The 144,179-nt window shown below is 34.0% G+C and overlaps 12 protein-coding genes and 1 long non-coding RNA gene across 33 annotated transcripts in view; 6 read left to right on the forward strand and 7 right to left on the reverse strand.

The window, feature by feature from the left end:
* LOC131949987 (ubiquitin carboxyl-terminal hydrolase 10) overlaps window positions 1-2,364 on the forward strand; it is a 12,391-nt gene extending 10,027 nt beyond the window's left edge. Inside the window, exon 15 of the mRNA XM_059311976.1 lies at window positions 1-2,364. This exon is cut by the window's left edge and continues 2,679 nt beyond it. The gene's annotated coding sequence lies outside the window, so the exon portion shown is untranslated.
* A 2,387-nt stretch (window positions 2,365-4,751) lies between these two features.
* Window positions 4,752-8,127, forward strand: LOC131949994 (uncharacterized). The gene is made up of 5 exons (XM_059311987.1): window positions 4,752-4,812; window positions 5,957-6,104; window positions 6,597-6,664; window positions 7,484-7,548; window positions 7,977-8,127. The coding sequence occupies exons 1-5, from the start codon at window positions 4,764-4,766 to the stop codon at window positions 8,106-8,108; spliced, it is 462 nt and encodes a 153-aa protein (XP_059167970.1). The 5' UTR covers window positions 4,752-4,763; the 3' UTR covers window positions 8,109-8,127.
* On the reverse strand, window positions 8,118-12,960 carry LOC131949993 (uncharacterized). Its single transcript, XM_059311986.1, has 2 exons — window positions 12,801-12,960; window positions 8,118-9,210 (listed from the first exon to the last, which is right to left on the reverse strand). Exons 1-2 carry the CDS (start codon window positions 12,840-12,842, stop codon window positions 8,626-8,628), a joined length of 627 nt encoding a protein of 208 aa, XP_059167969.1. The 5' UTR covers window positions 12,843-12,960; the 3' UTR covers window positions 8,118-8,625.
* A 3,878-nt stretch (window positions 12,961-16,838) lies between these two features.
* LOC131949996 (centrosomal protein of 72 kDa) lies at window positions 16,839-25,732 on the reverse strand. Of its 2 annotated transcripts, none has more exons than XM_059311990.1 (15): window positions 25,646-25,732; window positions 24,518-24,645; window positions 23,565-23,602; window positions 23,178-23,332; window positions 22,649-22,807; window positions 22,373-22,492; window positions 22,051-22,115; window positions 21,817-21,941; window positions 21,536-21,621; window positions 20,686-20,783; window positions 19,898-20,012; window positions 19,529-19,719; window positions 18,352-18,502; window positions 17,852-17,966; window positions 16,839-17,592 (listed from the first exon to the last, which is right to left on the reverse strand). In XM_059311990.1, exons 1-15 carry the CDS (start codon window positions 25,707-25,709, stop codon window positions 17,364-17,366), a joined length of 1,839 nt encoding a protein of 612 aa, XP_059167973.1. In that variant the 5' UTR covers window positions 25,710-25,732; the 3' UTR covers window positions 16,839-17,363. The 2 variants fall into 2 exon arrangements, with proteins under 2 accessions (XP_059167973.1, XP_059167972.1); XM_059311989.1 differs by having other exon boundaries at window positions 20,686-20,852.
* A 1,128-nt stretch (window positions 25,733-26,860) lies between these two features.
* Window positions 26,861-34,834, reverse strand: LOC131949995 (malonate--CoA ligase ACSF3, mitochondrial). The gene is made up of 10 exons (XM_059311988.1): window positions 34,702-34,834; window positions 32,142-32,890; window positions 31,615-31,732; window positions 30,899-31,090; window positions 30,411-30,586; window positions 30,019-30,164; window positions 29,579-29,698; window positions 29,230-29,346; window positions 28,675-28,853; window positions 26,861-28,540 (listed from the first exon to the last, which is right to left on the reverse strand). Exons 2-10 carry the CDS (start codon window positions 32,834-32,836, stop codon window positions 28,334-28,336), a joined length of 1,950 nt encoding a protein of 649 aa, XP_059167971.1. The 5' UTR covers window positions 32,837-32,890; window positions 34,702-34,834; the 3' UTR covers window positions 26,861-28,333.
* A 2,679-nt stretch (window positions 34,835-37,513) lies between these two features.
* On the reverse strand, window positions 37,514-49,832 carry LOC131949983 (terminal nucleotidyltransferase 4B). The gene is made up of 11 exons (XM_059311957.1): window positions 49,425-49,832; window positions 45,399-45,522; window positions 45,017-45,063; window positions 44,737-44,857; window positions 44,524-44,631; window positions 44,239-44,379; window positions 43,925-44,138; window positions 43,661-43,784; window positions 43,297-43,548; window positions 42,610-42,772; window positions 37,514-42,440 (listed from the first exon to the last, which is right to left on the reverse strand). Exons 1-11 carry the CDS (start codon window positions 49,739-49,741, stop codon window positions 41,835-41,837), a joined length of 2,217 nt encoding a protein of 738 aa, XP_059167940.1. The 5' UTR covers window positions 49,742-49,832; the 3' UTR covers window positions 37,514-41,834.
* A 54-nt stretch (window positions 49,833-49,886) lies between these two features.
* Window positions 49,887-54,885, forward strand: LOC131949984 (ribonuclease P protein subunit p29). 7 transcript variants are annotated; one of them, XM_059311959.1, is made up of 8 exons: window positions 49,899-50,033; window positions 50,607-50,702; window positions 52,637-52,715; window positions 53,244-53,299; window positions 53,386-53,597; window positions 54,074-54,142; window positions 54,328-54,506; window positions 54,725-54,885. In XM_059311959.1, exons 3-8 carry the CDS (start codon window positions 52,700-52,702, stop codon window positions 54,859-54,861), a joined length of 669 nt encoding a protein of 222 aa, XP_059167942.1. In that variant the 5' UTR covers window positions 49,899-50,033; window positions 50,607-50,702; window positions 52,637-52,699; the 3' UTR covers window positions 54,862-54,885. The 7 variants fall into 7 exon arrangements, with proteins under 7 accessions (XP_059167944.1, XP_059167941.1, XP_059167945.1 ...); XM_059311960.1 differs by having other exon boundaries at window positions 49,899-49,978; XM_059311961.1 differs by lacking the exon at window positions 50,607-50,702 and having other exon boundaries at window positions 49,887-49,978.
* Window positions 54,886-55,239: 354 nt separating this feature from the next.
* Window positions 55,240-66,591, reverse strand: LOC131949991 (3-ketodihydrosphingosine reductase). 4 transcript variants are annotated; one of them, XM_059311980.1, is made up of 11 exons: window positions 66,467-66,591; window positions 59,972-60,091; window positions 59,056-59,145; window positions 58,387-58,449; window positions 58,052-58,117; window positions 57,871-57,966; window positions 57,276-57,467; window positions 57,038-57,121; window positions 56,802-56,885; window positions 56,546-56,647; window positions 55,240-56,325 (listed from the first exon to the last, which is right to left on the reverse strand). In XM_059311980.1, exons 1-11 carry the CDS (start codon window positions 66,488-66,490, stop codon window positions 56,206-56,208), a joined length of 1,041 nt encoding a protein of 346 aa, XP_059167963.1. In that variant the 5' UTR covers window positions 66,491-66,591; the 3' UTR covers window positions 55,240-56,205. The 4 variants fall into 4 exon arrangements, with proteins under 4 accessions (XP_059167963.1, XP_059167966.1, XP_059167965.1 ...); XM_059311983.1 differs by lacking the exon at window positions 66,467-66,591 and adding an exon at window positions 62,519-62,537; XM_059311982.1 differs by lacking the exon at window positions 66,467-66,591 and adding an exon at window positions 62,407-62,492.
* On the forward strand, window positions 64,170-69,512 carry LOC131949992 (uncharacterized). Its single transcript, XM_059311984.1, has 8 exons — window positions 64,170-64,596; window positions 65,128-65,214; window positions 65,949-66,155; window positions 67,197-67,334; window positions 67,547-67,607; window positions 67,893-67,960; window positions 68,495-68,589; window positions 69,007-69,512. The coding sequence occupies exons 1-8, from the start codon at window positions 64,555-64,557 to the stop codon at window positions 69,080-69,082; spliced, it is 774 nt and encodes a 257-aa protein (XP_059167967.1). The 5' UTR covers window positions 64,170-64,554; the 3' UTR covers window positions 69,083-69,512.
* Window positions 69,513-86,878: 17,366 nt separating this feature from the next.
* Window positions 86,879-115,551, forward strand: LOC131949989 (guanine nucleotide-binding protein G(o) subunit alpha-like). The gene is made up of 8 exons (XM_059311979.1): window positions 86,879-87,319; window positions 99,735-99,777; window positions 102,431-102,572; window positions 106,779-106,939; window positions 107,831-107,959; window positions 112,382-112,511; window positions 114,757-114,910; window positions 115,085-115,551. The coding sequence occupies exons 1-8, from the start codon at window positions 87,202-87,204 to the stop codon at window positions 115,270-115,272; spliced, it is 1,065 nt and encodes a 354-aa protein (XP_059167962.1). The 5' UTR covers window positions 86,879-87,201; the 3' UTR covers window positions 115,273-115,551.
* On the reverse strand, window positions 112,304-118,256 carry LOC131949990 (uncharacterized). Of its 2 annotated transcripts, none has more exons than XR_009388268.1 (3): window positions 118,061-118,256; window positions 114,701-114,794; window positions 112,304-112,407 (listed from the first exon to the last, which is right to left on the reverse strand). It is a non-coding gene; the product is annotated as an uncharacterized LOC131949990 (long non-coding RNA). The 2 variants fall into 2 exon arrangements; XR_009388269.1 differs by lacking the exon at window positions 118,061-118,256 and adding an exon at window positions 117,521-117,802.
* LOC131949988 (uncharacterized) lies at window positions 115,096-121,513 on the forward strand. The gene is made up of 9 exons (XM_059311978.1): window positions 115,096-115,158; window positions 115,590-115,652; window positions 116,009-116,089; window positions 117,022-117,228; window positions 118,252-118,389; window positions 118,589-118,649; window positions 118,926-118,993; window positions 120,504-120,598; window positions 121,016-121,513. The coding sequence occupies exons 4-9, from the start codon at window positions 117,052-117,054 to the stop codon at window positions 121,089-121,091; spliced, it is 615 nt and encodes a 204-aa protein (XP_059167961.1). The 5' UTR covers window positions 115,096-115,158; window positions 115,590-115,652; window positions 116,009-116,089; window positions 117,022-117,051; the 3' UTR covers window positions 121,092-121,513.
* Window positions 121,514-122,098: 585 nt separating this feature from the next.
* On the reverse strand, window positions 122,099-144,143 carry LOC131949985 (GATOR complex protein WDR59). 10 transcript variants are annotated; one of them, XM_059311969.1, is made up of 29 exons: window positions 144,071-144,143; window positions 143,392-143,441; window positions 143,069-143,204; window positions 142,846-142,931; window positions 142,594-142,674; window positions 142,307-142,344; window positions 141,973-142,061; window positions 141,664-141,780; window positions 141,263-141,340; window positions 140,836-140,995; window positions 140,485-140,564; window positions 139,765-140,046; window positions 139,167-139,328; window positions 138,561-138,689; window positions 137,999-138,170; window positions 137,402-137,471; window positions 136,937-137,081; window positions 136,395-136,573; window positions 135,952-136,033; window positions 135,413-135,525; window positions 135,082-135,229; window positions 134,455-134,553; window positions 133,109-133,160; window positions 130,090-130,275; window positions 128,688-128,714; window positions 125,970-126,096; window positions 125,373-125,515; window positions 124,839-124,946; window positions 122,099-123,807 (listed from the first exon to the last, which is right to left on the reverse strand). In XM_059311969.1, the coding sequence occupies exons 1-29, from the start codon at window positions 144,122-144,124 to the stop codon at window positions 123,647-123,649; spliced, it is 3,354 nt and encodes a 1,117-aa protein (XP_059167952.1). In that variant the 5' UTR covers window positions 144,125-144,143; the 3' UTR covers window positions 122,099-123,646. The 10 variants fall into 10 exon arrangements, with proteins under 10 accessions (XP_059167952.1, XP_059167951.1, XP_059167950.1 ...); XM_059311967.1 differs by lacking the exon at window positions 122,099-123,807 and adding an exon at window positions 124,329-124,610 and having other exon boundaries at window positions 141,973-142,058; XM_059311966.1 differs by lacking the exon at window positions 122,099-123,807 and adding an exon at window positions 124,329-124,610.
* Window positions 144,144-144,179: the final 36 nt, after the last annotated feature.

The raw sequence follows: 144,179 nt of genomic DNA on the forward strand, positions 1-144,179 counted from the left end.
ATTTGTTGAATAGACTTGATGTTACATTGCTTGAAAGTATGCAGTACTGAATTACTGCAATATTTATAGACTATTAAATACAACATCCCTGTTTATATGTAAATATAGTTTGAATTTTTTTTAATGCAGTCAGCTCTGTTCAGTAAATGATTGTCAGGAAAAAGGTGTGTTGCTGACCTAGTAAAAACTATGGCATTTAAAGACATTTGAGATTTTGGAATCTCAGTTCCATACAATGTACTCTTTTTAAACTTCTATTGATACAGCTCTTGTTACTAAATCTAAATGCTGTAATCACCATTGATATATTTTAAAAATGCATTAATTGTTAAATTCTATTTTGCTGTCTTAAATGCATAATGATCAGCAAAATACATATATCTAAAAAATATACTGCAATCATGTATCAAATGATTTCATCTTCATCATTGATTTGATCTTCATCATTGATTTTATTTCTCACTATTGCACTCTATAGACTAATCATGAGAACTGTTCAGATTTTTAAAAAAATTAAATATGGCATTTCAGGAAATTAAAGTAATTACTTGGCTTATTGTCTATAAACCACACAGAATTTGTGTTTTACAGCTAATTACAGAAAACCAGTTAAATTTTTTAGCCTTTCAGATATTTCACTCTAATAAATTGGTTGGTAGCCAGTGTTTGTATTCCCACTATGTCGATTACTATGCAAGACAACAAAAATTCTATAAGAAATAGTGTATGTAATGGATCATATATTTAGATTAAGCTTACTAGTGCTTATACACCAACCACTAATGTAATTATTCCATTCAGTTTTTTTATGTAGATATCTACTTGAAAAGATTTTTCTATAAAGATGTACAAAGTAGTATTAATTCATGTCTTTCATTTGTAAATAACCATTATGATAGTTGAGCACTCAAAATATAATTAATTTATAATAAATTTTATTAATTCCGTAGTTGTTTTTTGACCTAAAATCAGTTTACTTTCCTTAGGGATTTTTTCAGGGGTGGGGCCACGAAATTTTCATTTCTGGATGGTTGTGCTCTTGATTTTATCAAATATCACCCCCTCCCCATTTTCATGTTTGTTACATATATTGATTGCCTGATTTATACTAATATTGTACATAGAGCATACCATTGCCTACCATTAGCAAGTCTTTCCTGAAAAGCTAGATAAGTTCATTACAATACCATTTTGTGTTATTTTTGTATTATGCATATGATTTAGTTTCAAGAACCTGATTGCTGTTTGTGTACAATTTTTTCCTTAAATCTTTTTGTTGCAATGTTTAACTTTCTAGTTTATTTCTGCATTATTTTTAAAAGGCTTAATGCAGATATTTCTGAAGTCATACTTGCTTACTAATCACTTTTCTACTTTTTAAAAATCATAAAATGTTTTCTATTATGTTGATGCCATTTAAAAGCTAGAATTCAAGAAAATCTTTTATGTAGTTTGCAGTGTCTGAATACCAGCAGTTTAAAACTGAGATAATAGTAATTATAAATGATTTTTAAAGGATATAGTAATACTTTTAAAACTAACCTTTAAAATTATATAGAATGGATACTTTGGCATTAGTTCACATTTGTATCATAACATATGGGTCTGCAGAAACCCTAAAGCTCTGTTATAAAACTGTTTGTGCTTCCATTATCTTAAACCAATTAGATTTTTAAATAAAGTAGTATATTTATTTTAACCAGACAAAATGCGTAATATTCTCCTACCTGTGTGGTAATGGAATGTAAAGTGCTGTACAAATAGAATAACAAATATTTGTATAAAATACCATACAATGATCACAGTAGCTTAAGTTATTTTTCTAATTGCATACAAACTAATACAGAATAAAAATCAAATACATGCAGATTGTTATAGTTAAATTTCAAAAGTTTATTAAAGTATGTGCATGAATCTGACGTATTTAAATTTTTTACCATTAAAAAAAATTAATTGCTGCTTAGTTTTTGTTAGTATAAGTTAAAATTACAACTATTATAGTTAGTTTTTTTAAATAGTTTTTTTAAAAATAATTTTAGTTGTGACATTGTAACTAGCATTTAGCAAATCAGCATGTATTATACATTAGGAATCTGTTAGAACTAGAAGACTATTCTAAGAAATAATTTATTTGTTCTATAGTACAGTCATTGATTTCATTCAAATTATTCATTTAACTTTGTCAAAAATATTGAAAATTTTGCTTCAAGAAATTGTTAAATAAATTACCTTTTTGTTTGGACAAATTTTGCTAATTTATTTCATTACCATCATTTTATCTTTGTTTTGTTGGCTATATTATTGCTTTGTGTGGTGTGTTCTCTTGTATAATATAACATGCATTCATCTAATTATGAATAAACCTCATCCAAAAACATAACTAGTTATTACATTTTTCATTAAATTCTATTTCAATAACTGAAGGTCAGTTATCAAATGTTTGTATGTATTTTGTGTGAAATAGCTATTTTGCTTTCACTTTTTAGTTGTACATATATAGCTTATCTCATGGCCTACATTCTTTTTTATGTGTGACAAAGATGTCTTTATCATCTACCAAGTCTTATTTTTATCAATTGATTGTTTTGTTTTCATTTGAAAAAAATACATTCATGGATTAATGTTTTTGTGTGTCAATTTTACACTTAGTGTTTGTGTTCTACAGTTTGTAATTTCATATTTCATCTGTGGGGTACAATGAGCAGAAGATAATATATGCATTATTACAACATCTGATCACCATAAAACTTTGGGAAGTTATTAAGGTTTCTGGTAAAAACGTGTTTAAATTTATAGAGGCACCGCCCTAGCAATATTGTGCATTTGATCACCTTGAATTCCTGCAATACCTTAGCAACTGAGATGTGATGATTGGGCATCTTGCATACTTGAAACAACTGTTGGAATGTGCATCATCTGACGCCTTCAGCAGTAGCGTCACACAAATAGCCCCTGGCTTCACAATGAACACTATAGTGCCTACATTAATTTTATAGTGTGCCCTATGCTAGGGATACAGTGGGCTGAGGCATATACAGGTTTTTGGGTTAGGGGGAGCGGCGAGTCGAGAAAAATCACAATATATATATATGTGTATATTTAAATATATGTGTGTGTAAACTAGCTGTATGACATAAGCTTCGCTAAGGTGAAAAGTACTTTCAAACAGTACTATGTAAAAAACAAAAGAACAAAACACCATGTAGTCCGACAACACAAAAAATATTTATCACATAAAACAAAACACAACACAAAATATACACACAACACAAACAAAAACAAGTAACGCAACACAATATGTTTTGTAGTCCTTGTAAAAAACTATTTGACATAATGGAATAATGGAATATTAATCAAGACAAGCGAACTACAGTAGGGGAATTAAGCACTCTCTTTATATAAATATGTATAGGTCTACACTTTTAATTAATTGTAATAGTCAAATTCAACCAGATCAATAATTACTTTCCTATTTAATATATAGCTTATTATTACTATTTTTTTTACAAATATTGTCTACATTCGGAATTAAATATACTCCTAAATAAATGCTAAAACATCACAGCATAAAAAAGGTTGGGAAAGTGGTGTCGCTATAAAACCGCTTTTTAAAATTTACACCAGAAATCAAAATCTAACAGTGCAACGTTCAGAATCATAGTCACCAATTAATAGTTACTGATTTTGTTTACTTTAAAGATTATTTTCTAAAATAATAAGGTATGGGTTAGATCACTGTGTTGCTCACACGCCTCTTAACTGGTAGTTGCAAAAACAGTATTTGCAAAAGCTATGGTTCTGATTGTAAAATAAACAACAACAGTTATTCTTTATTTGAAGTTTGCTTATTAATCTTTTGGATGCAAATATACTTTTATCCAGTGTTTTTATATTGTTCTTAAAGTTGTGTGAAAATGTGTTTATTTTTACTGTTCATTTATTCAGCTTCCATCCCACCCCCTCCCCCCATCCCCTTCTGGTGTCTCACAATTGATGTAGAAAACAAATAAGTACGAAATACCAAGTAGCAGTCAGCATTCTTTATTTCCATTGTATATGATTCAGTAATGAGCTTTTTATATTATTATCTACCACGTTTGGCGCCTCTTTGGGTCAGTGCCTGTGGCGGCCGCACCACCCCAGAGGCGTAGCGACAGGGGGGGGGGTGAGCACATTAACCCCCGGGCGCCAACCGGGGCGCTAAAATGGGTTGAAAAAATTAAAAGCTCATTTTAGCTGCAGTTTTGAATTATAAATATTAAAAAAAGGGGGGGTGAATTGAAAGTTTGTATTGAGAATACTTTCTTAGGGCTAATCAATTCCTTTTACAATTTATTTAAACAGTTTTCCAAAACGCGAAATAACTGCTAAAATTCGTTTTCTTAAATTGCTTTTTTATAATGCAAAAGGGTGACGTCACACCATCTGAACACACCCTCCCCCCTCCCTCACCACACACCGTCACAAACTTACGAGTGTGACGTCATTTATGGACGACCCCTTTCTTGTGCTTTTCTAAATAGTTTCACTATTGTCCTTTGCTGCTATTTATTATTCTACTTTTAACGCAACATTTTAAAAGAAATTTGGATGATCGCTATCTTGTATTAAATATGTTGTCGTGGCTTTGAAAAGTAAAGTAAAGTTAATGGAGTTAGCTATAAACTATTAATTATTTATAAGTTGAATATTTGAATATAGATCTAGATCTAAATGATGTTTTTAGACTTTTTGGTCTTGTTGGTGTTTAGTTGAACTTCAAAATGGCGACCTTCAGGGTGTTATGTTTTTGTAATAAAGTGCCTTTAATAGGTGAATTATCTAAATATTAGCCTAAATAAGTTTTCCACGTAAATAAATGAGTGTAGAATAAATTTCTAGCGTAATGATTGCAATAATTTTTTTTTCAGCTTTACTAATAATATTAATAAAACTTACATTCGAAGTTACGGTAATCTATCGTTTTGGGGGTAATCCCTTAAGTGGCCTTAAGTTTAGCGTCGGAAATTATCGGGTAATGTTTGTTGAGTCTCGGTAACTAGACTTACGGTAAACCATGGTTTATTTGACCATTGAAATATAAATAAATTGAAAGTCGATAAGTAAATTGTTTTAATTTTTAAAGTTTAATCGACAAAAGGAAACAAGAATAAATATAATAGTAGATTTAAATTAGTAGATCTAAAAATAAATAAAAAACATAGGCCCTATGCCCTATATTAATATAAATATAAATAATGAAGTCAAATGTAGGCTAATAATTTAATGTTTTTTGCTTGCAGCGGATTTGCTACCATTAATTAATTAGATCTAGCTAGATATCTAGCTGCTAGGACAAGTAAAAAAATCTAGATTACGAAAATAGTAAAAATGATTACAAAATGTAAAAATGATTACAAAAATAAATCTATCTAAATTTTAAACATTCTGTATAAAAATAAAAGATGACACCAAATAAAGTATGGTTTACAGTACTTCCGGTGAATTCCGGAAGTGTGTGACAGACTTTGGCATTGTTTTACTGTTTTTTACTGCTATACGATTCCGGAATAATAACCGACGCTAAACTAAGGGATTACCGTTTTGGGTACGTAAAATCGCCCGCGGCTATTTATGTACGAAAACGTTACCTCATTGTCAAGGCTTTAATAGAAGTATATTGTCATACTTTTGTGTCAAATATTATAGATAAATGAATAATAAACCAAAATCAATGGCTAAATATATCGATATAGGCCAGAAATTAACTTTAAACAGCAGTGTCTGAGAGCAAGCTTTGCTATATAAACAGCAGCCATTTGTAAAATAGACTGGCTTCCCCCTGAATCTGGCGCTAAAAACTTATAAAAATAAAACTTTAACAAGATGGCTGCTATAGTAAATGAGCATGGTTGCATCTGTTGGAAACAGTTGTACATAATTTTTTACTTTCCCTTTTCATTGTATATATTTTCAGAAAAGGGCTTGTGTCATAAGATATTAGCAGTTTCAACTTCTAGGCACAAAGAAGCCCATCTTACCTCAACAGTAAACTTGCATACTTCTTCAAGATGTGATGTTGATAGAAGAAAGGATACAGCTGTAGCAAAACATTTACATTATCGGTTGGTATCATTCTAAAATCTAAATACAGTTAATTTGTACTAATGAAGCTTAATAAATTTAGCTGAAAATTAATTAACCAGCAGTAGTTAAGTTTCAGCCTATTCTGAAATTTTATAGAACAGTTCATTATAAATCATCTTCTTTGTTCCTAATTGTAATGTTGGACATGATTTCCTCCAACCCAATTAAGTATTAATGTCAACATATTTTGCACTGTCTAGCATGTTGACTCAGATTTCAGTCTGCTTTTCTTTCTGGATTTGCTTCATAGCTGTTGTCCATCCAAGACAAACTACAAGCAGTTCTTTGATTTTGGAGTTGTCTCTCCTAGATGGGTTGCTGTTCTATCAAGCCTCATCTGCCTGGGGGTTAGGTCTTGGGACTTTTCGGTTTAGCAGCCATAAGCTTTTCTAGCACTACCACACCAACCCATTAATCTTATTAATATTAATGAACTGTTAAATTAATTCACTCTTCTTAAAAATTAACAGGAATTATGAAAAGACAATGAGACATAGAAATCTTCCTTTAGTTGAATTGCCAGATTATTCCTATGTTGGTATGTACTGAGCATTTTTTCTTTTTATTCTGGATATTTTAAAATATACTCCCTCCACAATGGTTTGTAGATATATACCAAAAGTTGTCTCCCATTAAAAAATGTATATCTATATATATAATTCTCCTCTTCGAGCCGTTAGAAAACAAGCTGCAAACGCTCTCCCTACCTCCCCACCCCTACATGGTTTTAGTGAGCTGTGTTCACTCTAAATGTTTACAAGCAGAGCCAACGATTTTAAACGTAAGGGGGGGGGGTTATGGTCCTTAACGAGCTACTTATTGTGTTTTAAAGAAATATTTTCAGTGTCAGCGTTGGTACTGTCGAATTCACAAATTATGAATTATTGAAAATTAGAAACAACTAAATAGCGGCGTATGTTATGCCGCGGGCCGGCTCGTTCTAAATAAAAATATAATTTAATTCAAATTTATCTTGTGTGTTTGTCTTTGTTCAAATAAAATTAGGTTTGTTCTACATTTTTTTTAAGTTCACATAACTGCCCCTTTAAAAATATACCACATACTTTGAAATGTTTGTTGCATATAATTAACTATTTGGTAATGTGCAAAAAACATAATATTGTCCATTTAATTTTGAACACATTTTTGCCTTTTTTTGCATGTAATTATTGTAAGAAATTATCAGGACATATTTTATTAATTTATAAAATCTTGAGAAACCAACAGTAGCTAAAAAGAGACAAGATCATACATATTTTTTATTTCACCTCTACACATTTCAAAATTGTAAGTTTTATTTAAGTTTTTGCTTATTGATTACTAACAGTACACAAACAATTCTTTTCTATTTCTAAAGATGGAAGAGCCACTGAGATTGCAATACGTCAGAAAAATAGAAATGAAAGGAATTATGATTTGGCTGTAAGTAAAATTATCTTTTAAATTATTGCTCCTTTTATTACATCCCCACTGTAACTTGCATCATAATGCCAGACCACCTCCAGCCAGAGAAGTGCAGTATTTTGTCAATAAAAGTGCATTACTTTCCTGACAACACTGAGAAAGTTATTGTTTGGAGTGTGATTATTCTTGGGTATTGTCACTCTAAGATTTTTCCACAGCTTTATTTAATATTTAAAATATTAGCAATTTGCTTAGTAACTGTATTAATATTGTTTTTACATATTTTTAAAAAAAAAACCTTTAATGGCATGTACTCTTAATTTCAAGTTTTGGAGAAGTGGGTCTATGTTTGCTAATATGAATGGTAATAGCTTAAGTATTTTCACAAAATATTTCAATGCTTTTTTACTTCAGTTGCTACTATTCTACACTTTTAATGTCAACAGAAACAGGTTGTTCAACTTCTAGGGGAAATTAAATTCGCCCAAGATGAACTAAAGAGGTCTGAACAGGAAAAGTTGGATCAACAACAACAAAGATTATCATCTGCACTCAAAGAGAAAGGAAAAGGGCTATAATAAAATATTTCAAAAACACCGAATTGTTTTATTTTAATTTTATAAAATGAGTTTGCAACACTTTCCTTAAATCTCTAATCACAATTTCAAAAACATCATCATTTACTAATGTACTAATCACACCATTCTGTTTCTAGGGTCAACTTTTTATTAAAATTTTAATTGAATTCAGTTTAATAAAATGTACAATTAATTTCATTATGTAACAGAACATTGAATTTCCCTAAATAAAAGCCAGTTGCTTTTCAAATTAAAACATCCATAAATTTTAATAATTGTTCTGCAAAATCTTGTGTAGAAATTTATCTTAAAATATTGCTCCACTTTACATCAAATCACATTAAAATGTAAAACAGAACAGAAAATCTCACAAATCATAATTTAAGAGATGTTTAAAAATTATCACTAATGTAAGACTCTGTTAAAAAAATATTCTAAAACATTTTACAATAGTAGCTGTAAACATACTCATTATTTTAATAATTTGTCTACAAGTAATTTTAAGCATAGATAAAAATCAAACTTGTCCAATGTGCATATTAAAGTATTTTGGCACAGTGAAGTCATTTGCTCTCAGGTGAAATGTTCTTCCGTGAATTCTAACATTTTTTTTTGCATACTGTTGTCCTTTTAGAGAAGAAAACCATACTGGTTTAATGTCTTCTTTTGAATATTTAATTTGTTTCCTTAATCCCCAAAAGTTATTACTGATGCCAATAAATGTATTATTATCTTTACTAAAGTAAATTCTAGTTAAATAAAATCGTGAAATTACATTGACAAATACCACAATTGATAATGACATGATACATGCTATAAGAGAAATATAAAGCTCTGTTTTATCACCACCCTCTTGGTGATTTAAGACTGTGTTAAGTGCCATGCCAAAGGATATGAAACAAAATCCTGTAGAAATTATCCGACTGGGAGCAATAATACTTTTTTGACTGTTTTCATAAACAATTATGAACTCCTTGGGGACTTTATCTTTGTCATGTTTAGGCCTAAAAGTTTGTTTACTTTTAAAGCTCAGAGTTCGGTTATTTGGCTTCAGAGTTATCCTAGGGTAGAGGTTCTTGAGTGTTTTACAAAAATGTAATTGCTGAGGAATAAGAAAAAACAAACATTTCAATCATTTAATTTGATATATGAACTATATAACATCAATACCTTTTTTCAGTATATGACCAGAGGTAAATCAAAATGTAATTTTTTTCTGAGTATATTCTACCTTCCCTGAATAATTAATATTGTATGCTATAATTAAATGTACCCACACATAGATATATACTAAAGCTCATTGGTGGGGGGGGGGATATCTATAGAGCAGATCATTGTGTAGGGCAAATATTGAAGTTACCTAAAAAAATTCTTTACAAAAATTAATAGTTTTTTAAAAAGTGATTAGAAATATATAAGCATTTATCATCCATGTTTAAATAATACTATTAATACTGCAAACATCTTGGAAATAAATCCATTTGATGCATTGACAAAAGCATTTCACAGCATCAACAACTATCTACTGTTCAAAAGTTGTGCATCCAGTTAAGGAAGCTGAATGGACTTGGTCCCGGATAATACCCCTAATCAATTTCCCCCTCTTGACAATACCTATCATATACTACTACTAGCAAAGTTCATTAAAGAAACTTCCTACATCATAGTAAGTGATTTCATTACCTCAACACATGGACTAAAGACCTAAATAATGATCAAAGGAAGAAGCTCTAAATGTGATTGTTACTGAGATTTCCCCCTCCTCATCTTCCAATGAATGATATCTTATCTCTGTGGTTTATAACCCATTTAAGTTTAAGAAAAAGAAAATGTTTCTTTGTATAAAAATTTTCATAATTTTTAAAAATAAAAATCTCTAACAAATTTCTGTTTTTTTTTAGTGTGTTTGGAAACCTTTCATTTTCAAGTTCTACTTCATTAAATATTATATTTTGTTTAGGATGTCATTTAGGCAACTGGAATTCAGGTTGTTGCCCCCCCCCCCCCACCCCCCCCCCCCCCCCTTTTGAGCAACTTGGTTCCTGGAAACCATTCCCTTAACTATTTTGGACATTTGTAATTTTGTTACTTTTTAATTTATAATTATGACTGTTGGGTTAGCTTACTTATTACTTAAGCCAGAGTATACCTTTACTACTATTCTGACACTATTATATAATAGCATAAATATAGTCTATTCATTTAAATATTTTTTTACATAATATGATAAAAGTAAAAAGTAGGTTGCTTCTCTTTACTACTGTATAGTACCTGATTAACTTACAGAGGCACAAAATAAAATCAAATCAAAATGAATTTTTAAAATTATAGAATTATATACTACAACTAGAGGATAGCAAGGTCGAATAGTAAAGCATTTGGCTGCTAAAATGAAGGTCTCGAGTTTGTATCTAGGTTTCAACTTTTGCCTGGGACGTTCCTGAGTTCATTCCAGCTCTGATGGGTGCCTGTCTTAAATTGGGGAAAGTAAAGGCAGCCGCAAAGTGCTGATCATACAATCACTTCAAATGCTGAGGTCAAGAAACATACATAATAAATTAAAATATTACAATTTTGCCAGGGGAGGTAATTCAAAAAAGAAATTCAACTCACTCTCAATAATTTAAGTTATTTTTTTTTATTACTACCGCATTGATTATTTTATGTTAAGGTTCATAATTCAAACAGAAAAATGTTAAGATTATTTATATTATTTTCTAACTAGTCTATGATCTCTCAAAATCACTATTATTTGTTTTTGTTTTTCTGGTGTTAGTAAAACGGATGGTGAAATTAGACTTTTAGAGAATGCTGGAAACTGGAAAGACTCTCTCTGGGCGCGGAAAAGAAAGCGTTTTTTTTTGTGTGTTTGCGTTGGGTTTGTGTTGTGTTTGTGTTTAGTTTTTTCTGTTCCAAGGTTGGTACATTTGAAAAAGATTAACAGTGGCGGAGCACGGGTATGCAGCTAGTATTAGGGTTGTCGGCATCCGCCGAGTTCGCGGTAAAAACATGACCCGAAATCGCCCATTACTTTCTGATACCGGACCCACGAGATTTGGTTTTGCATACTAATAAGTTTTTAATTTATGGTAATTAATTAAGTTTAAAAGGTCATTTCCTAAGGTTAATTAAAAAGTAGAGTGGTTGTCCCTTAGTTTTAATGGCTTTGCGACCTGATTGCATGCTGTCTCTGCTTTGGTCTTCCCCCTGTATCAAGGTTAGTTTCAAATACGTTGGAATCTCGATTTTTTAAAAGATTCCTCTAGATGAGAGTAGATTACTGATCAGACATATCTTAAGTAATTGGAAATGAAATTTGTTTTTGGATATTTTGACTCCGACATTAGTTATACCCCTCCGAACGTAGTCACTGTATGTAGGTCACGATGCCACCATTGTTATATTTTTTCATCCCGATCTTCCTGCCTTTAAGTTTGATCAACTAATAACAGCAATCTTATGGCATGTGCAAACAAATCTAATTTTTTATTTCAAAATATATTTACATACCCATCTTTAATTTTTTCAGCTCTAGTTCTAGTTTTCTAGAATATGTTTTTCCTAAAAATCCAATTTTGTCAGACTAGACTCTACTCTAGACTGACAAGAGTCAGACCTAGATCTAGGTTACCTGTCTGTTGCTATACACTAACATTGTGCTAACTGTAATTTTAAGTATTCAAGTTCTACTTACCCTTAGATATAGTTATATGCTGAAAATCAGAATCCATACACAATTCACACATAAAAACATTGATCTGATAACTTCATTTCACTTATTACAAAATGGCTTTTATATGGACTCTACTTCACCTGCCCAAAATAACAAGGCAGTTATAGACACATTACAGTGTTCATGTCATTTACTTTAGATTTCTGACTATGGAGTTCTTTCATTCACTGTATTTATATAAAATATTGCTTTAGAAACATTTTCATATTTGCGCAGCAGTTTTATAACAAAATGGCTTAAAGATGGACTCTACTTCACCTGCCCAAAATAATGAGGCAATTATATGCACATAACAGTGTTCAAGTCATTTACTTTAGATTTCTAACTTTGTAGTTCTTTCATTTGCTGTATTTATATAAAATATGGCTTTAGAAACATTTTCATATTTGCGCAGCACACAGTTTTTTGGGGTTATGGGAGGAAGCCAACACAAAAATATAAGTTCTGTATTATTTTTATTAATTTCAACAGCATTTACAAGTTCTATATATCATTCTAGTTAAACTCTGCAAATATGAACAAAATACAACTGCAAGTAAAATAACTATGCTCAATTTATTCAGGTATACCATGACTTGTCACAATTGGCCAATGCAAAAGCAAGGGGATTCCACCCCTCACAAAAAAATTCGCCAAAAAAAAACTATTTGAGCTAGACAGAAAATCTTTTTTGTTTTGTTTTCATATTGTTGAGCTCTACAAGAATATGTAATTTTTATTTTTATATGATGATTAGTGTTTTTTTACCTAAATCCCTACTAGTATATATATAATTATATAGACCTGGATTCTTGCTTACAGGTTGAACTTTAGTCTTACAGTAATATTATAATAATTACTTAGTTTTAGTTAGTAGTGAATCTAGTAGATTGACTAACACCAGTGACTAACTTAACTAAGTATTATATATGTTATTATTAACTACTAGTCTAGATCTACACACTAACACATTTTCTAACCTGTCTTGAATGCAAAATGTTGGCAACTAAAATTCGTAGCATGATTTAGAACTTAGAGATCTAAGATTCTAGATCTTCTAGATCTAGATAGAATCAATAATTATAGATTATATATCTATCTATAAAACATAAAAGAATAACAGTAAACGAATAAATAATAGTAGTATACTAAGTATAGTGTTGTATAGTGTATACTCAAGTTAACACATATAAGGGAGATAATAATTTAAAAAAGAAAATGTATTCATAGATTTCTTTACAAGAGATCAAGCTCCATTCTAACTACCGGCCTGATATTAATAAAGTAAAAAAAAACAACACACGATGTGGATCACGCACGTTTTAAAGTTACATAATACTTTTGACCCATTATTCCACACGTGACGTGTGTGTATGGGGTGTGGGGGAGGGGGGGGGGGGAGTGGGCTATTTTAGCAAGATACAATTTATTAAAATCGGGAATCTTCCCTTCCCCACTGTCGCACACAGTGTTTCTTCCAGACTTTTTTTTCTCCGGGGGGGGGGGGGTACTTGAAATTTTCAGGGGGGGGGGGTCGGTAGACTTTCTTCGGGGAGGGGGGGGACACTGTTAAAAGTATATATATATATATATATTCTATTTAAATTTCATTTCATTCGGGGGGCGGTAGACTTAGATCTAGACATCTAGATTTCTGTTTCAGTTTCGGATCCTGTCTAGATAAGCCCCGCCAAAAAGTTAACCGCCACCCAAAAAAAAAAAAAGATAACTAAAAAGAGGTTATGATTATGAAACTTGTACTTCTAGATTTTATTAAAGTGGTTGAAATTTGGACTGTATTTTGCTACATTTAACCCTAAGCCCAACCCTAAAGGGCAAAAGGAGTTGGTTTATGGAATGCGTTTAAATATTAGAATGTCTAGACATCAGAAATACATCTATACAGTGGCGTAGCGAGGTCGGGTGTCACCCGGTGTCACCTCCCAGAGGCGTAGCGACCCTTCCCGGGGACAAACTTTCAAATTTTCGATTTGCACCCCCCCCTCAAACTTTCGATGTGTACTCACCCCCCCTCAAGTTTTTCTCCATATATTTTGCTATTTTTTGCCTTTGTGCCACCCCCTAAATGGTGTCACCCGGTGCGGTCCGCCCCCCCGCGTCCCCTCGCTACGCCTCTGCATCTATATCAAAAGAGGCGGGCTACCTTTTACGCCCGTGAAATTCTTGCATCAGCGACAGGGCTTTTCTGGACAGACATTAGTTTGTAAAAAAAATAATTATATAACAGCATGGATTGTGCATTATGGTAGGTAAAACACGGATATTTTAAATACTGCCTTTTTTTTTTACTTTATACACTGAACGTATTGTTTACTAATTATTATTTTTAATCAATAACAGTTTAGAAGCCGCTCCTAAATGTCCTCTATGTTTACTTCTATCTTTGAGTTTGCGGACAAGCTGGGGGTATTATAGTCGTTCACTAAATCGAATCAGGTACGTCCGCCGGCGCCCCGGCAGGGTTCGATTTGGCGCCCTGGCTATCCTGTGAGCGCTATGATGCATACATTCATTTTAGATAGTGCAATAGACTATGGATAAGAAGGGTTACTAAAGTCCATCACTAAATCAAATCCAGGGCGTCATCTGGCGCCCAGAGAGTGCTATTTGGTACCCCTGGCCTTCCCGCGAGCGCTATGGCGTCTACGTTCGTTTAAGTGAGTGCAAAAGACTATGGATAAGTTGGGGTATTATAGTCATCTACTAAGTTGAAACAGGCGATTCAGCCGGCACGCCGGGAGTACATACGATTGTGGCGCCCCCGGACTAGATTGTGAGCACTATGCGTTTATGTTTGCAGTTAAGTCTGTGTTTATGTTCGCGTTTACTTTTGCATTATTTTGAGTTATTGTTTGCGTTTAGGTTTGCATTTCTATTTGTATTTGCGTTTTCATTTGTGTTTCCTTTTTTGTTTGTGTCTGTTTTTTTTGTTTGTTTTCGTTTTTTGTGTTTGTGTTTTGGTTGATTGTGGTTAGGGTTAATTTGAAAAGTAATATATTTTCTAAACCCGGACATTACCGGGTATATAATGCTTAATAAACATACAAGTCATTATCCTCAGAGGCGTAGCGAGGGGGGGCATATGTCCCCGGGCGACGACCTTAGGGGGGGGGGGGCGCCAAAAAATGGTTGGAAAAACAAATTGAAAGTTTGAGGGGGGTGCAAATCGAAAGTTTGAGGGGGGTGTAAATCAAAAGTTCGAGGGGGGGGGGTGCAAATAGAAAGTTTTGTCCCCGGGCACCAGGAAGGGTCACTACGCCTCTGATTGTCCTTTACTGATAGGTTTTTCACAGAGGCCAGTGTAGGTCCTGGCCGGCTAGTGTTTGTAAAAACATAATTAGAGAAGAATGTAAAGCAATAAAATGGTTTTATAAAGTGTATATTCTTTGTAAATCTGCCAACTTGAATCTTAATGAAGCTGCTAGTGGAGGTGCATGGTTGAGGTGATAGACGGAGTAGTTTTACTTTGCTTATTTACGCTATACAATTTACATTGTTATCACTTAACTATTTTAGTCACTTTAAATCACTTACTTGTTACACTCTTAATGCTATACTTAACCCCTAAAACTTAATTTAAATACGTAACCAAAATGTACTGAACATAGTTGATTAAATGCTATTAGTAATTTTTATTATACAAGCTTATTTTTCAAACCTTTTCTCTTCACGAATCTTTGCCTGTTTCGCCACACTACTTTACTCACTTTTATGTGATGGCCATTTAAACAAAATCTGTTAATCAGGTTTCTGTCTTCCTCCCTTTCACAATTTTGCAGGAAATGTGTTGGCAAGTGTCACTAAATAGATGCGATGTATGTTGAGTTGCACATTTTTGGGATGTTGCTTGTATTTAAAATTTTGCTTGTAACTCAAAGCAAAAAATCCCTCACTCGACTGCTTGTATCTCCGAAATCTTGTATGTCTGGGCACTCGTATACCAAGGTATCACTGTAGTTTAACAATTAATAAACTCTGCCAAAGATATATTAAGATTCTTGAAGGATAGTAGCCTGCTGGCTGCTAACATTTTACAATAACTATTTTCATTCTAACAGCTCAATCCTGATAATGATAAGCACCCAAAACTAAAGACACAATCATGCAAAACTTGCTAATTTCATAACTCTTCTCACAAACAACCCAATGTTGTTAAAAGCCACTACAGACACATGATAGAGCTTATGATCCAGAATCATCAAAAGGCAGGGTGTGGGGTGGTGGTGAGGACCACCCTGGGTGACACCATTTTGGGGTGACACCAAATTGTAAAACTAACTTTCAAAACAATGTTTTATTCCGTTAAAAAAAATAAAACAATTGGGAAAGGGTTGACATCAAACTGAAAATGCACCTAGTGACACCAGTGCACTGATCACATTAGGCTACAAGCTGACTACAGCAGTTGTTTTGCTCAGGGTAAAAATTTTATTTATAGGCTACAATAAAAGTTTAAATTAACATCTAATTAGGTCAATGACTCTAGAATTTGCAGAGACAGCAAATGACAGATATTTCTTCACAGATTAGGCGCTACATCAACAAGTAGAACATAGTGTAAATTAGCTCTACTAGTTTGGAACCAGTGACATAATTCAATTAAAAGAAATTATCCGAAGGGATCAAGACACAGGTATTGAGGTAACCTGTGGCAACTTAAACATAGTTTGGCAAGAACAAAATGTCATTGGAATTTGTTTTGAAAAAAATTGACTTGGTGTTAAAGTTTTACAATACCTAAACACAAAAGTTAAAAAAAAAAAGAAACTTATCAAACGAGGTTTTAAATGCACTTAAAATAAGAAAATAAATTAAGTGTTAGTTATTTCATAAAAAGTGTTTGTCAATATAAATTTGTCAAAAAAAAAAAAATTCAACAGATTTCTTGAGTGACCATAGAATTTTACTATCATAGCAATGGAAAAGTTTTAGTTGATATCTTATTATTATCATTATTTTATTATAGCAATCAAACACCAATAAAATAAAACTACTGTCTCTGAGGTAAGTTTTTTAATTCTTTAAATTAGCAAGTTAATGATTTATAAAATATAACCTGCTATCATAAACACTAATAATATATTTGTATATAATACAAAAGTAAAATACCCTAATAACTAAATACGGGAAGACTAGAAATTCTATTCTAATTCTAGATCTATAGGTAAGAAATATTATTTACAGTTTAAAAAAGCTACATATGGAAAACTTAGGCTCCATGTTTCTTTTTTTAGACAACAAAAATTGGGTATAAATCTTTTCTATACACACTAGATTTATAGTATTTGTTAGTGCAGATAGCTTTTCAAAAGAAAAATAGTTTTTATATTTTAATTATATAAATATATAAATATATATATATAGACAACTATACACATATGCCCCATTTCACATAGACCATGTATGTTTTCAGCATACCATGAATTATTACCTTTGAATTAATACAAAACAAGAATGACAAAAATAAATTTCTATTATTTTGCTTAGTAAAAGTTAAAGGCACTTTTAAATTATCATCTTGGTCACAGAATAACACTGCTTTCTTTTTCTTTGTTTTGATTACTTTTTCCAGAAGTTGCATAGTTGTTACCGTGGTCATTTCTTGGACTGGGCTGGATTATAAATGAGTTGTGACTAAGGTTGGTCTTTAGCTGTTCATAGCTCCAATGCATTTGTTCAATTTCAAGTTGATGCTTTTGTTTCTCATCATGTAACTCACAGAGCAGGTGGTTATTAGTTTCTATTAGCGATCTGTAATCAAATAGTAATGTCTCAGGTGATTATTAACATTTAAAATTGCGATAGTTATAAAATGTGCGCTCATTAAATACTATGGTTAGAAGAGTTTGAAAAGCTAATGTTTTAAAAAAAAAGCTTTGGATTTTAAGAGATATTTTAATCTGTATCAGATTAAGAAATATTTTAAAATGTATGTTTATTTTGTTTTTAATGCCTATGATATTTTTATTATCACCAATGATATATTTGATTTTACATAATAAAGACTTACTTATGGCTTTCTTGTAACATACTGGCTAAGTCTTGTAACTGATAATACTGCTTTAATTTGGATTTCATCATTTCTATCTCATTAGACAACAAACTGTTTTGGCGTTGTAAATTATCTAAAGAAAGAAAATGACAAAAATTCCCCACAGATTATTTTAATAAAATTTGAGTTTTGTTCTTATTCATTGTTGGGTGACAACTCAAAATATATACTTGAACCTGCTTGTAACAAAATAGTTAGTGGAATTGTTTTAAAATACTGGTAGCTACAAAGATAACATTTCTATCTAGTCCTTTGCTATTTTCATTATACTAATTTTTAAATTTACCACTTTGACAAGTACCTACTCAAGGGAAAAGAGTGAATTAAAAATGATCTAGAATTAGAACCTTAAGATAAGGTTCGATTAAGTTAACAATTGTTAGATATTAAAAATGAATAATTAACAAATCTCTTCTTATGCAATCAATAAAAAAAAAATTAATACACCTAGTACCTACCAATCATTGTTTGGCTAATTGAGCCGCTGTCTGATGCAGCTGCAGCACTGTTATAATGGGAAGGATCCACAGTTGACTCGTAAGCTTGCAATCTCTTCTGTAGATCCCTGTTTTCAGTGACATAGTGACGAACCTCATCATGCAATCTTTCCTGTACCAAGTGAATCACAAACACTTTTGTCAGAGTCATTAGCAAAATAAAAATCAGATAGGGCTTTGATAGACTACATGTGGGTAAGATGTGTAGAAGGGACTGACTGGTCATAAGTGGGTAGGGTGTGAAGGGACTGATATGTGGGTAGGGCGTGTAAAAGGGACATCAAACATATGTGGGTAGGATGTGTAGAAGGGACTGACTGGTCATATGTGGGTAGGGTAGTGTAAAAGGGACATCAAACATATGTGGGTAGGATGTGTAGAAGGGACTGACTGGTCATATGTGGGTAGGGTGTGTAGGGACTGATATGTGGATAGGGCGTGTAGAAGGGACTGACTGGTCATATGTGGGTAGGGTGTGTAAAAGGGACATCGACCATATTGTGGGTAGGGTGTATAGAAGGGACTGTGACCATATGTGGGAGGGTGTGTAGAAGGGACTGATTGATCATAAGCAGTGGCGTCACTAGGCTGGGTATCACCCAGTGCGGCACCTTATGGTGTCACCCCAACCTGGTCATTGACTGACTTACTTGTTATTGAAAATGTTCAACTAAACTTTTATTTCCTCTGTAAATTTAGCAGCTGGTGTCACCCCCCCCCCCCCCCCCCCTTCAGGTGATAGGTTTAAAGTGTGCAAATAGTAATGAAGCTTATCCTTGGTCGGTTATTATTACAGCTGGATGTAGCATTGTTTTCTCTATAGTTTGCAGGTTTACGTCATAGTGTCACCCCTCCCTCCATTTGTCTAAGTCATCAATTTGTATTTAAAATACTTTTTAACTCTCATTAATTATTAGTTTAACTAGCAAAAAGCATTTTCTTCTCTCCCTCTCTATATATATTATATTGGTGTAATCCCCCTAAAAAGTGTAACCCGGTGCAATCCCCCCCCCCCCCCCCCTTGCACCATAACTTATTCATCTTGTGTGGATAGGGTGTGAAGAAGGGACTGTATACATTAGAGATGCATAATTGTTTTTTAAAACATTCAAATCTCACTTTAAAATTCGTATCTCACCATATCCTCTTTAGCTTTCCTCAAAGAAATTTTCAACTCTGCCTCACTTTCTGTCTGTCCTATTTCTTTCTGCCTTTTTAAAACTTTATTCTCCTCTTTCAATGACTCCATTGTCTGTTTTAAGGCGCTCATTTTATCATTTATGTTTCCTTGTGTCATTGTATATTCTGATATAAATTTTAGAGCTTGTTCTGACAAAATAAAAATACAGGATGATGTGATGTTAAGATATTAAAAATAAGCATTAAATATAAAAAAAATTAAATTGGTAAACTGGGATAAAATCAGGATTTCGAAAAATAATAAACTCATAATGCAAAGAAGACATTCAATAGAAGAACAATGTAATAAACTTAACATTTCTCTTACCAATAAACTTTGGATTTTTGTGCAGTGACTTTGTTCCATTCCAGTATCTGTCAACTAGGTTGAGCATTGAAAAGAGAAGATTTTTCTCTTTAGCTTGGTCGGCATCGACGAGGCGCTGAAATAAACATAAAAAAAACATCTGGATGTGTACAAACATCATGGAAAACCTCAAAACAATTGAAAAAAATGAGTGTAAACACACTTTGACACATGCAGTATTTCAGATGTCTATTGATCAATCATAAAAATTGACATTTGTAGTGTAGAATAGCTGGAAATTAACTTTTAGTATACACACATTAAAACAAGTTGTGTAAATTAAAATGACATAAAATTGTAACTTAATGTAGTATACATCCATATAAACATTTTAGAAAAAAAAAACAATTAGAAATAAATGTTAGTCAAAGTTTAAAGTGTCATTCAATTGAAAAAAAAAACAACAGAAAAACCTGTTTCAATAAAGTAGAAATGATTTTAGTCTTTTTTTAATAGCAATGTAAGTGAACATGTTTGCAACAGACACAAAATTATACTAAATAATGCTAACATTATAGTAAACAATGCTAACATTATAGTAAACAATGCTAACATTATAGTAAACAATGCTAACATTATAGTAAACAATGCTAACATTACAATTACATCAACATTTCAGACTCGATTTCCTCTACCACACAAGTGGCCATGTCAAATTTAGATTGCAACAGTTACATTACTCAAAAGCTTTGCCAAATATTAAAATGTTAAATTGATGGATGTAACATGGAGTATTTTTCTGTAGTTACCTCGGCTGCTGGTAAGCTTTGAGTCCTAATATGTCTTGGTCTGTTTTTTCTGATATTGTCGTCTTGAGAAATGCCATCCACTCTGGATTTCCTTTCACCTGGGACCATAAAACACTGTTGGTATTCTGTCCTGTCATTGGGTGGTGCATGCAAATCCTCATGTTTACCTTAATTACAAATTTTATATTTACTTTCACCTCCAGGATGTATCAGTGGTACAAGGCTGTTTACAAATACTTAATTATGAGATATGTTCAGATTGATGCAGGATTAGTCATTATCGAAATATAATAAAAATTCCCTTTCACAGTTTTCCATTACGCATTTTTCTGGTTACCATTTTTACCACTAATCCTAGTTAAGTTATTTTATATAAATGAATATTGTAATAAATATTAATTAAAAAAACCCACAGTAACCTCACAATTCAACACTAATATGGCAACAAATAACACAAGTTCAGACTTGAAAGACAATTGGATGATTGTACATTGGAAATCCGGTGCACACCTTCTCTCCACACAGTTCCTGGCCCAAGGGAGAAGTGTTGCCTAAACAAATTGTCATCGGCTATGTGCTAAGCAATGTACAGCCTTAGAGACTCTGGCTCTAGATTTTATTTAGGGGTTAACTCCCCTTGCCCCCCCCCCCCCCCCCCCATGGGTTTAGCCACAAACAAGGCAGTGGGGGTTTGTCATCAGTTTCCCTCTCCTAGATGACTAGCTGTCCTCTGGCTCATGAGCGGTTTCAAACTCAAGGCTTTTGAGTTAAGCACATGCACAGTCTAACAGAAGACCGCACTATCCTTTCAACTACTTATAATAAATTAAAAAAACAATGTAGCACCTACTGGCTGGATGTGGTGTAAAATAGCCCTGACTGCGAAATTTACCATTAGCTTCCTCTTGATCAGTAAACATAAGATTTGGGTCTTTTCTGAGCAATCAAAATTTGTGAAAAATTTATAGTATCAATAGTATAATAATGCTTTAGAGAAATAAACTAACAATTTATAGCAATTTTTATAGTAACAACTTCTAAGTAATAAAGTAACAATATTCTTTTTATTTAAAAAAAATGACTTCATTAATTTGTATGTCATTTGTAATGTTGTAGTTGTACAATATTAACCTTTGTCCTTCAATTATACGATGAACATTATCTGAAGAAGAGGCCAGAATGTTTGGATATAGCTCCTTATACCTAATTAAACGAGGATCCACATTTTCTGTCTCATGGTTAGCAACTTTTTCAAGCTGAAAAATAAAATGGGTTTAAAATAAAATTAGGATGCTGTTGTTGGTCAATTACTCAATTTTAGAGACTATAAGGATTCTAGCCAAGTTGAAGAGATTAAACATTTACCTCTACATCACCCATGGCTCTGTCTTTGAATCTATTTGGTTTAGGTGGATCCAGAGTTTTTAAACCTGGAATGTAAAAAAAACCTGGTTTTTAAATACAATTTCAATATTTAAGTGGCAAATTTTATTATTAAATAAAACCAAAATTTACTAAAAGGTGTTTGTATTTTTTAAATGGGAATTATTTAGTTTTTTAAATAGACTAAGCATTTCTCAATTCCACAAAGCTTTATGTCTGCTAAGACCTATTCTTCTGCTGGTTTTATTTATTCACTGAAAGTAGGCTCTGTTGGAGTAAAAAAAAAAAAACAGCAACAATTCACCTTCAAGAGAATAATCTTCAACTATGTCATCTTTATTCGCTGATCCTGTCAGTGGTCGAGGTTTCCTGAAGTCCCCCTCGTTTCGATTCATGACATCAATTACATCGTCATCAACAAGAACTGGAGCAAATAAACAATTTTTTATTTTTTAGCAGTTTAGCATAGATCAATGATCAACATAAGTTAGAAATTCAATTTTATTTTAACAATATGTACAATAAAAATGGCACCACTGAAGTACAAATCAATATAGAAGAAGTGGTGTTAAGCATGTACCTGAGGGTCCCTTCATTAACTTGACCATCATTTCTGACCTTGGTAAGAGTTTAGTCACTGTCATTTGTTTTACTGGCTCTGTAACCATTTCGGAAGCTTGACTAGTGCTGAAATGTGTCAAAGCTGCCTGACGCTCACGATCTCTAACTCCTCTGTCATCTGTAAAATGTTAATTGTTTAAATAGAGGCATAGCTTTTTGTTACTATTTACATTTCATAGCAATAATAATAAAACTGCATAGTGTCTAAATGCTGTACTTAATATTCTAGCTTAAACTTAAAGTAACCAAATTAAGTCTGCTCCTTTCAATGTTATCCCAATGCAGATGGGAAGTTTGATATGTATACATTAAAAAACACTGGCACCAGGTTTACTGATTTAAAAAGTCCTTTAGAAAAAAATACAATAAGATCTAATAAAATACATTTAAAGACTAACCTAAATAATTTCTTTCAGATATTTTAAAATTCATCATTTAAAGTTTTCATCTATGTCCAGAAATAAAGAACACCCTTCCCCCAGAATTACCAAGTTTCTGTAGATTAGGTAACATGTGAATAAGATAAAGTCTGTAGTCAGGTTCATTTCTGGTCACAGGGTTGAGCCTCAGATCAATTTCCTTCAAGTTTTGATTGTGTTTTAAGCGTCTTAATTCATCTAAAGTGCTCACATTATTGTAATATATTTAGTACAATTAAGGATGATAACTTATTTTTAAATTTAAAAACTGTGTTTAAAGTGTTATCACCTTTTACCTGTTTTGGTTAAAATGTTTGAAGCAATGGTTCTTTATTCAAAAGGCTTACTTATATAGTTACAAGTCATGGTTAGTAAATTATTTATTTAAAACAGCATACAAACAAACAATTCTCTTGGATTACAATATGCTGCCCCAAATAGAATGGAAAAGGATACAGATTCAAATTTTCCAGCAATTGTAAATGTTCCAAGCCCTGGAAGTAGATTTCAAATTCAATTAACATTTTAAAATGAAAATAATAGTGTGCATAAGCAGAAAAAAAACCCAGAAAGGAATGCAATATGTGTTTGATAATGCAGAAAGACCATTGTGAACTGAATAATTCATTTATATAATAATTCTCACAGTATCACGCAAAGCTGTGGATACTGATTGTTATTGCAATGAAATGCTAAGACACTGGTGTATTGCTAGATATTTATAATTATATTTATTACGAGCCGACCCACGGCGTATCATATACGACTATTTAGTTGTTTTATTTTCTACTTTTCAGTAATTCATAATTTGTGAATTCGACAGTACCAACGCTGCAACTGAAAATATTTGCTTTAAAACACTATTAGTAGCTCTTTAAGGACGATTACCCCCCCTTCCTTTCCCCCAACCCCTACCATAAACTCCCCCCCCCCCCCCCCAATGAAAGGAAACTCCTCTTAGTTACCTCCCCTAAGTTTAAAATTGTTTCAAACTAAATTATCTGCCCCTAATAGCCGTCACTAAACCCGGCTCTACGATTGTAACATTTAGCGTGAACCACAGCTCACCAGACCATGTAAGGGTGGGGTTGGTGGGGAGCGCGCTTACAGCTTGGTGTTTTCTATCGCCTCCAAGAAGAGAATTATATATATAGATTTTTCCATATTTCTCTATAAATTCTGTTTTAACATTTCTTTAATATTTTTGAGTTAGACACATCTCTCTAATACTAACCCCATCCACCTACAATCCATGCCCATAAATCTATGTTAGTGTGATGTTCAGGTTAGTTTACTTTAGTCTAACAATGTACTTTCAGACAACCTCACAGACATATTATGTAACTAAGTAAATGCATTCTTCTTCAAAACATTTAAGTAAAAAAGAGGCTAATATTAGTATTCTTTACCTGCAAAGATTCAAGTGCATTTCTTGAGAAGTCGATGGACTTTAGGCGAGAAAATTTTCTTAGGGATGTTCCTATAGACACAATCTTTTCATGGAATGTTCCAGGGAGTGATAATGACTTAATATCCTCTAAAGTTGACAGAAACAAAGAAAAGCAAAAGGAAAATTTAATTTAAAAAATTAATTAATCTAAATAGTCAACAAATAGATTTTTTCCATACAGTCTGGGTAGTATCAAGTATCAACTTAGTTGTATTTCGCTTATTGTGTTAAAACATATACAGCTACAAAATAGTTATTTAATGTAGGCTATTTGTAGTATTTAATTACTGGTAATGTTAAAGTATTAAGTATCCTAAACAATTACATTCAATGAAAAAATAATTCTAGGTTATACTTAAAGTTGTCAAAATGTGTGTGTGTTTTATTAAGCTTACAATTTAGACTCAAAAAGATTTTCTTTAAGGTTGAATAAGATAAAATTGAAAATGACATAATGATAATAGCAGCAAGCTCTAAATAAAATAGGCTTTAACGAAATTCAGCATGATGATTTTTGGCCCCCCCCCCCCCCCCAACATCCTACTTTTACAAACTAACGTCAAACTCCCTTTTCACCACAATGTCATAAAAGTTTCAACCCCACTCCCCTTTATTCCTTTATAATAGATTCTAATTTTAGAAACTAGATACATATTTATTATTTAGAAAGCAAACACGTTTAGATCTATTTTTTTTCAATTTGTGAATTACAAGCTTGGACATGTCAAACTGAAAATGTGGAAGGTGGAAAGAAAATTAATAAATTATTAAAAAAATAATAATTTAAAGGCCTAATTTTCTAATTATAAAGTGAAACTTGAGATCTATCTGCTTACTGGACTTAATACTTTATTCAATATTCAAAATCGGTATAAATAAATGAGACAGAACAGCTGATCTGCAGATTACAGTACTGAACTGTATGTGACACAACAACGACCAGAGTTATGAATGAGTTTCTCATGTTAAATTAGTGCTGATAAATAATTAATTAACAGGAGGTAGACCATATAATAAATATTAGTAAGCTATTTACGATATTTTTAGAATTAAAATAGTGCAAAACAAATTCATCAGCAGCACTCACCAAGATTTTCATGAGTTAAATTTACACGATTTCGAATAAGATTTTCAGTCAAAGTGAGCGCCATATTTGTTGCTTACAACAACGCCAGTGGTAGGTATGGACAAATTAGATTAGGTATCGATATTCTTGAAAATATCAATAGAATTTTTTTTATTCCAACACGTTATAATAACAATCGATTTGAACAGTCCATTGAATAGGTTGCATCATTTTATGTTTAATAACAAGTGAATAAATACCATACAAGCAATAACATTTAAAAATATATTTAGACATCTAGTACATACTTACCAGTTTATAACAAAATCGAGACTAGACATTAACGATACTTTTTATGAGTTTGTACATGTTTTCGCTATTTTGCGGAAATATTATTTAATAAAAATAACATTATTTGATATTTTCACTTTACTTTTTGCTTCACAAAGCTATAATTATTGAGTATTAGCTAAAATGATTCCATACAGTCTCCATTATATTCAACTAATGACACTAAATTTTGATATGTCCAGCTGCATTTATTTACTTCAAAACCAAATTATGTACTTTGTACTCATCAGATCTTGACAGAAATCAGGTTTTTGCATTATCACTGTTATGCTTTCCTAAAAAAAAAGGGGGAAAAAAGGGGACTAATGCCTAATTGCTATTCCTAATTAATAATTTGTAAATTGTTATTGTGCATAAGAAATAATTAATATTATGGTATGCTGTTAATTAAAATTCAGTAGAGGACACCCATGACAGCAGTAATTAATAAATTGACCAACCCCTTTTAAGTTCAAGCTATATTTTTAAGTAAGACGCCCAATGTAAAAGAGCCCAGGACATTACAGTTCCAAATAAAAGAGCGTCCTGATAAATGTTTAATATAATAATGAGTCAGCATTTAGTTCTGGAAGGAGTTTTATTTGGACCAATTAGTTTCTAAAGTTAGAAAACAAAACATCCTTTGTAAAGACTGAGAAAGGCATCTGAGGGACTGCTAGACCATAGGGTCTCTAAAGAAACATGCTAGTCAAACAACCAGTAACCTTTAAAGGTTAACCAAGAGTAAAATTGTGTAAAAATAAAATTCTTATACTATTGGAATTTTCTTTTAAATTTGTTGTAAGCATCTCTTAGGAAAAAAATACATTTAAACACACACTAATCACTTTTATTATAATTTATTATTTCTATTATAAATAAAGAATAAATTAATATTTCCAACATTTCTGTAGATACTAGCACATTTCATAAATATAAATGGCTTAAATGTGATTTTTAAATAAATATCACAGTCTGAACTTTTAAAAAGTAAGTGTTCTGTCTAATGGAAGGAGAGGGCTTCTGGGCTTACATGGGCACAAAACTGAGTCCTGTGGAGAGGTGCAGCCCTTTGCTCCTCAGGGGCCACAAAAGAATAAGTCAAGTCATCTAAAAACCTCAGGCCTCATAAGTGCGCTTAATTTAAAATTCTGTTTTTATGAATATTAAATGATAATTAAAAATCACAAACAAATAGGTCAAGATTTTAAAAAAATATTCTTGATTAATATGAATAAGGTGGTTTTAAAAATGTTTATTGTTTAAATATGAGTGAGAAGATCAGTTACATGTATCATATTACTGGGTAATAATATTCAAAGTTTGTGGTTTAACAAACCATGTCATTAGGCAATAAAATGCTGAGACTAGTTAATGCCAAGATATTTAACAAATGATAAATATAAAACAAAAACTTAATTTCAAAACATGAGATATGGATATGTTGATCAACATAGTTTAACCACTTATAAGGACACTGTAAGAGCAAGAAATTTCAAATAAAAGACATACCTTTAATCAATGGTTCTTAATACAGCAAGTCAACATTTTGGGGGAAAAAACAAGTCAGTAAAAATAATAATACAATTCTTTATACTATTATTAGCTTCTAAACAAATCTTTAAAAATTATGTGCTGAAATACATGCTGTATACACTACCCATAACACTATTGATATATATTGTAAAATTTCAGGAATTCTACAACCTTTGTAAAATAAATTACAAAGAAAATATAAACCCTGTTTATATATATATATATATCTTTTACCAAGAACAGATAGTGGGCAAACATCTGGATAATTAACAACCTTCAAATTGACTGATAATTGCGCTGTTCAAATACTGGCATTCCAAACAAAAAAATTACATCAACACATAATAAAAAATGTAACAAATAAATATAATTACCAAATACATTAAATTTAAATAAGTAACACTTTTTTTCTGATCAGGCACATTTCTGCTATTAAAAAAATTCTAATTCAGATTGTAGGTATTTTTACTTAAAAAACAAGACAGATCCTGTAAACATATTTGATAAAATTGCACTGAGGTCATTTTACTTTCTCATATAGAAAAACCAGTGTATGAGCCATATGAAAGCTAATTTTATACCAAATTAGAAATACTCTACTGTATTGGCTTTAGTTGGTGATATCTAAGATTAAAAAAAATAGTTAAACCTAACCAGGTACATGGTCAGTAAAAACTGAACTTATATTTACAAATACTGGCAGTTAAATGTTTTCTCTAATTAAATTGAATCTTACAATAGTTTCAAATAAACAGCTTGGTAACAAAAAAGAATAAAAAATTGCTCCCAATACTTAAATAAAACTCTTCTCAACCTTTCAGTGTACCACAGCATAATTACAACTTAAAACCATTTTTTCTTAGCATACTCTGGGAAGACTAAGCTGATGAGCTCTTTTTTATTGACTTTACCCATAGCATTGCGGGGAATTTCTTCAAGGCACTTTAAAACAGTTGGAATTTGATATGGTGGTAAGCGATCCCTCGCCCATTCACGTAGAGTTGCCAAATCTAATTTGGAGTCAGATTTCTGCACAATAACAGCTGCAACCTGTTAAATTTAGATTTGTTATGAACAGGACATTTATAAAGAGCTTAAAGTATTTACAGAATATCAATAATACAAAGTAAAAATTGAGCTTTTTTAAGAGAAATGAGTCAAACTATTGATACAATGAAATGTACCTTTTGTCCCCAAGTTACATCTGACAGACCAACGACTGCACAGTCAGAGATGTCAGGATGTGCCAGCAGGTGGCGCTCAACATCAAGCGCACTAATCTTGTATCCACCACTCTTGATCACATCCACTGATGTGCGTCCAATTATCGAATAAACACCATTTTTGTATACAGCAGTGTCTCCTGTTAGATGTTTTAAGCTAAGGTGTAAATTATGTTCAGGATTAACAATATGTAAAATAACAATTTAAAACATAACCCGAAACATATACTACCAACACATTTATAAGTATATAATAAAATTATTGCAATTAGTATAAAATAAACCATCCTTTATTTGTTAAAAAAAATATTTAAAAAAAAATTATATTAAATAACTTTGACGCCCTAAAGCATGATTGGGCCAATACAGGAGCTAATAATGCATTTTTATAAATAATATGTACTATTCAGGATGTTGCATAAATTATTGTGTAATACACATTTATTGTGTAATACACATAACTTGTGGACACAAAAGTAATTATATTTTAAAAATTTAAAAATAAAAAATCCCTACCAGTTTTAAACCACCCATCTTTAGTGAATGATTCTGCAGTAGCTTCTGGTTTATTCCAGTATTTATGAAAAACAGTAGGTCCTTTCACAAGCAGGTCTCCAATTTCACCCTCTGAACCTGAGATACAAAGTAAATGGCTAGATTTTAAGAGAACACCAGAAAAAAATGGAGATGAGGTGAAAACATGTTAAAAAGTGATAATTTTTTTAATTTATGTGCTAGAAACTCAAACCTAAGATAGCAATTATTGTTTTTTAAAATTTATTAGGTATTTTTAGCTCTCATAATGAAACTTTCATGACTTAAAAATTGAAGCAGTCAGTCCGTCAAGAATAAAATTGTGACGAACCTGGTGTGACAAAAGTGAGCCTTGAATTTCCCTCAGCCAAAATGTCGTAGCCTAGAGAGCTGTACACATTTGGTTTGACAATACGTACTTCAACATAAGGCATGGGTTTACCAACTGAACCTATACATTTTATAGAATTCAAATATTCTTTCATTATTCAACATTTTAGATAAGCATTTACATAGATTTAGCAAATCTTATATAAAACATGACAAATTATTGATACAAAAATATCTTTAATTCTGATTAACTTTAAAACACTTATGCTAAAAATAAAAATAGAAACATGACAGTGGATAAAAGAAAAGGGTGATTAAAAGATGTGTAATCAACTAGTTTAAAACTAATGAACACGGCTCATTTTAGATGCACAGAAAAAGTAAGCGGTAAAAATTTTTTTTTGCTGAATTTCCTTCGTGAGCATAATAACAAAAATATACCTGGGATTCTGTGACCACGTAAAGGATTGGAAAGAGCCATGCCTACTTCTGTCATCCCATAGCGTTCTAGTAAATTATGTCCAGTAATCTTCTCCCACTTCTCACTAATAGGCTGGGGCAAGGCTGCTGAGCCACTGACCATTAGTCTAAAGAATGTCATAGTAAATAACATTCAAAACCAAATTTTTAAAGTTTATTTGGCCCTTAGACACAGTAATAATAAAAATATATTTAAAATTATAAAAACAGACAATAAATAAATTGGGTTAAGTAAGTATTAAATATATACTGACTTATAATACATTATTATATATTCAAAGAAAATTTATGTTTTAAAATAATTACTGACGTAAAAACATGATGTTGTAACTTAACTATTTTTTAAAATTTACCTAATTTTTAAAGATGTTGTGAGCTTAATGAATTCAACAGTTAAAGATGCATTTGGATTACTGATATTCTTTTCAAAATACTCTATCAGCTTGGCATAGATGGTTGGTACAGCCATGAAAAGATTGATATTGCGGTTTAGGTGCTTAATGGATGGCAAAGTTAGAAGATCCCATACCTGGAATATAAAAAAAAAATTGTACTATATAAGCCTATATAAGTGTGTGTATATTTGAAATTTTTCTACAATTTCCACACTCATGAGGTGCAAAGTCTACTCATGTTATATTTAAGAAAACAAAATTTATAAATTAAGAGAAAAACTAGTCGATCAACATAAAGGCCTTCATATGAATAGCTTAATTTTCTCAATTCCAATTTTTTTGTCAAAATTTTGTAGCAAGCATATTTAACTTTAAAATCCGACAAAAGTTCAATAGAATTTTAAAATGTAATACATGTCTTTTAAAAGTAGTGTAGGTTGTCTTACCCTTTGAGCGTCAAATTTGGGTTCCATCACACAGGTGGCGCCACTAGCCAGAGATGTGTACAGTATATTAATAATTCCATGTACATGATGCAATGGTAGAACATGCAGTATCACATCATTAGAAGTCCACCCCCAGCAATGAATCATGCTATACACCATAGCTGAGATGTTCCCATGAGTAAGAACCACACCCTAGAACAAAGGACCATACAAGACAATCAAAATTAGCTGTGGTAATATTAAAGATACTTATTCATTTAAACAATCTGGTTAAAAAACCGCCTGCATATGTACAATCTATACTAAGATTTGGCACTCCAGCACACCACGCCCCCAACACCAAGAGAGTTGGAGCAAAGTTGCTCAATAATTTTACTTCAATTAAACACAGAGATATTATTAAAGAGCAAACATTCTCATTAGACCTGCATAATGCACAGATATATATTTCTTTCAGAATTAGATAAAGTCATGCTTATTAAAAGTGTATCACTTTGAAAAATATTTACATCATTATGCTTTAAAATAAAATTATAATTTTTATATTGCAAAACTGCAATGTAAAGAATTTTTTTTTTAAGTGTACAAAAAATCCCAATAAATCAAGAAAACAATGCACTTTAAAATCACAATGTCGGTCACAAACATTGAGCAGCTTCTAAAAAATAAAGGCTTTATGTTAATTAACATAATTAGGAACAGTTAATTTCTATTACCTTGGGTGGTCCAGTTGTTCCACTAGTGTATACAATCAATGCAGGTTTTTTCATCACAAGCTCCTGGGGCATATCAAACCACCGCTTTTTTCTCTCTTTGTATACCCTCTTTACTTTCCTTAATATAGAATACATTAGATTAATTATTTCCTCTACATTAATTTCACTTTATGACTATCACCATGGTGACTTAAGTGATTATTTGCTATGAATAATGAGTCACAAATATCCCATTACTGAACAATATTTTAAATATATTCTTAAAATCATGATTAAAAGACAATATTGTCGGTAAACCACATGTAATTGCTTAAATTTGCTGTGGTATCAAATTACTTTAAAAAATAAGTATGATTAGAATCATTGTCTAGAGTTAAAAAGTTGGCTGCAGATAGTCCCTATAATGTACACAAACTGACATATTCAGTAAAAAAAAAAGGAGCAGCAAAAATACTGAGATACAACAAATGCTACACATAAATTAATATACTCATAAATTTAATCGATCTTTTATTTCTAAATCTTACTTTGGGTTGGAAGCAAAATCTGGCTGATACCACCGGTTCCTTTCAAAATCTTTGCCAAACTCACTTCTTGAAAAAACCTTGAGCTTGATTCCGAGTTTTTCAGCGACTGGTGCTATCTTATCATGATATGTCTGGCTCACCAAAACCAGAGAGCACTGTGCATCTTGTAAGAAGTATTCCCATTCAGATGCTGGGTGGGCTTCACATAGTGGCACAGACACGCCATTAACAAACCATGTTCCAAACTGGCATATCGAGAATAAGGCATTGCGTTCAGTCAGTACTGCAATTCTTTCTCCATTTAATTTCATAGTCTGTGCATTTAACAATTTTAATATATCTAAAGCTACAGACATGCTATGATGAAAAAGTTCTGCATAGGTAAAACATCCTTCAGCATCTACAATGGCTGTATTTTCTATATGCTTTTCTGCATGCAAATACACAGGAAGCATCATAAAATCCTCATTAGAAAGTGAAGATATATGCCCACATTGAAAAAATGTTAAATGATTTTTACCTTTGTTGGAATTGATTGATAACTTAGTCCCTAAAAAGGTATGACTTTGAGTGAAGAAAATCTTCCTAGAGGTTAACTGTGTTTTTATACATAATGTCCGGTGATAGATTTTAAGATATGATGATGCACATTGCTTGTTGCACAGTTGGTGAGTTAATCTAGCGATTAACCCCATGGTCAAGTTTATTTTATTAATCAGCTTACAAAAGCTTGAAAAATTGAATAGTCACTGAGGAGAAAAAAAGAAACATTCATATAAAAAAAAATTAAATATACAATGAAAATAAAGTCATGCATGCCAATTGAAGCATGAATGTATTTCATGACGCTAATTAGTTTAGCAGGCTACCAATGGGCATTTAATTTTCTGTTCTTAAAACACTTGTTTTGGTAGCACACACTAGTACCAACATGAGTCTCAAGTATGGATCATAGGCCTGAGTTTGTACGATGTCCCTGAGTCTACCCAGCTCAGATGGGTACCTGAGCCACATCAGAGAAAGTATTCGGCGGCTGGACAAAGTGCTGATTACACTATCCCTTTATATGGCAAAGTCAAGAAACATATATAGGCCCTACCTAGATATAGGCCTATTAAATCTAAGGATGGATTATTTCATTCAAATTTGATTTAAATCTAATTTTCAAGACGTACACTATGAAATGTATACAATTTTCTCAGCCTGAACTAATAATAAAAACAACATAACTAGCACTACCATTGAACAGCCGGGGTTTTTAACTAAATAATTTAACTTTCTTAATTTTAAATAATTTAAGTCTCTTAATAAGTGTGTGCATTTAATATGGTGTTGTGTTGACCAATAATGTATAGAATTTGGTTTTAATTTTTCTAATAAGTTACAGTATAGGTATTGGTAGTCTATGTATGTAGAGTATGTTATTTTATATGTGTGTTGGATTTTTAGCTATAGGCTAGCTTTTCAATATTTACTAAGTATTACTATTTAGTTATTTCTTTGCTTTGTCACTATCACTAAATGTAAATACTAATTGTTCAACGTTTAGTAAAACACACTGCGTTTTGACCAATAACTATTTTATAAAATATTTTTCTCAAACAAGTAGATCTATAACATTTAATTAAAATATATAGATCTAGTATATAGTATTATATAGGCATTTAATAGTATAATTCATGTGTAACGACAGTAACACGACCGACGACTAGTACTAGTACGGTACATCATAGTAGTGAAGTAGATAAATTTAGAATCTAGCTAGATTCTAGAATCTGGTAATCTATCGCCCGTGGCTAGTAATGTACGAAAAAGTTACCTCATTGACATTGTCAAGGCTTTAATAGAAGTATATTGTGATATATTTGTGTCAAATATTATAGATAAATGAATAATAAACCTAAATCAATGGCTACATATATCAATACAGGCAAGAAATTAACTTTAAACAGCAGTGTTTGCGAGCAGGATTTGCTATATAAAAAGCAGCCATCGGTAAGTTAGAGTGGCTTCCCCTGAATCGTGCGCTATAAGTTTACAATAAAAAAATAAACAAATAGCTGCTATAGTAAATGAGCATGGTTGCATGTATTGGAAACATCGCTAGTCTTCATTTATTACTGAAAAGTTTTAATTCCATTGTTTAAAAACAGGTACATAAATCTGAAAATCATAAATGAAACGGAAACATTTTTGTATTTTTCAAAACATAAATCCTCCTGAAAATGTGAAATAATTATTAAAATTTAAGGAGTCACCTGTTTTTCACATTACTAGTCACGGGCGATTTTACGTACCTAAAACGATAGATTACCTTCAATTATTTAGGCCTAGATCTATAATATTTTATCAAAACATACGATTACGAAAATATAGATTATAATAGATCTAGATCTACTCATAATTAATTTATTATTTATTTTAATGACATAGGCCTATAATAATTAATAATATAATAATATTATTATTTATAATATTCAATATTCATTATAATTCACTCACTCTCTCCTACATTAATACTAGTTTTGGCCGAATTTACGACGCTAAACTAAGATTTTACCTTAGTAATTTAGTTGCCTTGGGCTAGAGCTAGATCTAGATCTACCCTATGAAATTGAAATTCCATCCATATTCTGGACTAAGTGCACATAGACTCAGAGAAACATGTTTCTTATTGTACCTTGCTTTGGGGACCTACTTATTTTTAAAATTTTGCTATCAATCAAAGGTCAATATAGGTCAAGAGGTCAAAGTTAACAAATACGAAGAGCTGATTGGTTCTTTATTAAAAGCTTTTTTTTATGCATTGGTAGGCTAGTAGTTCTCAAATATTTGTGTGTCAAATTTGATAACTCAGTTTTGACCCACTTCTAATGGAGCGATTTCGTTCAAACCTTTTCCTTCGATGACAATGCGGGGGTAATTTTTATATATTAGTGTCCGATAATAAAATCTTCTTTAAAAAAAAAGTGGGTTGTAATTACTGATAGTTAACTAAAATACACATATAGCTTGCTAATTAATGTCAAAGCTATTCAGCACTATTCGCTAACTCTATCCGTAACCAGAGGCGTAGCGATCCCTCCCGGCGCTCGGGGACAAACTTTCAATTTGGCACCCCCCCCCCCATATATTTTTATATTTATTATTCAAAACTGCAGGTAAAATATGAGCTTTTAAAATTTTTTCAACCCATTTTGGCGCCCCTAGGATCGGCACCCGGGGACATATGTATTCAACCCAGTGTTTCTTCCAGACTTTTTTCTCCGGGGGGGCACTTGAAATCTTCGGGGGGGCGGTAAACTTTCTTCGGGGGGGCGGACACTGTTAAAAGTATATATTTTATATATAAATTATATAAATTTCATTTCGTTCGGGGGGGGGGGGGCGGTAAAAAATTTTCGGGGGGGCTTCGCCCCCCCGAAGAGATGCCTGGAAGAAACTCTGATTCAACCCCCCCCTCGCTAAGCCTCTGTCCCTAACCTCAACCCTAGGGGTAATCCATAAATGATGTCACGCCTTTTTGGTTGATTATAACCCCCCCCCCTCCCTCCACTCCGTCAAACATCGTCACAAAAAGCCAGACGTCCCCCTAAAATGACGTCACACCTCATTCTACAGCCCCTTAAAAATTGCAGTTGAATTTTTCTTAAATTACGATATTTTTCCAAAATCTGAACTCTGTCAACAGAATATTTTAATAAATTCCTATTACAATTTACTAAAAGTTTTCTAAAACGCGAAACAACGGCTAAAATGCGTAATCTAACAATATCATTGCTTTTTTATATTGCCAAAGTGTGACGTCGCACCATCTGAACCCCCCCCCCCCCCCCCACACACCGTCACAAAATTACGGAGCCCCTCCCCTACTAGTGTGACGCCATTTCTGGATGATCCCCCTAGTCCTACCATATGCCTAACCCTAATCATTTCTAACCATAAAACTAGTCGAGATTACTATACTCATATACTACAAACAACACGCCTATTTTATGGAAGAGTCTATTATCAGACATATGTATCAAAATCATTTGACAGCACATGAACATCAATTTGTTAATCTAATTAGATAGACAATTAGATCTAGTTATTAAATTTCTAAATTAGCAACAAATCTCAAGCGATCACTCGATTAGCCAACCGTCGAGGGGGAACTTACATTTGGCTGATTTCTCGACTAAGCGTTGCCCACGAACTAGGTAGAGGGAGATAACTTGTCAGTGATAACAAGCTACTGGTCGGGTTTTAACGGAAATATTTGTAGTCGTAGGTCTAGCATATGTTGACAGTGGGGGGGGGGGGGGGGGGCGGATGGAGCGGACGGACACTGTTAAAAGTATATATTTTCTATATAAATTCCAATTCGTTCGGGGGCGGTAGACTCTCTTCGGAGGGGGGTGGGGGGTGGGGGGGGAGGAGAGGGGGCGAGCCATCACGAAGAGATGCCTGGAAGAATCACTGCTGTACATTGTAACTATAACGGATTTAGCTTTTAGGCCGAATCTATCCCCCTTAGTGTCTAGTCCAGGGGTCTCCAAACTACGGCCCGCGAGGTCCTCTCGTCCGGCCCGCGGAGATCTTTTTGTCCACGGAAAACCCGTTTGTTGGTGATGGCTGAGGAACTTTGCTCAGAAAAATCACATGTCTGGAAGAAACTGACCCCGAACTGAAATGTGATAGTTAATGCGGCCCTCGGACTGAAAAGTTTGGAGACCCCTGGTCTAGTTAAGGTTCTACGCTACACCATTAAATCAGCCAGTTTACACATCATTTTTCGCACATGACTCTTCCCCCTAGTACCATCTCACACGAGTCGTCTTTAAACACCACATTGGCGTCTAACAGACAAATTCTACTCTCATCTGCCCATCCACTTTTTTGACGTGAAGTAGATCTAGGCCTAGCTTATTTTACCCCTACCCCATTAAATGATGCCCTTACGCCCCCCTAGTCGATAACTAGCTATTCCTGTCACAATGTCCACTTCTACAACGTCAACAAACTTAATATTGTGAACACACCTCCACCAGTACATTTTCAAATGACTAACAAGATTCTGGCTTACCATGTACGGTGGATGTACAGTAGCTTTTATGTTAAGACTTGGCTAGAATTTATTACGGTCTTGCACTTTCGTGATACCAACAGTAATAATATATCCAAAACCCCTTAATTCCCCTCCACAACCCAGATATTTGAAAATAAATAATTTAAAATACCATTTTACATTAAATCCTCTTAACACTTTGATAGTTGTCAAAATTAAAATAAGGTGGAATAACAACATCTAAAGGTGCTTTTAAACACCCTGGTACAATACATGTATGAAAATGATAATTCTATTGACATAAGAAAAAAAAATTCAACAACACTGGGATTCATTTAAATGTTTTTTATTTCCTTTTTTTTGGTAATTTATGTTTTGTTAACTTTTTTTTTTCTTTTTTAGTTTTTTTTTTTAAATTTTTTATTTTAGGATGCATTTTAAATAGTTTCCATTGAACTTAAAAATACTGTCATTTTCTACACACAATCCTTGTATACAAAATATAGTCATCAGGCCCTACTTAACATACATTCAAAGAAAAACACTAATCATTAAATATAATTAAACATGACTAATTTTTTAAACTAATAAATAAATTAGTTGAACAGCACACAGTTTTATGAAGTGATATGGTGATTGGAACATTAAGGGGAAAACACTAACAATTTCTTTAAATTGCTTTGAAATGAGAAAAACATGGTATGATATATTGTGAGATATTTTAACAAGAAGTTAATTATTATGAATACTATAATCACTTTATAAATTAGAGCAGTTATAATTACAAATGAATCCTATGAAAACCACATTTTAATAACTAGATCTATATGAATTAAACAAGCAGAAACAAGGTTTAATCATCTGCAGGTAATTCTGGAAGTTTAACAATATTATAATACTTTTTCATATAATTTGATTATTTGAACCCCTTTGTAGCTTGAATTTTCTTATAAATAAATGATAATGGTATGTAGCAGTGAAAAGCTAATGCATTTTTTTGTGCTCAACATGTTATATTTTAACAACTTCCTGGGTAAATGAACTGCTTATTGTGCAATTTATGTAAAAAAATAAAAATGCATGAACGTCAGTTACATTTAACACCATTTTATCAACGAAGGTATTTCTATTCAGCAAATAACATTTTTGAAAAAGTATTTAAAATAATTATTTTAATATCTCGTTTTGAACGTGTTTTAATAGATTAAGCAACTATTGAAGATCAAGTCTGGTTTTAATCCTTGGTAAAGAAGAATGGACAATAGTTATTTTGAAAATTATAAATCTACTTGCTGCACTGACAATCACTGAAACCGCAATACAATGACAGTTATATTTCAAGCACTAAAAAGTCAAGGATGATTTAAAATGTTAAAACTCTTCACACCAAATAAACACAAATTTGTACAAGATAACACCGGAAGATTGTCATTACTTAAAACTGAGTGAATTAGAAAAAAATGTACCTGCCTTTAATAAAAAAAAAAAAGACACCCCCATAAAATGTGGTTGAAAAACTCATGACATTTTCCGGTGTGAGCAGCATTTAAAATTGTTTAAAAACAGAAGCTGAATATGTCCAGTATTTTTCTATTGGTGTTCACTTTAAAAAATGTTAACAAGAAATCATGTATAATTTTGATTTAAAATACCAGGCAAGTGCATGTTCATAAAACACCTTTGTTTTTCACACAAAAATCATTTTGTTTCAACAAAGAAAAAAAAACAAACGAAGCAGTATTTTACTTGTACATGAGAACAATTGCATGACATTTTTTCCCTGCTTCTGCAAAAACTTTAATAAAAAATGCAGTCAAGTCTAACACTACTCTAATCCGTTCACCATGTCTAGAAGGCATACAAAAATAAGAATTCAGTTTGTTACCCAATGTTGCAAACAATAGCCAGTATTTTTAAATAAGACATACATTTTGAAATACGATTTTGTTGTGTTAAAACAGGTTAAACAACCATTTAGCTAAAATTATATTTACATTCTTATTAAAATTATTTACACAAATGCATAGCACGAATCAATGTTTAATCTGTTACAATAATAGATCTGTGTAAGTACACACTTTTTGTAGCTTCGTCATCTTGGAAGGATTCAAACATGAAAGCAAGGCAACGGAAGGAGGCTATTTGTTTTATATGCAACAATTCTTCTAATGGTTAAATTTAGTAATTTGTTTCAGAAAATGGAAATTTGATCACTCTTAAATATTTAACAGGTTTTAGTCTTTCTATAGAAAACTAAATATTCTTGCTTGTTACTTGTCTTTCAACTACATTAGTTAGAATAATTAAATTACAAACATAATACTGCTTTACGTTTTGGAATGAATCTTTAAGTGCATGTATGCGTTGATAAATCATTAAAGTATTTCTTAAAACACTTAAAAGTTTAAGCCTTTGCAAGCTAAAATAATTATTTTTGTTTTATTACTTTTAATACCTCTAAACACCACTAAAAATAAAAAAGTTTGAGGTAAAAGAATACAATTCTGACAAAAACCAAAAAATGTTTTAAATAATCACAAGTCTTTCAGAATATAAAAAAAATGATGTTCAAACTGGTACAAAAATAACAAATCAACAATAATGAAAAAAAAATAAGAATCACAAGTTTAATAACAAAAAAAAAAAAAGGCCTTTTCTGCTTAGATCTTCTGCTAAAAAGGATATTAAATAGTTAAAATGTAAGAATGCTTGAAGTTATTTGCACATTAAAAAATTTGCTTGATTAATATTAGTGCGAGCATCACATGTTAATCCTTGTTATGAATTAGAATTAATGAATAAACTGTGCATCATTAGCACATTTTAGAGCAGCTCAAAATACAGGAAAGCCTTTTGGCACAGAAGAAAAGCAGGTTTACATGAAAAATATTTTAAAACAAGGGCTATTCAGAATGAGACAATTGTTTGAAAACCATAAGAAAAATAGTAAAATATGAAATCAAATAGTTTCAGGTTAACAAAAATATAACTTGATTTAGAAACAAAATATTTTTTTATCAATTTTAAATACAGTTAAAATATTAAGCCATAAATTAGATGTATTATTATCCTATACTTTAAAGAATAAAACTGAGATTGTAAATTAGTAACTTGTGCTGACTAATTATAAAGATTGAAACTAATAAATTAGCATAAATTTGTCACAATTTTTTTTATCTGAACAGAAGACATTGCACTGTTTATGACATAGCAAATTTAAGTATTCCTGAATTTCCATACTTTGTAATCTGTGGTAAATGAATTCACAGAAATTAGTATAACTAATGATAACAAACAAATGAACATTTTTTGAGTGGCATTAAAAAAAAAATAACTGAAATTTTTAAAACCGAATAAATAACTTATTTTGACAATTGATTTCTTTTTTATATACTTTATGACAAAAATAATTTCCACTCTGGCATAATAACTGATATTTTATTTGTATATAATAACTGTCAACGTAATAATAAAAGTACATATATTAGTGAGGAAGGATCTCACACTCCCAAAATAAAAAATACAAAAACATATGCTCATCACAAAATTATCAAAATCTGCTTCTGCTAGCAATTAGACTGATGTTTATTGTATTATAGCAATAATTAAATTTTCTTAAAAGAATCATCAGCATTTTAATTATAAGGTAATACGGAAGATTAACATGAGTCACAAAGACATTTTGCCTACTAACTTGTAATTAAGAAAGAAATTCATTTACTTTTTATAATTAGTAAAAAAAAGTTCATTAATCCAAAGCCTTAACAGCGATTTCATGTAGTAATGGCCCCTTAATGCATATTAAGCATCTAACTAAATTACTAGAATTTAATAAATAATGAAACAAAAAAATTACTATCATACCCATAAGAAGATCAAAGGATGCAGAACATGAAGTATGTACATTTGAGTGACTGGATTTAACAATTAATAATTATCAACAACATAACAAATGGCAGCCTGAAAATATTCATTAAAAATGTACAACTAGATTAACTACCTTCTTAAATTACTTTATAGATAAATCAACTAGAATTAGAAATATTTCTTATGACATACAAAAATATCTTCCTGTAACCTGTAAATAAATATTTAGATTTTTCAAAATGTATAAACTAAACTAACAATTTTGCTATATTAATTAAACATTAAAAAAAAAAACCACTAGTCAAAATTACTGTTAAAAATATAAAGTACTGTACGGAGGATGAAATTGCAATTTCAACATTTTTAAATAGTCTGTATTAAGTACAGTTTAAAATTGAAGGCATAGGTTTATAAATTAAATAACAATATAATTTCATAACTACAAAATGCTGCAATATTAGGGTGAGAGTACCAGCTTTCCTACATTGAAGAGAAGCTTTGGAGATACTTGAACTATATGGTAACTTATCACAAAACTTATTTTAATATCCAAAATATGTAAGCTTTTTAAAAAGCAGAACAAAACTTTACTGCATTTTAAAAAATAAAACAATGGTTTAAGTTGAAGGATATGATAGCGGAATTAATGATTAACAAATATCAAATTTATAATGTCAGTCTAAAAGTGATTAATTAAGCTATACTGATTCAGCCCTATCTCTGCACTTGATTAAAATTCTACTATCTAAGCTCTGTCCACAGAGCTTAGATATTCATCACCTAGCACTACTGCCACCTCTGTTTTGAGAATTATCTCTCTTACCACTTTTTCTTTTTGGTTTATTTGTCCCATGGTTTCTAAAAACTTTATTACCTTGTCTTTGATTATTCAAAGGACCTGGGGGTGGTCTTTGATGAGAATATTGGGATGTACCATTTGTGTTGTATGTTATGAAAGTATCTCTATTATCTCTTGAAGATCCTGCATTGGATTGATACTGTTGTTGATTAGCTGAATGGAACATAGCACTATCATGCTGAGGGTGTTGAACATATCCTCCAAAATTTGAATTAGCAGTGTAATGACGATTGTTATAAAAAACTGTCCCATTACTGTTACCATTGCTGGAGCGAGTGGAAGATACACTACTGTTGCTGGTATCACGAGCAGGTTTGCTCCCTGAGTTGTTCAACTGTGGTACAGTGGGCTTGGAGGTCTCTCTACTTCTTGTGTACTCTCTATTTGGAATGTGAGCACCACTGTAGTGTCCTCCTGATGCTGAGGCACGTCCAGCCTTGGAGCCTGGTGCATTATCACCATTTTGATATGAGATGGGAAGTGGTTGGCGTGACATATTGGTCTCATTGCTGCATTCTGAATCCTTAAAACAGAGAAAATCATTTTGTAAGAAATAATAAATAGATAATTTAAACAGCTATTGGCCAAACTGTTGCCCGAAATAACTTCATCACCTATAATTTTCAACATAATTTCAACCTATACAAAGCAAAACAATGCTCACTCAACAAAAAAATAAGCTTAATACTTACTGTGTCACTAGCATTCCCATCTGAACCAGCTTGTGAACTATCTGAAGACTTGTAGCCTGAACTGTTACCACAAGAATCACTGGCTTCACTTTCTGCATTACCCTCTTGACTTGTCATACTTTGAGAGCCCCTTGCTTCTGCTAATCCACTGAGAGATGATCCCCTAATTGGGAAATCATTTATATTTACCGATTTGCAAAAAAGTTTTAAAAATGCAATTTACCATTAGTTTAAGACGAAGAAAATTAAAACATTTTGCCAAAGGTCAAATTAATAATTGTTTTATTAGCAAATGTTTTAAATAGGACTATAACAGCTTAATTTAAACTACAAAGTTATGTTTTTAAAAATACAGCCAGGGCTCAACTTCTTGTATACAGTGGACAGTTAATACATTAAGTATAAAATACGGCTTGCTCAGCGACTATCAAATGATTATGGGTGTAAAAGCATTTGAACACAGCAGTGTGAGATTGAATCATCATGAACTAGCATAAAGGCAGATGGGATAGAATACTGACCACACAATCCTTTCAAGTTGAAAAACATGAGCTCTACCTCATCTTTCATAGAGACCCTAGGTCTGAAAGGGCTATTTCTTTTTTTTTTTAAAAGCTTAAACAGTTAAGAATTAAACAGCAAGGGGCTAGAAATGAGTAAGTTTGAATGTCAAGAAATTTTTTTTACCTGGATGCCTCTGGATTACGTGATGCAACAGCAGCATAAGATATTTCTGGGTTTTGTTGTGATCCTAAACGGTTTGATTTTGCACTGGATGAGGGCAGGACTGGTTGTTCTAACAAGTCAGAAGCTGCTGCATTGAGTGACATGCTAGGGATGTTCTCCTTAACCAATTTTAGACTTTTTGAGAATTTACTTTTTACCCATTGTCTATAATCCACAACATCATCTGTCACCCTGACAATTCTTCCCAGGATGCTATATCAAAATTAAAATATAATTACACATTTTAAAACAAAATAACACTAACTGTCAATGTATAGGCAATATTGTGGTATTTTAACTAGGTTTAAATAAAATAAATCCTCACCTTTTATTGCTATGGGTAAGATGTGCATTATGTGGTGCAACTGCATGTTTTAGAACAAGGTATGCATATTCAAAAGCATTCTTTACTGACATAGCTCCATATGAACTGCGTCCAATATCATTTCCTTTAAATGAAAATTTAAGTATTTTAAATGCCAACTTATTAAAATGTAAAAGAAGCATAATATGACATGCTACATTAAGTCAAACAGTAATTGTTTCTTCTAAATATACCTGTTTACATATGAAAGCTGGTCTGCCTTACCTGCTTTCAAAGGGTCTTCAATACATAACATTGATGGTCTATAGCCATTATCCATATCTTTTGAAACCTCTTCTTTGGGCAAGTAAGCTCCACCATTTTTTATGCGAATAGCAGTTTTGAGGTAATTGAAGTTTCGCCCATACAATTCAAAGAACTCAATCAGTAAAACACCTAGATTGCAATTAGGTTTAGTAGGATCTTCTCTAGGATGAAGCTGCAAAGGTACAAAGAAGGAATTTATTTTAAATATTAAGAATTTTAAAATCTACAACCAGTGTTAGACATTAACTAACTGCAAGAAATAAAACGTGTACCTGAAGAAAACTAATAGCCAATAAAGTAAGACTGTATGAAGAAATTCCTCCTGTAAAAACCTCATTTAAATCTCTTTGTAGTAAAAACTGCTTAAGAACAAACACCAAGTATTTCAAACAATCATATTCCTTTAAGTATTTCTGAGGAAAAACAGGTTTGATACATTAGGTTATGCACATAACGAAGAACAAATATAACATACATCCCAAGTAACTACAAGTATTTTAAGGAAATTTATTTTTGAAGACCTATGAAATGAACAAAAGTTTGTGAAAAAGTAATACCTGAATGAGCTGGGCACTTTCAACACCATAATTCTGATTGTTGTCCATGTTAAAACTCACATCTACTTTGACTTCACTTTCAGCATCTGTAAGTTTTACTATTGGTACCTGAAAATAATTTTTTTTGGGGATCATTACCACACAGTCAAAATGACCAATCACTGATACATATCTAATAGATGAACAATATAATTTATGAATAGTTATACTTACTGATGCTTTATCCAAAACTTTTATAGATGAGGGGTCTGCCAGTTTTTTCTTGAGCAATGCATTTTGTAATGTAAACAAAGGTTGCGAATCCCATTTTCCAAACACAACTAAATCTATGTCACTGAAAAAAGTATAAAAATTAATAAATCAGTAATAGTTTTATAAGATTGCAAGGTAAAAATCAATCCGGTTTAAAAAAAAATAAAAAATGAAACACTAAAGTATTTACAGTAAAGAAAAAAAATTAAGTGTTTTGCAATTTAAGAGCTACATAACTTACCTAGTAGGAAGGTAAAGATCTGTTCTAAAGCTGCCAAAAATTTCAACCTAAAGCAATAAGTGAAAAAAAATTAACATGTTCTATTACTATTTTATAAAAGTTATTTTATTGAATTTTATGATTTTTACTTGTGAACCCAGGATATTGATAAAAAGTCAATTATGAAACAATAAGTTTGCCATTTTAATAACATGACAGTATAAACAAGTAACTTGATTTTGAGAAAAGGCTGTAATTAACAAAAAAAAAAAAAAAAAAAAAAAAAAAAAAAAAAAACCAACCCCACATCCATCAAGATTCAATGGCCATTATCCACAAGCAATGTTAAAATTAATATATAAAAGTTCATGAAACTTCACTTTAAAAAGTGACAAACAATTACCCTAGCTCCAGGCCAAAGTTCTTCTATTACTGATCTGAGACGATCTACAACTGCTTTTCTCATTGCTGCTTCTTGAGGTTGGGGGGAAATGTAGGCATAAAAATCCTTGATCTCCTCATGTAATCTGAGAAAATAGTTTACAATTCTTAATTAGGCCTATAAATCTAAAGACAACGCTTGAATTAAAACGTGGATATTAGATACTATATAAATAACTAGTTTTAAAAGTGAGTGGTAAATTAAAATAGTGCAAAACAAATTTTTAAAGAAAGCACTGTACAACAGTTACATCTGGAAGGGCAAACTGTAGAAAAGTTTTAAATTTCATTCTTTTAAAAAAATATTTAAGATCATGATATCCCAAATAAATAAAAATCCGCGCCACCCCACCCCAACCACGTTCCTAAACCACCTTTACCGATTTATTTTAAAAGTTGCTGATCACCCGCCCTCCCCGCCTGCTATTAACGGAACCACCGTCGTCCCGTTTATTATATTAATGGACGAACATGTGCCAAAATTCAAGACTGGGTTCATCTATTTTAAAAGTAAACACGATAATGTCTTATCTCTGTGTTAGTAACAAACAAAAAAGACAAGCCACCGTAATACATATGACAGAAGAAAACAAACGAATAAGCAGCTCGTGGAATGTGAGAAAATAGCTGACGCTGCGTATGACTCGTAGCTTGCGCACACTGCGTGGGCGCTGGTTTTATTTTTGACGAGATCTACGTGAATAAACAGCGAGCGGGTTTACGCCCAGACAAGCGGAGCGGGTGAGAGATGGTGTAATAACACGAAATCGCTAAACCACGAGTACCGATTGGCGACACAGAATCTACTACTTGTTTATACACAGTAGCAAATAGATGTGAACTCAAGAGCTAACACACCAGAAAGTAAAACAGCGGAAAGTTATGAAGAACCACCTTCCTATTTCGCAGTTTCTCGACAAAATAAAAATATTGGCCTTTTACAATAACGAATGTAAATGCTATTACAAAAAAATATGGCAACGACACCAGAACAAGATAATTCTACGATAAACTCTAATAGCTGTAATAAGTAAACATACAAATAATCATATTGCACCCATCCTCCCCAAAATGTATTTATTTTGTAAAACAACATACTAGATCTAGACACAGACCTGCTAGATGAATGTAATAAAAGTATACAAGTTTTTGTTACTTGACTATCCGACAGCATTTTGATAACGGTATAATGCACAAGGCGACATTCAAACGAAACAAGGTAACTTGATTTGAAAAACTATTCCCCATAAACTTTACCCGTGATGATTCTCAAGATAAAATATTGAAGTGATTATTGACACACCGCAACCTTAAACATAAATGACGTCACAAACACAGGGTGGGTTGTGCGAGACGATGTGCTACGTAGGTAGGGGTGTGGATGGGTGGGTAAAGTAATGTGACGTATTTAATACACATTTAAAAAAAAAACCTGATAGTTTTTTATTTTAGTGTGTGTGGAAATTCGTGGTGTCATTTTATGGAGGAGTGTTTAAGTAATCGGTAAAAATAAACATGATTAACATTGAAGCCATTATGAAACTTCAAAGTATTTCAACTTTCAGTTTCAATTCCAAGAAAAATTTCGTGTCACAAATGAAACCATAACAACAGTGACTATCTTTTTTTTGTAATAATATGATGTAAAAAATGAGTGTCATGATCATGAAATGAACTAGATATGAATGTTATCAGTCTATTGTATCTACTCTTTCTCTCTGCTATACATTTCAATTACATGTTGGTCCTGGTCTATTATTTACAAACTTTGCATTGAAAGCCCTGCCATACCAATACATTAATTTTAAAGTTACTTTTTAATACCATGCACAGTGGTTAGTGATGATGGTAGTAAAGACAGGCTTATAGTGCCAAAGTGTAAATACATTCTATAGATGAAAAACGTGACAAAAGAGGAACACTTATAGAATTAGCATGTTTTTCCATATAATATAATTTATAATAAAGTTAACTGATCTAAAAAGAATTACATTACTTTTGGTCTTAAATTATGCAATAAATAATGTATTACCTTTGATACTAATACTCAATTTCTGTACAGCCAGTAATTATATATCCAATAAAAATCAACAATAATAATTTATTTTTTATTTTTTAAGGATCAATTTATTGTGACTTGTTAGTAATGAAGTGCAAGAGTTTTAGATAAAAAATAATTTAATTTTTTTGGTATGCATTAAAGTGAATATATAAAAAAGAATGAAAAGAAAGAAGCCACTTACCTCCATAAACTAAGAAATGTGTGGCTCTTTATTAGTTATTTGTTCAAGAAATGAACATTTTGTATTGAAATAAACATTAAGATATATCTACAGCATATTTACTGCACTGTTTTTGCATTTCAAGAGGTAAATGTATGTATGAAAACCCAACATTTTTTTAAAGGTGTGGAAGAAACAAGATAACTTATCAAGTAATTTATTTCAACTGAACATCCTATTGAACACCCTAGAAATATCTATGTATTTAATATAATTAAAGCATCTTCTGTTTAAAGATATTTTAATTATAAAAATTGTTATTTGAGGTTCTACTTAATAAACTATGAATGGAAAAGTATTCTTAAAAATACTTGAACCAAAAATTATAACGCGATTGATATTTGAAATTCTATTAAAAAAAGAATGGAAAAGTAATCTTAAACTGAGTAAGAACCCATTTACCCTTTTCTTTTTGTAAAACATAACTAACAAGGTCTAGGTAATGTTATAGTAGTATGAGGAAAAGGCGAGTTCAAAGATGTGGCTGGTAGAAAGATCTGTCTCTTAATGCCCAGTACGATACTGTATTTCCTTTTATACTATCAGAACAAGTACAGAGTAAAGTATGGGCCTAATTATTTTTTAGATGGGTGTTATCTGTTATACCAGTTCCCAATAATAGCACAATTGCGAATCATAGAATCGACTTAAAAAAGGGTGTTAGGTAACTGGTAGGTAACATAATTACAAACATATGCTAACTCTATCTCTAACCCTAGTTATACCATATGCCCAATCCTAATTTCTAACCATAAAACTAGACTAGACTACAATATTAGAAAGAACCTAACACTTCTATTTCAGGTATACCTAATTATCCGTTGGCTGATACAAATTAGCCTATATATCTGCCTACTGAGTTAAGAAGAGATAATTGATCATGGGCATTTCAAATTGGACTGAACATAAAGACTAGGCCTACAAAATGCAACTTAAATTAGATTAGGGGCCTAATAAAAATATTTAGAATAGGGGCCTAACATTTAAATTCCTAAACTGAATCTACTTTTCAACCTTAAAAAATTAATTAACACTCCATTCAACACTGGCTATAATGCCTTCAGTATGTGATTAAACTTGTCTTGTCATAACCTATGTGCTGTAAAACATGTAATAATACAGAAAACAAACAAATAGTAAATAGGCATAAGAAATTATAGGGTCTGTAGTCTGTTTTAACTTTAGGGTAATAATATTACTAATAAAGTAGCCTGTAAGGCACCAAAAGGAAAATTAGATCAGGCCTAACTTATTAAAATATTTAATTTAGACCTTTTTAGATTAGGGCCCTAGCCCTCTAGATTTAAATTAATTTTAGATTGATTAGTCAAGATCTAGAACAGGAAAATTCACCAGCTTCAACTTTACATAAAATATCAAAATAAGGCTTAGTTACCAATAGTTAGGGCATTTTAGTTTTAGGGTCTAACGGTCTAAAAACCTAGATTCTAGATCTCTAGTTCAGTAACTACACTAGATTCTAGATCTAGATTAGTTCAGGCCAGCCAGAAAAAGATAAACTTTGGGCTTATACTTATATGCCTATAAATTTATTATTAGATTATCAACATCATTAGGTCTATTTTAAATACATAATATATACTAGTTTATTATTTATAATTGAGTTCTACTTAACTAACTCCTAGACTTAGACTAGTCGACATCACAGGTTATTTTTTTATGATGACGATGCTTTCTTGACTTACCCAATGACACCATGTCCGTATTTTTTGTGTGGCTTTTTCCAAGGTGTAAGTCCGTCTTTTAAAACATTAGTATTAACTGAAAAGTTTAAACCAAATGTACATGCACGATTATCGCTTCTCTTTCTTTTCTGTAACAATACTTGCTTCTTATGTAATGTGTTTGAGTCTGTCGGGCTGTCCAGAGGAATAAAATCTTGAGGTTTTTGGTCAGATGTTGATCCCAAAGGCATGTTGTCTAAACGTTCCCAAATACTCGTCCATAAATCATGAGCGGGTCCTAATTGTTCAGGTGGATACCAAGCAATTCTTGGATCCATAAAAAATAAAATTTACAAAAATCTTTCACACTCAGCAGTAACAATTTTAACTAACAACTCACATCCACACTCAAAGCCCTGGGAAGCGATAAACTGGGAAGGAAGTTTGAATTTTGCGCATGCGTGAAACATTTAAAAAAAATAACCGAGATCGATCCGGTTGTGCTCGGAATAGCTCGGGGTCAAGATATGACGCTTATATAACAGTAACTTAACAGAACAATGCTAGTCGTGACAGTAATGTTAAAGACCGTTACCTAAGCCTACTGTCAATTTACATTTTCCCGATTAGGTGTTGCTTGGTTCAGCGAATAGGCGCTTTACTTTATTAAATTATTATGGCCTAAAAACTTGGTCACATAAAGACATAAAAAAAGAGTAAAGAGCCGCTAACACTAACTAATCCTAGAGATCTACAACTTTCCAGTAGATTCTAGACTAGCCTAGGCCCTAGTCTAGGACTCTACTACAGCTGAGTCTGTCTCGATTCTAACTTATCTCCAGCTGTCTAGCTGAGGACCTAAGGCTAAAGTCTAATATAATAATTAATAACTAGACTCTAATAAAATAGACTATCTATATAGAAAAGATCTCGAGTAGATCTTGATCTAGATTATTCTAGAGTAGAGATAGATTTAGATTATTCTAGATAAATGATAGGTAATAATAATAATAGTACTGAGTAGTAATACTAAAAAAAAATACTATTATTATTATTATAAATTATACTAACTATTTATTACTGAGTTGGCTTATTATAGTAAAAATAAAAATGGATTTAGTTGGGGCCTAGGCCTATATTTACATTTAATTTTAGTAGTTTTTAGTTATAATACAATATTTTTCCAACTTCTGATAATCATAGGCTCTCCAAGTAGTATAGTCAATGTACTGAATGTAGTTTAGTATGTAGGAGAGCGGCTAGTGCAGAAAAAGGCAGTAATTTTTCCCTATATTAAAGGTAATAGGTATATATATATATATATATATATATATATTTATATATATATATACAAAAATATGTATATGCCTATATTTACACACACATACGTACATATATAACTCCTAACCAAGTCCATATTGGAGAAGAAATGAGACAGATGATTTATACAAACATATATCAACGAGAAAAATGGCCCGTTGAGGAAGGATACACCGGGCGCTAGGTTGATAGTGCTGTCTCTTTTCTCTAAACTAAAACCAACCCACCCCCCACACCCCCCACACACACCACCCCCCACCCCCACCCCACCCACCACCCCCCCACCCCCAAAAAAAACATGTCTACCGTCCCATTCAACGAAATATAATTATATACTTTTTCCAGTGTCCGCCCCCTCCCAGAAAATTCTACCCCCGCCCCAGAAAATTTCAAGTACCCCCACCCCTCTCTGGGGAGGAAAAAGTCTGAAAGAAACACTGAAACCAACCCACCCCCCACACACCACCCCCCCCCCCCCAAAAAAAAACATGTCTACCGTCCCATTGCAAGAAAACCACTTTTTAGATTAGACACATTAATTAGGCGGTAATTTTATTATAGAGTATCGATGAGGAAATTTCTTTTGAGTTGGGGAGGGGGGGGGGGGGGCTCAGACGTTCTTACGCGGGGGGTGGGGCTTCGCCCCTACCCGAAGAATTGTATGCAAGAAACTCTTCACGCAAACCATTTAGATTAGACAACATTTCCTTTTTTTCAATGTTTACGCGATAATCAATGACGTCATTACATTACTGTGTGCACTCTCTGGTTTGAGATTATGTTCTACTCTACGCTAAATGTGTCGATGTCATATTTCGTTTTTCGAATTACTGTGCATGTTTTTAAATTGCTTGTGTTTTCTCTAGAGCGTTCTTGTCAGACAGAGCGTTCTTGTCAGATACACAGACAGCGAAACTATTAGTATAGATTAAGGCAACAGCTTTTTCTGGCAACAACAGTATCTGACACCTTAACTGAATGATGAGCTGGCATACAAATATTTCAGAAATGATACTGGAACTCTGTACATATCCCACTTTAACTAACAGATATTGTCCATTCTTTTCATCCATTAGAAAATGAATTATATCTTATATAAGGGCTCTTTCAAAAGCCACTTCGACTCAGTATCTAAGAAAAATGTCAACCTTACTTATAATACACAGGCAAATGATTTTATCAGACCTTTTTTGACAAAGTACTCTTCCAAAGTTGGCTTTTAATGAAAGTTAATAATAGATAAGGGATAATGTTAATATTGGCCAGGTTTGTTTACACTACTGCCCAGGTGTCAGGGGTGCTCTTGTGAGGTACCGGTTACACTACAGCAGGGGTCGCAGGTCTGCGTCTCCTGATTCAGTTTAGTCATCTAATGTGGTGGCCCACCATGTCCCTATCGTAGGGTGCTCTTTAAAACAAATGAAGTTGCCATAGTGCTCACAGGGGAGTCCGTGGTGCTGAAGGTCACCCTACAACCAAGAGCACAGGCGGACATGTCTGCCGCAGTTTGATCTTTGAATTAAGTAGTACTCCTGATGAACCCCAATGCAGGACACCCAATTAACAGATCTGAGTGCTAATGAATTGGGGGTAACTCTGGGTGCAAAATTCCACCCGACCTGGCACATCCCCTCCAATATTACATTTTTTTTTTGTAGAAACCTTTCCAGAAGTATTCTCAATAACTTCTTAAAGTTTTATGGTGAATGGATGATAGTTGCAGTAATGCATAAAAGACAAGCAAACAAACCCACAGACAGAAATACTTTATTTATATATATAGATAGAACCATGTTATGCATATCACATTTGATAGGTTTATTCCTTATCTTTATTTTTTTCTGATGTTTACTTACCTTAACATTAAATGCAGCACATTGATACTAATTTTTTTGTTAATCCACAACTTGTAGGACTATTCTTACTAAATTTCTTGCATGTGCAAGTTTATTGCAACTTAACAATACCCAAGATAAATGGATATAAAAAATGGTAAGTTTGCATAATTTTTTAGATTTGGTGAATTTAAAATGTTAATAATAAATTGTGCTTAAATTGATTGATTCAATAGCTATTTTAGCTTTATATAATCATGATTAAACATTTTTATGCATATTTATTTATTTAACAAACATATGTAACAACTTTGTTGGTTCATTAAAACTTTAATGTCATTTTTGTAGTTTTAATGTATGTTACTGAGGTTACTGTTCTGATTGATTTTGGAAGATTTTTTTTACACTTTAAAGCAGTAATGGTTTGCAGTTTTCATATCTACTAAAAGCGAGTAGGGCCTAGGGCTTTCAGCACTAATTCCATTATCTTAAATGAACGATCACTTGTTGGCTTTTTTTTATTGTAGCTGCATTGTTTGAGACAGACTACTAGAAAAACCTTGCTATGTTTTTTTCACAAAATTACACATTGCTGCTATATAATGTGCAACATTGCAAATTCCTTGACTAAAATACATTGTTAAAGATTTTTTAAAATTATTTTTAACCTTCATGTTCTTTACAGCTGAAGCTTATGGTACACTGAGCTCACATGATCTTAACTCACTCTCCCATCCAAAGGTAATTAGTACTTCTCTTAAATATTTTATGGCTTATTTCTTTCTGATAATTTAAAAACATGTAATTTGATTTCTCCCATCTTTCAGGGGAAACATGAGAGCAAACAGTGGGTGTCCTCATTTATAAATGAACATCTGCCTTCAGCAAGATTAAAAAACAATGAAAGTGACATGAGCTCCAAGTATGAATACATTGGATCAAAGGGAGTGAAGAAGAAATCAGTTCCAAGGCTAAATGGGAAAAAAACTTTATCAAAGAAGAAAATGCTGTTTACACCTGAAATAATTACTGATATCAAGTATGCCAGTTTCTTCCTAATATTACATTTTTAAATTGCAATGGAAATGTGGTAATTGGCATATTTACTTACCTAAAAAATTAAAAGTTACATAGATGAAAAGAACTAGCTTTATAGGATGGATAATGCAGCTAGTTATTATGGTAGACAGAACCATATTGTTTTATAAAGTTGCCTACAACTACTGCCTACTACATGCACAATAAACGTTTATTTTTAGTTAGTCTTACTTAGAGTTAACATGTAGCCTACCATATAAATCATAAGTTAAGATGCGCTTATTATATTTAAACCCTCAAATAAATATGGCATTTGCATTATAGTATAAGTGTATTTGGTAATTTCTGATGTTCAAAAGGTTCAATTTTTGTCCATAAATGCTCAAGAAAAATTGTGAGAATTCAATTCAATTGTTAAAACAGATTAAATAAGGTTTATGGTAATTCTTGTCATCAATAGCATCTTTATATCAACAGATTCAGTTCTTTCTTGCCTTTAAATGAGTTATGGATAAAATACATGGAAGACTTAATACAATTCTCCAAGTAAGTAAAGAGCATAGTTTGAATGAATGGAAATTTGATAAATACCTATAATACACTACTAACTCAAGTCAGACATAGTATTTGAATGCTTTGTGTATTTGATATGAGACTAAAAAAATTTTTTTGTCTTTACTATGAAAACAAAACATGAATTTAATTCAAGATACCATTCCCTTTTTTTTTAGAATGACATCTTCAAATTTCCAAGCTTCTGCAGCTCAAAAAATGATGAAGGCGGATCTGCATGGTTGCCACCTTACTGTTAGGAAATCAAAATGCCCAAGTTTTATAGGAGTGCATGGGATTGTTATTAAAGAGACCAGAAACATGTTTCAACTAATTACACCTGATAATAAAATTAAGAGTAAGTTTGAACATCTATTTCAGTTATATTACCTTAGATTATTACTGTTTATGATCTTTAACGTTTAACACTACTTGGTACAAGAACTGTCCAGACAATGTTTTAATTTTCCTATACCAGTTCTAAGGCTTGGTTCTAAGTTTATAGCAGAATATTGAAACCTTTTGAAAAATTCTTTGCAACCATTTCAGTTAACTATTTTGTTGTGTTTATTTCAGATGTACCAAAAATGAATTCTATTTTTTGTGTTGCATTGCATGGTCAGAATTTTACAATATTTGGAAACCAGTTTACAGTAAAGCCAGGTGAAAGAGCCTCAAAAAAGTTTAAGTCAAAGCCAAGTATTGATTTATGACACATTAAATAATTAAAGCTTCAACTTGACTTGTTATTTATTTTTAGAACAAGTGTAATATTATTAGTCTAATTTAGATTTAATATGGTTTGGTCATAATTGTTGTAAGTGTATTTTCTTATCTGTATGGTTTGGTTTAATTGGCTTACTTATTGGCAAATTTTTTTTTAGAATTAATAAATGATAATGAAGCATCAATTAGAATATACTTCATTATTGTGGATTAACAAGAATTAAAGATAAAGGTTGATTGATAGATAACATCATTCTTGCCTCGCAATTAAGCACAATTTATTTAGAAGTTTATATTATATATATATAGATCTATATAAATATACAAAATATATATGAATCAAAATTCAACAATGAGAATTTAAATTTTTAAACAAGCAAGGTTTATTAAACTCTTATCACCTTCAAAGGATGCAAAATACTGCAGTAATAAGTACATAAACACAGCTCTAGTTTCACAAAACAATCCCAGGGAACATGACTTATTTGCGATTTGCTAAAATGGCATACTTGAGAAGAATTCAACATATTATGGCAACAGCATATTGATTTGTCAAATGAAAATTAAATGTTTATTAAGCACAATTTATATTAACATATTGCAAAAGCATGTAAAGAAAAATGTTAGTAAGAATATGGTAAATATTTTTGTGCAAGTCAAATCAATGGCCCAATACCTAGTGAACTACACAGGTACACATTTTTGAGAGTTTATATTGTCCTTACATTGTTGTACCCAAGTGGTTTACAGAATATATTTAAAATTCTTCAGTGCAATGGTAATAAATATTTAGTTTATACTTTTCACCCAAAGGACAATTAGTATGTGGACCTTCCAAACAACAAATGTGAGGTTAATCCAACAGTGATTAATGCAAAAAGTTCAATTAAGGTAAACTAAGTATTAAAATAATTAAAATAGGGTATTTTTTGACTGTGCTAGGTAAACTTAATGTATAAAAATAAGCTTTAGAGAATTTTTTTAAAAACAGTGTATGGATATTGTGTATTCTATAACAATTAACATAATTTTATTTCTCAATATTAAAAATCTTGACATTTAAGTTTAAGAACATTTTAAAGATAATCTTTTTAAAAAAGCAAAATAATTAAAAGACCCAAACCCCAATTATCCATAAAAAAAGAAATTTCTAACTCGTCCAGACATATCCCAATTTTTTTAACTGTATGATATATCAGAAAGTAATATAAAGTAGTTAAAATGTATGGCACCTTAAACAGATGTAATACGTTTAAAACAACATGTTATGTATGATTCTGGAAGCTAAATATCATCCCACAGCTTAAAGCTTTTTTTAAAAACAACTGATATTATGACATTTTTTTGCTGTTTTCTTTAGCATCCTTCTCAAGCTTACACCTATGGACTATCCTATCAAAGTGGTCCAAATAGAAAAGTGAAATAATCCTGAATAGTCCCATTGTTATAACCTGAAAAATGTTTAAAATTAATCAATTTAAAATCAACAACAGAAAGTAGATTTGCTTCTAAGACTGAAGAATATCAGGTTTGTGTACATTATGCAGATTCTTTAAAATTATAATTTCTTATTATCAACATAATCTCTAAAACAAAGTGTAAAGTGATACTTATTAAATATAAAAGCAAAACATTAATTAAAAAATAATTCATCGTAATGTTATCTCTTACTTGTTGAGTTGCTTCCATTAATGATGTAACTGGTGAAAAGCCACATGTTACACACGCTAACATTAACCCATCTAGACCCATTGTACTGAAGAACCTTCCACGCTGAAGAATATTTAAACATGCAGTACAATAAAAATTGATTTTATTGACACTATAGTAATAGTTAATAGTCTTTTTAAAAAAAAAAAAATTATCCTTTTTTGACTCAAAGTAAATAAGACTTCAAAATAATTTACAAGCAATTAAAACAGCATACCACAGTGTCTGCAAGAATAATACTGGCAACATTTTCAGGAGTAAACAATCCAGATGTCTCTGATATTAGTTTTGTCTCTATTGGCTAAAATTAAATTTAAAAGAATTAAATTTTTTACAATTAAAAAAAATAATAATTGCAGCATGAAAAAAGGATAAACTATTTAAATTATCTTGATTAAAAATATTAAAAGTAAAATGTTATATCTAATGAAATTTATTTTTAACAATGTATACCTTTGTTTTCTGCTCTTCTTGAAAGCCAGGAGTATTTGTATCAGGAGGGAAGGCAAGGGTTAAATGTATATTGTATGGTTTCACCTATATGTTGGAAGTTTAAAATATTTTTTTAAAAAATGAAATTCAAAAAATAGCTTTGAACGAATATATTTTAAGATACTTCTTATCATTAATGTTAACATTTAAGCAAAAAAAAAAAAGCTAATAGAAATTTTAAAATTTAACTTAACAGCACCTCCATCTGTAAGGCCTCAGCTAGTCCTCTCAAAGCAAATTTAGAAGCAGAATAAGCAGTAAACCCAAAAAGACCAAGTTGTCCAGCCTGAGATGACACAAAGACAATGCGGCCTCTGCCATGTATTTTCATACTAGGGATAATAGCCCTTGTGGCATGAACAGCACTTAAATAGTTGATGTCCATCATTTTCTGAAAATATTATTTGAAAAATTTCTGACAAGTTAAAATGTTCAAAACATAATTGGCTAACAAAACATTCAGGTGCTTCTTCTTCATTCTTAACTGTAACATTGGATGGTATTTCCTCCAACAAATTAAGTATGGACCATATAGGCTGTAGACTTTAATTTCGGCCAGCTTTTTTTTCTGGATTTGCTTTCATAACATTTGTCCATCCAAGTACAAAGTACAAGGCAGCGCTTGTTTGATTTTGTAGTTTTCTCTACTAGATGGGTTGCTGTATTCAAGACTCATCAGCCTGGGGGTTCAAACAGAGGGCTTTACTGCTTAGCAACTATGAGCTTTACCTACCTGACCATGCCGACCCACACATTCAGGTACAAATATTATCACTTTGAAAAAAGATATTAACCTTAAAATCTGTAATTGGCAGTTCTTCAAATCTACCAGGGCTTGAAGTGCCTGCACAGTTTATTAGACACTCTACTGGGCCAAAGTTTGATTCAGCCTGAAACAAAGTTAATCCATCCTGTCAAGAAGGCGTTTATTCATATACATCAAATGATAGAGATGCTTTTTATAAATTTACTTACAGTGTGTAATGCATTTTCTACTGCTACATAATCCTTGGATAAATCAACAGATATCAACTGGACTCGCTAAAACACAAAAAATGATAGTTAATTTTAAAAGTTTAATGCAACATATTAACAAAGTAATCTAAATTAATATGCTTTTAAGTTAGAGTAAGTTGTATTTGAAGAATGAATTTAGAATGTATTTAAAAAACTCAATTCCCTTTCATGCAGTATGATTGTATTGTCAAAGATCTTTAAATTCCTACTTCAGAATAGATTTAAATTAAGTACAATATTTATATATATTTTTTTTCATGGTGAGCTCAAAATAAACTTATAACTAATGTTACCTCTTCAACTTTTTCATCTGGTATAAATGAAGCTAATTCTGCTTTTGTTTCCTCAAGTTTTGCCTGAAAGAAACAAAATAGTATTCTGTAAAATTTCAGTGAAACATACTTGAAATATAAATACAGAGCTGTTATTATGGATGTTTGTTAATTTTAAAAAGCAATATTCTTCGATCAATATTTGTAATACTAATAGCATGAGCATGTCAAAAGTGGCACTTGTTTCTATTCTAAAATCAATTAGTTTAATCATTTCCATGATGACTGCTGTGGGTAATGTTTTAAATCTTTCTTATTTTATTTTTCCTTTTGATGAATAGAGGTTAAATATTTTTTATTTTGACACACATTGACTTAAACAGGATCAAATAGGTATTACATATTCCCACCTTGCAGTTGTTCAAATGGATCTACATTAAAAGATGCTTAATAATTAATTGTAAGAACTAGACAAATGTTTTTGTATGATTATGTATTTTGCTGAATCAGTCAATTTTTTATCCTTGCACGTAATGGGTAGAATTTTTATGTAACTGTCCAATGCAATAGTTAAAAAAAAACAACCAACAACTTACATCTTTTTTATATGATGAAGGCCAACTAGATTGCAATTGACATACTCAATTTAACAGTACTAGTACTAGATCTAGTTAGTTAAAAAAAACTTACTTTATCTCTAGCAACTATTGTCACTTTTGCTCCTTGCTGCACTGCTTGAACAGCCAAAGCTTTCCCAATGCCACTTGAGCCTCCTGTAATCTGTATGTATAGAAATATGTGTTTGCCTATGAGTTTAAATAGTATAAATAATGAAACAGTAAATGTCCCTGAAATTTGTGAATTAATGTATTTATCAGCACTATCCTATGTTCAGTCTATTCCTCAGAGCTATAATTCCTAACCCCTAAGTGACAGTGAAATCATTTTAAAAAATTACTATTATAATATCTTCAGTGTTGGGTTGGTATTTGTTTATAATTTTTAAAGTTTTAAACTTTAGTTACAAGTAAAGCAATATTATAGTGAAGTTCCCTTTCAACCTAGATAATCCAAGGGGCAAGTGGAGTTCACCTGTTTCTGTTACCTCAGCATATAGAGGGATAGTGTCAGAGGCGTAGTGATGGGGGGGGGGGGGGGGACGACGACATATGTCCCAGGGCGCCGACCTTAGGGGGCGCCAAAATGGGTAGGAAAAAGTAATCAAAAGTTTGAGGGGGGGGGGGGGTGCATATCAAAAGTTAGAGAGGGGGGGGGGGTGCAAATCGAAAGTTTGGGGGGGTGCAAATCAAAAGTTAGAGGGGGGGAGGTGCAAATCAAAAGTTTGAAGGGGTGCGCAAATCGAAACTTTGTCCCCGGGGTCGCTACACCTCTGAACACTTTTCCCAGCCGCTTTTACTTTCCCTAACTTTAGTCAGGTATCTATCAGTGCTGGGTGGACTCAGGAACATTTTATGGAATCTAGCCAACAATTGAACTCAAAATTTTCTGGTTAGTGGGCATATGCTCTACTATTCGATCACACCATCCCACTAATAAATTAATGAAGAATGTAAAATACTAATAAAACATCTATATTATAACTTACAATCACATGGGCATTGTGTAGGATTATTGGCTGTGGAGATATCAGTGGAGAGAGCAGGTACAAAATGATGATAAAAACAATGAAAACTGCCAAAGCAATCCAGCCCCACATGTTAGTAAACTGAAGAATAAATTCACATGTAATTAAGTATCATATGTAGTAGTTATAAATTGATTATTAAAATATTATAATACAATAAATTTGAATGAGGCAATTTAATAGGCCTACTAATTAATTACTAGTTTAAATGTATTTTCAATGGCTATAGGCCTACTAATGGTCTATGCCATCAAATTTAAATAATTAGGAACTTATTGTATACTTAGCCCCAAGGGCTAAAGTATTAAATATTAGTATTTGCATTGGATTGTCTTTCAGCTTAGACTAAAAATTGAAATGTGTTGGTACTAGCCTATGGCCTATAGGCCTAATAATTATATATGTCTACATGTACTGCTGAGAAAGTAGATCTAGTAACAAGGACTACAAAGAGTGTGGTGTAGGGCATACAATATATTTTGCATGGTCAATAGTTTCAATAGTAATTAGTTTAGTATTACTAGTGACTAGTAAGGACTAGTACAAAGAGCAAAGTCTAATGACCACACCAAATAAACCGGGAGTGATCTCCCCTAAACTTTCTCGAATATTCGTAAATAAAACAACAGGGGATGGGAACTCGGAATATAGTTATGATTTTTAATCCATTTTAAATACTTAAACTTTTTAAAATAGAATAGAATCTCAAAAAAGAATTGCCCACCAAGCGAACGCCAAATAAAGATGTGTATAATAGTGCGGAATAGTATTAGTACTTTATAAATTCACATGAGTTTTTTTGAGAAATTGGAAAGTAAAGAGTGAAAATTACTACTTCCGGTCAACGGAAATTACTCAAAATTTTACAGAAGGCAGAAAATTAGATCTTTTACTTACATGTGAAATTTCATTTATCTATCTGAAATAGTACTCAAGTTATAGGCTTTTGAAAAATTCAAAGTAGAAAAAGTTCCACTTCTGGTTATCGGAAATCGCTCAAAAGTTGATACGGATCTACGATTTTGATATAATACTTATAGATCTATATGAAATTTCATCAACCTAGCTGTAACAGTACTCAAGTTATCGTGTTTACACACACACACAAGATTGCAAAACTGTTTTTGCGACTCAGGGAGATGTAAAACGTCGAGAATTGCAAAAATCTCGATTATTTCTTTTGCACGATTACAATACTTTCTCTATACTTCGTATATAGTCTACGAGAAAGTAAAATAAACACCTCTATTTTCAACATTTTGTTACAGAGATGTTACATACTAGACTAGTACTAGAATCTAGATCTAGTAGACAAGTTAAGAAGTAGATCTAGAAAATCTAGTAAAAGTAATCTACTATTATATCTATATTATAATTCTCTTCTGGGAGCCGTTAGAAAACAAGCTGCAAGCGCCTCCTTGCAGTCCCCTCTCTTTCTCTTTCTCTCTATCACTATCACTACCACCCCCACCCCACCCCCACATTATCTGGTGAGCGGTGATCACTCTAAATGTTTACAAAGCTAAATGTTTACAAATCGTAGAGCCATAGAGCCGGGTTTCTATTAGGGGCAGATAATTTAGTTCGATTTTAAACTTAGAGGAGGTAACTAAGAAATAACTAAGAGGAGGCTACTTTTGAGGGGGGGGGGGGGGTAGGGTCGGGGTTAGGGGAAAGAGGGGGGGGGGTAGTGTTTTAAAGCAAATATTTTCAGTGGCAGCATTGGTACTGTCGAATTCACAAATTATGAATTACTGAAAAGTAGAAAATAAAACAACTAAATAGCGGCGTATGATACGCTGCGGGTCGGCTCGTTCTATATATTGGGCCTATAGTAATGACAATGAGTAGCAGATCTAGATCTAGTCAAGTAAGTTTGGTAAAAAGTTTGATTTGTAGATCTAGCTAGATCTATATCTAGAGTCTAGTGGGTTTTTAAACTTTTTTTAAAATCATTCTGACTGGGTGTAATTGAAAGTTTGTTGATCAACAAATTCAAAATTGTGTTTGCTACTTCACAAATTTAGTGACAAAATATGAAAATAATTAATAATTAGTTATTAATTAGGCCTATGCCTATTATAATTAATTAGGCCTACATATCGGCCTAATCCATTATTTTTAAAAATTAATTAATAGGCCTAAAGTAAAGAGTTAAGGACTTGACTTAGATCTAGATCTAGATCTATGACAGAGTTGAAAGCGAGACTTGTAAGTTGTGTGTCACACTTTGTGACAAGTGACACTTTCACTTTGAGTAATTTTTTTTTTAGTTTATTGCAATATGCGAATCAATCTTCGTTAACTTGTTTCATGTAGGCCTAATAGATAGGAGGTTTATTTTTTATTTAAATTTTTAAAATGTACAAAATTATACTAGATTACTTTAGTGTAACTTTAGAGTTTAGAATCTAAAATTATAGCAGGCCTAGCCTACGACTACTGGACAACAAACAATCAAAAACAAAACACAAGAACTCTCGTATTGTAGAGAATAGAAACATTTACGAGAACTAAATCTAGAAATCTAGATCTAGAGATCTGGTTCCAAGGCTAGAGGTGTGACTGATAGGCCCTACAAAACGCGCAACTCTTGGCCAGGTGTCGACAAACTTGTCCAATAAATCATTATAAATTGCAATTTAATAGATTATAGAATCGGTTGACGCTCAATAAGTTACAACGTATAAAAATAAACGTTTACTTTTATTCTGATAACTTAACTAACGACCTACTGATAGTGTTTTAAAGCAAATATTTTCAGTGGCAGCATTGGTACTGTCGAATTCACAAATTATGAATTACTGAAAAGTAGAAAATAAAACAACTAAATAGCGGCATATAATACGCCGCGGGTCGGTTCGTATATATAATTCCCTTCATGGAGAAAACACCACGCAGCTTAGCCACCACCCTCATCCCCACCTGTCAGGTGAGCTGTGGTTCACCCCGAATGTTTACAATCGTAGAGACGGGTTAGTGAAGGCTATTAGGGGCAGATAATTTAGTACTAAACGATTTGAAACGACGGGAAGGTAACAATTAATTTCTGATTGTTATTTTCTTTGTCAGTAAACGGCTGCTTTTACTGGGCGGGAGGGGGGGGGGGGGGGGTGAGGGAGGGCGGGAGGGGGTAGTGTTGAATTCACAAATTATGTATTGCTGATAAGCAGAAAATAAAACAACTAGATGGCGGCGTATACTATAACGTCGCGGGTCAGCTCATATATATAATTCTCTACGTGGACACTACCACACACGCAAGCCGACTATCTGACCCTCCTCCCGCCTCTCCTTCGCTCTCCAGACATGAGCAACAGACCATATCGCTATCACCCCCCCCCCACCACCACCAGTCTGCTGAGCTGTGGTTCACGCCGAATGTTAACGATCGTTGAACCGGGTCGAATAAGGGTGGTAAGTAGGTCACCAACCAGTTCTACAGCTCAATAAAACCTGTATGAGCCATATAACCAGTGGCGTAGCGAGGTCGGGTGTCACCAGGTGCGGCACTTAATGGTGTCACCCCCCAGAGACGTAGCGACCCTTCCCGGGGACAAACTTTCAAATTTTCGATTTGCACCCCCCCCCTCAAACTTTCAATTTGCACCCCCTTCAAGTTTTTCTCTATATATTTTCCTATTTTTGCCTTGGTGTCACCCCCTAAATGGTGTCACCCGGTGCGTCCGCACCCTCGCCCCACCCCCCTCGCTACGCCTCTGCATATAACTGGTTGGTGACCTACTTACCAGCCCTATTAGTGACGGCTATTAGGGAAAGATAATTTAGTTTTCAAACTATTTGAAACTAAGGTCAGCTAACAAGTTCTGCTTGATATTTTCATTGTGTGTAAATTGCCGTCACGGTCGTCTGCTTTCACGGAGAGGGTAGGGGGGAGGGTGAGGATAATTGTCCTTCACGAGCCACTGATAGTGTTTTAAAGCAAAATATTTTCAGTCGCAGCATTGGTAGTGTCGAATTCACAAATTATGAATCACTGAAAAGTAGAAAATAAAACAAATAACGACGACGCGGGTCATCTCGTATTCAATACAACAGTAAACGAAATGTCAATCAACTACGCGAGAACCGTTCTTTTTAAAAACTAAATCTTTTATATTCCGAAAGCAAAAATATATGTGTTTACACTTCCGGGGTTTAGGAAATCGAAACAAGAACAAGAATGTCACTAGCTAAAACTAAAACAACAAAATTAAAATAGATCTAAATCGATAAGGTGTTACATTTAAAGTATGACTCTTAGCTCTTAGTCTTAGACTAAAGCAAAGTCTTAGACTCACTACACACTAGTGTTTAATACAATTCACCAATTACTAAATTAGAGAGCTGACAGTGAGTTGAGTGAGAACTCAAACAACTGGCTTGACCGCTTGAACTTAAAATTAAAATTGATCTACAACTACAATTAGTACAATTAATCGAGTTTGCTGGAGATGGCTAGATTTAGATCTAACAAGAATAATTTTGAACATTCTGTTGTATGATAAGTATTGAAAAATTAAATTGCCAAAAAAGTTTTTAAAATGGCAAGGTTCACCTGCAATGTCAAGTTCTTGTTTTTGCTTGTAAGTACTTTAGTAGGCCTAATTATAATTAATTATTAATTAGTATAATTAGGCCTATAATTATTAATTAATCGAATTATTAAATTATGGCTAAACACTCTATTTTACTTTCTGGTTATCTTTAGTCTTCACTTAGTTACGACTTAGTATTATAGTAAAAGTTAGTTGACTTAGTCACTTAGTTCGCTTTGATCAGCATATGATTATATCTCCACACTTTACCAAGCGGTAAAATGCAAGTTAAAAATATAGGCCTAATGTGATTGCTTTACCATTTCTCACAGCTCACATTTCACTCCCACTTAAAATATAGACCCACTACAATTTTTACTACAGTAATAAATAAATAGGCCTAAATAAGAATGATATGAATATTTAATTTAATTCTCTAATGTAGTTGTAGTTATTTCTGAGCTATAGCAGGAAAGAACTGGAAGAAAAGCAAAATTATCTGTAAGATTTAATGCTGGTTTTAAAGTCTGATTGAAAACATGAAATGAAATGCAGTGATCTTTTCATTTCAAACAACAGGTATGTTTTTTCAACTACTTCTCGCCCTCACAAGAAAAAATTTGTGCCCGGGAAAATTCAAGAACTGTTGCAAGGGTTGTCAGAGAGGTAACTTTTGCTAGTTTGTATTTAACTTAACACTTCAGCCTGTCTGTCTTACTGAATAGGATCTGGAATCTTGTAATACAGTTTTTACCTATTTCTACATAACTGTTTTGGTACCTGTTGGTCAAATGCAAGAGGCGAAAAAGATAAAGTCACCTTTGTGATATTTTGAAGTAGTATTGCTTATTGAAAAATAACTTAATTAGGTACTAGTAATCGGTTGTACCAATAACTATTACAAAATCCTAAACCTAACCCTTATCCTAGTTATAATTCCTGCATTAAACACAACTCTATTCATCTCATCTTTTCTCTGACCTAAGAATAAGAGAGATATGATTCCCACTATTGATACAGTTTTAATTTATCAAACCTATTTGGTGTCTGCATCAGTGTGATTATAAAGCTTGTACCTAGAAAACTGTGTTATAAACAATAAAATATAAAGCACCTTTTATTTGCAACATTACCTAGTCATCTGTTCTTACTGATTTATTTTTATGATAATTGTTATAATTGTTCCTTAATGTATCTTAATACATTTTACTGACCATAAAAACATTAAATTTAGGATAAAAAATGAGAGAAAAAAATATTTTTATAAAATTATCTGTCTTAAGGAAGATGTAAAAGTTAAATGTATTTCAACAGTTATGTGTGATTGTGTATACAAATTAAAAATATGATTTAAATATGCTACTTATTACCATTTTTATAAACTAATTGTTACATTTCAGAGGATTTACCCTGTTTTCAATGCTTACAAAATGAGTGTTAATCCCAGCTGTGATTTCTCACTGGAGAGAGACATGTATTCCATTCAAGAGGATCATAAAGTTTTAGAGGGTGCTAATAGATGGACTTGCGATTTTTGTGGCAAGGCCTTTGTCTCGGAGTATTTCTTAGATCGGCATTTTGAAAATAGACATACAGACCAGATACGGGTAATAGAGTGTGCATAGTTTAATGTTTATATAAATAACCAATAAGTATAAATAACCAATAAGGATTAAAATTAAGTTAAGTGATATCCTAATTTTTAATTTACTTGATTTGTCACTCCATAAGAGTTCTCATAATTTACTTAGTTATACCCATCTGTACAGTTGATATTAGTACAATAAGCTTATATCTAATACTTATATATCCCTAGTCCTAAACACACTCTTATGGTCTGATGTAATGTCATCAGCTATATGGACAACCAACATTTATGGGAACCAAAAAAACTGTGTTAGTATTATAAAAAGCTCACCAAGCAATAGACATCCAACATCATGTATTCAAAAAAGGTTATTTAACTGCCAGAACATTGTCTTTAAAATGGCTAAAGAAAATTCAAACGACAAAAGAAACAAAAATCAGCATTCCGTTGAGGAAACTTACTCATATGTCTGTGAAAGTAAATCATCACAAGGAAGTAAATTTATATTTTGACTTCCCTCAATAGTTGATGGGTTAATGCTTGCTGATAGTTATAATGTTGCAAGGTACTTAATATATTTGAGTGTGTCAGAGTAGGCAAGTGGCTATAATGAAAAGTTTTCAGTGTAGACAAGTCAATCTGTAATGAAATTAATGAAAAGTTTTCAGATTAGACAAGTCTATCTGTAATGAAATTAATGAAAAGTTTTCAGAGTAGACAAGTCTATCTGTAATGAAAAGTTTTCAGAGTAGAGAAGTTTTCATGGTTTCAGGGAATTCTAATCTGATGACAGAAAGACACTTTCCAATCCTTCTGAGGGGAATAAAGGAATTATTTTAGATTATTTGAATTATGAAAAAAAACACCCACCAAACTGAGTCCCAATATCTCTTAACTTGAAGAATGAAAAAATGTCAACAACAGATGTGCATTCAAAGATGCTCTCTTTATTTTAACTATGAACATTTTTACATTCTAATTATGTTATTTCATATTGCCAATCCTATGTATTTTAATCAGAATTAGTAATTAGTTAAAGAATCTTCTGTTTCATTTCCAGAAAAAGGATGCGGTGTGTCTAGCAGATGTCTGTGACATATTTCGGTGTGACATCATTTCAGGTGTGTCACAGCCAGATTACTGGGATATTGCCTTATGTTTAGAGGATGATATGGAAGAGCTACACTCCCAGTGTAAGGTACAAAACACATGTATCAGTTATCGACTACAGTGTTGAAATGAATTCAGTGTTGAAAGTGGACTCCACAAAACAATAACTATTTTAAAAGTCTAGCACATTTAGTACAAAAGAGAAATAAGAACCTTCAGAAAGTTTTTATTATATTGAACAGCATCAGTATGTTATTTTATATTTTGTCATAAGAAATTTATTTTATGAAAATTTTTCAGACTTTGATAAATAACTGCATTCCTCCTGGCTACTCAAAAAATGAAACAGAGTCTGTTAGAAGTAAGTCAAATCACTAGCTATTAATTTTTGTAGGTGTAAAACCACTATTTCAAACTTAATAGTTGAAATTTTTTGTATATTTAATTTTAGTTATGCTTACTATGTTCTTAAGTACATCATTGATGAAGCAAAATTTTAATATCCCCTTTTTCATTTGCTAGATTTATTTTTTCCCTTTTCACCAAATTAGTCCTTGGACGTTAGTTTCTGAATTAAATTATTATCAAATTGTTCATATTTAGAGGTTCACTTTCCAAAAATACTCTCTAAAATATGTCATTTTAGGTCAAGTGATGGAAAATCTTTGCTCATTTCTCACTTGTTCCAAGTTTTGGAATACACCATACCAGCAGGTGAGTAGTTACATTATCTTTTGTCATGGATTCAGCCCTTTACTATCCAGGCTTTAAAATCATTTTTACTTACCTCAGGGTCAAGTGAAATGAGTGTGCTAAATAATTTACAAATAATATTATAATAAATAAAAATAATTTCAATTCAAACCTAGAAAAATGTAAAACAAAACTCCCTTACCTCTCCTTATAAATGCAATAATGTAACTATTTCAAACACTAAAAAAATCTACAATTTTAATTTCTCTTACTATTTTTTCCGTAAGCTATACAAAAAATAATTAGTAGTGAAAAATATTTAATTTAAACTTTTTTTTAGTTTTGGTTTCCCCCTTATATTTAAAATTTTGTTGCTGAAATTCTTTAACTACACTGAAAACAATGTACTACATATAGTTCTGGAACACCAGACAGTAAAGGGGTGATCAAGAATACATAATTGTTACTAACAGATTTATGTCTTCAGTCAAAACAGTTTCAAACTAAAATTAGATTACTAGTCATGCTCTAAAATTTAAAATTCTGTCTTTATAGGAAACCAACACTCACAGAGCACTTTACATAGTCCTGACAGCCATGACATGTTTTGGAATAGTTGTTTACAATTTCGTATTTTATAACTACTTTTAGTAAGTATTTATTTGCTATTTAAAAAATTAAAAACAGCTAAAATCTTGATATTATTATATAGTAATACATACAGTGTTATATATACAGTATTATTCTATATAACACCAAGGCAATTTATACAGTGCCAGAAATGGATCGTCACAGTATGAAATACATCATTTATCATAAATTTCCAAATCATTCCTTAAAATACCTAAATGACAAATAGGCAAAGTGTAACAGTTCTTGCCATTCTTAATGTCATTATAATGCCAAGGCATTTTATGTAATGGTTAGGGATTGTAATTGTATACACAGTTTAAGTATTCTATTGAATGCCAGGGTTTGATACATTGCTTGTAACATATACTTGATACTGATGTCATCTGTTGCATATATAATATGCTATTTATAATAAAACAAAATTTCTTCTACAGTTCAGACCTTGTTGACACCTATGACCCTACACCAAGACAAAAATATAAAATTAAAAAATTCAATCCAGATCCATAGTTTTGATCCATTTAAATGAAAATTCCAACATAAGGATAATAGTAATACTGGGATAAGGCAATCAGCATTTCAACACATGTCCAGAATCAGCGTTTATAACTTCTCTTTGTCCTAACCATCTCATTGTTTAATCTGCTGCTTTTAATTACCTTTTTGTGAACTATTTACAACTATGAAAAAATGGTGCATGTAATGCATTATTTAATATGAATAATTGGAGAATTTTATATTGTGGCACATATGCATGGTTTGAATGGTATTTGTATATTCTCATTCAGTGTATATTCTCATTCAGAGAGTTGATTTTTTGAGTGGTTTATGGTTTAGATAATTATTTGTGTATGACAGTTTTAATACTTTTGTGTATGATTGTACATTTTATGACCCTATTGATTAAACACAACACTAAGTGTTGTTGGTACATTGAAAACTGTTTTTTTTTTCTTTCTTCCCAAAATTGCTTTTATTATTAATCTATTAAACAGCACAATTTGTATTTTTTTCTGAAACTTATTGGTGAGAGGTTGAAATGAGGGAGGTTATGTCAATTATTTTAACTCAATGTTTTAACTATCATGATCACTACACATTTGCAAGTTGCAAAATAACCGCAAGAAAAATGTTTACAAATTTGAAGTCCTTAAAGTAGGCAATTATCATCACTACCACATGATATTCTCTAGCTAAAACTAAAATATCACAATAGGTTTTATGGTGTAAAAATGTGACTTTTGTAGTTTGACCACTTGTGGATTGCAAGGTTGAGCAGCATAGTAGATAGCCAAAAATCTAAAATTCATGTCAGAATGAAGATGGACTGAGTCCTGGCTATATGTATTGGAGCTGATAACACCTTTTATCTTTATGAAAAACTTGAACAACAGGTGAACTCTGCTTTACAACTATGGATCATTTTTTCTTCAAAGGCTGTTTTTACTTCTATTACTACTGGTCTTTTAAAAGACGGCTATATAATATTTTAAATTTAATATTACTACATCAAGAGCAGATAAGAAAACATTTTGGCCAAATTAATTTTATTTCACCTTCACCAAAACTCCAAAAATTAGGAACAAATTCAAATATTGCTTTGCTATTGCATATTCAGAGAATTTTCATACACTTGTGAATACATTTGAATAAGTTAAGTTTAGACAAATGTTTTTTTTAGAAAATCATCAGACAGCTTAAGAAATGTCTATTGTCAGATACATGATTATTTTTAACTATCCTGGTTATTTTAATCAATATATTATCTAATTTAACATACTACCATCACAACTTAATTAACCTAAGAAGAAATTACTTGATCAATTAAGTAAAGTAAGTTTCCCTTTCAAACCTGACAGTCTATGGGGCAAGTGAAGTAGAGTTCACTTGTTTCTGTGACCTCAGCATTATCAATTAAGCTATCCTTTATACCTATTAAATATACTCTTCACTACCCCCTGGACTGAGAAATATTAAATTAGAATATTATTGACCTACTCATCAGCATCAAAAAAGAGAACTAAAAAAAAATTCATTTATGGCAATAAGCTAAGAGCTGGCTTCTACCATTTGAGAAAACATACCATAAACAACAAAATAATACCCTATCATGCATTGAAAAAGTTACTAAGCAACAAGCATCATCAATACTTGAAAGTTTAAACTTTACTTATAATTTAAGAGAATATTATTCTTTTGATTTTTGTGTAAAAGAAAAACAAAATATGTACAAGTACAAGTAACTACTTTCATGAAAACAAAGTAATTTCTGTTAGAGCTGTTAGTTTTAGTGGTCTACATCAAAGCCTTGAAAAAATGTAAAAAATTGGTACATTCAGTTTACTTGATGTTTCTACGATGTAACTCACATGACTAGGAAAACATAATAAAACAATATGTAAACTAGCATTAGGCTCCACTTAAGGAGTATGGAAAAGTTGCGTACTGTAAAACCAATACATATTAACCTTATTTAACATAGCTGCAATTATTGCTAAAGAACTGTTCTTTATTTTGATCATCTGGCTGAGTATGAACTGGACTTCTGTCAAAAGCTTACATTCATCAACAAGAAAACATCAACATAAAAAGATATAACAAAAATCTGGATGGAGGGCAGCATCAATTACATGTCGTATAGGCAATTTCAATCTGCAATCATGAAAAAAGGCTTCAAGGACTAGTAACCATTAATTAGTCAGTTAAATTACATCAGATATATCACTAGTAGAATAAATCACATAATCAAAGTCAAGATTTATTCCGCACATTGTCAGTCAGATAAACCACATCGAAATCAGAAAAACCACACACTAGTCAGTCATTTCAAAACATTTCTGTTTTCTATAAACTAGTATCAGCTTCAAACATAAATAAACATCATTCAATATGGAAGTCAACAATAATGCTATAAAAATAATGCTCTGAATTTCCCTGAATTTTTCTATGAACACACATGATGAAATATGAGGTTAATGATATGGGAATGTCTGAATGTTCTCTGTACAAAATGGAAATGAGATCAAGTGCAACAGGGCAGGTGACTGCTGACTTAACTAGAGATCTGATCTGGTACTATCAAGTTCCTGGGCAGGTTTTCTTCCAGGCAGTTACAGCCAGAGGGACAGAGGGCCTGGGTGGAGAACCAGTCAATCATGTGACCCATGTGACCTCCGTGGTGGCAGGTCATGCAGACATTGGCTAGATCTGGGAATATTAAGTTCATTTTGAGGTTATGAAAAAGATGATGTTAACATTGGCTCGATCTGAGAATGCTGAGTTCATTTGCAGTTTATTAAAAACATGATATAGACATATAGCAAGATCTAGAAATTTAGGGTTTATTTGGAGGTTATTAAAAATTTAAGAAAAAATGGTACTTTTAAAAAAAAACTTCTGATTGTAATTTAGTTTTTCGTTTAGGTTATATTGGTGTAAAAAAAAAGTTAAGCACAAAATTAGTAGTTTTTTTAGTACTGACATTTGATAGGTTTATGTTTTGGGTACTGGTGTTAGACAGGTTTAGGGTACTAGTGTTAGATAGGTTTATGTTTTTGGTACTGGTATTTGTTGGTTTATGTTTTTGGTACTGGCATTTGATAGATTTATGTTTTTGGTACTGGCATTTGATAGGTTTATGTTTTTGGTACAGGCATTTGATAGGTTTATGTTTTTGGTACTGGTATTTGATAGGTTTATGTTTTAGTGCTGGTATTTGATAGTTTTATGTTTTAGTGCTGGTCTATGCAAATTGAATCACTGACCTCTAACACCCAGATTACAGACAGCACACCTCAGGGCTGTGTATGAACAATGTGTACACTGGGCTCCCTTCACATCTTCATGACAGTTCCAACATGAAACAGGAAACTCTATAGAGAAATTAAACCAAGGCTATCACATGAACTTTTTTGTATCAGCTATGGGAGGAGAAATGAATTTAAGAAAAATATTTTTTTACATTTCATTGGAAATAATTATCATTATGTTTAGACAAGTATCCTTAAAGAAAGAGTGGTCTGCAGAAAAAAGGATGCAGTTTTTTCTGTTTATTTAATTTAATTAATAATGGTAAACAACACTATCCATAGACTTTTTTCACTTTTCTAGACTTTATACACATCATAGCTGGGTAGGTTCAATATTTCATCCATCAAACACGAGAAGATTAGCAAGTGTGTGCTCCACCATAACATAATCTACTAAGCACATTTAAGTTTTTACAATAGTTTTTGTTCTTATTTCAGTGTATTGCATTAAATTAAAAAAAAAACAACCTAAGTCAGATATTTAGTGAACTTTTTGTTCTGCATCAATGCTATTGGTGTGTTTTAATATCAATGCTCTTTCATTCAACAATCCCCATTTGAAGAGTATGTTGGCATATGTCTTCTTTATATGTTCATAATGTTGTCTTAATTCTGGGGCTAACATTCTGTAATAAATATACATTTTTACTATCTAAGAGATCTGAAAGTTAAAGGATAACAGAAAAGAATTACAGGTATATAAATGAATATACCAAATTAAAACTGGTCTTTTCAGAGTTAAAATAACCAGTTAGTAACATCACAAGGAAAGGCAAGTAGGGACTGGATTGCTCATATAATTAACCAACACTGAAAGAAAGAACCCCACCCTATTACCATAGAAGTAAAACACTTCAGAACACCAATCTCAGATCAATGTCATAAAGGGAAGTAATACTGAAAGAGATGGCATGATGGGGGACTATTGAGAGAACTTAGAAGCCCCAATCCCTGGGAAGCCAACAGACAAGTTATGTGGGTCCAAACAAGATAACTAAAACAACATCCATACATACTTTCAGTGGCGTGCAGAGGGGGGGGGGGCGGAGGGGGCCCAGGCCCCGGGCAGCCACATCAAAGGGGCATCCAAAGAGGGTAAAAAAATGATTTTTTTTTTTTAAATTTTTAATTTTTTTTTTTTTTTTTTTTTTTTTTTTTTTTTTTTTTAGGAAAGCTAAATGTCTATTAAGGTTTGTCTACCTAGGCAGAATTATCAAATTATCACAATTTGCCGAATTCACCGAAATGTGTATATACAATCAACACATGGCACTGATATAGTCATCGTACTGTCCGTGTCGTACAACCTTCAGGGAGAAAGGGGCATCGGTGAAGGGTAGTGGTGTAGTAGTCATTGATATTCCCCGAATAAATGTATGCAGTCTTTCAATTAATAGAGTATCTGATACTTGTGTAGGTAGGGGCATCTTTTAGAGAACACGCCCATAATCATTTTATACACTTGTGGTCATCCATAGAGTATTAAAGCCCATGATTATAATTTACACACGGTAGGGGCATCTTTTAGAGAACACGCCCATAATCATTTGATACACTTGTGGTCATCCATAGAGTATTAAAGCACATGATTATAATTTACACACTGTAGGGGCATCTTTTAGAGAACACGCCCATAATCAATTTATACACTTGTGGTCATCCATTGAGTATTAAAGCCCATGATTATAATTTACACACTGTAGGGGCATCTTTTAGAGAACACGCCCATAATCATTTTATACTTTGTGGTCATCCATAAAGTATTAAAGCCCATGATTATAATTTACACACTGTAGGGGCATCTTTAATGTAATTTGCTTATATTCATCATAATACTTTTGAAGGGCATCCAAACAGTAATTATGCCCCCATTCATTTTATATATCGTCAGGGCAACTTTAAAGTAATTTACTTGTATTCACGTTTGTATTTATATAATTACAGCAATTATGCCCATATTCGTTTATATATTATCGGATATTTATTATGCTTATATTCATTATTGAATGTCTGAAAGGCATCCCTACAGTAATTATGCCCTTGTTCGCTTCATATTTTATCGGGCATCTTTATTATGTTTCTATTCATTGCATAATGTTTGTAGGGCATCCTTATTCATTTTGATGGACGTAACGGCATTCGTAGACTGATTAAGCGCACATCCTCTTGGTTTTTTCTTATTCTAATGATATTCTTTATTCATGGCCATTTGGATTTTTGTGTACGGTTAAATACAAACTTTCAAGTCCGTACTGTTTTGATACACTGGGCCGGGCCGAGTTAACTTCATTCTAAAGTTGTCCTTAAGTCTCACACTTCTTAATTACCGGCATTCGCGGCCGCCCGGTCGTACTGTCCAAAAACACATAAATAAGGTGTAGCTGGCTGTCACTTGTTCCCCCCCCCCCCTCACTTTAGGCACAAACCTTCTATTGTAAGACCGGTAATGTAATACCTAGACGCTCTATTGGCACTGCCAGAGATCCAGTAATGTAGTACTCGAATCTGGAGACTTTTTTTTGGGATGTTTCATCCCATAGCCATATATTTAAATACACAGTCTGCGTGATCTTTCACCTCCCCCCCCCCAACTTTCACCCACCCCAAAGCCAAAGCATCTACTGTCACCCACCCCTAAACCCCACACTACTGAGCGTTCTTATTACATTTGAGAGACATTTCTCTTGGATTCTATAGCCGAAAACTGTGTTTTTCCCACAATTCGAACTAATTATATAAAGTGTCCAAATCTGTCAATGTTTTCCTATTTGTTTTAATTTTAACCACTAATGCTTGTTGATATTGTAATTTCTCTAAAATTGTGTGCTTACTAACACTGTCTCTTTATATAATATACCTAAACGCAAGACTTTTATTCTAACCACTGGCCATTGAGCGAACAATTTAAACCACTTTATTGCATTAGAGCGATTTTCGAATAATTTATTTTATTTTTGCTTGTGATTAAAAGGGCATTTGCAGATGAAGTAAGCCCGTATTATTTTTAGATAACTTGTAGGGGCACCCAAGAGAATTTATTCGGTTTTGATGCATATGAATATACAAAACAATAAGAATGTCCGTATTGTTTCTGAGACACTGTAAGGACACCCTCAAGAATAAGCATCAACAGATCTTTAATATACATTGTAGTGATATCATTTCAAACAATTGTGCCCATTTTATTTTTTATCAATTGTAGGGCATACTAAAAATTGTGTTAAAGTATTTTAATGCAAAGTAAAGTTATCTGTAAAGTAAATGGGCGCTTAAATAGAACTGATGTTATAAATAGTAGAGCCACCTGTAAAGTAAGTGAGTCCACGTTGATTTGATGAATTGTGGGAGTTATAACGACCCTGGTAGCCGTTACTGGATTAATTCCCACACAGGGTTTGCATATGAATACTTGGGGCCTAGAGCCGACCATTAAGTGCGGGCCCCAAGTTTAGCGATACTAAAATTCTATCAAACATCGACAATGCGCACAAGCAGAAATCGCTGTGCTCTATGACTAGAATCGATATTTTCTCAATGTATCGAGTTAAGACGAGACGCTTTATTCCTACGTATCCGACTACTTCGACGTACGAGACAAGACTAGCATTTTTTAGGTCCGTAACTAGTACAGGCATCCAAAAAAAATACACCTACATTGGTCAGAATACAATAGGGTATCCCAAATTTACATACCAGGTACAAGGGGGTGGAGGCGGAGGGGGGGGGGGGGAAGGGCTCACTCAATCGACCCATCGCCGGCCACCAAACAATCACCCGGCGACCGTGTTTCTCTTCCCTGCACATGAGATGTGCTAATGTGTTTCTAAAAAATACAGCATTGTTCAAGTTCGAGATGGGGAGGGGGGTAACTCACTAGGCCTAACATCAACCGTGGCCTCAGTCGTAGCAATAAACAATGGCGAACTTTGACCTTTTAGTTTTTTTCCAATTTAATTCAACGGTGACCGCAGCCCGACCCCGGTAGGGTAATGGAAACTGTAAACTCTTTTGTTGGGCTTGGCATATAGCCCCCCCCCCCCGCCCAACATCCGGCATGTCCCCCAAACTGTTTTCTCCCTCCCCGAATGAGTCAGTCATTCTTTTGGATATATATGCATGGAGTCTTCTCAAGAGTTCAGCTCAGTCAATTTTTTAAAATGCTTTTCTATTCGTATTCTGATTAATAACATAATGTGTGTTATAATTTATCGTCAATTGTAGGGCTACTAACGCTTTAAACACCGTAATTTATATATATATATATATATATATATATATATATATATATATATATATATATATATATATATATATATATATATACAATTTATGGGGGCATCTTCCTTTGGGTTTGCCCCGGGCAGCAACATAGCTCTGCACGCCACTGCATACTTTCAGTATTAATTTGACATTCGAGCATAATTTCTGCTATTAGTATTAATCTGACATCCCTACATACTTGCTGTTGTTGCGATGTTGTGAGATCTCTTTCTCCAGAACACGGTCCTTTGGATCTTTATCCTCAACAATCTTGAACTCGTCATACGACTCTGACCAACTGAATGACCGTTTACTTTTGATCATGGCTAATGAATAAACACACCCATTGTTTTAGTACATAACCTACTGTAAGTAAACAACTCTAAAGCTCCTTTAAGGTATTTGAAAAATCTTGAATTTTTAAAATTAATAAGCCTCTTTAGTCTTTACCATAACAAAAGCCAGTCTAAAAGTGAAACAAAATAATTCATGCTATTTTAAAATCAGTTCTTAACTATCAACAAGCCAGGTGCAAGATGTCTTTCATTCTCACCCATGTTTATTTCAACATTCCAGTTGATTTAAAAATATGCATTTTATTAAATACACAATTCTAAAACAAGAACTTAAAGTTCAGTCCAACTAATTAGGCTACAACTCAGTAAAATAGTTTTAAAATAAAAATCTAGTTAGGAATAAAGGGTATAATGGCTAATTGTTTTGTTGTAAAAATAAGCAATTTACTAGATAAGCAAAAACATTTTTAATAGGAATCTGCACTACCATTAAGTCTGTACAGGAGATTTACACTAAGGATTAGAAGCTAAACCAATTAAGTCATGACATAAGTAATATAAACTAAATGTCAAAATCTTGTTAGTTAACTTTTAACAAGTAGTTAAATTAAAAAAAACAACAACAGGAAACAGAAAATTAAACCCAAATTAAAACTGCAAATCAGCATTCAGTTACTGCAAGTTCAACAAGTAATCTTAAAATTCAACAAGACTGGGTTTTTTGTTATGGGGTCATCCATAAATGACGTCACACTCGTAGGGGGGATGGGGGGTCCGTAATTTTGTGACGATGTGTGATGAGGGGGAGGGGGGGGGGGGTCAGATGTTGCGACGTCACATTTTTGCATTATAAAAAAGCAATGTTAGAAAACGAATTTTAGACGTTATTTCGCGTTTTAGATAACTGTTTTAATAAATTGTAATAGTTTAGACAAGATTTTGGAAAAATATCAATGTTTTAAAAAAATTCAACTGCAATTTTGAGGGGGGTTGTAGGTTGAGGTGTGACGTCATTTTAGGGGGGGGGGGTCTGGCTTTTTGTGACGAAGTGTGACGGAGGGGAGGGGGGGAGGTAAAAATCGTCAAAAAAGCGTGACGTCATTTATGGATGACCCCTATCTTATAGTTATATACAGTACACAATTCTATTAGGAATAGTTAAGTAACATTAATTGCAAATATTGAATTCAATCTAGTTAAACATTTTTTGGGGTTAAAGAAAAAAAAAATTAAATTGTTAAAGGGATTATTTCAGTTATTTTATACTAAATTTTCATAATAAATTCACATATGTACCACAACTTCATATATTATGTACATAAAATGCCAGAAAAGATAAAAGTCTACTTGTTTAAGTTAGATACTAAAATATCTACAATTTCTGAGATTGCCATGAACTGATAAGGCTACCTTATAAAGGCAAAGAGCCAAGTTTATACAAGTTCAGTAACAGGGTAGTATTGTCAAATAAAGGTTAAGGAGAAAGGTGGGTGGGTAAATATGGTATGGGTTAAATGTATTATCTTAAAGAGACATGCACAGATTTAGCTTTGGACATAGATTTCCTGATTACATTATTGATTAAGCAAGTTCAAGAAGTAACTCTTCTTATAAGAGTATTAAAAAAGCAATTTGAATGAATACACAAGTATTTTCCCACGTTTTCTTTAACTTGCTTTCGCCTCTGTTTGTTTGTTTTTCCAATCAAATCTTGCGATCGAAATTTCGTGCACTTCCCAGTTAGCTAGCGCGCTGAAATTTTCAGGGAAGCTTTGTTTAGGATGACAATAGAATATTCAACTGTTATTATTACTAAATTGATCCATGGAAACATTTTATTGATCATTTTATACCCGTATATAATTGTACAAAAAACGTGGGGAAAAAGGGACATAACCCAGTAACTGTAATTTGATGAAAAGAAGGTTCGGTACTCTCCCTCTTTTTGCTTACTGAGTAGTTGTCACAACTGGTGGCCAGTATGGGGGAGACGATATGGTCGAGTGGTTGGGCACACGATTGCTAACCCGCTCGACACGGGTTCAAATCTATGTGTTCTAGTCAGTAACGTATTCACACTACGTGTTTTTTACGAGTTGTCTTTTTACGAGTTGTCTTCGTTTACCCAAAAAAAAAAAGTGAAAAGATAAAATCGATAGCAAGATTTCAATGCAAACAAACAGACAAAGACTAAAAAGTAGAAAATAATAATCATTAAAAAAGTTTTAAAAACCCACGTTTTCTGATTGAACTAAAAAGTAGAAAATAAATGCTATACATCACAATAATGCAAGCGATCACTCTACTATAAGCGATGAAAAACGTGGGGCGCCGTGATTTTCTTACAGTTTCTAATACTGTTGACTCTCTACAAGCTCCCTAATAAAAGTCAATAGTATTATCTAATCAATAGTAATATAACTTTTACTTCGGCGCCCCACGTTTTTCATCGCTTATAGTAGAGTGATCGCTTGCATTATTGTGATGTATAGCATTTATTTTCTACTTTTTAGTTCAATCAGAAAACGTGGGTTTTTAAAACTTTTTTAATGATTATTATTGCAATTACCAGTAAAAAGGTGTGTGATCAATACAGTGATCTAACCCATACCTATTACTATGTTAAAAAATAATCTTTAAAGAACACAAAGAAACAGTAGTTAATTAAAAGTTATGATCTGAACTTAAAGACCAGAATTTAGTTAAATGTAGGCTGTTATTCCGAGTGTTTTTCTATTGTATCGAAAAGCATGCTTTTATACAAACTCTGATTTTAAAAACTTTCATTATGCTGTAATACTTTAGCATTTATGATGATGATATATTAAATTTTGATTAAAGACAAAAACATTTTGTAAACACGAATAGTGTTAAACAATTTCATTATATTCTAAAGTAATTATTAATGTGTTTTGACATTTATAATTAAATTTGTAGATATATACATATTTATATTAAGAGAGTGATTATTTCCCCTATTTCACTTGTCTTAAATAATTTCCCAGGAATTATTATGTAAGAATTTTTTTTTACAAGAATTACAAAACAGATTGTGTTACGTTCATTGTTTTTGTTGTACTGTGTATATTTTTTTTTAGATTGATACAATTTTTGTTTTATCGGCCTACACTGTGTGTTTTTTCTTATTTCTTCAGAGTGCTACTTTCAATTTATTTTACATCATAGCGAAGAAATGAGATACAGCTAGTAATTATATATATATATGTATGTATATATATATATATATATATATATATATATATATATATATATATATATATATATATATATATATATATATATATATATATAATACACGTATATAGAACGTGTTAAAAATTTGGCGCCTTTTTTTGTTCTTTTTGCCCCCCCCCCTACAACGAAAACCTGGATATACACATTGTTGTGTGCTGACGAAGACCTTGGGTCAAAATGTCGATAGTACATATGTAACTATCTTTAACTTGTGAGGTAAGGGGGTCATCGATAAATGACGTCACGCTTTTTTTGGACGATTTTTACACCCCCCCCTCTACTCCGTCATACATCGTCACAAAAAACAGAAACATACCCCCACCCCCTAAAATGACGTCACACATCAGCCTACAACTCCCCCCTCAAAATTGCAGTTAAATTTTTCTTAAAATACGATATTTTTTCCAAAATTTTGTCTAAACTCAGCAGAGGCGTAGCGATCCTTCCCAGCGTCCGGGGACAAACTTTCGATTTGCACCCCCCTCTCAAGATTCCGATTTGCACCCCCCCCTCCTCAAACTTTCGATTAGCACCCCCCTCAAGCTTTCAATTTATTTTTCCAACCCATTTTGGCGCACCATCTAACCCTCCCTCCCCCTCGTCACACACCGTCACAAAATTACGGACCCCCCCTCCCCCATACGAGTGTGACGTCATTTATGGACGAGCCCTTAGTAATGCATACAAAAAAAAACAGACACACAAACACACAAACACACATACATTAATATATATATATATATATATAAATATATATATATATATATATATATATATATATATATATATATATATATATATATATATATATATATATAGATGTAACTAGTGTAGTTACTAAAGCCGATTAATAAGAACGCAATACAGTCTGTCAACTAAAGACATGACCAAGGCCAAACTGAACTGATGCAACAGAGGCAGGTGTTGTGACAGAAATAGAAACAGAAGTGCGGAGTTAATAGCTATGACAGAACCGATTACGAGTACAAGACAACTGCGTAGTGGGAGGCGAGATAATAGGACTGTACGGAGTTCATAGCTATGATGCAATGGATAGAACCGATTACGAATACAAGGCGACGAGTAGTAAGGGGGCGATATAATAAGACTGCACGACGAGAAGGCGCAGAACTGGAGTTGAAGACTGAACGGTAGAGACATGTTTTGATATGTTAGAATAGGTTTGGAAGCCAGAACTATGGACTCGTGTATTCTGATGTGTGAGAACTAGTGAGGACAGTGGGGGTCAGTTGATTCATTGAATTCTTGTGCAACATTGATGCATTGTTATGTGGAGCATTTCTTTTAATACATTTAATAAAGAGATAAATGTAAACCTGCACTTCCGAGTATCTGTATTGTGGTCGATGTTATGTGCCAGTTAAAGATAGTACCAGTAAATACACTCGGTAACATTTGGCGTTGTCGGCAGAGCTGGTAACATTTGGCACTGCGAGTACATACACTCGGTAACATTTGGCGCTGCGGGTAGCTGAATACACTCGGTAACATTTGGCGTTGTCGGTAGCCGAACTCAACTAGACCAGCCGTTAACGGCACCCATTGTCAACCTGTTCAAAAACTGTGTTTTGTGAGTGAATTCGGAAAATTGAGGAACGAGGAAAATTATTCATACATGAACGGTAGGAAAGGTCTTTTTATTTTTGAAGAAAATATATAAAAGGGAAAACTGAAATCAGAATCTAAAAAATTGAAAATAACAGATATGAGACACCTTTCATTATCATTCTGGCTTGGTGTCACATGCTCTTTTGCTGCTGCAAGCATGTGGCCCATTATACCCCTAGTTGTAGCACCAACTACCCTGGGGACAGCCATGGGCCTGACCACCAGCATCCAGATGATTGGCATTGGCATCTCCAACTTGGTTGTTGGACAAATACTAGGCAAAGATGACAGCCAAGATATAGATGTAACTCTTCGACACTGGAAATATGTAATGATCTTCCTTTTGGGCAACACTATCTGCTGCATGGCTGCAACATTTTTCCTTAATGTGAATGACAGACGCAAGAGTGGTATTTTAAATATCAGCAAAAAACAAAAACTCCTGCGGGCCCAACAATCTGAGCCAGATAAAGATAGCCCAGAGATAGGCGGCAGTGAAGAGGACCCTTTGCCTCCAGATGGACCAGGACAGAAAAAAATTAGAATGTCTAATTTGGACGAAAAGCCGATCCATATTGTGGTCCTGCCCAGAGAGTCCCACATAAACACATTTTATGGGGACGGTGATTCAACCCTAGCTAACAGATTCTATGAAGAGGTGAAAGCTGCCTGGGCCTCGAGATACATGTCACCAGAGGAAAGATTAAGGGTGTTGATGAGCAGTATAAGGGAGACGGTTAGGGCAGAGGTCAAATGCCACGATAAAGCCCTCCAAACAGACCCAGATAAGGTGCTAGATCTAATTGTGGAGACCTTTGGTGAGAGACGGTCGGGGTCCCAACTATTGTCGGTGTTCGTAAGTCTAAAACAGAGACTGGCGGAGAGTGTGATGGAATATTCACACCGAATGAACAGGGCCTTTGACGCTGTAAAAGGCAAAACACCCGACATAGATGCGCGACTGCTGAGGGATCTTTTTGTCGAAGGGTTAGCAGCCCCTATGTTAAGAAGAGAGTTGAAAGAGGAGGTGTACAAGGACCCACAGTTGACCTTCCTTCAGGTCAGGAACTCAGCGATCCGCAGGTCAGAGTATGAGGACGAATCGAACTGTTCGGTAGATAAAATCTCTGTGCCTGAACAAAAGCAAGCACCACCTACAGGGACCAGCACGATGGAAACCATGATGGCTCAACTGTTCCCTCACCTGGTTAAGGTGGACCAACGGTTGGAGAGGTTAGAAACTAGGTCAACAGCAGATAACCACGGCAAAAACTGGACAGGACATAGACAGGTTGGACGGCCGCGACCTGCAAATCCAGCACCCCAGTGGACAGCTGACGGTCAACCAATCTGCCTGTACTGCTCACAGCCCGGACATATTGCACGGTACTGTCCGGGGAAACGATCGCCCTCTGTAAGGCAGGTCCAGGCTACAGAGGGGCGAGGTTATGGCTTAAGAAACAAAATGGAACAAGTAATGAAAGAGTCTCAAACAAGACTTGAAGAGAAATTATCAGATATTGAAAAAGAACTTCAAATTACACAAGAAAAATTAAATTTGAAGCTTTCTGAACTTCAGAATTGTGAAACTAAGCTAAAAGATACTATAGCCTTGGTGGAAGAACTTAAGAATTCAAAAGACTTGTTAATAATAGAAAAAATGAACTGTGAAATGAACTTGGATGTTGAAAAGTTTCAAAAGAACAATTTGTTGGTAGAGAAAAATGATGATAAGGAGGAAATTGGTAGACTTAATAAAGAAATTCAAAGTCTAACCATGAAAATGGATAATGAAAAGGCTTGTGTGAGGTGTCAGCATGCGAAAATGCCAGTTGTCAAAATGAGACAGCCATCAGGACACCTACTGGCGACAAAACCCCTAGAGATTGTGGCTATGGACTTTACGTCGTTGGAGCAATCATCGGATGGGACGGAACATGTGTTGGTGATGACGGACGTATTCACCAAATGGACTGTCGTGGTGCCCACACGAGACCAGACGGCCAAAACAGTGGCAAAGGTCTTAATAGAACACTGGTTCATCAAATATGGCATACCAATACAATTACACTCTGACCAAGGAAGGGCCTTTGAGTCAGAAGTAATTAACCAACTGTGCAGCCACTACGGGATCAACAAATCTAGAACAATCACATATAATCCTAAAGGAAACGGACAGTGCGAGCGGTTTAACCGCAGCATGCATGATTTGCTGCGTACTCTAGAACCTGAACAGAAAAAACGTTGGCCTGATTTTCTCCCAGAGTTGGTATACCTATACAACTGCACCCCCCATGCCACAACAGGCCTTTCGCCACACATGTTACTGTTCGGAAGGGAGGCTCGACTCCCTCTTGACTTGTTCCTAAGAAAAAAGGAAAGCATGACTGGCTCATACACCGCACTGGAATATGTGAATGAACATATGAGACGAATTAGAGAAATGTACAGGGTGGTACAAGAAAGACTAGAACATGAAGCACGGCGAAGAGAACCGCTGGTACTGACAAAAGACCCGCCACTCCAACTAAACGACAAAGTATTACTATTACTGCGTAGCCACGCACTAGGCAGAAACAAAATCCACGACCTCTGGGGACAGGAGGTATGGCAAGTCGTGGAGATGCCTAAAGTAGCCGGTGGCCCCTTTAAAATAAGACCCACCAATCACACCAAACCGGATCGTTGGGCGAATATTGCTCAATTAAAGAAATATTGGAATAGTCAAGAAGAGCATTTACACTCAACGGAAACTAAGACAATTAGGGAACCAGAAACTTACACAGAAATTCACATACCCATCCCGGAACCATGTCACCATCAACAGCACAACAGCGATACACAAGTGAAGGACAACTGCAACAATGAGGATCTCGGTCCTCCCAGAAGCAGAGAGACAGTAGAACATCCGATAAGCGGTCCGCGGAGAAGTTTGAGGAACAGAAAAAGTACGAAATTTTTCGTCAGCAACCATCAATTCTTTCATGGTCGCGCTGGTATGAGAACGGACTGACCAAAAGCTATAGAAGTAAACTGGTGATGACACCAAAGAAAAAAAAACGGCGAGGGTGGATGTGAATTCTAGAACTGCTTTGTGTCTGAGGAATATGATGTAGACACATTTAGTATTTTGAAACAGGGATAACTGTCAATCTTGTAGGAATATGATGACACTGACAGGAAGTAGAACAGTAAATTTTTTTATGGTGTTGCGTTTGACATTGGTGAAGTGCACCTGCCAAACATTGTTTGTGGTTGAAAACACTCAAAAAAGGCGGGGGTGGATGTAACTAGTGTAGTTACTAAAGCCGATTAATAAGAACGCAATACAGTCTGTCAACTAAAGACATGACCAAGGCCAAACTGAACTGATGCAACAGAGGCAGGTGTTGTGACAGAAATAGAAACAGAAGTGCGGAGTTAATAGCTATGACAGAACCGATTACGAGTACAAGACAACTGCGTAGTGGGAGGCGAGATAATAGGACTGTACGGAGTTCATAGCTATGATGCAATGGATAGAACCGATTACGAATACAAGGCGACGAGTAGTAAGGGGGCGATATAATAAGACTGCACGACGAGAAGGCGCAGAACTGGAGTTGAAGACTGAACGGTAGAGACATGTTTTGATATGTTAGAATAGGTTTGGAAGCCAGAACTATGGACTCGTGTATTCTGATGTGTGAGAACTAGTGAGGACAGTGGGGGTCAGTTGATTCATTGAATTCTTGTGCAACATTGATGCATTGTTATGTGGAGCATTTCTTTTAATACATTTAATAAAGAGATAAATGTAAACCTGCACTTCCGAGTATCTGTATTGTGGTCGATGTTATGTGCCAGTTAAAGATAGTACCAGTAAATACACTCGGTAACATTTGGCGTTGTCGGCAGAGCTGGTAACATTTGGCACTGCGAGTACATACACTCGGTAACATTTGGCGCTGCGGGTAGCTGAATACACTCGGTAACATTTGGCGTTGTCGGTAGCCGAACTCAACTAGACCAGCCGTTAACGGCACCCATTGTCAACCTGTTCAAAAACTGTGTTTTGTGAGTGAATTTGGAAAATTGAGGAACGAGGAAAATTATTCATACATGAACGGTAGGAAAGGTCTTTTTATTTTTGAAGAAAATATATAAAAGGGAAAACTGAAATCAGAATCTAAAAAATTGAAAATAACAGATATGAGACACCTTTCATTATCATTCTGGCTTGGTGTCACATGCTCTTTTGCTGCTGCAAGCATGTGGCCCATTATACCCCTGCGGGTAGCTGAATACACTCGGTAACACACACACACACATATATATATATATATATATATATATATATATATATATATATATATATATATATATATATATATATATACCAAATCCAAAATAAAGATCATAAAATTGAAACAAAAATGTTGGCGGCTCTTAAAAAACTGGGAAATTAAAAAAAAATTGTCACTTTTGGCTCTTTGGTCTCAAAAGGTTGCCGACCCCTGACCTAAAGGCCTTCAGATTCAAACTTGTAATTTCAGAACAATTTGAGAGCAAACTTGGACCTCGAGTGTGTTATCGACCCCCGAAAGCGTTTCTTCCAGACTTTTTTCTCCGTGGGGGTGGGGTGGGGGTGGACACTTGAAATTTGCAAATATTTCTATATAAATTATATTTCGTGGGGGGGGGGTAGACGTTCTTCGGGAGGGCGCGCCCCCTCCCCGAAGAGATGCCTTAAAGAAACTCTGGCCCCCGAACTGATATTTCATAGTTAATGCGGCCCTCGGACTGAAAAGTTTGGAGACCCCTGTTCTACACTAAAGCTCAACACACTCAAGAAGTAACTACCGGGGATGGGGGTTGCTCTAAGAAGGATTTCGCATCGTTTTTTTAAAAAATCATTTGAGCTAGTTTTCGTTTTTATTCCTGTGTACTATACTGGGGTGATTCGAAAAGCGGATACTGTGGTTGCACTACTCGCAATGTGTTGAGGCCGCTCCCGCTGGAAGACGCTGGCGAAGTTCTACTAAGCTTAGACCGCTGCGACATCTCGTGAGTTCTCGCGCTGCCCGAGAGCTTGCTTTTTATGCAGAGCAAGACACCGACATATTTAGCAGGTCTGAAGCTTGTTCGGGGCGGCGACCGTATTTCTTGTGTGCGGTGTATTGTGGCTTGGTCAGTTTTTCGTCCTTCTTGGATATTTTTTTTTTATGATCGGGATTTTTGAGTTTGGGTCAACGATCGCCCCGGGGGTCAGTTGTTTGTTTTTTCACAGTTTGATCTGCTAGCGTGGTAGTGGTAACCACGGCGCTAGCGGAGGGCTAGACAAGGAGTCGGGCAGGTGCGTCGTGCCGGTCTCTCGGTCGCAACATTCGCCATCATAGCCATGGGTTGTACTCTGAGTGCCGAGGAACGGGCCGCCATGGAGCGGAGCAAGGCCATCGAGAAAAACTTAAAAGAAGATGGCATGCAAGCAGCCAAGGATATAAAACTTCTACTTTTAGGTGAGTGAGCAAACATTATTTTCTCATTCCAACAACTCTCCCCCCTCTCCCTTTCCTCTCAGCTTGCTATCACACATCTTCCCCGCTCTTCAAGTCTGGCGTTAAAATTAAACCTAAAAACATGCAAGTTTTTTAAAAAAAAGATATATTGAATGGAATTTGTACCCAGTGAGTATTGGTTGTACAGATGGAACCAGTTTCTATATGCGCCTATCCCACGGTCGTTTCCTCCATCGACGTTGTACAGGCGGGGCATGTATCAGTGGCGGAACTAGAAAAAATGGGCCACCCCGCAAAATTTTTTTTTCGGGCCCCCCATATATGTATATATATATATATATATATATATATATATATATATATATATATATATATATATATATATATATATATATAAACACACAATACGAACATAGGATACTCATTTCTGGCCTGATCGGGTCATGTGTATCAGTGGCGGAACTAGAAAAAAAGCCCCCCCCCCCCGAAGAATTTTTTTGGGCCCCTATATATATATATATATATATATATATATATATATATATATATATATATATATATATATATATATATATATATATATATATATATATATATATATATTTAGATAGATATAGATATAGATATAGATAGATATAGATAGATATTATATATATATATATATATATATATATATATATATATATATATATATATATATATATATATATATATATATATATATATATATATATATATATATATATATATATATATATATATATATATATATATATATATATATATATATATATATATATATATGTATATAAAACAAGGTTCGCTCTCAATTTAAAAAAAATTCCATCTGGTACACGAATAAATCAGAGGTTTTCCAACACACGAGCTGGCCCCTTTCTAAATCTAGTCCAACACACCAAACTGAGGCTTTCATCAAAACGTTACTAACCGTGTGCCCTGTTTTCCAGAAGTTGAATTAAATGTTAACAATGTCGGCAGTTCATTTCTTGGATCTTAGGGCGCGGGTTTGTCCACACTACCAACTAGACACGCCAAGGCATGCTGTAAATCCCTCGGCGACGGCCCAGGTGTCAGGGGAGTCACGGGGCTCTTGGAGCTACCGGTTACATTACTGCACGGGTGATGGGTGTGACACATTGTTTCTTCCGGCAGAGCTCCCCCCCCTCCCCTCCCCCGAAAACAGTCTACCCTGGAAGAAACATTGGTGCGAGACCTAATTAGATTTAGTCATCGAGTGTAGTAGCGAGACTTATTCCTAGTGTTGTGGGAACTTTTAAACGACTGTTTGTGGAGGCCAACTTGCTCATATGTGATGCGCTCAGGATGACACTGACGCCAGTTGTATTCAAGTAGTAACCTCATCCGCTTATGCAGGATCACGGGGCGCTAAATCACATATTTCCGTTAGGAGTCCCCACTCAAATATGTACAAATGTTAGGCCTATGACAGAAACCTTTGCGGGGCTGTACTCAACAGCTTCCGAAGTTTTCATGGCGATTGGGTGAATGATGCAGTAATGCATAATAATAATAGAGTGAAAAATGTTTTTCACATGTACAACTGTATGTGGCCAGGTCACGCGTTGGAAAACCTTCTGATTTAGGGGAGGGGGGGGGGGGATTAACAAAAAGCCAGACCCTCACACACCCCCACCTCAATGACTATTAATAATGTTCAATTAATTCTAAACGTTCTAATTAATTTCTAAATAATTATATAAAAAATAATCTTACCTGCCCTGTTTTGTGAATTAGATGTGCCTAATACTATGAAAGTAAATTAATATGTGTTGACTAGATCTAGTGCTGTCTAGTGTCTGACAAAATGTGCTGAAGTGGTGAATCGTACGGTTAGGAAGTAGTTGATAAACAATACATTTATCTCCTCGATACTTGTGAGGTTGAGAAAGATGGATGGGATAGGGGTCGGCTCGGGAAAAAACTTGAAAGGGACAACAAAACGCCTTGATCTATGTACGCCAGCATCGCCCATTGTAAAACTTACTCAGGGGAGATAATTTGAAGTATAGGCCTTAAAAGTTTACTATATTTCTTGTAAAATCAAAAACAAGTAAACGTATATAAAACTGAAGTTTCTAGTATTATATTATTTTTTAAAAATTATTTGTACGATACAAGATAGTACAGGATACAAATTCAACCACTATCACAAACACATATTAACATTGAAAAATGTACAATGGATTTCGGGTCCCCTACCAATGCCGCAAATAAGAACCGCGCATCATGAAAGTATTGAAAGCCCACTTCATATGTAGCGGCTTTTCGTGCTATGGACTTTGTTGTTTTTTTAAAAAGAATTTTGCCGGCGACAGCGTGTGTTTGATTGTAGGGAAAATAGAACTCGGCCTTGACGATGGTTAAAAAATACAACTATAAATAACTGTTTTAAATATGTAAAGAATTTGTCGACAATTTTTTAACCCCCTTTTTGGTCCCCATCCCCTGCCCCATCCGCCACAGTATACTTTGGAGGATCGGTCAAACAGTTACGTGTCCTCTATTTAGCTATCAAAGGGAGGGGGGGGGGCAACGAGTCAAAGAAGTCATTCAAAATTTGAAGAGTTGCCTATATTTTACACTGTAGTTTGTGTAATGGATTTTATCTTTTGCGGAAGAGCGTGGTATAGTGACTGTAAAATAAAGATAATCGTACCGCAGCTACAGTGTTTTTCTTTTACAAACCAAATATTAAGGCAAAAATTAAATTCAAAATTTAAAAAAAAAAAATTTGGTCAGCCGTGGGCCCCTAAACGGCCTTCCCTCCCCCCCCCCCGCGCATTGCGGGGTCTGGCGTGACTGTAGTTCCGCCCCTGTTCATCAGGTAAATGAACAACTACTGACCAGTGTCTTTAACAAAATGTGCAGAAGTGGTCAGTTTACAGTTCGTAGACGGTTCGTTAATCTATGCATTACATCTTATTGTAAGAGTAAGGGTGTGGTGAGGGGTAGAAGTGAGAGGTAGGGGGGAGGGGAGGGGAGAGAGTTGGGAAGGGAAGGGGACAAGAAAGCGCCGATAAACATCTACATCAATAGTGCCGACTTTTTCCGATCGTCTAGAAGACCAGGATAGTCGCCTCGCCGCAACATTTCCCCAGCCCGATTCAAAGCTTACCGGCACAGTCAAATTTCAGATGCTTCGTCTTTGAAGTTGTCTATATGTCTGGCGGTCTCTCGAGCTATAGTCAGTGCATTTTTCTCAAAGACGTTTGCCGACTATCGTGTTTGTTTGTAACTGTAGAAGAAAGATAACTCGACCTCCACCTAATTTTTTTATTTTTTTTATTTTTTTTTAAATAATTTAGCCAGGATTTTTGGGCCCCCAATTGGTCTGGGCCCCCCCGCATTGCGGGGTCTGGCGGCACTGTAGTTCCGCCCCTGGCATGTATCAAGCTTGAGTTTAGCCTAGCTGGACACAAAAATCAATGCGACTAATCGATGCTCGTGCTTCTAGTGTGTGCACGGAGTGAGGGAGAGATTTAGGTTCAGTGGTGGGTGGGGACGGAGAGGAAGGGGGTGGGCAGATTTGGATTTGGTGTGTGTGTGGGGGGGGGGGGGAGGGGGAGAAGTTTGTGTTTCGTCTAAGGGGTCGGGGGTTGCAGGGTGGGGGAAAGGTCAGGTGTGGGTGTTTTGGGGCGGGGAAGAAGACGTGTTTATTGCAGTGGCGTAGCGAGGTCGGGTGTCACCCGGTGCGGCACTTAATGGTGTCACCCTCCCCCCCCCAGAGGCATAGAGACCCTTCCCAGGGACAAACTTTCAAATTTTCGATTTGCAACCCCCCCTCAAACTTTCGATTTGCACCCCCCTCAAGTTTTCGATTTGCACCCCCCCCCCCTCAAGTTTTCGATTTGCACCCCCCCCCCCCCTCAAACTTTCGATTTGCACCCCCTCTCAAGTTTTCGTTTTGCACCCCCCGCCCTCAAACTTTCGATTTGCACCCCCCCCCCCCTCGAGTTTTTCTCTATATATTTTGCTATTTTTTGCCTTGGTGTCACCCCCTAAATGGTGTCACCCGGTGCGATCCGCACCCCCCGCCCCCCCTCGCTACGCCCCTGGTTTATTGTTTGGTGTTTCTTGAGGGAGGGGTCATGTTTAGTGTTTATGAGGAGGGGGTCATGTTTCGTTTATGACGAGAGGGATCTGGTTAAATTATAAGGAGTGGGGTTTTGTTAAGTTTATGACGAAAGGGTTCATCATAGTTCATGTTTATTGTCTATGACGAGAGGGGTTATGTTTAGTGTTTATGCCGAGAGGGGTCTTGTTAAATGTTTATAAGGAGAGGGGTCATGTTAAGTTTATGACGAAAGGGGTCTTGTTAAATGTTTATAAGGAGAGGGGTCATGTTAAGTTTATGACGAAAGGGTTCATGTTTATTGTCTATGACGAGAGGGGTTATGTTTAGAATTTATGACGAGAGGGGTCATGTTTAGTTGATTTTCTTTACATAAGGGGTCAGTTATTCTTATTAGACTGGTTAGGATTAGTGTCTATGATCTGGAGTGAGTTCGGGTAAACTATCTGTGACCGGATAAGTTTAGATTAGGTTAATAGCACTAATTTAGTTTAGTCTTTCTGGTGGAAGTGGGTTAGAGATATCGTGTACAATGAAATGGGTTAGTTTTAGAGTATACAGTGTCGATGTTAGGTTTAAAGTTTTCGATAAACGGAGTTAGCTCTCGTGTAATTGATGATACCACCACACACAGACATGCAGACAGAGATAGGCATGGTGTAAAGGGTACGGTTTATGGTGGGTGAAAGGTCAGGTTTATTGTTGTGGAGGGTGAGGTGTCAGGTGCAGTGTTTTGGTTAGTGGAGGTCAGGTCAGGTTAGAGGGGAGGTCAGATTCATTGGTGAGCTTTTTTTTTATTTGTTTGTTTTAGTATGGCTTAGCATAGACGACTGTGTGTTTGGGCGTATTGTTATAGAAAAAAAAAGCGGCTTATGAATGGGGAAAGACTTGGTAACAGTGTGTAATCGTATCTGACAATACCAAAGGGAAGTAATGCTCAATGACTGTAGAGGTAACTCACGTAAAAAGTGTATCTATTTGGACCGAGGTGTCTATATGTTTGGACCGAGGTGTCCATATGTTTGGGCCGAGGTGTCTATATGTTTGGGCCGAGGTATCCATATGTTTGGACCGAGGTGTCCATATGTTTGGGCCGAGGTGTCTATATGTTTGGGCCGAGGTATCCATATGTTTGGGCCGAGGTGTCTATATGTTTGGGCCGAGGTATCCATATGTTTGGACCGAGGTGTCCATATGTTTGGGCCGAGGTGTCCATATGTTTGGGCCGAGGTGTCTATATGTTTAGGCCGAGGTATCCATATGTTTGCACCGAGGTGTCCATATGTTTGGGCCGAGGTGTCTATATGTTTGGGCCGAGGTGTCCATATGTTTGGATCGAAGTGTCCATATGTTTGGACCGAGGTGTCCATATGTTTGGACCGAGGTGTCCATATGTTTGGACCGATGGGTCAGCAGAAGAAAAAAAATCGAATGTCCGTTCTCATGAATATGCATGTTGTGTCTCGCTGCGGAATCTGCAGTCCACCGTGGAAGGGTGTGGGGGGGGGGGGGGGAGTGTTTACTCACTCTGATGGATTTAAAAAGGGATGTGTGGACTGAGGCTACGCAGACAACATGTAAAGATAACGATGCTGTCAATAAAGAAAAAGCTTACTGTATCAAATCCCCCTGAGATGGTACTCTAGAACAGGGGTCTCCAAACTTTTCAGACCGAGGAATGCATTAACTATCAAATTTCAGTTCGGGGGCCAGTTTCTTTCAGGCATGTCTTTGAGTTCTGTGGGCAAAGTTCCTCAGCCATCAGCAACAAACGTTTTTTCCTTAGACAAAAAGATCTCCGCGGGCCGGATGAGAAGTGTCCATAGGTGGTTTGACCACATGTGTTTTCTCAGCAGAGGGTCTTTGATCACAGGTGGTCTATCAACTGGTGTTTGATCACAAGCGCTGCGTCCGGCTTTGATCATAGGTGTTTTGTCCATATAGGGTCTTTGATCTCAGGTGGTTTGTCTACATAGGGTCTTTGATCTCAGGTGGTTTGTCCAATGCTGTCCATATATGGTAAGGATTTATTTTAAAAGTTGCTAAATTATATTTTAAATTTCGACAAGATGTAATAATATGTTAAATCATCATGAATAAATACAAGTCATCTAAACTACTCTATGTCAAAACCATGGACATATGGTCAAACAGATGTAAGCCCTGCTAGGGGGGGGGGATACCTAAAATCTACCCTTCTAGGTTTAACTAACTAATCTGTCCGGTCAGTGCAACCGTGGTAGAACCCACAGTGGTTAAACCCTAACCTTAGTCTAAATAATAAGCTACTAAAATAAAACAAAAACTTTTACAGTTAATAAAATTTATTGCATGGAACCAAAAGTTATAAAAAAGAATAGATAAAACTGACACAAAACAGAACCAAACGAAACAAACTTTTTACATCAAACAAAACATTACGTTTGACCATTTGCTGGTGTTGCGCCGACTTATGATGTCTAGGATGGTCCAGGCCCTGACACACAGAAACCTCCCTTCATCCATTCTCGACATCCAAAAGTCCACACCAAACAAAACACTACGTAAAACCACTACGTACTATACATTACGTAGAACACAATACGTACACAACAAACTTTTTACAAACAAAACAATTCATATATAACAAAACAATTCATTAATAACAAAACAATTCATATATAACAAAACAATTCATTAATAACAAAACAATTCATATATAACAAAACACCCAGCCAAGTTGCACAAGCAACCTCACTGGAAGGGGGGGGGGGAAGAGAAAAAGAAAAGGAAAACTTAAGAAAAATGCATGGTAATTGCAGATATATACATAAATATATACACAAGTTCAAAATGCTACCTACTACTACTATCTAGCTAAAGCCTCGAGTAAAACTAATCCTTACTATACAATTCTAAAAGCAATTCTCAAAAACAACTAACCACTGTCCAAAGAAGAACTAGCAACTTAAAAATAACGTGTAAACAAATTCATCGTAGAACCAATCTTTCCTACACAAGGAAGCCCGAAGCCATTGGTCTACATAAACAATATCCATATTGATAACATTAAAGTTAACACACTCCGCTAAGGCCCCAATGAAGGCAGACACAAAGCAAGCGATACTCAACATGACGTTGCACGAAACAGCACACACATTAATTTTAAACAACCTAAAACTCGAGGCAACTAAAATATACTAATCTAATTACTGCCTAAAACAACTGACTATTGACTAAGCCAATCCTAGTCAATAACACATCATAAAACAATCAAGTAAATGCACACACGCATTCACACTAGTTTAGGAAACACTCCTAAACATACTGGCCTAAACCACGTGGTCCGAAACACGCCACGGGTTTAGAAAACACCAAAAATACATTTTAATTCAAAATAACAGAATAACACACCACGTGCATACCAGACATGCCGATGCTCACTATCTCGTTTTAGACGAAAATGAAAGAAAACGAGAAACATCGACAGTCGCATTCATACAAATCACATAAAGATAAAGTATAAAAAAACAAATACCTCCACGTGTGCGGTGCGCCACGCAGAAACCTGACCCGACCTACATCTCGCCGTGGGTCAAAAAGAGGGAGAAAATCGTCCGACCGGTTAATTTATACTGTCCGCTTCGGACGGAAGGGGACCCCGTGTCTGATCCCCATAGGACCACCATGCACTCGCAGATTCGCAACAAATATATTAATACAAAATAAATAATCCATTCACCCGCTCACATTCACCCCTTTTTAAAATCTTACAGACCCTGTAAGACAAAATGCATATAACAATCTTAAAATAAAACATGCACCCATCTCTCACACCAAGCCTATAAGCTTGAATGCAAAAAAACAATGTACAATAACATTAATCTTGCGTCTCTGTGCTTCCTAAAAAAAACTCAAGGCACCAAGATAGTGGTCCCTTCACTGAGTACTAGTCCTGTCGGTCGTTCATCCGGAAGGGCAAGGGTCAGGCTAGACCCGCCCGCTACATGGTCCTATTGTCAAAGCTCCGCTGTGGTCAAACCCCCTATGGTCAAACCCCCTATGGTCAAAGCACCTGTGGTCAATTAGGTGCTTTGACCATAGGGGGTAATGTAACTGTTACAATTTTTCTTTGTGGTGCTGCCTCCTTCTTTCTTCTTCTTCATTCTTAATTGTAATATTGGAAAAGATTTCCTCCAACACAGTTACGTATTACATGTCAACTTGTTATGCACCATATCAGAGACGTAGCGATGGTGAGGGGGGGGGGGAAAGGGGGGGACGACATACTTCCCCGGACGCCGACCTTAGTGGGCGCCAAAATGGGTTGTAAAAACAAATTAAAATGTCATTTTAGCTGCATTTTTTGCAGTTTGAAAGGGGGGGGGGGAGGGGTGTGTAAATCGAAAGCTTGTCCCCGGGCGCCATATAGGCCGTTGACTCCGATTTCAGCCTGCTTTTATTTTCGGATTAGCTTCAATAGCCTTTGTCCAACCATGAACAAACTTCAAGGCAGGAGTTGTTTGATAGTGGTGTTGGCCCGGTGGTTCGAACTCGGGACTATCCGGTTTAGGAACCAACAGCTTTACTGACCCGACCACGATATATATATATATATATATATATATATATATATATATATATATATATATATATATATATATATATATATATATATTTATATATATATATGTGTGTGTGTGTGTGAGCTATGATTGCCTCTCCATTGAAATAGGAAATGTCAGAGTAAGCCCGCTAGTACACGCCGGTAGGAGCTAATGACTTCGCGAATGTTGAACGCCGCGGGTGTCTCCCCCCCCCCCCTTCCAGCCAATGCTTGTTTACATAACAATGGAGTTCTGACATGATCTGTGTTAAACACACCGACTCTGTGGTTTACCTTATTTCTAACGTCACCAAAATTGATCCGGAATCTTATTCCTTGAACACACACACACACATGCACACACACACATGTATATTTAGAAAAATCATTTAGTGACAAAATACAGTTGATGCTAGTTGAATGGTAACTGAATAGAGGCTCATAATAGAGTGCTTGTGGAATGGGATGAGAAAAAGAAAACCTTTTAAAGCAGTATCGAGATTGAATGTTCTTTATGTTATCATCATCATCATCATCATCACTCCTTTGTGGCCCCTGGGGAGCAAAGAGCTGCAACCACACATCTCCAGCGGACTCGGTTTTGGACTGCTCCTCGAATCTGTGCCCATGATAATCCTGTAATCTCACATTTTACGAATGTATCTAACTAAAAACTATGAACGAAATTGCTGCACTTAGTGTGTGTCAAAACAGAGTCCCAAGATTCCGTGTTGATTATTATTATTACGATGGGGGGGGGGGGTGTTAAAAAATGGTCAACTAAAGTCTGAAGACCACAACACGGATGCATGCTTTCAGCATTACAGTTATTGGACCAACAGCCGGGGATCGGACAAAATGGAAGGTTATGGTTGAAGCCTTATGCTCCACAAGGAGTAAATTCTAGTCAAGTTATAAGAACGACAGTAAAAATGCGAAATTATTTTAAAGCCTTAATTTAAGTATTGGTTGAAATTAGAACGATGTTGACTTTATTTTTTCTCTACATACATCTTTTACGTAATATAAGAGATTAAATAAATTATATTGAGTAAATGTTATCAGACATAAATAGGTCTGTACTAGTAGGCCTAACTTAAGGCTAGACTATTCTTATTTTAGTGTTTGATTTAGTGTGTGTGTGTGTGTGTACTTGGCTTTGGGGTGGGATATAGTGTAGGGGTTGGGGTGGGGTGGTAGCTTTCCCTCGCTATATATAACTGGTTATAACACTTTTTATATAGCTCCATTATGCGATGAATGCACCCAGAATAAAATACTTAAAAAAACGTTTTAAAAAACCACGTTTTTCTTGTGGACTAAAAAGTAGAAAATAAATTTTTGTTTTGTGGGTACGTTCACCATCAAATTTCCCGACCCATCTGCCCGACCCACGTTTTTTTGTCAGTCATCACAAGAACCTGCACAGCTCGAGGAAGCACAAAAGAAAAATTTATTTTCTACTTTTTAGTCCACAAGAAAAACGTGGTTTTTTAAAAAGTTTTTTAAAGTATTTTATTTTCTCCCTTTTTAGTCCGTTGCTACACATGAAAAACGTGGTTTTTAAAAAGTTTTTATATAGTTTATTTTCTACTTTATCTAATGACTTGATTAAGTATGACTTGACTAAGTGTTTATAAATACACGGACTAAAAAAATCTTGAGCGACCGATACGCTTTAAACAGAGATTCGAATTTTTTTTATTAAACAGGATTCGAACCTGGGTTGTCGCGGCCACAACGCGAAGTACTAACAACTAACCACATCGATTGGGGCCGGAGTAACTGTGTCAATAGGTCTCCAGTCTTGTCGGTATGTTTAGAAATCATGTCCTCGATTTTATGGTCCTTGGGGCGTAATTTAATTAAGCTAATTTAGGTCTCTAATTGCTAGTTTTTATGATTGCATCTGAAATTGTTAGGCGAAAATAGCCTGCATTTCAAATTTCAGATCTCTAGAGCAATCAGAAGTGGGCTAATTTTCGATGTCAATTTTAACAACAAACAAACAAACAAACGCGAAGCTGAGTTAAGAATAAAAAAATACTTAAAAAAACTTTAAAAAAAAACACGTTTTTCTTGTGGACTAAAAAGTAGAAAATAAATTTTTCTTTTGTGCTTCCTCGAGCTGTGCAGGTTCTTGTGATGACTGACAAAAACGCGACCACAGCATAGGATCTGGTAATTAATAACTAGGTCACTGATTACGTCACAAGCTCATTAATTACGTCACAAGGTCACAATATAAACAAAGTAATTAAATTAAATTCAAACTAATTAAAAATTAAAATTAAAAAATAATTAAAAATAAACAAACAAAATACAATCAAAGTAATTAAATTACATAACTAGTCAATAAAAATTCAAACTAATTATAAAATAAAATTAAAAATAAACAAAATAAAAAGTAAACAAATAATCAAATTACGTAACTCGTTAATAAAAATTAATTAAAATTTTAAAAATTCATTAAAACTAATTTAAAAACTCATTAAAATTACGTAACTAGGTCACTGATTACGTCACAAGCTCATTAATTACGTCACAAGGTCACTGATTACGTCACAAGGTCACCGGAGATTACGTCACAAGGTCACCGAAGGTGACCCACCCTTCACTCCTCCGCTCCTCCGCCAACGCCAGTTGGCGTAGTATTTTACTATATGTCTTTGCGCATCCGCATCCGCTCCTCCACATCCCTCTGCGCCATGCTCGGAGTATTTTACTATATGTCTTTGCGGCAGGCTGCGCATCCGCATCCGAGTATTTTACTATATAACCTTTGCGCATCCGCATCCGCTCCTCCGCCGAGAATTCGCTCCAAAAGTGACATAATTATAATATACTACTATTATGTAATCGAATCGACAATAAAAAGAAATTTCATCTCATATTTACCCCACAGCAGCTGGTTCTAAACTCTTTGATACAGAATTACCCCCCACCCCTTTTTTCACAACTGAAAATGACAATAGATTCTAACCTCTTACAGCAGTGTTTGTAGCTTTATAGACGGCCTACACACTGACCAGTAACACACACACACACATACACATCCCGTTTCATCACATCACAGAGTAATTTCTGTGGTCGCTTTAAAAATATGTCTCAGCCTATATATTTATGTATTAAATAATCTGATCAGATGGATTGGTTACCGCTAACAATTTCCGGGTTAAAGCCTAATTACCAAACTTGCAACTAATATCCCCCCCCCCCAACTCCAGAACCTCTGTAAACTGCTAGATGCCTTGCAACGATCCGCGTAGTGTCTTAGTTTTGTTTCCTAGCCTCCCCCCATCCCCCACACACACTCTTGTTACCATATCGGGAAGTGGGAAAGTACATTCAGTGTTTCTTTCAGTAATTTTTCTCCAGGAGTCACTTGAAACTTTCAAGGAGCGCACTTAAATTTCCGGGGGTCGGACACTGGTTAAAAAGTATATATTTTCTATATACATCTTTACTATTTTGTCCAGGGGAGGGGGGGGGCAGTGGACGTGATTCTGGAGGTAGGGCAATGATTCCCTAAGCACACCCCGAAGAGATGCAGGAAATAAACTGTTAGTAACATCCCCCTACCCCACACACAGATGCCTGAAAGAAACACTACATGATACCGCTTTGTCTTACATTTTCGTCTCGAACCCCCCCCCCACCTCACCTGTTACAGTTTAAAGTAAACTTGACCTATTGTTTCACCTTTCTGATTACAGGTGCTGGTGAATCTGGAAAAAGTACCGTCGTCAAGCAAATGAAGTAAGTACTCACCTTCTATTTTTGTACACTAGCAGTAGCCCTGTCTCTGTCCTGCACGACTGTAAGCGACTGTTCTTGGTGTAATATGTGTAGTAAAAAACATTCACGACATGTGGATTCACCTTAGCTCCTTGCAGTACACATTCTGCTGAAGGCCAGATATGGATTTTTTCAAGTTACATGCAGGGTACAGCTTATTAGTATAAGTACGGTGCAGTTTATATATGGATTGTATGTACTGGTTATTGATATAATGTAATGTGCAGCACACACACACACACACATACATACATACATACACACTTTACAGAACAGGAGAGCATCTTGTTTGTATTGCACCAATGTTGTCAATGTTACAGGAGAGCATTTTGTTTGTATTGCACCAATGTTGTCAATGTTACAGAACAGGAGAGCATCTTGTTTGTACTGCACCAATGTTGTCAATGTTACAGAACAGGAGAGCATCTTGTTTGTATTGCACCAATGTTGTCAATGTTACAGAACAGGAGAGCATCTTGTTTGTATTGCACCAATGTTGTCAATGTTACAGAACAGGAGAGCATCTTGTTTGTATTGCACCAATGTTGTCAATGTTACAGAACAGGAGAGCATCTTGTTTGTATTGCACCAATGTTGTCAATGTTACAGAACAGGAGAGCATCTTGTTTGTATTGCACCAATGTTGTTAATGTTACATAACAGGAGAGAATCTTTGTATTGCACCAATGTTGTCAATGTTACAGAACAGGAGAGCATCTTGTTTGTATTGCACCAATGTTGTCAATGTTACAGGAGAGAATCTTTGTTTGTATTGCACCAATGTTGTCAATGTTACAGAACAGGAGAGCATCTTGTTTGTATTGCACCAATGTTGTCAATGTTACAGGAGAGCATCTTGTTTGTATTGCACCAATGTTGTCAATGTTACAGAACAGGAGAGCATCTTGTTTGTATTGCACCAATGTTGTCGATGTTACAGAACAGGAGAGCATCTTGTTTGTATTACAGAACAGGAGAGCATCTTGTTTGTATTGCACCAATGTTGTCAATGTTACAGAACAGGAGAGCATCTTGTTTGTATTGCACCAATGCTGTCAATGTTACAGAACAGGAGAGCATCTTGTTTGTATTACAGAACAGGAGAGCATCTTGTTTGTATTGCACCAATGCTGTCAATGTTACAGAACAGGAGAGCATCTTGTTTGTATTGCACCAATGTTGTCAATGTTACAGGAGAGCATCTTGTTTGTATTGCACCAATGCTGTCAATGTTACAGAACAGGAGAGCATCTTGTTTGTATTGCACCAATGTTGTCAATGTTACAGAACAGGAGAGCATCTTGTTTGTATTGCACCAATGTTGTCAATGTTACAGAACAGGAGAGCATCTTGTTTGTATTGCACCAATGTTGTCAATGTTACAGAACAGGAGAGCATCTTGTTTGTATTGCACCAATGTTGTCAATGTTACAGAACAGGAGAGCATCTTGTTTGTATTGCACCAATGTTGTCAATGTTACAGAACAGGAGAGCATCTTGTTTGTATTGCACCAATGTTGTCAATGTTACAGAACAGGAGAGCATCTTGTTTGTATTGCACCAATGTTGTCAATGTTACAGAACAGGAGAGCATCTTCTTTGTATTGCACCAATGTTGTCAATGTTACAAAACAGGAGAGCATCTTGTTTGTATTACAGAACAGGAGAGCATCTTGTTTGTATTGCACCAATGCTGTCAATGTTACAGAACAGGAGAGCATTTTGTTTGTATTGCACCAATGTTGTCAATGTTACAGAACAGGAGAGCATCTTGTTTGTATTGCACCAATGTTGTCAATGTTACAAAACAGGAGAGCATCTTGTTTGTATTACAGAACAGGAGAGCATCTTGTTTGTATTGCACCAATGTTGTCAATGTTACAGAACAGGAGAGCATCTTGTTTGTATTGCACCAATGCTGTCAATGTTACAGAACAGGAGAGCATCTTGTTTGTATTGCACCAATGTTGTCAATGTTACAGAACAGGAGAGCATCTTGTTTGTATTACAGAACAGGAGAGCATCTTGTTTGTATTGCACCAATGCTGTCAATGTTACAGAACAGGAGAGCATCTTGTTTGTATTGCACCAATGTTGTCAATGTTACAGGAGAGCATCTTGTTTGTATTGCACCAATGCTGTCAATGTTACAGAACAGGAGAGCATCTTGTTTGTATTGCACCAATGTTGTCAATGTTACAGAACAGGAGAGCATCTTGTTTGTATTGCACCAATGTTGTCAATGTTACAGAACAGGAGAGCATCTTGTTTGTATTGCACCAATGTTGTCAATGTTACAGAACAGGAGAGCATCTTGTTTGTATTGCACCAATGTTGTCAATGTTACAGAACAGGAGAGCATCTTGTTTGTATTGCACCAATGTTGTCAATGTTACAGAACAGGAGAGCATCTTGTTTGTATTGCACCAATGTTGTCAATGTTACAGAACAGGAGAGCATCTTGTTTGTATTACAGAACAGGAGAGCATCTTGTTTGTATTGCACCAATGTTGTCAATGTTACAGAACAGGAGAGCATCTTGTTTGTATTGCACCAATGTTGTTGTTTTGTTTTAAAATAAAATTTAACCTCGATGTTTCTTCTCTCCTTCCAGAATTATCCACGAAGGTGGCTTCACCAGCGAAGACAACAAACAATACAAGCCTGTGGTATACAGCAACACCATACAGTCACTAGTGGCCATCATTCGGGCTATGGGAACACTTAGCTTACCTTTTGGTGATAATGAAAGGGAGGTGAGCACAGGATATTTTACCTTCTTCAAACGTGTATGCACTCGCCAGCCAGTAGCGTAGCGAGGGGGGGGGGGCGGTGTGGGGGGACATATGTCCCCGGGCGCCGAGCTTAGGGGGACGCCAAATTGAAAGTTTAAGGGGGGTGCACATGAAAAGTTCGAGGGGGGGGGGGGGGGGGTTGCAAATCGAAAATTTGTCCCCGGGCGCCGGGAAGGGTCGCTACGCCTCTGTCGCCAGCTCGCGTGATTGCAAACATATCCACCCTGGCGGACTTTCAGTTTTGCCATCCCCATTTAGGTCTATGTTAATTGTATAAATAATAAAGTACGCCCCCCCCCCTTATCCCACCTTATTATCGACGTCTCTGGTAGTAACGAATAACGGTCCTACTTTAGTCAACCCAAAAAAGGTAAGTCTGTTGATAAAAAATTGTAACGTTTTTACTGCTTGAAAAAATGTGCTGTTCTAATAGAACTTCTATTGTAATATTCTTGCTTCTATCAATTGTAACGTTTTTCTTCTCTTCTATTTCTCACTCTCAGTCACAGTCACAGACGATCAAGAATGAAGAATAAGCAGTCTTCTGCAAATCTTATTTTACTATCTTTCTTGAGCGGGAATTGTCTGTGTAGCGCGCATCTAACAAGACTATAGCGCAAATACGTGTGCTGCATAAATTACTGGCTAGAGCCGCCGTTTCTCCATCCCCTCTAAGGCTAAGCCGCCTGCTTTTATACCCCACCTGCGAGCGTCTTGGATGACACATTGTTCTCAGGACAAATTCTAGCGCTTACCTGTGAAAATTTCCCCCGCTTTTGTGCTAACCGACCCAAATAATCCTATATAAAAACTTAACGCGATCTCCTAAAATTCTAATAAGCTTATCCCCTGAAACCACAGACAATTCCCTTAACAATGATACAATTTACATATAACATCAATAAGTTGTTCTTAAACAATAATACTTCAAACATGCAAATATTGTAAAAATATAATCAAATACACCTAATTAAAGTAGATTTCCATAATATCGGCTAGCTCCTAACTAACACTAAGATATTCTAACTAAAGATCAAGCTTGGCCTAATAGTTCATGCAATTTTCATGCTATAATAACAACTGTTTATTGAGATATGAATTTTTCTTCTTGCCCTACTAAGCACAATTGACTGATTTCTAACAAATTCACTACAAAATTCAGATCCAAGTTGTTGTGTTTGTTTATTTTTTGTGGTGGGCCCTAAACGTATCATAGTTTTCGAATACATTTGAGTTCTGTTACAAACAAATTAGCAAACAAAGTATGCAATTTAAAATGTTAAATGTCCAGTGGACTTTTTAAGATACTTTCAATCCTAGCTTTCATTTTATTTTGTTAAGGGAAAGTTGTTAGTTTATCCATGTATATAAAAGTACACTTTCGAACCTGACGGTCCATGGGGCAAGTGAGGTAGAGTTGACCAGTTTCTCTGACCTCGGGTTATGAAGGGATGGTATCCTAATAGTGTGTATTATATATCTAGCAGTCGTCCCACTTTAAGACATGCTTTGAGAACCATTGTTAGAAGTAATAAAACAGACTAGAAACTGAAACAAGGAAAAAAATTTGTGTTGGTAAATTGACTGAACACTGTCACCTGCCACACATCGCCACAGCAGGCCATAAATAAATGACGTCATGCATTTTGGAAGGGGAGAGGATTATATACTTGACGATAGGCGAATTAAGATGATAATGTGCGAAGTGTGGTGGTAATGTGTGTCTGGGGAAGAACGGGGGATGTGACGTGGTATAGGTCCATACTTTGCATTTATAAAAAATGAAATAATTAAAAATAGTGTTAATTTTACTCTAGATTTGATGGCTAGTTATTTGAAGGGGTGGGATGAATTTTACGATGCCTTCATGTAGTTTTTATGTAACGACGTGTGATGATAGGTGAACGGGGGGGGGGGGGGGGGGCATAACCAGAGCTTCTTCCAGGCATCTCTTCGGGGAGGGCCCCCCCCGAAGAAAGTCTACCGCCCCCCCCCCCCCCCCCCCCGAAAATTGTTGTCCACCCCCCACCCCGAAAATTTCATGTGCACCCCCCCCCCCCCCGGAGAAAAAAGTCTGGAAGAAACACTGGGCATAACCAACTCTAATAATCGTATGGGCGCCATATGGTAAATCTAGCTCTCTATAATTTTTATCTACCAGCATCTGGCATCTAGTATTCTAAATTATGCATTACTGCTTGTTATAATAGCGTATGAATGATAAATATATTCTTTTTCCCTGTGTCGCAATTTAAATTTTTTTAAATGCCATAGCACACATAATTATTTTCTATACTGGTCATTTAATCGGCTAAATAGGCCTACGAAGATCTTTTTAAATTTTGAAATATAATCCTAAATTTTATGAAGTCTAGGCCTATATAGTATATATATAGTCTACTTGTACTGCATGTTTTGAGGGGGGCTTTTTACCTTGTAGGTCGGTTAGCTACACACTGTGCTTTTGTCCACGCTTTAATGAAGTATTTTCATGACAATCCCTTTCCAAACACACACGAATACCGCGGCTGTGTAGAAACAAAATATTTTAAATATGGCTGCAAAGCCACACGACAGAGCAGTAGATTTTTATTTCACTGCTGGGAGATTATCGACAGGTCACCTGTACCATAAATGCTATTGCAGATTTCTAACTAGAAAACGCCACCGCCCTGATTTAAAAAAAAAAAAGAAAGAAAAGGAAAACAAGAGTGAGTCCGCTCGTGTGTTAGCTACTGCAGAACATCACTACTGTAGTAGATCTGTTTTTTTACAAGAAAATTATTCTTTTTAACTATAAAAAAAATGTTTATGGTCGGCTGTGGGCCCCTAAACCAGAGTTTCTTCCAGGCATCTCTTCGGGGGGGGCGAAGCCCCCCCGAAAATTTTTTACCGCCCCCCCGAACGAAATGAAATTTACATAATTTATATAGAAAATATATACTTTTAACAGTGTCCGCCCCCCCCCCGAAGAAAGTTTACCGCCCCCCCGAAGATTTCAAGTGCCCCCCCGGAGAAAAAAGTTTGGAAGAAACACTGCCCTAAACGGCCTGCCCCCCCCCCCCCCGCATTGCGGGGTCTGGCGGCACTGTAGTTCCGCCCCTGGCTGCAGTGCAACATCTCTAGGCTTACTTCATAGTTCTGCTAGTGAGTTTAAAAAAAAGAGAATTGCCTATTATTGGACTGGTAGACAAATAGATCTAGGGCTATCTGTATGTAGGTTATTTCCAAATCCATCAATAATAAAAGAATAAAAGGTGTTTTTTTTTAAATATTGAGCTTTTAGGCATATTTGTTATGTGTAAAAAATGAACCGAGTAATGATAAATTTTTTTATAGATTAATGGAATGCAATGATTATGATTTTGAAAGTTGTTTAACAACAGATCTATATAATTATGTTAAATCACAGTGCAACAAAATTTTTTTAAGGCCTAGACTTGTTGTTTTTGTATTTTTTAAAAATATTCAGCTTATATTGTTAAAATTTATAGCCCCCTCTCCCCCTAAACATCCCACTCTTAGCTAATTAAAAAAAAAACTAAGGCAATACAAAAAATCTTAACACAATTTTTCACTCTAATTAATAAAGATACCGAATGTTACTTACTGCTTAAGTTGTATGGACTTCCGTAGCTATTTTTTAAACAACATAATCTATATCTAGAATCTGCTACAAGGGTATGGTGCATTGCTATAACCTCCTTGACCTTTTTACTTAAGTCAGTGGTAGAATTGTGATGAAAAAGTTTAATTTTTTGAATTGGCTTAGCCAATATGGTGGTCACTTTTTTGAAACTGGCAATTCATGGGTCGAATGAAACAGAGTTTATCTGTTTCTGTTAACTCGTCATAAGAAAAAATACTTTTGTCAGCACTATACCAAACCACCTTTACTTACCCTAAGTGAATCAGGTACCCATCAGAGCTGGGTGGACTCAGGGATGTCCTACGTGATCCAAACTCAAGACTTTTGGGTTAGCATTCATGCATTCTATCATCCAATCTTGCTAAAGTCTCACCATAACCTTACACATAATTCTTAGACAAAAACTATCATGTCACCATCAAAATCTTAACATAAAAGTTCTTATTTCTTCCTAATGCAACTTTTAAATTTCTTCTTACTTCAAGCACTTACTCAACCCTGATGCTACTTTTTTTCAGTCTGACGCTAAGATGGTCTTAGATGTTATAGCTAGAATGGAGGACACAGAGCCATTCTCAGAGGAGTTGCTTGCAGCCATGAAAAGATTGTGGGTTGACTCTGGTGTGCAGGAGTGCTTAGGTCGTGCTAATGAGTATCAGCTCAATGACTCTGCCAAATAGTAAGCTTTTTATTTATTTGAGAACTCAAATTTTATTTGTAGGCCTATTATTGACATGACAATTGAATACTTATTAGAAGCAGTTTAGTTTCAGCTCAATGATTGCAAAATAGTAAGCATTTATTGCTTTGAGAACTTAAATTTTATATGCAGGCCTACCATTAACATGGCAATTGAATTCTTATTGGAAGCAGGTTTAGTAATTGAAATAAAATCTTTTTAAATATGTTAGTAAGTTATGTACCCTTTTTGGGAACAGAGTCTATAGAGAATATAATTATAACAAACAGGTGATTAGGTAAGAATAATATACTTCTTTCTTTTTCATTCTTAATTGTTATATGGGGAAGGGGGGGGGTTTTCCTGCAACACAAATAAATATTACATAACATGAGGCCCTTTGATTCCATCTTCAGCCTGCTTTTTTTACTGGATTTACTTCCATAGCATTTGTTCAGTCGAGAATAATCTGCAAGGCAGCAGTTGTTTGGTTTTAGAGTTTCCTGAATGAGTTGCTGTCCCCAGCTAATGAGTCTGATCTGTTAGGGGTTTGTACTCTGGTGCTTTGGAGTTCGCAACCACGAGCTCTCTTGTCCTAACACACCCTCCTCCAAAATATACTAAAACAAGTTGATACATTGTAGGATTACAATAAAATACAACATAGGACTTTATGACTTGTACAGTATTGAGCTGCTCTCACTGCAAAATGTTAGATTACCATCTCTAACGAGCTGACTCATGCTAAAGACATGGAATCAAAATTTCAACTTCTCTTATTTGACAATCTTTAGCTCTTGCTTTTTGACTTACAATTTTAATTGCAGTATTTTTTAAAGTATGTCCTTTATCAAGATTTTTAATGAAAATATTATAATTTATTTTTTTCAGTTTTTTAGGTGATTTAGACCGTTTAGGTGCAAAAGATTACATGCCAACTGAGCAGGATATCTTGAGGACAAGAGTTAAAACAACTGGCATAGTTGAAGTCCATTTCTCATTTAAAAATTTCAATTTTAAGTAAGTACTTGTACATTTATCTTGCGCTGTGTCACACTTTACAGGTTGATTAGGATGATCGTAGGCTAACAGAGGTCCGGAAACTAGGTAGTGGAATATACACCCCATAACAAAGGTCTATTTTAACCATAGGTAGTTGAATAAATAGATAATAACAAAAGCCTAATTTAACCATAGATAGTGGATCCGATAGCTAATAACTATATTACGGGTCAGTTGTAGGTTAGATAGAAATAGGCTAGAATATTCTAAAACTAGGCAAGAGTGCGTGTGTGAGTTGAGTTTACCCTAGAGTATAGTTAGCCCCGGTGTTTGTGTATTGTTATCCCAAGGCTGAATGCGGTAATTAAAGCTGGAGTGAATGATTGTAAGAGGGTTCATTGGTAGCAGTTAGGGCGAGGGTTACTCTGTAATGGGGAGAGTTGAGACTAAATAAAAGTACTGAAGATTGTCATGAATCGTTTTCTGAGTTGAACTAAACCTGGACGTAACAATAACAAAGTTCTACTTTAACCATAGGTAGTGGACCATATAGCTTATAACAAAGTTCTACTTTAACCATAGGTAGTGGACCATATAGCTTATAACAAAGTTCTACTTTAACCATAGGTAGTGGACCATAGAGCTTATAACAAAGTTCTACTTTAACCATAGGTAGTGGATCATATAGCTTATAACAAAGTTCTACTTTAACCATAGGTAGTGGATCATATAGCTTATAACAAAGTTCTACTTTAAACATAAGTAGTGGAATATGTAGCTGATGACAAAGTGACATTTTAACCACAGGCAATAAATAATGACATTTTTAAAAAAGCTTTAATTGGAGCTTTATGTAGGACTATTTTGTTGATAAACTAGAAGTGACGTTGTATACTTAAGTAAGTTTAAAGCTCAGCAGGGTATTGCATATAGTTAAACTAGGGATTGTATAGAAATTATCAGGATTGTTTTGAGTTTAGTAGTGGATTTTGTAGAATTTATAAGGTGATTATGTAGCCACTGATAAATTTTAGTTTACACATACATTTCTAAGCTTACACTTGCAATGTATTACTTGTCCAAGTAGGAAAAAAAATGAAAAGTGATTTCTTGTTTGACTACTTTACCAAAAAATAAATCATAATTAAAATATGTTCTTGTTTAAAGATTATCATAAATAAACCGGGAGTGATCTCCCCTAAACTTTCTCGAATATCTATGTATATAAAGCAAAGTGGTCGGGTGCCCGATAGGGCACTTCCCGGCGCCGCAGGCGCGTCAAATTTGGCACGATGGTGCCTTCGGGCGATAGAACACGAAGGCCGGTGACGGTTGGCCAAAAAGTCTACGGAGAGGGGGTCAAAACTGACCTCGACTGACCGGCGCCTTATATGGGCTATATTACGAAAAAAATTTTCCTCCGACGACCCCCCCTCCCTTGAAATTTTGTGAGGTGGTAGGAGAACGCCTTGGGGTGTCACAAAAAACTCGCCATGTCAGGGAAAAATCGGTAAATGGGTCAAAACTGACCAGTCGTATTTCCCTATATAATCTTTGTATTTTATGGGAAAAACAGAGGGTCATTTCAAAACGGATTTTAGGGCACTTACCCTCTTTACATCTGGCTAATTTTTTGCATGTTTATAGGTAAATGGCTTGGCCGTAGGGCAGACCTGTCGGTTTCACACAAAGCCCTCGACGAGGGCTAAAAAGTGACCGCGAGTGAAATTCTCTTTATATGAGCTCTATTACGAAAAAAATTTTCCTCCAACGACCCCCCTTGATATTTTGTGAGGTGGTAGGAGAACGCCTTGGGTTGTCAGAAAAAACTCGCCATGTCCAGGAAAAATCGGTAAATGGGTCAAAACTGACCAGTCGTATTTCCCTATATAATCTTTGTATTTTATGGGAAAAACAGAGGGTCATTTCAAAACGGATTTTAAGGCACTTACCCTCTTTACATCTGGCTAATGTTTGGCATGTTTGTAGGTAAATGGCTTGACCTTTAAGGAAAACTGTCGGTTTCACTCAAAGCCCTCGACGAGGGCTAAAAAGTGACCGCGAGTGAAATTCTCTTTATATGAGCTCTATTACGAAAAAAAATTTCCTCCGACGACCCCCCTTGATATTTTGTGAGGTGGTAGGAGAACACCTTGGGGTGTCACAAAAAACTCGGCATATCTGGGAAAACTTCGTAAAGGGGTCAAAACTGACCAGTTGTATTTCCCTATATAATCTTTGTATTTTATGGGAAAAACAGAGGGTCATTTCAACGCAGACTTTAGGGTACTTAAACTCAGTATATCTGACTAATTTTTTGCATACTCTTAGGTCAATGGCTTGACCTTTAGGGAAAACTGTCGGTTTCACTCAAAGCCCTCGAGGAGGGCTAAAAAGTGACCGCGAGTGAAATTCTCTTTATATGAGCTCTATTACGAAATTTTTTTTCCTCCGACGACCCCCCTTGAAATTTTGTGAGGTGGTAGGAGAACGCCTTGGGGTGTCACAAAAAACTCGGCATATCTGGGAAAACTTCGTAAAGGGGTCAAAACTGACCAGTTGTATTTCCCTATATAATCTTTGTATTTTATGGGAAAAACAGAGGGTCATTTCAACGCAGACTTTAGGGTACTTAAACTCAGTATATCTGGCTAATTTTTTGCATACTCTTAGGTCAATGGCTTGACCTTTAGGGAAAACTGTCGGTTTCACTCAAAGCCCTCGACGAGGGCTAAAAAGTGACCGCGAGTGAAATTCTCTTTATATGAGCTCTATTACGAAAAAAAATTTCCTCCGACGACCCCCCTTGATATTTTGTGAGGTGATAGGAGAACACCTTGGGGTGTCACAAAAAACTCGGCATATCTGGGAAAACTTCGTAAAGGGGTCAAAACTGACCAGTCGTATTTCCCTATATAATCTTTGTATTTTATGGGAAAAACAGGGTAATTTCAACACAATTTTTACGTTACTTAACCTCTGTACATCATGCTAATGTTTTGCATACACTTCTATAGATGACTAGGCCGTATGGAAAAACTGTTGGTCAGACTCAAAGCCCTCGACCAGTGCTAAAAGATGACCGCGAGTGAAATTCTCCTTATATGAGATATATATAAATAATTTGACGATCGATCCCGTTAATATTATTTGAGGTCGTAGACCGACCCTGGAGGGTAACAAAAAAACTTTATTCCCGTCGGAAAAAGCTATTGTAGTCCTTAAATATGTTTATATATCGTATTTTCTTATATAAGCATAGTAACTGTTTGTTTAAAAAAAAGTAAACACAGAGATACGTCACTCGGTTAATTTCCAAGGGAGGTAACCTTTTTAAATAATTATTTTTCAAATAATTGTATACTATTTTAAACATAAACAGAAAACAGAAAAATATAAATTATGAGATATACTGTTCATGGAACCTCTGTAGTTCTATTTCCATCTTAGTTATAAATTGCGTACTTTCGATCACTTTCTCCGAAAGCTGATGTTAAAGAGCATAGGCCTACAACATCTTCTCTAAAATTAGCATTACTGTTTACATTTAAGCACTCCACGCCTCATCCATCACCAAATAATTAGTATTCAAATTATCAAATGTTTTCAAAAACCTAAGCGAAGCTAGGCAGTATGCCTAGTTCTAATATAACACTACGTGGGATGTCAACTCGGAATATAGACATGATTTTTGTTTACTTAAACTTTTAAAAATAGAATAAAATCTAGTAGAAAAAAAATTGCGCACCAAGCGAGCACCAAAACCAAATGTGCGTAATAGTGCGCAATATTATTAGTACTTTATAAATTTACTTGCGTTTTTTTAAAAATCGGAAATAGCGTAAATTAGTACTTCCGGTCAACGGAAATTACTCAAAATTTGAAAGAAGGAATGGAATTAGATCTTTTACTTACGTGTGAAATTTCATTTATCTATCTGAATTAGTACTCAAGTTATAGGCTTTTGAAAAATTCAAAGTAGAAAAAGTACCACTTCCGGTTGTCGGAAATCGCTCAAAAGTTGATACGGATCTACAATTTTGATATAATACTTATATATGAAATTTCATCAACCTAGCTGTAACGGTACTCAAGTAATCGTGTTTACACACAGACACACATACGGACAAGATTGCAAAATTATGTTTTTCCGTATCAGTGAGGTGTAAAACGTCGAGATTTGTAAAAATCTCGATTTTTTTTGCACGATTACAATACTTTCTCTATACTTCGTATATACGAAAAAGTAAAAAACCACTGTAATGTATTTTTAACTAATCAGTGCAGTTTCATGGAATGTGCATAATTTTCTAGCTTAATGTCAGATTAAAGCAGAATAAGAGATAACAAATATTATTTATGTATTGCATCACATCTTTATTGTACTTTGTAATGACTTCAACAGCTGATTCAATTGTCAACAATGACTTCTATCCACAGATTATTTGATGTGGGTGGGCAGAGATCTGAAAGAAAGAAATGGATACATTGTTTTGAAGATGTGACAGCCATTATATTTTGTGTTGCTATGAGTGAATATGACCAAGTCTTACATGAAGATGAAACAACAGTAAGTGATGGTCATTAGACACAGATTTCTATTTTTAGGCTTGTGACAATTGAATGCAATAGTTTTTCTTAGTTATGATAGTTTTCATTAAATCTATAGTAGCCTATAGTGTCATTTTATTGGTAAAAACAAATTTGGGTACCTGAAGTTAAGGAAAGTAAAGGCAACTGGGAATAGAGCTGACCACGCCATCCCTTCATATGTCAAGGTCAAGAAACATAAACCTTCCTTCATCTACCCTATGGATCATTAGGTCTGGAAGGGGAACTTCACTTTCTTTTACTCAGCTTTAACTTAGACTTTAGATTTTAACTCCACCAAATATAATTTCCAAAATAGGATCCCCCAACTTTCACAAGAGGATAAATATAAAAATTTAATTTAAAAAAAAAAAAAAAAAAAACGTATGGCTTCTCTTTCATTTTAAACTTCAGACTATCAGTTCCATTGGTTCAATGGCTCGACTATTCCCTGAATATTGACTCACCCCCCCCCCCCCCCATTTAATTCCTTTTACCCTGTCCCTCACTCCGCTCACTCTGTCCCTCATTCCATTTACCATGTCCCTTACTCTATTTATGCTGTTTCTCATTCATTTTATCCTATCCCTCACTCTGTCCCTCACACCACTCACTCAATTCACTCTGTCCCTCACACCACTCACTCAATTCACTCTGTCCCTCACACCACTCACTCAATTCACTCTGTCCCTCACACCACTCACTCAATTCACTCTGTACCTCACACCACTCACTCAATTCACTCTGTACCTCACACCACTCACTCAATTCACTCTGTACCTCACACCACTCACTCAATTCACTCTGCCCCTCACACCCCTCACTCTGTCCCTCACACCACTCACTCTGTCCCTCACACCACTCACTCAATTCACTCTGTCCCTCACACCACTCACTCTGTCCCTCACACCACTCACTCTGTCCCTCACACCACTCACTCTGTCCCTCACACCACTCACTCAATTCACTCTGTCCCTCACACCACTCACTCTGTCCCTCACACCACTCACTCTGTCCCTCACACCACTCACTCAATTCACTCTGTCCCTCACACCACTCACTCTGTCCCTCACACCACTCACTCTGTCCCTCACACCACTCACTCTGTCCCTCACACCACTCACTCAATTCACTCTGTCCCTCACACCACTCACTCTGTCCCTCACACCACTCACTCTGTCCCTCACACCACTCACTCTGTCCCTCACACCACTCACTCAATTCACTCTGTCCCTCACACCACTCACTCTGTCCCTCACACCACTCACTCTGTCCCTCACACCACTCACTCTGTCCCTCACACCACTCACTCTGTCCCTCACACCACTCACTCAATTCACTTTGTCCCTCACACCCCTCACTCTGTCCCTCACTCCACTCACTCTGTCCCTCACACCACTCACTCTGTCCCTCACACCACTCACTCTGTCCCTCACACCACTCACTCAATTCACTCTGTCCCTCACACCACTCACTCTGTCCCTCACACCACTCACTCAATTCACTCTGTCCCTCACACCACTCACTCTGTCCCTCACACCACTCACTCTGTCCCTCACACCACTCACTCTGTCCCTCACACCACTCACTCAATTCACTCTGTCCCTCACACCACTCACTCTGTCCCTCACACCACTCACTCTGTCCCTCACACCACTCACTCTGTCCCTCACACCACTCACTCTGTCCCTCACTCCACTCACTCTGTCCCTCACACCACTCACTCAATTCACTCTGTACCTCACACCACTCACTCAATTCACTCAGTTCCTCACACCACTTACTCAATTCACTCTGCCCCTCACACCACTCACTCTGTCCCTCACACCACTCACTCAATTCACTCTGCCCCTCACACCACTCACTCTGTCCCTCACACCACTCACTCAATTCACTCTGCCCCTCACACCACTCACTCTGTCCCTCACACCAATCACTCAATTCACTCTGTCCCTCACACCACTCACTCAATTCACTCTGTCCCTCACACCACTCACTCAATTCACTCAATTCACTCTGTCCCTCACACCACTCACTCAATTCACTCAATTCACTCTGTTCCTCACACCACTCTCTGAATTTACTCTGTTCCTCATTGCATTTACCCTGTCCATCACTCCACACTGTTCCTTACTCCACTCAGTCCAACACTAAACTTACGTTACTTACCTGACTAAAACCGACTGTGTTCTTATGTTCTGACTTTCTCTATTTTTGTCCTCCAGAATCGAATGCAGGAGAGCTTGAAATTGTTTGATTCCATCTGCAACAACAAGTGGTTCACAGAAACCTCTATTATTCTGTTTCTCAACAAGAAAGATCTCTTCGAGGAAAAAATCAAGAAGTCCCCATTAACAATATGTTTCCCTGAATATACAGGTTTGTTTGTTTGTATTTTTTAATTAAATTAAACAAAAATGTTTTTATTTTATTTTTTTATAATCATATAGGGCTTCTAATATAGCACATATTTTAACCTTAATGTAAAGCATGACAATCATGACAAATTTTATCAGGTAATTTAATGATTTCATGTTTCCTCATTGCTTGTAGGTAAGCAAATGTATCAAGAGGCCTCTGCATACATAGAAGCACAGTTTGAAGCTAAAAATAAAAGCTCAGCGAAGGTAATCTACTGTCATCAAACATGCGCTACAGACACTAACAACATTCACTACGTCTTTGACGCTGTTACGGATGTCATTTGTGCATACAACCTAAGGGGTTGTGGGCTCTACTGAACACTCCATTTCATTTATCTATTTTCCTTTTGTTTGACTCACAAGGACAGAGATATGAATAAATGTTGTTCTAATGGGGAAAGGATGCGAGTAAGGCAAGGGAAGCAACCTGATGCACTGGCCTTCTGGAGCGTTAGTAGAATATAATGACCAACATTGGCTTTAAATGTGAACAAAAACAGTGTTTTCAATGTTCTGACCTGATGCTGTTTTAGCCAAGAGGACACACCTATCATAAACTGTGTGCTAGAGGTATTGAAATATAAGCTCACCTAGATTGTCATTTCTTATTCACTAGAAATTTTTAAAATTTTCAGAGTTTTTGGAGTGTTTGAAGCCTGTGGCAGCCATTTTTTTTAAAGTAGGAAGATACTTGCATGGTAAGCAGGGGCATTTTAGAGTTTAAATTTTATATTTTAAATGTAAAGGATTGTCAAAGAACAACACCATAAATAATCAAGTTTTTATTACAATTTAATTTTTTTTTTAATTGTGTGTCTAAAAGTTTTTGAGGAAATTAACTCCTTTAACAATGTCATAATCAATATTTTTTGCTGTTCATTCACTTTTGGTTACCATATTTCTATCAAACTATACTTTGTGAACTTGCAATTTTGTTGTAGAGTTACACCCTATTAAGTAGTTCACTTATCTCTTTGCTGTTTTTTTTAATGACATTTAATTTAAAATGTATTAGTTAAATACTAATGAATTTAATTCATCTCACACTAAACAGATGACAGGCTTAACTTGCACATTAAAGGCATGAAATTATAATTTTAAAACAAGAAACTGGTTAAAAGGCACAAATATTAAGGTAAAAAGTAAAAGCAATACTTTTAAACATCCTCCTCACAAAGTGTAGCATGTCAAGCTCATCAACTTAACAGATACCCATAGTAACGAGGTTTTAAAAAACAAACTCACTGTTCTTACGAAATTTCGAAACTAGTTCATTAATAATGTTAATTCTGACTATAGCTTAGACAAGTTTTGTTTATTACATTTTTTTAATAGAACTTCAGATAAACTAACAGAATTATTTTTCTTTCTACCAGAGTGTCATTCTGTCAAAATTCATTTGGCCGTGAAAAGTTTAAAACAATTTTGTAAAAGTTCTAATTTTAAAAACTACAGCTGTTATGCTACAACAGGGCATTATATTTATAATATGTATGAGCTGATTTTTATTAGAAAATATAACTCATAATACAGCTTGATTTCCCCCCCCCCCCCCCCAATTAATTATACTAAGATTATTAATTATACCTTTGCTAGTTTGTATTTAACTCAACACTTCTGCCTGTCTGTCTTACTTAATAGAATCTGGAATCTTGTAATACAGTTTTTACCTATTTCTACCTTACTGTTTTGGTACCTGTCGGTCAAATGCAAGAGGCGAAAGAGATAAAGTCACCTTTGTGATATTTTGAAGTAGTATTGCTTATTGAAACATAACTTAATTTGGTACTAGAAATCGGTTATACCAATAACTATTACAAAGTCCTAAACCTAACCCTTATCCTATTTATCATTCCTGTATTAAACACAACTCTATTCATCTCATCTTTTCTCTGACCTAGGTATAAGAGAGATATGATTCCCACTATTGATACAGTTTTAATATTTCAAACCTATATAGTGTCTGTATCAGTGTAGATATAAAGCTTGTTCCTAGAAAACTTTGTGTTATAATCAATAAAATATGCTACTTATTACCATGTTTTAAAACTGATTATTACATTTCAGAGGATTTACCCTGTTTTCAATGCTTACAAAATGAGTGTTAATCCCAGCTGTGATTTCTCACTGGAGAGAGACATGTATTCCATTCAAGAGGATCATAAAGTTTTAGAGGGTGCTAATAGATGGACTTGCGATTTTTGTGGCAAGGCCTTTGTCTCGGAGTATTTCTTAGATCGGCATTTTGAAAATAGACATACAGACCAGATAAGGGTAATAGAGTGTGCATAGTTTAATGTTTGTATAAATAACTACTAAGGATTACATGTAAGTTAAGTGATATCCTAATTTTTAACTTACTTGATTTGTCACACCATAAGAGTTCTCATAATTTACTTAGTTATACCCATCTGTACAGTTGATATTAGTACAATAAGCTTATATCTAATACTTATATATCCCTAGTCCTAAACACACTCTTATGGTCAGATGTAATGTCATCAGCTATATGGACAACAAACGCATGTGAACCAAAAAAACTGTGTTAGTATTATAAAAAGCTCACCAAGTAATAGGCATCCAACATCATGTATTCAAAAAAGGTTATTTAACTGCCAGAACATTGTCTTTAAAATGGCTAAAGAAAATTCAAACGACAAAAGAAACTAAAATCAGCATCCATAGAGGAAGCTTACTCGTATGTCTGTGCAAGTAAATCATCACAAGGAAGTAAATTTATGTTTTGACTGTTGTGTTATTTATAAAATGAATAATCCTCTTCCCTCAATAGTTGATGGGTTAATGCTTGCTGATAGTTACAATGTTGCAAGGTACTTAATATATTTGAGTGTGCCAGAATAGGCAAGTGGCTATAATGAAAAGTTTTCAGTGTAGACAAGTCAATCTGTTATTAAATTAATGAAAAGTTTTTGTAATGAAGTTTTCAGAGTAGAGAAGTTTTCATGGTTTCAGGGAATTCTAATCTGATGACAGAAAGACACTTTCCAAACCTTCTGAGGGGAAAAAAGGAATTCTTTTAAACTGTTTTCAATCAACATCAGCATTAGAATAGATTATTTGAATTATGAAAAAAAAAAACACCCACCAAACTGAGTCCAAATATCTCTTAGGTTGAAGGATGAAAAAATGTCAACAACAGATGTGCATTCAAAAATGCTCTCATTATTTTAACTATGAACATTTTTACATTCTAATTATGTTATTTCATATTGCCCAATCCTATGTATTTTAATCAGAATTAGTAATTAGTTAAAGAATCTTCTGTTTCATTTCCAGAAAAAGGATGCAGTGTGTCTAGCAGATGTCTGTGACATATTTCGGTGTGACATCATTTCAGGTGTGTCACAGCCAGACTACTGGGATATTGCCTTATGTTTAGAGGATGATATGGAAGAGCTACACTCCCAGTGTAAGGTACAAAACACATATCTCATTTATCGACTACAGTGTTGAAATTAATTCAGTGTTGAAAGTGGACTCCACAAAACAATAACGATCTTAAAAGTCTAGCGCATGTAGAAATAAGAACCTTGAGAAAGTTTTTATTATATTGAACAGCATCAGTATGTTATTTTATATTTTGACATAAATCTATTTTATGAAAAAATTTCAGACTTTGATAAATAACTGCATTCCTCCTGGCTACTCAAAAAATGAAACAGAGTCTGTTAGAAGTAAGTCAAATCACTAGCTATTAATTTTTGTAGGTGTAAAACCACTATTTCAAACTTAATAGTTGAAATTTTTTGTATATTTAATTTTAGTTATGCTTACTATGTTACATCATTGATGAAGCAAAATTTGAATATCTGCTTTTTCATTTACTAGATTTATTTTTCCCTTTTCACCAAATTAGTCCTTGGACGTTAGTTTCTGAATTAAATTATTAGCAAATTGTTCATATTTAAAGGTTCACTTTCCAAAAATACTCTCTAAAATATGTAACTTAGGTCAAGTGATGGAAAATCTTTGCTCATTTCTCACTTGTTCCAAGTTTTGGAATACACCATACCAGCAGGTGAGTAGTTATATTATCTTTTGCCATGGATTCAGCCCTTTACTATCCAGGCTTTAAAAACATTTTTACTTACCTCAGGGTCAAGTGAAATGAGTGTGCTAAATAATTTACAAATAATAAATAAAAATAATTTCAATTCCAAACCTAGAAAAATGTAAAACAAAACTCCCTAACCTCTCCTTATAAATGCAACGAGCCGGCCCGCGGCATAACATACGCCGCTATTTAGTTGTTTCTAATTTTCAATAATTCATAATTTGTGAATTCGACAGTACCAACGCTGACACTGAAAATATTTCTTTAAAACACTATAAGTAGCTCGTTAAGGACCATAACCCCCCCCCTTCCTTCCCCCCCCCTCCCCCCCCCTACGTTTAAAATCGTTGGCTCTGCTTGTAAACATTTAGAGTGAACACAGCTCACTAAAACCATGTAGGGGTGGGGAGGTAGGGAGAGCGTTTGCAGCTTGTTTTCTAACGGCTCGAAGAGGAGAATTATATATATAGATAATGTAACTATTTCAAACACTAAAAAAATCTACAATTTTCTCTTACTATTTTTACTTTCTCGTATATACGTAGTATAGAGAAAGTATTGTAATCGTGCAAAGAAAAAAAAATCGAGATTTTTACAAATCTCGACGTTTTACACCTCACTGATACGGAAAAACATAATTTTGCAATCTTGTCCGTATGTCTGTGTGTGTGTCTGTGTGTGTGTAAACACGATTACTTGAGTACCGTTACAGCTAGGTTGATGAAATTTCATATATAAGTATTTTATCAAAATCGTAGATCCGTATCAACTTTTGAGCGATTTCCGATAACCAGAAGTGGTACTTTTTCTCTTTTGAATTTTTCAAAAGCCTATAACTTGAGTACTATTTCAGATAGATAAATGCAATTTCACATGTAAGTAAAAGATCTAATTCTCTACCTTCTGTTAAATTTTGAGTAATTTCTGTTGACGGGAAGTACTAATTTACGCTATTTCCGATTTCTCAAAAACGCATCTAAATTTATAAAGTACTAATAATATTGCGCTGCATTATGAACATCTTTATTCGGCGTTCGCTTGGTGTGCAATACTTTTTTCTATGAGATTCTATTTTAATTTAAAAAGTTTATGTATTTAAAATGGATTAAAAATCATAACTATATCCCGAGTTCCCATCCCCTGTTGTTTTATATAAGAATATTCGAGAAAGTTTAGGGGAGATCACTCCCGGTTTATTTCCGTAAGCTATACAAAAAATAATTAGTAGTGAAAAATATTTAATTTAAACTTTTTTTTAGTTTTGGTTTCCGCCTTATTTTTAAAATTTTGTTGCTGAAATTCTTTAACTACACTGAAAACAATGTACTACACATAGTTCTGGAACACCAGACAGTAAAGGGGTGATCAAGAATACATAATTGTTACTAACAGATTTATGTCTTCAGTCAAAACAGTTTCAAACTAAAATTAGATTACTAGTCATGCTCTAAAATTTAAAATTCTGTCTTTATAGGAAACCAACACTCACAGAGCACTTTACATAGTCCTGACAGCCATGACATGTTTTGGAATAGTTGTTTACAATTTCGTATTTTATAACTACTTTTAGTAAGTATTTATTTGCTATTTAAAAAATTAAAAACAGCTAAAATCTTGATATTATTATATAGTAATACATACAGTGTTATATATACAGTATTATTCTATATAACACCAAGGCAATTTATACAGTGCCAGAAATGGATCGTCACAGTATGAAATACATCATTTATCATACATTTCCAAATCATTCCTTAAAATACCTAAATGACAAATAGGCAAAGTGTAACAGTTCTTGCCATTCTTAATGTCATTATAATGCCAAGGCATTTTATGTAATGGCTAGGGATTGTAATTGTATACACAGTTTAAGTATTCTATTGAATGCCAGGGTTTGATACATTGCTTGTAACATATACTTGATACTGATGTCATCTGTTGCATATATAATATGCTATTTATAATAAAACAAAATTTCTTCTACAGTTCAGACCTTGTTGACATCTATGACCCTGCACCAAGACAAAAATATAAAATTAAAAAATTCAAGCCAGATCCATAATTTTGAACCATTTAAATGAAAATTCCAACATAAGGATAATACTGGGATAAGGCAATCAGCATTTCAACACATGTCCAGAATCAGCGTTTATAACTTCTCTTTGTCCTAACCATCTCATTGTTTAATCTGCTGCTTTTAATTACCTTTTTGTGAACTATTTACAACTATGAAAAAATGGTGCATGTAATGCATTATTTAGTATGAATAATTGGAGAATTTTATATTGAGTCACATAAGCATGTTTTGAATGGTATATGTGTATATTCTCATTCAGAGAGTTGATTTTTTGAGTGGTTTATGGTTTAGATAATTATTTGTGTGTGACAGTTTTAATACTTTTGTGTATGATTGTACATTTTATGACCCTATTGATTAAACACAACACTAAGTGTTGTTGGTACATTGAAAACTGTTTTTTTTTCTTTCTTCCCAAAATTGCTTTTATTATTAATCTATTAAACAGCACAATTTGTATTTTTTTCTGAAACTTATTGGTGAGAGGTTGAAATGAGGGATGTTATGTCAATTATTTTAACTCAATGTTTTAACTATCATGACCACTACACATTTGCAAGTTGTAAAATAACCGCAAGAAAAATGTTTACAAATTTGAAGTGCTTAAAGTAGGCAATTATCATCACTACCACATGATATTCTCTAGCCAATACTGTTGTAGCTAAAACTAAAATATCACAATAGGTTTTATGGTGTAAAAATGTGACTTTTGTAGTTTGACCACTTGTGGATTGCAAGGTTGAGCAGCATAGTAGATAGCCAAAAATCTAAAATTCATGTCAGAATGAAGATGGACAGAGTCCTGGCTATATCTATTGGAGCTGATAACACCTTTTATCTTTATGAAAAACTTGAACAACAGGTGAACTCTTCTTTACAACTATGGATCATTTTTTCTTCAAAGGCTGTTTTTACTATTACTACTGGTCTTTTAAAAAGACAGCTATATAATATTTTAAATTTAATATTACTACATCAAGAGCAGATAAGAAAACATTTTGGCCAAATTAATTTTATTTCACCTTCACCCAAACTCAAAAAATTAGGAACAAATTCAAATATTGCTTTGCTATTGCATATTCAGAGAATTTTCATACACATGTGAAAGTATTTGAATAAGTTAAGTTTTATCAAATGTTTTTTTTTCTATTGTTAGAAACTCATCAGAAAGCTTAAGAAATGTCTATTGTCAGATATTTACATGATTATTTTTAACTATCCTGCTAATTTTAATCAGTATATTATCTAATTTAACATACTACCATCACAACTTAAATAACCTAAGAAGAAATTACTTGAGTATTATCAATTAATTAAAGTAAAGTAAGTTTCCCTTTCAAACCTGATGGTCTATGGGGCAAGTGAAGTAGAGTTCACTTGTTACTGTGACCTCCGCATTATCAATTAAGCTATCCTATATACCTATTAAATATACTCTTCACTAACCCTTGGACTGAGAAATATTAAATTAGAATATTATTGACCTACTCATCAGCATCGAAGAGAACTAAAAAAAAATCCATCTATGGCAATAAGCTAGGAGCTGGCTTCTACCATTTGAGAAAACATACCATAAACAACAAAATAATACCCTATCTCAGCATGCATTGAAAAAGTTACTAAGCAACAGGCATCATCAATACTTGAAAGTTTAAACTTTACTTATAATTTAAGAGAATATTATTCTTTTGATTTCTGTGTAAAAGAAAAACAAAATATGTACAAGTAACTACTGTCATCAAAACAAAGTAATTTCTGTTAGAGCTGTTAGTTTTAGTGGTCTACATCAAACTTGAAAAAATGTAAAAAATTGGTACATTCAATTTACTTGATGTTTCTACGATGTAACTCAAATGACTAGGAAAACATAATAAAACAATATGTAAACTAGCATTAGGCTCCACTTAAGGAGTATGGAAAAGCTGTGTACTGTAAAACCAATACATATTAACCTTATTTAACATAGCTGCAATTATTGCTTAAGAACTGTTCTTTGTTTTGATCATCTGGCTGAGTATGAACTGGACTTCTGTCAAAAGCTTACATTCATCAACAAGAAAACATCAACATAAAAAGATATAACAAAAATCTGGATGGAGGGCAGCATCAATTACATGTCGTATAGGCAATTTCAATCTTCAATCATGAAAAAAGGCTTCAAGGACTAGTAACCATTGATTAGTCAGTTAAATTACACCAGATATATCACTAGTAGAATAAATCACATAATCAAAGTCAAGATTTATTCTGCACATTGTCAGTCAGATAAACCACATCAAAATCAGTAAAACCACACACTAGTCAGTCATTTCAAAACATTTCTGTTTTCTATATACTAGTATCAGCTTCAAACATAAATAAACATCATTCAATATGGAAGTCAACAATAAACAATGCTATAAAAATAATGCTCTGAATTTCCCTGAATTTTTCTATGAACACACATGATGAAATATGAGGTTAATGATATGGGAATGTCTGAATGTTCTCTGTACAAAATGGAAATGCGATCAAGTGCAACAGGGCAGGTGACTGCTGACTTAACTAGAGATCTGATCTGGTACTATCAAGTTCCTGGGCAGGTTTTCTTCCAGGCAGTTACAGCCACAGCCAGAGGGACAGAGGGCCTGGGTGGAGAACCAGTCAATCATGTGACCCATGTGACCTCCGTGGTGGCAGGTCATGCAGACATTGGCTAGATCTGGGAATATTAAGTTCATTTGGAGGTTATGAAAAAGATGAAGTTAACATTGGCTAGATCTGGGAATATGGGAATATAAAGTTCATTTGGAGGTTATGAAAAAGATGATGTTTACATTGGCTAGATCTGGGAATATGGGAATATAAAGTTCATTTGGAGGTTATGAAAAAGATGATGTTAACATTGGCTAGATCGGAGATTATTGAGTTCATTTGCTGTTTATTGTTTCATGATATCTGAGAATATTGAGTTCATTTGCTGTTTATTAAAAACATGATATAGTCATTAGCAAGATCTAGAAATTTAGGGTTCATTTGGAGGTTATTAAAAATTAAAGAAAAAAAAATGGTAATTTTAAAAAACTTCTGATTGTAATTTAGCTTTTCATTTAGGTTATATTGGTGTAAAAAAAACAACACATTTTAGCACAAAATTATGAGTTTTTTAGTACTGACATTTGATGGATTTATGCTTTTTGTACTGGTGTTTGTTAGGTTTATGTTTTTGGTACTGGCATTTGATAGGTTTATGTTTTTGGTACTGGCATTTGATAGGTTTATGTTATTGGTGCTGTTTGTTAGGTTTATGTTTTTGGTACTGGTCTATGCAGGTGGAATCACTGACCTCTAAAGGGGTCGGCGTGGTCGAGTCGGTAAAGCTCATGGTTGCTAAACTGAAAAGTCTCGAGTTCGAACCCTCGGGCAGATGAGGCTCGTTAGCTGGGGACAGCCACTCTTCTAGGAGAGACAACTCCAAAAATAAAACATCTGCTGCCTTGTAGTTTGTTCTTGGTTGGACAAAGGCTATGGAAGCAAATCCAAAAAGAAAAGCAGGCTGAAATCGGAGTCAATGGCCTCAATGGCGCATAACCAGTTGACACGTACCGCTTAATTGTGTTGGAGGCGTGGTCGAGTCGGCAAAAAGCTCATGGTTGATAAATTCGAACAAATTCTCGAGTTCGAACCCACTGGCAGATAAATCTCGATCCCCTTCAACACTAATAATTAAGAACAAAGAAGAAGAAGACTGACCTCTAACACCCAGATTACACACTGCACACCTCAGGGCTGTGTATGAACAATGTGTACACTGGGCTCCCTTCACGTCTTCATGACAGTTCCAACATGAAACAGGAAACTCTAGAGAAATTAAACCAAGGTTATCACATGAACTTTTTTGTATCAGCTATGGGAGGAGAAATGAATTTAAGAAAAATATTTTCCCCCCATTTCATTGGAAATAATCAAAATTATATTTAGACAAGTATTTTTTAAAGAAATAGTGGTCTACAGAAAAAAATGATGTAGTTTTTTCTATTATTTTAATTTAATAATGGTAAACAACATCATCCATTGACTTTATTTTACTTTTCTAGACTTTATACACATTATAGCTGGGTAGGTTCAATATTTCATCCATCAAACACGAGAAGATTAGCAAGCGTGTGCTTCACCACAACATAATCTACTAAGCACATTTAAGTTTTTACAATAGTTTTTGTTCTTATTTCAGTGTATTTCATTAAATTAAAAACAAAACCTCAGTCAGATATTTAGTGAACTAACCTATAACTTTTTGTTCTGCATCAATGCTGTTGGTGTGTTTTAATATCAGTGCTCTTTCATTCAACAATCCCCATTTGAAGAGTATGTTGGCATATGTCTTCTTTATATGTTCATAATGCTGTCTTAATTCTGGGGCTAACATTCTGCAATAAATAAACATTTTTACTTTAAAAATAGAAAACCTACAATTTTAGATGCAGATCTAAGTTAAAGGATAACAGAATGAATATACCAAATTATATTGGTCCTTTCAGAGTTAAAATTTACAAGGAAAGGCAGGTAGGGACCAGATTGCTCATATAATTAACCAACACCACAAGAAATAACAACCCCCTGCCCATTACCATAGAAGTAAAAAATCAAACACCTCAGAACACCAATCTCAGATTAATTTCATAAAGGGAAGTAATACTGAAAGAAATAGCATGATGGGGGACTATTGAGATTAGTTAGAAGCCCAAACCCCTGGGAAGCCAAACTACAAGTTATGTGGGTCCAAACAAGATAACTAAAACAACATCCATACATACTTTCAGTATTAATTTGACATTCAGGCATAATTGCTGCTATTAGTATTAATCTGACATCCCTACATACTTGCTGTTGTTGCGATGTTGTGAGATCTCTTTCTCCAGAACACGGTCCTTTGGATCTTTATCCTCAACAATCTTGAACTCGTCATACGACTCTGACCAACTGAATGACCGTTTACTTTTGATCATGGCTAATGAATAAACACACCCATTGTTTTAGTACATAACCTACTGCAAGAAAACAACTCTAAAGCTCCTTTAAGGTATTTGAAAAATCTTGAATTTTTAAATTAATAAGCGTCTTTAGTCTTTACCATAACAAAAGCCAGTCTAAACTAAAGTGAAAGAAAATAATTCATGCTATTTTAAAATCAGTTCTTAACTATCAACAAGCCAGGTGCAAGATGTCTTTCATTCTCACCCATGTTTAGTTCAACATTCCAGATGATTTAAAAATATGCATTTTATTAAATACACAATGCTAAAACAAGAAAAAGTTCAGTCTAACTAATTAGGCTACAACTCAGTAAAATAGTTTTAAAATAAAAAGCTAGTTAGGAATAAAGGGTATAATGGCTAATTGTTTTGTTGTAAAAATAAGCAATTTACTAGATAAGCAAAAACATTTTTAATAGGAATCTGCACTACCATTAAGTCTGTAAAGGAGATTTACAGTAAGGATTAGAAGCTAAACAAATTAAGTCATGACATAGGTAATATAAACTAAATGTCAAAATCTTGTTAGTTAACTTTTAACAAGTAGATAAATTTAAAAAGAACAGGAAACAAAAAATTAAACCCAAATTAAAACTGCAAATCAGCATTCAGTTACTGCAAGTTCAACAAGTAATCTTAAAATTCAACAAGACTGGGTTTTTTGTTGTTATCTCATAGTTATATACAGTACACAATTCTAATAGGAATAGTTAACTAACATTAATTGCAAATATTGAATTCAATCTAGTTAAACATTTTTCGGGGTTAAAGAAAAAAAAATTAAATTGTTAAAGTTAAAGGGATTATTTCAGTTATTTTATACTAAATTTTCATAATAAATTCACATATGTACCACAACTTCACGTATTATGTAAATAAAATGCCAGAAAAGATAAAAGTCTACTTGTTTAAGTTAGATACTAAAATATCTACAATTTCTGATATTGCCATGAACTGATAAGGCTACCTTATAAAGGCAAAGAGCCAAGTTTATACAAGTTCAGTAACAGGGTAGTATTGTCAAATAAAGGTTAAGGAGAAAGGTGGGTGGGTAAATATAGTATGGGTTAAATGTATTATCTTAAAGAGACATGCACAGATTTAGCTTTGGACATAGATTTCCTGATTACATTCTCGATTAAGCAAGTTCAAGAAGTAACTCTTCTTGTAAGAGTATTAAAAAAGCAATTTGAAAACAAGTATTTTCTTGATTATATCATTAATAATTCCTTGTTCTGTCTAGCTAATCCACCCTACCATTTCTGCTTAATTAATCAATCATAACAATTTATAATAAGCTTATTATAAATTATACATTGTTGCTTACACAACAGCAGCTTTTTATAACCAGTTTAAGCAGAACAGCTATTAATATAGTATACAAATATGAGCTTAAACAATCCATAAACATCAGTTTTAAAAAAAACAAAATAAGTCTGTCTTAGCTCCAAAACTTTTGAGTATAAAAAAGTTCAAGTTGAGAGGAGCTAGTCACTAAAACTGAATGTTTAGTTTTCTTTTTTAAAAAAGACCCTAGTTCTGAAAACCCACTGAGTATAAGAGTTCTTCTATAACTTGCAGTCAACTCATTACCAAGATGTGCTCTAGCAACCTGTATCTTTAGAAATACAATTCCTATCTAAAGATAACACTCATGAACAAAGTTTAGCTCTTTTAAAAGTAAATAAAAGGAGTCAACAGACATATTTTAGTATTATTCAATATTTAAACAACATGATTATCCTATTACTGAGACTTTCAATGGTATAGTTTTAAATAATAATTACCGGGCTGTGATTAAGTATAGCTATATTCAATGTAAAACAAGAGGCTATCAGTTTTGTGTTTGAATATATTAAACTGCCCAAATAACATTATTTATTTAAACATAAAACATTATTGCCAATTTTAATTTGAGCTGATGACTTACATATTTATACTAACTTTCAATACTGCATGTAATGAATGACCACCTACTATAGCTTTATAGTTACTTGACAGCAACAGTGTTTTGCTGCACTATAGTATCTTGAATGTAGTTATAGCTTACAGCTATAGAATACAGTTTTAGTTACTCAAGTGAAGTTAAAGCTTTATTTAAACTATACAAATTAACCAAGAGTAATTTACATTAATTGGGTGATGAGTGGTAGAAAGTAGAAGACAGAATTTCTTCTAGCCATTGCCACAGCTTGAGTTTGGTCATAGTAGTTCAATTTTATAATCTTAAAAAAAAAAGAAAAACCTTGTAACAAAAGAACGCAGCAGTTCTGAACATTACCCTTAAACATTTGGATAATAGCATCAAAAGATCATGATGCTTCCAACAGCAATATTATGGAGAATTAATAAGTGAATATATTTTATATATTACTCAGTACAAGAACTGCAAAGAAAAATAACTCTGTGCAAATTATAAGTGTAGCAGGTATCTTCAGGGTTGACTGCCCCTGTATGTAGTTAAGGTTTAGTTTACATGCATATTGGAATACCAAAAATAAACAAAGAAAGTTGAGTCAACAAATCAGAAACAGTAACTACGTATTGGTATAACTGGATGTGTTACCTGCCGATCTGGAAGCTTTGCCACGACCTTTAAGAAGGAGTTTGTAAAAAACATTTAAGCAGCTCATAAAGTACAGGGGAACACAAAGATCCTTCAAAACTGAACACGATTCCATTAAGCCAAGTAGTTAAAAATGACTGTTACATTACTAAATCTATTTCCATTTAAAATAAATCTGGATAAGGCTCCTATAAAAAGATCTAGATTAAACAAAATTATTTTTTCATAATGAAATAAAGAAGATGTTTACTTTAGGACAAGAATTTGTATCCAATAAACAGTTCTTAAACAGAAATAATATTTCCTATAATCATCCATAAAAATTAGACTAAAGGATTCCTAAATAGGGAAAAAAGAAAACTGAAATGTAAAAAGGAATGAGACAATTCATGTCGAAGCATGCAGGTTAATCCACAACACAAAGTCACTCAGCAAGTCTGGCATGCTGTACTAACCTAGGACAACCAGAGCTACAGAATGATGAGCAGCATGCAAGAATAAAGACAAGTTTTTTTTAGTCCACAGCTAAACAGCCATTGATTACTGGAAATTTTATGCTGGTTGACTAAATCTCACAACACTTTATGACAGACATTGTTGCAATATTCTTACAATCATAAACTTTTATGCATACAATCAAATACCCTTTCTGTATTCTATAGTAGACTAGCTAGCAATATCATTCCCATCACAATTATTTTAATGGACAACGTAGACACATTCTTCCCATCATAACACTAGATTGCTATGCAACTGCAGTGCTAAAACTTGCCTAATAAAGCAGAATTATTCAATTAATTATCATAGAGATGACCTTGAAGAAAAAGTGTAACCATTTTTCCATTGTTTCTAAAATAAATTAGATGTGTATCAGTCATTAATTCAGACAAAAAAACTTGAGTTCACCAAAACTTACAAATGTTTCACCACTGTTAACATTTTTTGACTGAATAAGAACATCTCAATTTGGAACAAAGAAAGTAGAACTAAGAATAACCATTGCAGGAAATAAATGCAAATGAAAGAAATATTTGCATATAAATGTTTTGAAAACTTTAAAAATATACACAGAGTAACATTACAAAGAAAATTCTGAACTTTGTGACAAAAAAGTTGGTTTGGACAATGTATTTCCCCATGTGTTCAGCTTCAACTATCCTGCCTTACCAGAACCCAACAGCGCAAACTGATCCCAACTAACAATAAAAACCCTTAATTTGACATAGAACATTACCATAAACTATTATGTATCAACAATAAAACCCACTCTTTTAACCGTACCAGCAAATCCCCATGACCAGAACCCCCTTGGGAAGAAAAAAACAAAAAAAAAAACAAAGCAAAAGCATGTCTACCCTGTACTTTAAACACCCATAACTTCTTGAATGAGTTCTATACAGACCTGCACGGAACAAGGCTGCCAGATTGGGTTGTGAGGCTACCTCTGCCATTGTTCGGCCTCTGCCCCTGACAACTGATACACTTGATGCAATTAAAGAAGATGAAGGGGATGAAGATGGCGGAGGGGGCAGAGAAGGAAATGGTGAATGGTAGATCTGTACAGCTGCATTGGAGCCTGTCTTGTTAACTAAATTCACATTGAAGGGTTAAGACATACATGTTAGTTCTTCAGCCTCAAATGTTTACTTAAAATGGCTTACCTTAAATATTTATCAGATTTGTTTTTTAAAACTCCTAAAATTAAATTCCATACCAGTTAAGTATAAAATAATGTATCAGACTAGCTAGCATAGTTTTCAACTATATTACTCTGATTTTCTAAACTAATTATTTGTTTATTTACAAATTTTTCCCTTGTATATTAGAGTAATTTTTTTTTTACCCTAAGACAAAGGCCTGAGATAAAACAAAGCCTCTTAAATATCCCGTCAAAAAGATACTAGCAAGATACTAGCACTAATAGCACTAAAATAACGAATGACAACTTAATAGACAACTACTGATTTAAGTTTAAAGATAACAGAGACAGCTGTAATGCCAATGACAGATCACATTTTGTTTATCAATAGCCAACCCAAAACATGGATTAAAAATGATTAATTATCATATGTGGATTTTTTAAAAACTTACAAAAGTAATAAGCTAATTTAAAAGCAACAACAGGTCTAAAAATGGCAGATTTTAAAATGTCCAACAACGAAGAAAATTTATTGTTTCTATATTAAAAAAAAGTCAATTAAAAAAAATATAAAAAAATGTATTAAGTAAAACAAATTAACGTCAATTTTTTTGGTTAAAATATTTAGTTTCATTACACATAATATTTTAGTTCTATAATGGCATTAAGACCAAGCCAGTATCTGGATTGATCTATCTTCTAATTCTGTGTTTTGACACAAATCATTTCAAGTTTCTAACACTGCAATAAAGAAGGCAAACCCTTGGGATTAAATAACAAAACTTAAAAGAAATTGTGAACAGTTTTTAGAACAACATCAAAACTATAAATAAAAAAAAAGAATTTCCACAAACAGGTAAGCAATGTTGAACCAAAAATTTCTGAAGCATGAGATTTCTTTCTCTTACCTGCATGTTTTAAAAATTGGACAAATGCCTTTGCTTAAGGCTCTTTGTTCCAAAGGATTAAAAATGATTTTGAAAACAGCATAAACTAACCTACAATGTTGAACAAGTAAACAACAATCATACAAGAATAAGTGTCAAGGTTAAAAAAAAAAAATAAAAAAGAGAGACAAAGAAAGCACTACAGGTCAAACTGGTGTTGAAACAGTCATTAGTGTCATTCACAAGATAGTGCCCCACCCTATAGCTTCCCCCACCATGCACACCCTCGTGGCTTTTCTTTTCATGCCAAACCAAGATAATACAAAAAAAAAATTGTACTATTATTGAAGTGTTCAATTAAAAAATGGCTAGTCTTTGATTTTCAAGCTAATTAAAATATTTTTTTTTTTAAATTTGCAAACTACTTACAGTAACAAAAGCTAGCTTGCATGTAATGCAATTTATACAAAATAATTTTGATAGTAACAGAAGTGGCAAAATAAAAATAAAAAAAATAAATGGTGTGTACAATGGCATTTGGCATGAAAAAGTAAAAGTGATTGATTTTATTTCTCTGGTTATAAAGTGTGGGCAAAGCAAGGGGAGAGCACTTGAGGATAAAACAACTTACTGGATGTCCACCCTTTCAGCAGATTGGTCATAGAGGAGACCGTGTGGTAAGGATTGTATGGCTGTTGGGGGGTTTGGGGTTGGTGAGGAGATTACGTGGAGATCAGGGGGATGGAAATAAGAAACAAAATTAACAATTTCATTGGCATCATCAAATTACAGTACAAGTGGTGCATCAAACATGAATGAGGCTAAGTCTACTAATGAAAAGATGTACTTCAAAGACAAGAAATGGTAAACAAACTTGAATGAACACAAGAGAATCAACAGTTTAACAGATGTAGCAGAAGTGTCACACTGACTCGCTAAATATAACAATCTGTAGAAATAAGCAGACGTGTCACGCAACCTTGCTAAACATACACGAACCGCGTCCAAGCAGAAAAAAACAATTTTATCTGTAATCCCATTAAGTCTATCCTGAAAACATTTCTTTGCAACATTTCTATGTGGTTAAAAATCTGTGAACTTTCATTCATACTATTGCATATTTTTTTCCAAGGCTTGATAAAAAATATATTTTATAGACTGTTAAAAAATGTACATATAAATTTAAAAACAATGTCCTCAATTAGTTTTCTGTTAGTGAAATCATATTTAAAAAATTGTTTTGTAAGCATGTGTATATGAAGTCCTTCCCGACGTCAATGAAACAGAAAAACTCTGCAACCTGAGTTGGTTAGAAGTCTAAACTAAGTCCATAGTATCATGTGGATTACCATTAGAAGCAAAAGAAATCAGCAAAAATATTTATTCTGGTTAGATTATGTACGGAGAAAGCAATGTCAGGCTGTACAAACCTTTACTATAAGAGTCCTGAAAGGGTGAAAAACTTTATTTAAACAAAAAATTTCTATAAAAGAGTATAATATAACCTTATTGGGAAGTTTTAAAAAAAGTAAGAAAAAAAAATAGTTGAGGAAAATTATTTTTGCATTTTGCTAAGGAATTCATTTTTACTTTTTTTGTCAATAAAAAAAATCCAATGAGTGTGATTAATAATTATAAATAAACTATCACCAAAGCTAAGATTATAAAACACAAAAAAAAACCAAACAACAAAACAAAAGCACAAATTACAACACCTAGTGTTGCTACTGCTTTATCAACACTTTCCATGTCATCTAACCCTAAAATTTAATCCAAAAACCTTGTTCAGTTCTGACTAAGACCTTGTAAAACTAGCCCCTATTAAAATCAAAATGTGATCGGCCATGGGTGAGAATGAGACACCACCGTTTGTGGTTTAACAGGTGGCCACTTACGAAGCATATTCCACCCACTGTCAGTACTGCTAGCCATTGTAATTTCTGGCACCTGGTGTTTGGTTAAACAAAAGGCAGGTTATTTCTAGGTATTATTGCTATGCATAAGTTAACTCTTAATATGAATTGTGCAAGTATGTATTACGATGTGTAGGTGATAGTATCAATTGTTATCTCATGCATTTATGTGTAGAAAATTATTATGTTTAAGTTTGCTACATGTATGTTAAATTATTTTAACAACTGGTTTTTTACCATTTTTTTAAAAAAAATGAAATTGAAAGCAGTTTTAACATTTGCTTTTAATGTTCAGAAATGAACATAATATGTTTAAATTTAATCTAAATAATGAGTTTTAAAATTTTAAAAAATTTAGTTTTAATAAAAATAAGTTTATATTAAATAATGCTCCTGTAAGGAATAATATAAAAAGAAAGATGTATAGGAAAAAGTTTAGGAACTTTACATTGAAGAGGTTAAGGTTAAAAATTCCAACCATTAATGTATTAGCTCAATGTAAAAAATATTAATATTTACATTTCAGATTTACCATGTGTAATTTATTTGGTGAAAACTGGTAGGCTAATGTTTTAGTACTCTAAAACTTGACTGTGTTAAATTTATTTATTTTAAAAAAATGTTTTACAGCACTATGTCTTAACTAAATTCTTAAAATAGATTATAAATGAACTTAAAAAAAAAAAGTTCTATACTTTCTACTTACTTATATTTCTTAAAAATTACTTTAAAAAATAATAAGATGGCATGATTTAAGTTGTATTTTCAAGGGAAATGTGTAAATTCTTAACCAAAAAAAAAAGTTGGAAGACAATAGACTTTCATGCAATTTGATTCAGGTATTCAAACATTAACCGGTCAAGTAGGAAATCAAATATGAATATTTCAGAGCATGCATATTTTAAAAGTCTAATGGAATTAAGTGGCTTTTGAGTCTGAGAGGAAAAAACTTAAATAAATAAAATAAGGTACAAATTTAGTAGAAAAAAAATATTGCAATGTTTTTTGTTGTTGTTGTCAAGTTGGTCAAAACAAACTGTAAACAGGATTCATACAATACATTACTTCAAATTTATTTCTGTTTTTTTAAATATGAAATGCATTTTTACGCACTTGAAAGAATTTAAAATTCCCCTTTTTAGATTTGTAGAGCTTTTGATAACAATTTTTACATTAATATAGAAATAATTTTTTTTTAAATGCACAATCCACCAGTATAAATATTGGAAAAGTTGTGAACATAACAGTCCAGTCTCCCAGGTAATAGGGTCAGAGGAGATCAACGGGTGGAAAGGTTTACATGGAATTACTTCTAGCACCCTACAGACCTCAGGGATGGAGCACCACTTCTCTGGTTCAGGAACATAGTAATTTTCTCTTAAACTATCAGCAAGACTAGATCTTTCTTGTAAAGAATGTTTCCTTGTCTTCGAAAATGTATTTATGTAATGTATTAAAGTTTATTTTAAAAATTCATACTCACTTGATATTGTAAATTTGTAAATAAATATTAAACCTATTCTCTTATAAGCATAGATAAACAATATAATTTTTTTTTATATTAAAGTAACCTATCTTCTTCTTCTTCTTCATTCTTAATTCTAGTGTTGGAAGAAATTCCCTCCAACATAATTAAGTATTACGTGCCAACTTTGTGCCATATAGGCCTATAGCCAGTGATTGAATTAACCCTATTGTGACATTTTCATAACAGTCGATTCTGCTGCATCTGCTAGAAATACAGAAGTTCTTAGGGTAAGCACATTTTTCTGGTGAACAATTGACCATTCATTTGTAGTTCGAATACAAATGTAAATACTTTCTTTTTGCAATTATTCAACAATTTGACATGATTCATGATTATTTTGTTTATCTAGTTCTAAACTTTGATATTGTAGAGAAGAAATCAGTGTATGATTTTTACATGCCTTTAAAGAAAAATTAGAAGTGCTTACATTAGGTGCTATATATTCCGAAGTCTTTTGGCTGCTAGATGATGCCATGAGCGCTGAGAGATCTTTCCTGGGTTTTTCTTTGTCCCAGAAAACACAACAGAGCATGGCCATCGTCTGAACATCTTTTATTTTATTATAATGATCTAGCCTGGAAAAATAATTATTTTATTATACAAAAGTATAATTGCTATAAAATTTAATTAATCAGCAAAGACATGAAAAAGTCGTAGTTACATACAGCAAAAGTTATAACTAGATCTATATAAAATAAAACAATGAAAAAGTACATTTAAAAAAATAGGCACACATTTGCATGCCATATAATTCTAACATTTTTTTCAATATCTGCCTTCCAAAAGGTGTATAGGCCCAAGGCATGCCTTTAGAAATGTCCAGAGAGGGTTGTAAACATGGCTTTGTCATCTGATCCACTTGCTCCCACACCTAGAAACATCAATACACGTTCATGTAAACAGGCAGCGATAACTATCAACTAAAGAAAAGGGTCCGATTTGGAAACAAGGACCTCTAGAATTTGAGGCAGCTTTATTTTTTAGGTACACTACCAGCACATATCACTTTGCCAACATTAAGTGTTTATGGCTATGGATTTCAGGTCTAAGTGCAATGCAACTCCTCCCCCAACACCACCAATTGAAAAGCGAGACCCAAGAAGAATAAACACACTATAGGGCTAAACATCTTCTGCATTAAACTTTGCTGATTACTTTGTGTTAGATTGTAACTTTTCAATTAATTTCCACACAAAAAAATCTTTCAGTAATTAGGGTGTCATTTTTATTCATCCCCAAGGTGAAAAAACTTGCAAGATCCTCTTAGATGTGGGTTCTACATAAGGAAGAAACTTACCATGACTAAATCTTTTCTCCCCAACTTTTTGGCTACATTGCTGTTGTGTTCACATGTGCCGTGGATATCATCCAAGTCTAATCTGGAATAAGAAATAAACATTGATCAATGTGTACTATTGACTGTGGATTACACAGATTCACCTTTTTTTCTAATTCTTCAAATAATTACCTTCACTGTCAATTTGTATCAAAAGGTGACCTTTGTGAATATTCATCTTGCTAAAAAAATTTTGCAAACTTAAAGATGGTCACAAAAATTAACTTTTTTTAAAACTATTTCATAAAAAAATGAGAAGTACTTTCAGTGTCAATTTGTATCAAAAGATGACCTTCGTAAATATTCATCTTGCTGTAAAAATTTTGCATCCTTTTAGATTGTTATCAAATCTAATTTTTTTTTGTTTAAAACTATCCATAGAAACCGCAAGAAGAAATATTTACTTATAGTTTTGTGCTAGGAACTTGGAGATAGGAATTATGCTGGAGACATCATAGACTTTGACACTGCCAACCTTCTGCATCTTCTTATTCATCTTGTCAGCTTTGTCTTGCTTGCTTTCCTTTGTGTCACGAGCTCTTGCCTTATGGTGACCAGGCCGGTGATGTCTGCCCCTGTAATACTGTATAGGGGAAAAATCAAGTTTTCTGTTACGTAGGCCTAGCAGAATTAATGAAAATATAAAGATGAATCATAGACAGCTTTGGAAAGATGGAGCCTTAACAGGCATTTACTTACCATGTCAATGCAGACATGTTATTCCCATTGCATTGGTGGAACTAAACCTTTCTAGCATTACAGTGTGTTTGTATACAAAAATAAAGACTAATGGGGTAGTTAACTTCACCATGAGTCATTAACACTATTACTTTTTAGTTATAACTGTAACTTATACTTTAATTTAATTTTATGGTAAAAACATGAAAGTGATAGAAACAAAATGAAGTCATAGGCTGTGAAGGATGCGATTAAACCCCAAGTTTACCTTCTCTGTGTAAAAATTGCTGACACTTATGCCTTCAGCGGTTATAGCTGGTGGGCTGCTATAGAACAAAGATGAGACAAAAGAATTGGACTGTGGTCGCATCCACTGGGATGACATGGTGTAGGAGACTAGATCAGAGATTGCCCTGAAAACAATGGGAGAGAAAAGATGATTATTCATGACAGTTTTGTTGGGATTTATTTTGCTTTGAGTAATTTTTAGATGGTGTAAATTTAAAAAAAGAAAAAAAAAAGCATTTATTTATTTCTAAAATTATACTTAATTAAGGCTTATAAAAATGTGCTAAAAGAATCAATAGTGAAATTTAAAAAAAAAACTAGGGTGTTTAGCTACAATCTATCATTCCATTTAAAGCTTCCCTATAAGCTATTTTTTTAATTTAAAAAAGGTAGGTGACATGATATAAAAACAATAACAGTTGAATTTCTATTTTTGTTAACTTACCTTGGTGTGAGCTCAGAATCATCATTCACTTTTTTCATAGATGCAGGTATACCAAAGGTAACAAGGCGGTCTGAAATTGAATTGCAGGTGCTTTTAGAATAGATAATACATTGAGAATCCATTTATGAGAATAATTAAGATACAAGTCTCAACATTTCTAAGGTAACTTTTTAACTTAAAATAGTTTTGTTATTTTAGCTTTGCTTATATTAGTGGGCGACGGAGTGGTCTAGCAGCAGAGAGAACTGGACTGCTAACCTGTAAGTCTCGAGTTTAAATCCGGGTTCAAGTCAGTAGACCGTCCGTGTCCACCCAACTCTGATGGGTGCTTAACTCAAGTTAGGGAAAGTGAAGGCGGCTGAGCATAGTGCTGACCACACTATCTCTTCATATGCTGAGGTCACGGAAACAAGTGAACTCTACTTAACTTTAAAAGGGAACTTTACTTACTTATATTAGTGGTACATACTTTATATAAGAAAAGGGAAAAAAAATATTTTAAAAAATTGAAGTTAATTAATTACATAGCAAATCACCAGTTCAGTGTAGTAACAAGGCAGAAGCTATTATGTGAGTTTAAGGGTATATGTTTCTCACCATTAGAACAGAAAGTGGCACCACTTGTTCGAGGAAAAGGTATGCAAGAATCTTGGAAGCTGCCAGTGGGGTAAATGGGGACAACATTCTGAGCCACAGGGCTGACAGGGGGGCGGATTACTTTTTCTACATGAAACTTCTTGTCCAGGAGAGACTTGCGATCCTCTAGTTGCTGGTGGAAACAAATATAAAGTAGACGTTACGGGTCAGTTGTAGGTTAGGTTAGAATAGGCTAGAATAGTCTTGAATGTAGGGGAGAGGTGTGTGTGAGCTGAGTTAACCCCAGGGTGTTTAGGTAATGTTATCCCAAGGTTGAGTGCGGGTATAAAAGCTGGAGTGTAAGGTTGTAATGGCATGGTTTTTTAGCAGCTAGGGTCGAAGGAATGTGGTGTAATGATGACGATAAGTTAAATAAAGGTTTGAACAGTGCCTTGAATCATGTTTGGAGTTGAAAGGTCGATTGCAACAGTGGAGGTATGACAACCAAGTAGATTCAAGCAAATAAGGGCTTTGGGAACAAAGAAGAAAATTAAGTGGTTGCATTAATCAACTAAAAACCTACCTGCACAGGTGTTTCAGGTGACATAGGAGTTGACACAGTCTTCTCCATGTGTTGCAGCATGGTTTTAATGGCTGGCTCTAAACAATTGAGATGACTGCTGACAAACTTTGTACAGGTTTCATTAAATGCCTGGAATAATAAAAAAAAAATCTTTTATTTTTGTATTAAAAACTGTTAATTTAAAGTACTAAAACTCACACAAGTTTAATATTGATTTACATGAATATTTACGCATTTTTGCCATATGTATAGTATTTTAAAAAATCCGTTGCCTGTAACTGCCTTCTCAGATGTAAGCACTTTGGCAAAACATTTAATTCCTTTGTATACAAAACTAAGCTTAATCTCAATTGTTGATAATCTAGAGGATATTGTTTTGACATACTACTGAAGTGGTGAATTGAGAAGAGGCTGATAGTGAGAGGATTGTGTGTGTGTGTTAGGGTAGGTGTATTACAACACACAGACAATTTAGAGGATTGTGTGTGTGTTAGGGTAGATGTATTACAGCAGTCAGACAATTTATCTTTTCTGAAGGGAAACCAGGAAGTCTAGTGACAATAAAAATGTCACAACAGTTCTTATTTAAGACTTATTTCAACTCACTTTGTAAATCCCATTAGAGATTTCTTGATCTAAATTGGTCTGTGATATCACAATATTGGGAATGATCTTGATTGGATACCTATCAGGAAATGTCAGCTGTATGTCCAGGTAATGCAATCCTTTAGTTAACCTGAAAGTCAGCATTCTTCTCAAGAAATCTGCCTGAAATGAGTCCAACAAAAGCAGAGATGTCAAAGTAGTACATTTTGTACAACTCTAATTGAAACTTAATTCATGAAAGGATCATTTTTAAAAGATGACAAACAGAAAAAAACACAATATTTTAAAAATTTTTAATGTATATTTAAGTATCGTTAACTGGGTTAGTAAAAAAAAAACCTCAAACAATAAAGCCTAAATGTTCATTCATATGAAAGTACTTTTGTCTTTTTTAAATTACTCAAATAGCTAGTTATGTAACCATTAAGGTCTTAGTTAAAATATGTATTAATAGCTACTGAAGACTTGATTATTGGGGGGAATTTTCCACACAAATACAATTTACCTGTCAACAAAGCATTTTATACAAATTAACAAACATTATCATCAACTAATTAACATACCTGTTAATCTTTGAATATTTTACAGATTAACCTACCTGTTCTATCTTAAATCCAGGTATCCGTCCCTTGATTTCCTCTACCTCCTGGTCAAGAGGTAAGGCAGACAGCATAGTGGACATGAGTGACTGTCCACCTCCGGGGAGACTTGAGTTGGATTTATCCCCTGCTGTGGTCGAGTGACTGGACAAATCAATGGTCTCCTGGTGCGGCATTGACACGTGCTTCTCATCAAGTTGGGATTTATAATTCCCAAAACTTGTCAGTTCATCGTCTTCTAATAAGCCATTTGTTTGATCGTCTATTTCATAACCACAAGACTGACAAAAGAAGACAAAAAAATGTGTGTAATCAATAAACAATTTTAAAATTAACCATAATTAAGATTTAAAATTTTGATTTTTTTTAAAACCTTAAGCTATTCTATGCACAGACAATTCTTAATTACAGTCAAATATTAAAGTTCATTCAAACACTTAGAAAAAAGAAACCCAAAAAATTTAAATAACCAACACACAAAAAATATTTATAAAACCCAAAATGAAAATTATATTTACTGTGAAATAAAATTATGATTAAGCACAGACTTATTTTGACAAAAAAAAAAAAAAGAATAGAAAACCTTCAAAATAAAAAAAAAGATGTAGGTTATGGAGTAAATAAAAATAAATCAGCCGTACATTTAGCTGTGAAAAAAATAAATTATGACAAAATATGTTTTAAATTAAACTTAAAAAACTATGTGGCTTTAAATTTACCTTTTGCATAGTTGGATCTACTTTCCAAATCCTCAAACTTTGATCTTTTGACCATGTAACTAGCTGTTGATCCCTGGCACCTATTGATTTCAACATCTCACAATTTAAAATGTATTCACGTTTAATTACAATTATTCACATTTTATGTGTTCTATTTTATATAAACTTTCACTACTTAAATTAAATAACGCCTTCTTGCATGATTAAAATTATCTTATTAGTGCATAACTGAGAAGTGAAATCTTCCCACACAACTTACAGTTGCCATTCCATTCATGAATCGACATATCTTATAAACAAATTAAAACTACTGACCGATAATATTATCTAAGAGTATATAGAGTAACTGACCAGTTTGTTGCTTCTTCCACTGAAATTCTAAGATGACATCTTTATGACCAACAAATGTGTGGACGGGAGCAGATTGATTCCGTATGTGCCAAAGGTACAAGTTGTTATCTCCCCTCCTCAACTGGGGCACAACAACACTCACTATTCCTTCACCAAATGGCTGAAAAAATCCACAACAACAAAAATTGCACACCCCTATATTTATCTAAAACAATAAAGTCAATAAATAAAATTATACATATATATTTAAATGAAACAAAAAAAGGATTGATGCCAGATATTATAATCATCTGAAAAAGTAAAAAAAATATTACATACATGATTTAACCAAAACACAACACAATCAACAAATAAAATTACACATATTCAGAGACAGAAGAATTGTTGAGGTATTTGAAACTGTATAGTGAAAACTTAAGCCACCTACTGTGTATCTCGCTCGCCAAACTGGATTTTCAGAGTTGATCATAGCCTCACATTTTCTTGGATTATTATAATCCCAAACCTGAAAAATTGTTGTACATTGTTGAAAATCCTTAATTAAACTATTTAGCAATAATGAAGTCTGACAACAATTTTACCAGCGGCTTTACACTCTGGTGGATTAAACAGATTAACATCTCAATTTTCTCCCAATTATCATTTTTCAGCTGAGTTAATTTCTATTGCCTCTCCAATTCCACCCTCCAAACTAGATTTATTTTTAAAAAAACTGCTACACAATATAAGTTCTCTAAAAAAAATTGCTCAATAGCGAACATGACATTTCAATTTTGAATCTACAGTAAATAATGCATTAAACTTGTGACAGTACAAGAGAAAACTTACCCTTATGCTACAATCTTGACTAGCTGTGGTTAGCTTATGCTGGTCAGTGTTGCTCCAGTCTAAGCCATGGATTTTGGACGGATGTGCAGAGATATACTGCAGGGGTGCATTCCCTTTCTGCAATCACAGTTTTAAAATATCTTAAATGTAATAATTACACATTCTAAAAAATACTCATAAAAATGACCTTTAATGTAAAATTAATTCCTTTTGAAAATATAATAAATAAAGCAGTTTTAAAAAGTTTTCCAAGTAGACATAAAAATAAACTATGCCCAACAACTTAAAGCATAAAAAAAAAAGTAATACTCTTGGGTCCCAAATGCGAACATCTCCATCATGTGTTGTAGCAAAGAGATTATTTGTAACTTTGTTCCACTTGACTTGATATGCGCCTGCTAAGGAAAGTTACAATGAATTTAAAAGTAATCTTGACATGATAGACACTCAACATGTTAGAAAAGTTTTAAAATACAAACAAAGGTTTGTATCTTAAAAACTGCACAAAGTGTTTGTTTTTATGTTCAAAGATTAAGCTAAATTGAAATTACTTCCTTCAGAAAGCATTGGTGATTGAATGGTATATCTACTTGTTTTAAGCAAATTTATTACACCATCTAACAAATTTGAAGGAAAAACTTACAAACTGACTGAAATGATTTGACAGGTTTCTTGGAATCTCTACAAAAAATAATGAAATGATTATTAGTTTTATTTCAGAAAATAATTAAACTGCCAACTACAGATGGAAGAAGAAAATAATGTAAAAAAAATAAAAATTCCTAATCCTGTTGTATTGTAAGATATGCCACAGATTTTTTCCCCCACACTCATTACACAAGTACAAAACAACCTTATCAAACAAATATGAGTAATGATAGATAGAAAATTATGTTTGTAAACATAATGAAGGAGTAATTCACATTATACCTGACATCCCAAAAATATGTGTATGTGTCTACAGAACAGGAAGCAACAATGTTAACATCAAATGGTGACCAATCAACATCACTGGAATACAGAAATGTAAGTTCTAATGAGTACATATATTTATTTAAAAAATTATTTTCTTTACCATTATCAAATTTTACCTGTTAGTTAACAAACAAATTTTATACCATGATATTGTAAAAAAAGGTATAATTTCATGAATAATGAAACAGCAGATCAACCTTTACCTACCTAATATTTCTAGAATGTGCCTTTAATGAGCAGCAATGTGATGCAGACCCATCACGAAAATCAAAAACATCAAGCCTCTGGTTGCACTTAAAATAAAATATTAAGTCTTATGTTTTTATGTTTCTATGTGTGTATATACATTTATTTATAGTAGATGATCTAAGCAAAAGGCTACCGCTGATGTTTAGTATTTTGTAAAATTATTAAAGAAGCTGTAACATACTGCAGTAACAAATCTGTAGGCGTGTGATGCATGACCATTCCACTGAACACAACTGATGTCCCATTTGCTCTGTCTAGTGACTTTGACTGAGGTATGAGGTGTCTTGGTTAGATCTACAAATGCCAGATTCTTTCGCCTGTATAGCAGAACAATTGTAGAAGATTAACAAAAAGGGACACATTACAAATAATAAACATAAAAAGCAAAACTTTTAACTAAGTTACAGAAGAAAAAAAAAAAGAATTAAAAATGACAAGTCATCATTTTATTGATAAACCTTAGTTAACAAGACACCAAACATTTACTGTCAAAGTTATACCTACCCAGCCAACAGAGCCCATTGACCAATGCAATCCACGGCCATAGCACTGGCCTGTAGAAATAAATAAATGAATCATGTGATTTAATCATTAACACAAGCTAGAGGCCTAACTATAGAAAAAAAACCTCCCTTGATTCATGATTCCCTTTGGCTTTGGGTTGGGCAATTTATCATTTTTATTTAAAGCTGAAAACTTTTAAAGTAGGGTTTAGTAGTTTAATAGACTCTATGTCTATTTATTTTACATTTAATTCTAGGCTAGATCTATTAATAATTAATTAAATATGTTAGGCCGTTAGGCTAATAATATATGATTTAAAATTTAAATAAATTATTAATTAATACAGGCCCAACACTAAAAAGTTTATTTGATCAATTATCAAACTGAATGAAGATCTAGATAATGATCAGTGACATCTTTATATCTATCTTTATATCCTCAATCATTATCCAAGACAACAGAATAACTTGAGGCCCACGGGACGAGTGCGACTGAGTTCTCAGTTCTGTTTGTTTACGACTTACGAGCAGGAGTTGTGAGATTCTTGAGGCCCATAATAAAACTTAACTAATGTTAGAATATAGGCTACAGAAGAAGCAACAGGGTAATATTTATAAGAGGCGCATGATTGATCATTTAATTAAACCCTGAAATACATCATAAATGAACTAAAATTAACCTGAATATCTTTGAATTCTGTCACTGCAAGCTCTGTGCTCCATCGTCCGGCCATTGTTTTGATAATAACAATCGTAAAGATCTTGGCTTAGCCAGATTTTTAAAAATCC

This window comes from Physella acuta, unplaced genomic scaffold (assembly GCF_028476545.2).
Source record: "Physella acuta isolate Inbredline_101_S28 unplaced genomic scaffold, ASM2847654v3 ptg000725l, whole genome shotgun sequence".
Lineage (NCBI taxonomy): Eukaryota > Metazoa > Mollusca > Gastropoda > Physidae > Physella > Physella acuta.

Coding starts and splice junctions, on each gene's coding strand:
- LOC131949994 (XM_059311987.1), top strand. CDS start 4,764: ATGGCGACCTTCAGGGTGTTATGTTTTTGTAATAAAGTGCCTTTAATA. Junction 6,105..6,596: donor GCAAAACATTTACATTATCG/GTTGGTATCATT, acceptor AAAAATTAACAG/GAATTATGAAAAGACAATGA. Junction 6,665..7,483: donor GCCAGATTATTCCTATGTTG/GTATGTACTGAG, acceptor CTATTTCTAAAG/ATGGAAGAGCCACTGAGATT.
- LOC131949993 (XM_059311986.1), bottom strand. CDS start 12,842: ATGCTACGAATTTTAGTTGCCAACATTTTGCATTCAAGACAG. Junction 9,211..12,800: donor ACATTTTGCATTCAAGACAG/GTTAGAAAATGT, acceptor CTTATTCCTCAG/CAATTACATTTTTGTAAAAC.
- LOC131949996 (XM_059311989.1), bottom strand. CDS start 25,709: ATGGCGCTCACTTTGACTGAAAATCTTATTCGAAATCGTGTAAATTTA. Junction 20,853..21,535: donor TTTTACACCACATCCAGCCA/GTAGGTGCTACA, acceptor TTTGTAATTAAG/GTAAACATGAGGATTTGCAT. Junction 18,503..19,528: donor GGAAAGCTAAAGAGGATATG/GTGAGATACGAA, acceptor CACTTGGTACAG/GAAAGATTGCATGATGAGGT.
- LOC131949995 (XM_059311988.1), bottom strand. CDS start 32,836: ATGGGGTTAATCGCTAGATTAACTCACCAACTGTGCAACAAGCAATGT. Junction 31,091..31,614: donor GAACAACTGGACCACCCAAG/GTAATAGAAATT, acceptor CCTTTGTTCTAG/GGTGTGGTTCTTACTCATGG. Junction 29,699..30,018: donor ACGTGGTCACAGAATCCCAG/GTATATTTTTGT, acceptor TAAAATGTATAG/GTTCAGTTGGTAAACCCATG.
- LOC131949983 (XM_059311957.1), bottom strand. CDS start 49,741: ATGGATCCAAGAATTGCTTGGTATCCACCTGAACAATTAGGACCCGCT. Junction 45,064..45,398: donor AACTTTGGCCTGGAGCTAGG/GTAATTGTTTGT, acceptor TTATTGCTTTAG/GTTGAAATTTTTGGCAGCTT. Junction 44,632..44,736: donor AAGTTTTGGATAAAGCATCA/GTAAGTATAACT, acceptor AATTATTTTCAG/GTACCAATAGTAAAACTTAC.
- LOC131949984 (XM_059311961.1), top strand. Junction 53,598..54,073: donor GAAATAATTACTGATATCAA/GTATGCCAGTTT, acceptor TTATATCAACAG/ATTCAGTTCTTTCTTGCCTT. Junction 54,143..54,327: donor GACTTAATACAATTCTCCAA/GTAAGTAAAGAG, acceptor CTTTTTTTTTAG/AATGACATCTTCAAATTTCC.
- LOC131949992 (XM_059311984.1), top strand. CDS start 64,555: ATGGCAAGGTTCACCTGCAATGTCAAGTTCTTGTTTTTGCTT. Junction 67,335..67,546: donor AGCTACACTCCCAGTGTAAG/GTACAAAACACA, acceptor AAAATTTTTCAG/ACTTTGATAAATAACTGCAT. Junction 67,608..67,892: donor TGAAACAGAGTCTGTTAGAA/GTAAGTCAAATC, acceptor ATGTCATTTTAG/GTCAAGTGATGGAAAATCTT.
- LOC131949991 (XM_059311980.1), bottom strand. CDS start 66,490: ATGATGTTGGATGTCTATTGCTTG. Junction 58,450..59,055: donor CAATAGTTGCTAGAGATAAA/GTAAGTTTTTTT, acceptor TGTTTCTTTCAG/GCAAAACTTGAGGAAACAAA. Junction 57,122..57,275: donor CTGAGGCCTTACAGATGGAG/GTGCTGTTAAGT, acceptor TCCAACATATAG/GTGAAACCATACAATATACA.
- LOC131949989 (XM_059311979.1), top strand. CDS start 87,202: ATGGGTTGTACTCTGAGTGCCGAGGAACGGGCCGCCATGGAGCGGAGC. Junction 106,940..107,830: donor CTCAATGACTCTGCCAAATA/GTAAGCTTTTTA, acceptor TATTTTTTTCAG/TTTTTTAGGTGATTTAGACC. Junction 107,960..112,381: donor TTTAAAAATTTCAATTTTAA/GTAAGTACTTGT, acceptor TTCTATCCACAG/ATTATTTGATGTGGGTGGGC.
- LOC131949988 (XM_059311978.1), top strand. CDS start 117,052: ATGAGTGTTAATCCCAGCTGTGATTTCTCACTGGAGAGAGACATGTAT. Junction 118,390..118,588: donor AGCTACACTCCCAGTGTAAG/GTACAAAACACA, acceptor AAAAAATTTCAG/ACTTTGATAAATAACTGCAT. Junction 118,650..118,925: donor TGAAACAGAGTCTGTTAGAA/GTAAGTCAAATC, acceptor TATGTAACTTAG/GTCAAGTGATGGAAAATCTT.
- LOC131949985 (XM_059311966.1), bottom strand. CDS start 144,124: ATGGCCGGACGATGGAGCACAGAGCTTGCAGTGACAGAATTCAAAGAT. Junction 142,675..142,845: donor GCACATTCTAGAAATATTAG/GTAGGTAAAGGT, acceptor TCTGTATTCCAG/TGATGTTGATTGGTCACCAT. Junction 140,047..140,484: donor TAGATCCAACTATGCAAAAG/GTAAATTTAAAG, acceptor TTCTTTTGTCAG/TCTTGTGGTTATGAAATAGA.